This window comes from Chelonia mydas, chromosome 7, assembly GCF_015237465.2.
Source record: "Chelonia mydas isolate rCheMyd1 chromosome 7, rCheMyd1.pri.v2, whole genome shotgun sequence".
Classification (NCBI taxonomy): Eukaryota; Metazoa; Chordata; order Testudines; family Cheloniidae; genus Chelonia; species Chelonia mydas.
The window spans coordinates 80,772,088-80,916,266 of record NC_057853.1 but is presented as its reverse complement, the minus strand read 5'-3'; the positions used below and the strand labels follow the sequence as shown (position 1 = coordinate 80,916,266).

General features: G+C 43.8%; 4 protein-coding genes across 4 annotated transcripts; 1 reads left to right on the top strand and 3 right to left on the bottom strand.

Moving 5' to 3' along the window:
• Positions 1 to 7,947: 7,947 nt before the first annotated feature.
• FAM241B (family with sequence similarity 241 member B) lies at positions 7,948 to 15,459 on the bottom strand. Its single transcript, XM_007054655.4, has 4 exons — positions 15,375 to 15,459; positions 13,812 to 14,010; positions 12,057 to 12,184; positions 7,948 to 9,894 (listed from the first exon to the last, which is right to left on the bottom strand). Exons 3-4 carry the CDS (start codon positions 12,147 to 12,149, stop codon positions 9,640 to 9,642), a joined length of 348 nt encoding a protein of 115 aa, XP_007054717.2. The 5' UTR covers positions 12,150 to 12,184; positions 13,812 to 14,010; positions 15,375 to 15,459; the 3' UTR covers positions 7,948 to 9,639.
• Positions 15,460 to 40,797: 25,338 nt separating this feature from the next.
• NEUROG3 (neurogenin 3) lies at positions 40,798 to 43,261 on the bottom strand. The gene is given in 4 exon segments (XM_007054684.3): positions 40,798 to 41,515; positions 41,784 to 41,856; positions 41,859 to 41,961; positions 43,142 to 43,261. Coding segments are annotated over 4 exon segments (1,014 nt in total).
• Positions 43,262 to 75,138: 31,877 nt separating this feature from the next.
• Positions 75,139 to 101,187, top strand: LOC102940584 (broad substrate specificity ATP-binding cassette transporter ABCG2). Its single transcript, XM_027834883.3, has 15 exons — positions 75,139 to 75,669; positions 78,737 to 78,796; positions 79,184 to 79,301; positions 83,177 to 83,332; positions 84,326 to 84,483; positions 84,895 to 85,046; positions 86,280 to 86,372; positions 86,928 to 87,115; positions 89,755 to 89,906; positions 90,336 to 90,425; positions 92,083 to 92,207; positions 93,124 to 93,278; positions 97,882 to 97,971; positions 98,266 to 98,318; positions 100,351 to 101,187. The coding sequence occupies exons 1-15, from the start codon at positions 75,521 to 75,523 to the stop codon at positions 100,496 to 100,498; spliced, it is 1,887 nt and encodes a 628-aa protein (XP_027690684.2). The 5' UTR covers positions 75,139 to 75,520; the 3' UTR covers positions 100,499 to 101,187.
• A 3,024-nt stretch (positions 101,188 to 104,211) lies between these two features.
• TSPAN15 (tetraspanin 15) lies at positions 104,212 to 143,461 on the bottom strand. Its single transcript, XM_037905889.2, has 8 exons — positions 143,228 to 143,461; positions 129,172 to 129,357; positions 124,334 to 124,408; positions 115,363 to 115,458; positions 113,273 to 113,389; positions 107,500 to 107,547; positions 105,963 to 106,079; positions 104,212 to 105,477 (listed from the first exon to the last, which is right to left on the bottom strand). Exons 1-8 carry the CDS (start codon positions 143,321 to 143,323, stop codon positions 105,325 to 105,327), a joined length of 888 nt encoding a protein of 295 aa, XP_037761817.1. The 5' UTR covers positions 143,324 to 143,461; the 3' UTR covers positions 104,212 to 105,324.
• Between the last annotated feature and the right edge of the window lie 718 nt (positions 143,462 to 144,179).

Sequence of the window (144,179 nt, the reverse complement as noted above, 5' to 3'; positions counted from 1 at the left end):
ATACCTCATATCTGAGCCAGTAATACAATCCTTGTTAGCAGGAGCATTCCAGAAAGGGGCTGGTGATATAAAAATAATAATACAATACCCACTGCTCGCTTGAACCAGTTCTCAGGCGCAAGTCTGTAAGTGTAACAGTGCAGCACTGAGGAGCATGTTTCAGGGTCACATATAGATGCTTGATAAAGACCAACATCTTAGAAAAGAATACCTCAGCAGTGGGGAAATAAAATCCTGGGGGAATAAAATCTTCCCAATAAGTAACAGAAATAGAAGAACTCATAATATGGAGTGGTAGCGGATAGGTGTCCTTTCTGGGGCACAATGAGATAGGGCTCACTTTGAAGTGAAAGTCAGACTGCACAAGAGGTCGGCCCTAAATCCACGGCTATGTCTCATATTCATCGACTATATCAGCAAGAAGATCCCAATGGGAAAAAGTGAGAAGCTCCTGTATGCAGATGACATAGCAATATGGCATCCTCAAGCAAAGGTGAAGAGGATACAGCAAACCAGTGGTATTACTGACTCAACTGGAGTGGGTTGAAAGTGAGCATGACTAGGACTGAGGTCATGTGGATCAGTAAAGGTGTCACAAGGAGAGCGAACATAGAGACTAATGAGTGAGACTCAACCAGACTGACCAGTTCAAGAGCCTTGGTTGCTGAGTCACAGAAAATGGCAAGCTTAAATGTGAGATACAATCCAGCTTGAAGCATGCTGAAAGATTGTGGAATAAGATCTCAGGGGTTGTGTATGGCAACATATGTCACTAAAAGCCAACTCTATAGAACAGTGGTGCTTCCCATAAAGCTGTATGGAGCAGAAGCATGGGTAATAGAGACAGCAGGCTCAAGGCCTATAGGTGTTTGCGATGTCTTTGTGCCATAATAGGAGTTGCACTGAGACAGCTGTCATAATAAAAGTATTAGGATGGAGGTCAAAGTCTGAGATGTGGCTGACAAAATCCATGAAACATAACTCCAGTGGTTCGGGTACCTGAAGAGGACCTGATGATGATAGCATGGCAGAAGAGGGTGATAGGTAAGAGACCCAAAGAAAACCAAGGAAGTGATAGATGGATTGCATCAAAGACGATGGTAAGGAAATGGACCTTACTGCCACTTTGGCATGTACTTGCACAGTGACTTGATCCCAGTTGATGGGATAAGAAGAAGGAGATGCGGCTCTACATAAAACCTATTTTAAAGGGACAGAATAGTCGCTTTTTTGCAACTCTTTCATTCAAATTATACAACAAATTGCATAAAATGTACTGACAGCTCCATGATCCACCAGGTGGTGCTCTGACTCAATGTTTTCTGCCAGCCATCCCATCACATTGGGTTCATCATGCTCCAAAGGACAGTGAATCAGAAATCAGCGGGAGTCCTGTTCTAGTATATATAGGTTCTTATACTGTGCTCATACAGGGTTGCCAAGTCTCATATTACAACAGACGTCCTTATTTAAATAAAAAATTGCCTGTTCCATACAAAATCAGGGTGGGACGCCTTGTACCCCATGTTCCAACCAGGAGGGTAGTGCTGCTGGAGCAGTATGGGTAATCATGCTGGAGTCTGAAATCCAGGACGGAGCTGTGCTCTGGCACTTCACTTTGTAAAGTTGGCCGCTTGACCTGATGCGCAGGATGGCAATGCCACTAAAATTTGGCCTGGCCGCCCCTCTGAAAGTTGCCCCTCCCATTGAAATCTTTAATGGTGCCCCTGGTGGTTGCAGCGAAGCCTCCTTCAGCTGCTGTCTTCCTCCAGGCCACACCCCTTCTTTCAGCCCTGGTCCTTGGCGGTGTACAGCACTGTCATAGGCGGAGACCATCAACGTCAGCCTCCGACTCAGCTCCCAGCACCCACACAGAACCTGAACAGGCACCACAGGCCTGGGTTTTGAAGAGAACCCCTTGGAAGGAAGGGGGCAGAGAAAGGACTCTCCCCCAGAGGCTCAAGTCAAGACTGGGAACATCTGAGGTCTGCCCCATATTTCTGAAATACACGGCTGGCAATCCTATCACCATAGTTGCTGAGTGCCTTCCAGAAGTATGCTAAGCAATGTGTTTACACATCAGTCATGTGGTGTTTGTTCTCTCATCTTCTCCCCAGAGAGGTAGTTAGGCCCCTAAATCCCTTTGAGGATCTGGGCCTCAGTCCTTACTGTTCTGTTTCTCTTTCCCTGACTCTTGACCCACAAAGAAGAAATGGCTCAGGAGTGCTCCTTTTCTCCCTGGTTACCAAAGTCACGTGACCCCTCAGTGCCCATATCCCATGTCCAGAATCAAGTCAGAACCAGATTTTTTTCATTTCTATTTTCTCTGCATTCCTTTCCGGCCTGGTGAGTGAGCAAGTGCAGTATCGATTTACAATCTGATACATCATGAGTAAAATTTTAAAAAGCTCCGAAGTGACTTAGGAGACTGAATCCTGTTTTCCAAAATTACTTGGGCACTTAGGGGTCTAACTCTCACTGAAAGTCAATGGGACTAAGGCTTCTAGGCCACTTCGGAGCTTTTTAAAATTTTACCCTTTCTCTTGGAGGATTTTTGGAAAAAGAGGGTGGACTAGATCATTGAATAGGTCTTTTCCATCTATAACTCATATAGCATTCACATGGCACAGATTCAGAACTGATGCGAGGTATCAAAACACTAACCAAAAATTCCCTGTTTGATTTTATAGGAAGCATCTGCACTGGATCTGGATCGTGTAGTCAGATCTGTCCCAAATCCAGAGAGAAGGATGCTGATTTCCCCATCTCTTTTCTACTCATTTCCTGTTCTGGTTTCCACTCTCCTTCTACTAGGCTCAAGCCAAAGGTGTCCCCAATTCAATTATCGCTATGGAGCTAGAAGGCCAATGATTTAAAAGAGTTCTGGGGGAAATCCACAGATCTCCAGTGATTCTTTAATATTCCTATTTTAATGTTTTTATTTATTTAATTTTAATATTAATATATTAATTTAATGATGTTCAGGGGAAAATCATCAGATCCACACCCTACAGCAAATGGTTCTGTTTTGACAAAACCTCATTACACCACTCAGTAGGATTGGCAGTCTGTGCTCAGGAGATGCTCAGGTTTACAATAGTAGAAGTCATTACAGGTAAGAATTGAGGTCAGGGTAAGCTTGCACAATACTTGCTGCACTGAGCTTTGTTCTAGTAGTACTACTTGTCCCTCACTTCTAAAAGCAGCAAATTTTCCCTTTTTGTTTATTAAAGAGAAAAAAATGCTTCTACCTAGGCGTGTTCATCTGACATATCCTCATAGACTTTAAGGCCAGAAGGGACCATAGTGATCACCTAGTCTGACCTCCTGCACATTGCAGGCCACAGAACCTCACCCATCCATTCCTGTAATAGACCCCGAACCTCTGGCTGAGCTACTGAAATCCTCAACTCATGATCCAAAGACTTCAAGTTACTTAGAATTTATCTACCATTTACTCTAGTTTAAACCTGCTAGTGACCTGTGCCCCATGCTGCAGAGGAAGGTAAAAGAAAAGCATAGGGTCTCTACCTGGGGAGAAATTCCTTCCTGACCCCAATTATGGAGATCAGCTGGACCTTGAGTATGTTGTCAAAACCCACCAGCCAGACACCTGGGAAAGAATTCACTGTAGTGACTCAGAGCCCTCCCCATCTAGTGCCCAATCACCAGCCATTGCGGATATTTGCTACGAGCAATCTCAGATGGGCCACATGCCATTGTAGGCAGTCTCATCATACCATCCCCTCCATAAACTTACCACGCTCAGTCTTGAAACCAGTTAGGTTTTGTTGTCCTCATTGCTCCCCTTAGAAAGCTGTTCCAGAACTTCACTCCTCTGATGGTTAGAAACCTTCATCTAATTTCAAGTCTAAACTTGATGATGACCAGTTTATATCTATTTGTTCTTGTGGTGCTTAACTTAAATAACTCCTCTGCCTGCCTGGTATTTATCCCTCTGATGTATGTATAGAAAGCAGTCATGTCTACCCTCCCCCTTCACTAGGTCAGACTAAACAAGACAAGCTCCTTGAATTTCCACTCATAAGGTAGGCTTTCCATTCCTCTTATCATCCTAGTGGCCCTTCTCTGCACCTTTTCCAGTTTGAATTCATCTTTCTTAAACATGGGAGACCAGAACTCCACACAGTATTCCAGATGGGGTCTCAGCCGTGCTTTGTATAATGGTAATAACACTTCCCTATCTCTGCTGGAAATACTTCACCTGATGCATCCTAGGACTGCATTAGCCTTTTTCACAGCCGCATCACACTGGCGGCTCATAGTCATCCTGTGGTCAACCAGTACACCCAAGTCTTTCTCCTCCTCTGTCGCTTCCAACTAATATGTCCCCAGCTCTTAGAAAAATTCTTGGTTTTATCATGGGACTTGACATACCAATTAACTTCCAAGATGCATGTAAAAGTCTTTCATTACCCGTGGACCTAAAAGCAGGTTACAGGTGTTGCAATTAGAGTCTTTGTGCAACAGCCAGACTTCCCCTCTCTCTCTCTCAAGTTGCATTCATCTTTTTATTTCAGTGACCTAGTACCACGTATTTTTTACCTGCTGACAAAAATTGAATGAGGATTTATGGATTTTGTTGCAAGGATGGGGGACAGGGGAGGAGAGGGAGTATATAAGAGGGTGATGGGTACAATATAACAACTCAAATAAAATAGCATAGATGAGAGATTCTCAAGGGGGAAAAGACTGAAAGGGAAAAGGGGGGGGAAAGGGTGAAAGAAGGAGAGGAAAGAAACAAAAGGCCAAATGCAACCATGACATAAACAGATGTAGCTCCTTGGACTTCAGTTCAGTCCTGGCTGCTGACACCAGGATTCCAGTTGCTCGCTTGAGAGGGAGAAGGGAGGGAAGAAACTTAAGAGCAAAAGGAGGGGGAGAGAGTTTTAGAGCCTAGATTCCTGAACCCCACATTTAAGGACTCACAAAACAGGGGCTAAAATGTAAACACACTTGCACACACACGAACTGCTTGGTTGGAAAGGACGCTCTAAACCCCTTCCCCGCTAAAGGCCACTCACTCAATCTCTGTGTCTCTTGGACTTTCGAATGATGCTCTTTTAGTCCCCCACACACAAAGGTTGGGTGAGTGTTTCTCTCCCCCTGCTTTGTGTGGCTGATGGATGGCTTGCATGGCTTCCCTCTGCAACGGATTGTTGTGGCGCAGAAGCCTCTAGCCCCACCGCACACACAGGCTGCATGGCCTATTAGGGAGCCCCTTTGTGATGTAATTGGATTTCTCCCTTTGTTAGTTTGCAATGAAAATGTCATCTATACTGGGGAGGTGCCCATTCATCTTGAATTAAATTCAGTCGTCTCTTCGGTGAGCTGTGAAACTATTCACACTGCAGCAGGCAGCTGCAACTGGAGGCTTCCCTGACAATACCCCATGCTGCTCTATAAGCGCAGCTCCCGTCCCACAGGGCTGACGTGCTTCCTCTGTTACCCACATCCATTACGCTTCTCAGCCCATCCCTTAACCATCTGAGAAATAGCAACCCTCCAAACTACACAGAGTGGCTGGGAAGCCGAAAAGGAAGCTGAAGGCCATGGCTGAATGAATGTGTTTATAAGAACACCCCAGAAGAGAAAGCTCAGCTAAAAGATCCAGCAGAAAAGGAGCCCTTATGTGAGAAGGGTGCAAATTTCAAAATTCCAGTCAAAACCCTCCATCCCTCTCTCCTCTCCCATGAGTGTTTCAGGTCTACTTAGAGTTAAAGCTTAACAGAGGTATGTTAATTAATCAACTAATTAATTGCATGTTAATTAACTATATTAATATGTTAATACGTTCAAAATTGGTGCCGAGAGCTCCAACATGAAGGCACACGTGTCTGGCCAGCACCAGCAGAGACATGCACGACTGACATACATCCACATATGGGAAATAGCTGAGTGACCATGCAGAAGACATGTAAAATTAGCACATCAGGCATGCACGAATACAATCCTGTAAGACAGGTGTGCCTGAGACACATACCTGACGTGTGCTTAACACACACACACAAATACATAGACACATTCCCCTGACACGCACATTCACCATCATCCACTTACCTAGTCTTGGAAAGGGAGTTTTCCAGGATTTAAGACTGGCATGGCCAACAACCCCTTTGTTATTGTACTCTATATGAATCAAAATAAATCGCCAAGACATTGAAAGATCCTAAAAGATATTTCTCTACTGATTTTGTATAGATGCAAGCCAGTGCAAGTCATGGCCTTTTTCTTCTGTTGAAGGTGTTAAGAAGCTCTGACCTTGGTCTAGGAGCTTGCCTCGTCTTTCACAAACTCTTATCCATGTAAATTATCACAACATTGTCACACTCATTAACCTGCCTGCTACAAGCCCAATATCTCTTAGAATTGTGTTAATGTGGAATATGGTTCACTGAACATCAGCTACATAACGTTTCATAGCACTTGATTGAGACATTGGAATGCAGAGAATAGCCTCGTTAAAACGGACAGTACCTCCACTAACGTAGCATCCCTTAACATAATTCTGGGATGCTGGGGAAGGATGCGTGTCCAGGTTACGAAACATAGCGTCCTCAGCAGCAACGCAACCTTAATGCCTGTTGAGGTACAGGAGACAAATTACCTCAAGTTAAAATGACATAGCAGCCTAGTATTGTGCGAAGTTTAGGACTGGAGCTGCTATGGAATAGTAACAAAAGAAAATAAAAGCAACCAGGCTGGAGAAGGTATTAACAGAGTTTAATTCATTTCAATTAATCAGTTTTTAGGATACATTAAGTTCCTGCCTGAATGAAGCCTACTGCACTAGCCCTCAAACTCACTCTGAGCATCCAGGCTTCAAATTCAACCTGACACAGCAACACAGTCGTTTAGGAGATTAGGTCTGGTGATTAACACGTCCGTTGTAGAAGCACCCAAATCCCTTATGCTCACCCTTATTGTTTCTTTTCACAAGGAGCTTCTCTTCTGTGGAAAGAGCAGGAACGATTTACTAACAGGATTAGTTCCGTCACTCGAGCTCACAATGGGGGGCCCCCAGTGTTGAAGTCCCATCTCTGTCAGAGTCCCTCTCAGATGCTCTGCCTCCCTGTGGAGGAAGAGCTGGTGATGCAGACAGGAAAAACCCCACAGAATCCCATGGGATCAGTCCCCTATGCTGATTTTCCACTGGGGAGACTGACTTGGGTTCAAGGGGGGTACAGGAAGCCAGTCAGCCCCTGCCATCTCTACACAATGTAATGACTTGGTATCCCAAATTAGCCCACTCTCCATGCAAGCCCCACACCCCAGCACTAACCTGCCAATATGCCTCAGGTTGGCTTTGGAGGGATTCCCTCCAGGGATGCATGGTTCAGTCCCAGAATGCCATTCAGTCCTTGATCTCTATGCTGAAACTCTCAGCATAAGTGCCAGTTACGATGAAGTTAGACAGCTGTTCATCAGGAACTGAACTGAGATCATCACATCATTTTATATAGGTCACCAAATGACCATCAGAAGGTAACAAATTTCAGTTAATGCCAGAGCTCTGCAGTTAAAGATAGCTTCAGTTTTAGAAGGGGTGACTGAGAACCTCAGCCTAAACAAAGCAACCTGCCAAATCATCAGCATAATGCAATACAACATGATGATAGTGCACCACCCCACAAAGCTAGCCTGGGTCACTGGACAGTCTCAGTGAGATTCAGGCTCAAGCCTTTATCTGTGAGACTCTTAGACTCCATCTGAGTGACAGGCTTGCTATTCCAATCCCATGAGCTAGTCAGTTCGTTTGTAGGGTTGTATTTAATCAATACATCAGTTAAAAGCGTAGCTGTGTCTTCCCAGATTTTCCAGCACTTGGGATCTGTGGAGGCTCTGCTTGGGGAGCTATCACTGACTTTCACCAGCTCTGGCATGCTGGCCACCGGCCCACGAACAGCAAGAAATTCAGACAACAGGCAGTTTGGAAAGAGATTTATGTACTAGCGTCACAGAACAATTTCAATGTTATAATAAAACATCATGTTACTGTTTTTTTTCTCCTTGTTGTTTTAGCAGAAGGTTCTCATTATCACAGGAACCAGAGGAGAATTTGAGGTGTTGCTCTTGGCATTTTTACACTCCATTGGGGAAGGCAGAAATTTACAGTCAATTTGTGATGCACAATTTCCTTCACTCAGTTTATTGAACAAAAACAAGAACCACTTTGTCCATGCATGCTACACAAGTGTTCAGTAAGGCTTCTCCATATTCACACACTCACACACACACACACACACACAGTAAAGCTGTTATAAGCCAATATGGTCCCAAATCACAATTCAGATCTGTATTTGGACCTGAATTCAAACTTCCACAAATTTGTGGGGGGATGGGAGGGGTAATTTAAATTCTGTGGTCTGGTTTGGCCCACTATAATGACAGGCCTGAAGTATGGATCCAATTGGGATGTAAACTTCCCCCAAAGTCTGGATCTGCTGTTTTTGTTGAGGCCCAGTCCTATTTATAAGACAGAGGAGAAATATTGCTCACTGATTCTCAGCTCATCAAGATGAAAGTTCTTATGTTTCTTGGCCTTAAAGAGGGATTGAAGAAAGTTTTAAAATACACCACACCTAATAAAACCCCTCTCTAATGTGTTTTTAGCAGATATGTTTAATTTCCACTTCTGCAAATTATCAAGGACTATATTGTTTAAAAATTGGTTCCTCCATCCACACATTTCCAAGCCCAACTTCCCCAGCTACTCAATGTTGGAATCATTCCTCCTGCAGCAGGGATAAGGTATCACCCACATTGACAACGTCCCGGAGCAAGTTCTTGTTCAAATATCCCGGACAACCCAGGCAAGACAAAAGTACAGGTGACATGACCTGTTTTACAGACACTTTTTTTCTTCCCTGTTTTAATCTTCTTCAAACTCCTTTCTGGTCTCCCCACTTTCTCTTTTAATGTCCCCCTTTAGCCCCTTATAACAGCTCTCCAATCCTATACGTTTAAGATGTAGCATATACTGTGCTGTCAGCTCAAACCCATCAATACCTCTTCTTCTTTTAATTTAAACTTCCCTTCCAATACACCTCTAAGATCAGAATAGTAATTACAAAGTAAACCCTGCCTTCGCCAGGCCATTTTCAAATTGTCTCACATTCATGCGTGTTTGTTTTATTACTCCTCGGAAACCCCTACTGCCCTTCACACCTGCAGATGAAAATTAAGCTCCCATTTCAGTTCCCCTCAGGTCTAGGCACTGTATCTGATAAGTGCTGGCTGACACAACATGACATGCCAGACCCTTTCTATAGGCGCACCAAAGTTTGGGCTTCTGGCATGACCTCTCTAGCCAGTGGCTGAAGCTCCTGGGCAAGCCAAGCCTCACTTGGGCAACCCTCACAAAGGAGCAGCTTAACGTGATAAAAAATGCTACACCTGGGATTGTGCCTTTGGGGCATCCCAACTCCACACTTCAATTCCCCTTGAACACTACACACAGACACTTTCAGGATATATAACTGTGCACCTGCACACACATACACATATACACACACTCTCAGTGGGGGAACACACTCACAAACACACCCATGCCTGACAAGGAAACTTGGTCTTTCTTTCACTAAGCAGGAAGCATTGGTGGCCAGTGGGAGGGCACTGTCACCGCTGGCTCAGGTGTGAGACCACGTAGATAAGGCCCACCAAGAGGAGGCCACGCACGCCCACCATCATGAGGAGGAAGAGCAGCAGGATGGACATCACCGGCTCCACCACCTGGTTCCCGAGGTTCCAGAGGGGGAATCCCATGTTCACTAGCTGCTGGTTCAGTTTTGAAAATGGAGAGCGCCCCCCAGGCCTGGCAGCCTGCTGGTGCGGTCGAGCATGGCCTGCATTAGGCACCACGTTGAAAAACTCCTGCAAACATAACAAGAGAGAGAAGGAATTCAGCCCGCTGAATCAGACTCACAGAAGGGGTGGAAGCTGAAGGAAAGAACAAGGCAAAAATTTCAGAAACGTTCCTATTATTTAATTCAGAGTAAAATATCATCCCGAGGTCATCAAGAGAGACAATGCGGCAGAGAGCAGGCACCACAACTGACTGCCCCTCCTCTCACAAACATTTCTTAGGGACTGCTTGGCTTTTGCACTCTAAACTGAAGTTGAAATTGTGGGGAGAGAGGAATGGAGAGTAGGATACATTAGAACAATTACAGGTACTGCACCTTTTGGGCTACACCTCACAGTACACAATTTCACCCACCCACCCTGTATGTAAATCCCTTGGGGCCAGGCACACGCACCCATTTACACAAGTGAAGGGGAACCCAGCCAGGTGGAAACAGCAGCTCCTTCCCTGAGAACCTGAAGCCCTTCCAAACTCTGCATGGTCAGGGATTTATGGAACTGGTGGAGGTGGGGGGTGGGTGTGCCAGGAGAGAAGGGGATGGAGCCAAGGATCGTGCTCCCCTAACTACTACCAGATTTTTTAAATCCAAGATGGAGTCAATGCTGTTCAAACCAGCATTAGCTCTCCCAGCACATTACCAACTGCCCACAAAGGAACTTACAATGCACCACTTCAGTAGGACAGCTGACAGCAACAAGATTCCCCCAGAGCCAGGCTGCCATGTTCCTGGTTCTAGGAGGACTGGCAGAGGGACAACCAATGCAGGAACATGGGCATTTTGTTGGCCAGGATGAAAGACATTTTCTGCACCCCCAGAGCAGCCAAGCAAAACACAAACAAACAGAAAAGAGCAGCACAGTGCCCTCTGGAAGTTGGCACCCAAGACAACTGCCATGATCACCCACTCCTAGAACTGGCCCTGAACCAATGTCTGGGAATTAGAGAGCTTAAACCAATGTTTCCTGCAGATCCCTGGCCTCAACAGTCAATCCATTCTCCAGGCCAACATACCCACATTACAGAGCCCAGCAGCCACAGCGCACCGTGATTTGCAGCATCTTTTCCCCTCCTGTGTGTTTTAACTTGGTCGGGGTGGTTGGGCCCTTAACGTGAACTCAGATTCCTACCCAAATTCTGCACCCACAACAGCACTTGTCATTTCCGCTGCCTACCCCAAAGATTCTTCCAGTATTTTGCAGTAAAATGTGGAATGCTGCTTCTCCCAACTCTGTCTTGCCTAGTCCTCTGAACAGAACGTTACGATCAATGTTCCCTCTACATTTTCTTTGCTCTGAGCAGGTTCCAAATTCCAGTGAGAGCTACATTTTTGTAGCAATCTGAGACTTTTTTTAAAAAAATCTTTTTACACTATATTACATTAAACAGTGTAAGGAATTTTTAAAACAACATGTTAGTAATACACATGCATCTGGGACAGACATGCATGCGGAGTACCCATTACCTTTCAAGAGCTTGAGTTAAAAAACACACACAGTTAGGAAACCAGGAGCCCCTATCTTTCCTATCATAAGCTTCTACACCCAGCCCTTCCCAGGAGCCTCAGCCCTTGAGGGAGCCCGCTACCACACCTTCCCAAGAAATCCTGCCTCCCAAACCAGGGTGCCCGGGAGGCTGTTGCCATTGCAGCCCAGAGCGGGCAGGAACACACAGACCAGGCGCTCCTGCCCCAGCAGCTGTGGCAGCACAGTCTCCCCCTCCCCCCATGCCACAGCTCCCTGCCAGGCCAGGCTCATTTCAGCACTGATAGCTCTTGGAGGCTGCTCCCAGTGGCAGGGACTAGCCTCTCCACAGCCGGCTCCATGAACAGCCCCCGCCCCGTGCTCTACCTAAATGGCAACCCTGGTTCCTGTCTCTCACACACACACTCCTTACCCATCCCTACTGGCTTGAGGTTTAACATGGCACAAAAGAGGAGCTGCTGCATGTTCTGGAAGCAGGGCCCAGCTACCAGCCATGCTTCCAGCCACATGAGGTGTGCTGTAGGTACCGCACTGCTCTGCGGCCGCACATGCACACAGCTGAAAGGGAATGTTAATTATGAAGCATCCATTGAAGACGTAAATCTTGATGCACATCCATTTCCTTCAGCAAAAAATCTAAGCAATTACAAAAATACACTGCACTTCTTCACACTTTTCTGTTTCATTACCTGCCAGGAGGTGTTCTCCCTGTGCTGTGCATTTGCTCTCACCCGGGGGTCATCATCCTGTACAATATCTCCATTGGCCAAAATCCGGACCATCCTTGGGGTCACGCAATATACCCACCCTGTCACACCTGTAACACACAGGAGAAAGGACCTGTAGTTCCCCTCTGAGCATTATTAGCTACTTCAGACTGATCCAGGAGGGAAGAGAGGCTCAGGGGGAACCAGTTAAACATCTTGGGCCATATTGTGAGTGCAGTCAAGGAGGGATATGCAAGAAGTTTCCCCCACTCTTTGCACGACTGCATAAGGGCCCCCACAAGAGGCCTCTGGGGAGTGTAGGAACTATTCACTCCTGATGCCTACCAGGAAGCAAAGACAGAAAACAAGGGGTTGGTAGGAGTAGGGAGCAGGTAAGGGTCATGGTGCAACCCACATTCCTCACCAGCTTGCAGAGGAGGACCTATGCAACAGGGGTGAAATCTGCTCCATCCTAAGGAATGTGCTCACAGAGAAGCCCAGAGACATCATGGCACCTTCTCCCCAGCATACATCCTGGTGTGATGCAGCTCCACATTACACCATACCAAAGGTTGTGGCATTTACATCACTATCTAGCCTCTTGGGGAATGGGAAGATATAAGTGTGTCTATCTCTCTCATTTTATCTATTACTTACCCACACTATAAATGTATTTTTTTTATGGACACAGCAAAAATCCCACTGCCAGAAAATGAAAAAGATACTTTTTCATGGCTATGGAATCCCCAGAGAATAATATTTTTGAAAAGCTGTCAAAAATTACTTTTGAAAGTGTCATATGAACATAGTTTTAGAAACTGCAATAAAGTCAGCTGTTTTACAAGTTAAAAAAAGGTTCTAAAATACCGTAAGGTTTTCCCTCTTGTAATAGCAAATCTCTAAGAAGCAGAACCTTAGGAAAAACATGCATGGAGGGCTCTGCACAGAAGAATATTTTGCGCTGTGATTTAACAAACATGTTTCTGCTGATAAATTAAAAATTGGTCTGACCAGTCAAATCTATAACACAGACAGGAAAACTGACCATTACAACACATCTGTCCAAGGGATCTAGTTTCTGAAACCTGGCATTTGTGGTTTCCAGGCTATTAGAACTAGCAATGCTCAAAGCACAGGGTGAAAACTGGAATTGACCTGAACCTTTGCCTATAATGCAAACTTATGGGTTTTGGGGGGCGGGGCGGGGTAAGGGATGGTTAGAAACTTCGATCCAGTGCCCAGGGATGAGCAAGATCCAACATAGCAGCTATGCCTTACCACCACAGTGCACAATACATAGGGACCCCCCCTTTCAAAGAGACAGCTAGCAGTGTGTTTCCCCTCTACAAGACCAGGTTCAGAATGGCCTGTCCCCAGTTTGTCATATGAATCTGAAGGCCAGTCTCTCCCATTCCCAGGAGGGCTGACAGATGCACAGACACATGAGCATGCTGATCATACCACATATGCTGGACAAGTAGAGGCAAAGCACTAACAGATTCCTCTGGGTCAGGTACATGGCTTAAATTAGCCTGAGCAGGAACACTATAGTATCCAAGCTGCCTGTGTCACTCTGCACGGGACTCAGAAACTCTTCTTTGCCTCACGTTTCTTGACATAATTTTGAAATTTTGCAAGAAGCAGCTCTGAGGGCGGTGGGAGGAGAAGGGAAAGCAGAAGAGGCGGTACTGCTTCCTGAGCAGATTACCGATAAACTGTCAGAAACAGCATACTCACCTCGGCGATTCCCTCTCTCTGTTCACTCCATACAGTCTGACTGACTTGTACCCAGACTGCTGCTTCCTCCGGGCTGACATCACAGGAAGCTAGCTGAGCGAGGTGAGCGAGCAGGCAGTTTCTCTTCTAGCCACGGGCTCTCCAGAGCTGAGCAAACCCCTCTTCAGGCGCCACAGTAAACTGCATTTCTCTGAACTGGCTGTGGAGATTAAGTGAGCTCTCTTTTGAACTCCGCCCCTCTGTCTCCACAGTATTTATGCTACACTCCTCTCCCTTGGCCTGCATGTTCATTCACACCATGACTCTGATCACCCTGCTCAAAACAACTCTAATAATCCCGACGCATCTGAAATCTAGGCATGGCGAGTGCCCCTGGCACAAAGAGAAGGGAATATGGGGCAATGCTCCCCGCTCCCAGATCTCTGCTACTGGCCCCAGGGGCGGGGTCCCAGCTGCAGGCCCTGTGCCCAGGACTCCACTCCTGGCCCCATGCCCACCCCCAGACTTTTCCCCCTTACCTCTGTCCGACCACACCCCACCCGAGACAGGACAACTGCTCCAGGCCCCAGCTGGGGTGGGGAGTGCAAATGGGGGTAAGGGGGCTGGCTTTCAGCACCCCCACTATTAAAAGGGTTCCAGTGCCACTGCCCAGGCTACAGCCTATCAGAAATCTGAAACACTGACCACTTGTTTCCAAATCTGTAGGACTGTCCTGACTTTCACAAAGCTAACCCACAAGACAGGTTTGCCGGGCAGTTAAAGTGCCTCAAACTAGGATGAATTCATGGGCTGGGGATGGTATGGGATTGAATTTGGGGCCAATTGGGGACCAGTTTGTAGGCTGAAACTAGGGTAGGGCTTGTGACTGGTTTAAGGTTGTGAGGCAGCGGGGGTGCTCTGGTGAGTGTGAGATCTGGCAAAAGTTTCTGGGACCAAGCTAGGGTTAACATTGGGACTAGTTTAGAGCTAATTTGTAGGCAGTGGCAGGCGAGGATATGGTTTGGGGATGCTTGTTAACCTGGGCTGGAGTAAAGTTTGGTAGCAATTTGTGGGGCCAAGCTAGGTTTAGTGTAGGGACAGGTTTGTGAGTCCTGCCTAGCAGTTGGCAGCAGTTGAGTTTGTGGGTTCAGACTACAGTTAGGCTGCTCTAGACTTGTAAATTCCAGGACTATAACACAGTTTAGTAACCTGGTTAATTCTGTCCACACAGGAATACAATGCTCTATAACACCATGAGGGTATTACCAGGTTCTGACATAACAAATGTTGCTTTGTAGAGGCACTCCATTTCTCCTCAGTCCAAATTACCCTGTGTAGAGTTCACAGTAACAGTTCATTTTCTAGATCAGAAGGCTTTAAATGGGACATGTTTATTGACATAAGGATGGGTTATATTTTGTCAGTCTGTATCTAATTAGGCCTTTGGCATCAGCTTAGTTGAAACCAACTGGCGGGACCATGTGACATGGACAGAGAGACAGGGTGGTGACCCTGTTCATCTCCTCTGGTCTCCCTTTGCTTGCACCTCCGCGGGGAAGAAAAGCATCCAAGATGGACACTCACAAAGATAGACCTTCTTCGTTGGGGGGCCCCCATTGTGAGCTCGAGTGATGGAGCTAATCCTCTTAACAGATTGCTGACTTCTTTTCTAATAGACAAAAATCAAAAGGGAAGTGGGGAAAGCTGGTTTGGAGTTTAGGACCACAACATTAATCCCCCACTCCTTCAGAAATAAAGAAAATCTTAAAGAGACATTGTCAAGCCCTTTAGCCCACACATTTCACTTACTTTTAAAACTGAACTGAATGTTGCAGATGCCCTCTTACTCCTGGAAATCCCTTTGGGTTTGGCTTTAAAATCAATCTCTCCAACTCCAAGTATCTGAAGGATAAAATGTGCAATCTCTGTTTGTGCTACAGGCCCCACACATACTGCAGGTTCCATCTATATTGGCCAGATAAACCGTGCTGGCAACTTTCTAGGAGTTTAATGTGATCATATTTAGTCCTGAGCAAAAGTGCTGAAAAATGCTCTGGGGGAGTTTTTACTAGTTTGTTCCATGTAGTGTTCAAGTCTGTTCAGTTTAGCCTTTTGTGAAATTGTGAGGACCCAAAAACTTTTCATGGATCAACTTCAATTTTCAAAATTTCAAGTACAAATATGGGGTCAAGGGCAGCTCTTTGTCGCAATTTTGGCTTGCGGAGAGATGACAAGGGAAGGCAGAGCAACACACAGATAATCACACACAGAATTTACAATATATTGTGTACACACACGACAAAGCATTACTGAGTCCTATGACCTATGGTCTGCACATATACAGCAACAGGAGTGATAATGAGCCATAAAATTGACATAATAAATTCAGGCACAGGATCAGCAGTAGCAGAGGTAGACAGGTCTCCTGTGATTTCCCAGTTAGAATCCTTCTCGCTGTTTTAAGTATTTAGGGAAAGCATTACTGAATCTGACCTGTATATGTTTCACTAAACACATGCTTTGAATACACATTGGAGGGACAGGAGGCTTACACTTCTCTTAGTACTGCCAACTGTTTTCCACTACCCAGTTAATGCTAAACTGAAATAATAATTTTCTTTTCCACTTTAAATTATTCTTACTCCGCTTCTATCATTACAAGAGAACTGAAATAAAAAAATAAAATCTCAGACAGACTACATATGAGCATGTAGTAGACTAGCCTCCACAGAACAAAACCAAACGAACCAATCAGTAAAAAAGCACTCAGCAAACCAGCCTACCAATTGAAAAATGAGGAAATTTCAAGAGGTTCAGAATTTAGATGGTTAGCCAAACTATCCCACTAGACAGCTGTGTTGTATACCAATGCCACACTGGTTTGGGGCCCCACTTCTCCCTTAGTGTAGGGGAGAGCAAACTCCACAAGTTTCAACTAACAGAGATTCCTATTTATTCTTCCAGAGTTTCCCTCTACCCCATTAGCACTGAAATCCCCTAAAATCCAGCCTTTTTGTTTGGTGTTGCTTTTTCATTCCAAATTCATCTTAGTAACTAAAGTTTATCATATATTTGTCATATATATGTAAAGTTGTTTAGATATTTTTAATTGCTGAGTATTTTTGGAGGATAAAGATAATTAAATGTTAAAATTGTAGTGATCACTTGACAGTAAGAAAAAAAAAAGAAACATATGGGCTCTTCAGTTAGCCGTTGGCCCCAATGAGATGTGAATTAAATAGCTTTGAAATTTAAAACAAACTTTTCCCCGTATTCAGTAGGTTAGTGTTGTTTGAAAAATTATAGCCATTAACTTGGCCACCAGAGGGCAATCATATTGTATTTAGAATGCAATTCCAGTCTATTGATATTGTTAATGATGAATAAAATGCATACAAAATTAATGTCACAAATATGTCACATTTTTCACCTAGTTCAAACCCAGATAAATGCATATGTACAATTTCATGAAAATCAGACTTAATCTACTATAGTTTGTCTATTCCAAAAGTTTAGCTGTGCATGAGAGCACATAATAAAAGATAGTTTGGCTCTTTGTTTCTCTGTAAATGGACAACATAACAAAAGGTAGTCTGATGGTGATGTTAAAGCAAGATATCTGAGCAAAAATATGAAAACGCTTCATGGCTTTGTATTATAAAGGCAATTTCCACTTATCCCCATCAAGTTCATTCCCCTACAGATTGCAGTGGTAATGCTCTCCATCTACTTCCAGCCACACTTCACTTAGAACAGCCGCAATATAAAATTCCCTACAAACCTAATAAAATTATGAATTATTAATCACAACATCTTGTACTCAGCCACCAACAGCCTTTAATTTTAAACGTATACAGGTACTTCCCCCATTGTAAACTAATCAATGCATTGTGGCTGACATTTTCAAAACTGGCTACTGAGTTTGGATCCTTTTCTTTTGGGGGCTCAAGTTGCCTCTTGTTGGACACGTAAAATCAGTAGCCATTTTTTAAATTGTAGATGCAGAACACCTCTAATCTCTCTCTTGTGTGTGTGTACGTGTGTGTCCAGGATGTTGGTCCCTGGTAATAAATTTGGGGCGGACCTGCAGCTTTCAGGAAACAGAGTACTCCCCTGACTCACCCTATGGGAGCAAGCCAGCTCTGCAGGACTGGGGAAGCTGCACTCAGACAGCAGCATGGGGTATTGTCAAAGAAGCCTCCAGTTGCAGCTGCCTGCTGCTGTGTGAATAGTTTCACAGCTCACCGAAGAGACGACTGAATTTAATTTGAGATGAATGAGTGCCTCCCCGATATAGATGACATTTTCATTGCAAACTAACAAGGGGAGAAATCCAATTACATCACAAAGGGGCTCCCTAATAGGCCATGCAACTTGGAGAGTGTGTGTGGGGAGCAAGAAGAGGTGGGGAAGCATTCTCCAAACCCAAGTCTAGGGAGGCGGGGGATCTGCAGTGTCCACATATCACAGATAGGAACAATGTGCGTAGCGTTCCAGCAGAGAGAAGAACAGGCCATAGTAAGGGACCGCCGGCTGCAGCAAGACTGGATTAAGGCCAGACAGATGCCAGGGGTCAGGCTTAAAAAAAGTCCCTATGAAAAATTCTCTTGCTATTGGGGAGAAAATACTGGCCTCTCACGTTGGGATTTCTAGGCCACTGTAGACTAATAACTGATGTGACCATCCTGTCCCAAAATCAAGAATCTCAGCACTTTTTCACATAAGTCTTCTGCTTATCATCACTTGATTCCAAAAATATATTCTTTTTCTCTTGAAGGGGGAGGATCACTGTCTCACTGACCCTGAGAAATGTATTCATAAAGATCATGGCAATATCTGTTTCCAGTGTCGATCTTGACATTTATGTTTCCAGCATGGATCATATCTTGGGCACTTGGATGCTGCACAATAATTCAATAAATATATAGAAGTGTCATAAAATTGCTCTCATAAAACCAGATGTGACACACAGGAAAAAGGCAGAGGGGGTAGATGTAGATAAAAGGCCCATAAGAGTCTTAATGGGGAGAAAAGTCACACTTTTAAGATGGCGTGTAAAAGTGAATTGCACTACCTGGGCCCACCTGCTAACATGAGAGGAAACAGTGAGGCCCCTGAAAGGTAGGTGGTATCAGTTCCGCTCAGGGCCAGGCTCAAAGAGGTCACAGATATAGGCTTACACCAGTAAGGGCTTTAAACACCATCCAGGCCAATTTAAAATCAATCTGATTCTGGCCCTTACGGGCAGCCAGTGTAATGAATGTAGGATGGGCGTAATATGATCACGTTTGCTCAGACCAGAGAATAAACACATTGCTGCATTTGAACAAGCTGCAAGCAACCAAGAAGCCCTGATAAAAGCGAATTTCCATAACCAAGCTAAGGGTGTTGCGGTTGCAAAGTTGTTACACAATAAATAATAACATAGCCTGAGCAAATTGAGCAACTGAAAGGAACACCTTCCTGAATGAGCATTGTACAGTAAACAAAGCATCAAGAGAGCTACGGGCACTGGAATTCCAGTCAGCAGCATGTAACTTGAAAGTCATTTTCACTCAGACAAAACATGCCGGCCTCAGCATCTATGCAGTGGCTACATGGCCCAAACAGTATGGTGAAGGCTGAAATGTAGATGAATCCTATTTACTCCATCCTCTGCAAACTTCCTAACCCACTTCTGAAAAAGGGCAACAGTTTGTGCTGCAAAGCCACGAAGATGGGTCTTTTTTCCCCCTCTAGTCAGCCCTTACTTATACCCATGAACTCTGGTGAAATATGCAACTGGTGCTCTGTGCAGTGTAACAAATCCCAAGGTTAACTGTTACAAAAACCATTTTAAAAAGCGAAACAAAGCAAAGAAAGCCAGTGAAAGCAGATGCTGAACATGGGCTGGGTTTATATGTTCTCCAGCATTATAATTCTTGGAAGTTTTTCTTCAAATCTTCTTTTTCTGTTCATTTTTTTGATGTTGCCACCTTCTGCATCAAATTACAGAGGGGACCAGCCATCCTGCAGCTTGCCCAGGCTCTGCTGGCACATACAGGGTACCAATCAACTCAGAGGTAGAAGTAATGTGACAGGTTCATTATTATGTCCTCTTGGGGGAGAAGATGAACTGTGAGGGAAGAAAACCCCTTATTTAAACACAAATATCTTTGAAAATGAACCAAAGTACCTCCAAAAAATTAGAAATATGTGAATGGTCTATAGATTTATGCTTACATGAGAGGTATCTAAAAATTTTCCTCAGCATATAAATTACTCATTAAAGCTCTAAGAAAGTGTAATTCCTGCTGTTAATTAGAGAATTAAGTGCTGTAGAAGAAAAGAGAGAGGGAATCTAGTTAGAACATGGGACTAGGAGCCAGGAGTTCTGGGTTTTATTCCTGGCTATATGACTTTGCTGTGTGTCACTTAACTTCATCTATAAAATGAGGGTAATAATACTCCCCCTCCAACCATAGGGGTGTTGTGAGAGTTACTTAATTAATACTGGTAAAGTATCTGACACCCCCTGACCAAAATTGCTGTGCAAAGTATTATTAAAATGTTGCTACCTGTATGAGTGTGGGACAGATGCAACTAGCCCTGGGACGTCTTTAAATGCAAAGTCTCTTTTGAAAGGACCAAGAAGAACAAAAAAAGCACTTCAGAGCAAATTCTCATTTTTGACCTGGGTAGAGAAGATTTGTTGGCCCAGAGAGAGACCAGGCCAAGTCCTAGTCCCACTTCAGTTGTTTTTCACCAGTCTGGTAGTGCAAAATAGATAGAATCTAGCAGAACCAGCCCCAAGAGTGTTCTTCTTCCCCAGACTCAACCCAGAAGGCATATCCATGAGAAAGAGGGGATGGTCCAGGCATTCCAATATCCTGCCAATTCTCAGATGCCATAACAGCTCTTTGGGGCTATGGGCGACTAGGTACAAATTACAGCAACTTGTAGGCTGCTCTAATTTATGTCAGGGACTGATCAGCCCCCAGCAAACCTCAGAATCAGAAAAGTATAAAGGAGGATAAAGCCAAATTCAGCTTGGCCAGACTAGAGGATCTGGACAACTCTCTCTATAGATCTTTGAGACAGAAATACCTTAAAATGGGACATTACCCAGCAATGGCCAAGGCCTGTGTGGCAGGGGTAGTATCAGTGCACACACTCATCAGTCACTGCTTTCTCTCCACTGCTTCTCTTGTTTGGCTGCAGACTGCTTCCCTGTCACCAGCACAGAGGAGTGAAAAGGAAAAAGGATTATATCTTTCATCAGTCACCCTAAATGAAGCTGGGGCCAGACGGCAGGGTGAAAGCAGGGGAAGGGGAAAAGAAAGTAATGAGATTCTGGGGCTCCGTTCATACACTAGATATCCTTTCTAGTTGCTCCGTCAGATTCAGCCAGTCTGTTCAACCATCCACAGCCTGAGAGGAGAACACCCCCCACCCCCTTGCCGCAGCACCTCCCACCTACCCTCCCCCAGCCCCTGTGAGCTGCAGGTGAATTAGCATTCGTTTGGTTCTGCCCAGGGTGAGCAAATCACAGCTTCAAAGCCATCGCAGGCTTGGGTGAGGCCCACACATTGTGCCCCTTTGTGTCTTTCTTCTACTGACGATTGACTGAGCTAATTGAACTCCTCTCCCGGAATGACTGAATGGGGTTTCTCAGTGAAGGGCATGGGGCAGGGGGCGGGGATGGGATAGAAGAAAATGGGAGAAGGTTGGGGGGGGGGTAAAGATTCTTTTCCAATCCAATGAATGATCTTAGGGTCCCAAACAGTATCTCCAGGGTCAAAAGGTTAGAAACTAGCTAGCCAAGTTAGTCCCTGCAGGGCACTCCTCCCTTCCCAGGGGCTGAGATTCTCCTGCTTCCCTTTCAGTTGCAATTAGCTGCCACACTCTATAGACATGTCCACATCTTCCAGCAGGAAGCTGAGACCACTCTCCAGTCCAGCATGCACTGGTTCTGCACAGTGACCATTCTGTGCTCCTATTCCATTGCCAGCTGCACTTATTTATTTCTGAATTAGTTTCCTCTCTGACTTGGGTTTCTTCTTTGACCCCCCCCACCCCCCGCTCCCAAAGAAAAAATCCATGGCTGCATTATAGCTGAATATAGCCAAAGACCATGGTTGGTTGGAAATGCTTGTGAGAGACAACAGCATTCCATATGGATCATACAGCACCATGACTGCAGGGACAGCACTACGGTGAATAATGTTTCCAACATTTTCCTTTATAAACTCCACCTTTCAGAGCTATTCCTTACAAGCTGATATTTGGGTCCAGATAGTCCTGGTTTATATCAGTTTCTGATATCCCAGCTGTGGAAACTCCACCAGGAGGGGAAGTTGTAGTGATGGAAAGTGGAAGGCCCCAAAAGCAGGTGGGAAAGGTGACATGGAAAGGTGACATGGAAAGACCAAGACAAAATGGAAAGGTGACATGGAAAGACCAAGAGGGTACCCGAGGCTGCCCTTCCTCACAGAGAATCCCCCATAGGGAGCTCACTAACAGAAAAGCTTAAACTTTCATGTACCAATACTGGCAAACTTGGCTTTTGGTGTTTAAAGGCAGATCGTTAGTATGCAAGGATAACTGAAGTAATGTATTTCCAAAGTAAAAAAACTCTTTTAACATTGTAAAAGTGACAAAAAAATTATCTCCAATTATACGGTATTGGCTTCCAGTAGCTTTTTTATTTCACGTACCCATTGCAAAACTGCTTTGCTGTTGGAAATGTTTGAGGTTGCCAGGCTAGGAGTTTGTGGCTCAATTTAGGGTCACAAGTGCCATGGACATGGTATCACTGATAGTTAGGGATGGAGGCAAGTCACAAAGGCTAGAGAGGAAACCCCTATTAAAGGCAATCGCAAAACTCCCATTAGCTTCAACAGAGCCAGGATTTCAGCCAAGGCATTTATCTGAACTTCCTCCCATATTTCAGGGTGTTTTTTATCCAGAGTTTTGGTTTGGACCCACCTCCACTGCAAACTTGACCCATTAGCTTTGTATTGTAAACCAGTAAATAAAATACAAAGAAACTAGAACCTTTAACCACAACATTTAACAGAGTGGGTACCTGACAAACATGATTTCAAAGATGATCACTTTCAAAATTAAAAAATCACGGAGGGATACATAATAAATGATCATAGCAGGAAAAAAAATAAGAGTACAGTTATTAGAGCTCTGCAAAATGTTTTGACTCAAAACACAAAGCACTTAAAATCAGCCTTGGTTCCAGGTAGATCTGCATGCATTAACCTCAACCCATACTCATGAAAGTTCAATGACCATGAGCCTAAGTTTCTCTCAGAACTATGAAGCTAGCAAACCTCCCTTCCCTATGCCATGCTCTGTTGCTCCAACCTGACAGCCTTCCTGATAATAAGATGCCAGACTCCCCTGAAGATGCTGAAAGTAAAGAAGTCCTAAGGCTTGTTATAGGATGGAGGGAACAGTAGAGCTTAGGGGTGGGATGTTCTTTCTATCTTGTACCTTCAAGTACCTATACAGGAGTTGGTTTTCTTCCAATCCCTGTGAGCCTGCCATCAGGATTCAGTTTGAAAACCATTTTGTGAACAAAATTCAGCATGGTTTACATGGGCCTTACAATTATGCCTTCCAGAGGATGGGGCATAATTGCATATGTAAGAATTACATGAAGTTAACACTATACTGTATAGTTCATTATTTGGCAAGAGGTGGATGCAGTAATGGTGGGTTTTGAACCTGTAAGGAACATGACATATACAGAAGGCCGTGCAACAAACAGAATACATTATTCTCTGTTTCAGGCCATGTCACTGGTAGTTAGGATGTATTAAAAGAGACTATATCAAGTCATGTAGGTGCCCATATCGAGATAAGCATCTAATATTTTTGGTATTTATTTAAACTGAAACCCATACTTTTCATTAGTGTGAACCCAGCTCTAACTCAGTTGCAGCACAATTTAAAATATTATTTAGTGCCTACAGTTCTCCAGGGTGTCAAAGTTTGCATGTGTGACCATCAGAATTCCATCTCTCTTAGGAAGAGCCATTTCAAAAGATGTTTCTTGATGCTTTGGAGGTTATGGATCAGCTTTATTGTGCCTGGGCTATAGATGAACTGGAGAGAGGCTGGACAGACAGCCACTTACATATCATAGCAGGAGGCTAGTGAGGAAGAGGGCGGGGGATCGATACAATCTCAGAGAAATAACAGGAAAGTATATATGTCAGTAGCAATAATGAAACAATCGTCAATCACCCAAGGGAAGGTGGGGGAGACCTCATATAACCAAAAGAAAATGGAGGGGGGAGTGTTTGGAAGTCACTGGTCAGAATGATGAAATACCAGAGCTTTAAGAAAGAGACAGAGGGAGAAAAAGAGAGGGAGAGGGGAGATAAATAACGGTTTATTTTTAAAGGAGTAGTGATAAATTTTAAGTCAGCAGTCCCTCTGGAATCATTAATGGGGAGGGAGGTTGAAACCTTGGCTTTGCCCAGTCTAGCCGGAGAGTAGGGCTATTGAGTGGAATTTGATCAATAGAACCAGCCAGCCAGAGCAGATGGCTGAAGGGAGGCCAGGTGGGGGACCCTGAGGACAGAGACTATGTCCGTGAGCTGAAGGTTTCCCCCTCTATTCCTCCCCCTTAGTTAGAGTGCTTGGCTGGAGTTGCACAGTGACAGGGAGCAAGAACCTCACTCCTGACAGGTTTACGAATGTCTCGTTCAGGGAGTTAAATCATTACCAGAGCCACAAGGTCAGACACCAAGCCGGCTGCCTCACATTAAGGGCTAAATCGACCTTTTCTTGGCTTGTTTGTATGAGGGTTTGGGGTTGGTTTCTTTAGCTTCTATAGAAATACTGTTAAGCATAGAGGCCTCCTGACACGCACACACTTTCAGACTGTCTGCTGCAAAGGCCATTTTGACACAGGGCTCCTGCACCCCAGTTCCAGTCTCCATTAACTACCACACACACATGCATGCTTTCTACTGCTTTAACACAAACTGCTCCCCTGCCCTAGTGGCTTTGGAGCAGAGGGCTCACAAGCTTACACAACAATTAGCATAACACAATTCCAGATGTGAGACTATCCCAGGAAACAGGCATACAGCCACCACTGGCCCCCTTTTCCTCAGGTACTATGCTGAGCTGGGCTTGGCTGGACCCAATAATCTAGTCATGGGACTTCTATCAAGTTACTCTCTATCTACGGTGATATAAGTGAGAATAAAATCAGGCCTAACAAATTTTAAAATTCTCTAAGTCTTACCTTAAAACAGTTTTTCTATGAAGCCTGATAAAATTAATGTTGTATGTCCCATTGGAAAGCTAGAAATCTCCTCTTTCCAATGATATAAAGTTCCCCAGTTCTAGCCCTAAAGGCTCACAAGAAAGTGGACTTGAACGTGTCACTGGTCTAGAAGAGTCTATTGCCCATGCTGTGCCTCAGGCAGGTGTAATTTGTTACATGCATTGGAGGGGAGAGGAAACATTTCTTTGGCTTTTTTTTCTTTTTCTTTTTTTTTTTTTTCCCTACTGTTGCTACTGTAACTGTTATAATGGCAACTACCTGAACCAGTTCCTCAGAATGGAATTCTACGATTAGACCTAGTGGAGATGGATTATTGGCCAGACCACAGATGAGACCATCAGAGGTTCACAATAAATGCAATTTATCATACGGATGCCACCACTACATGCTATGTGTGTGTGTGTGTGTATAATATCTATCTATCTATCTGTCTATCTTCTGGATAGAAAAGGGATGAGATGCAGTTCCAGGAAAGGTTTAACTCATAAGATCAGACTATGTAAACTGTGAAAGTCCTGTTTTGTCACGGTCTGTCTCAATCAGTGAAGCCATGATAAGGTTAACCACAAAGCTGATAAACTCTATTAGAAACTGGAATCTTAGCTATTAAAAAAAGAACATAAGATGTTAGCTTCAGTCATGCTGCACAGAGACCTCAGTGAGTTAGATGCTTATGCCTTTAAAAAAAATTACATTTCTCAAAGTGGCGTTTTTTTCTCCTGGTTTAATTTTTATGTTGAAAATGTCTGCAGGCTGAAAGAGGGGCAACACTTCCTCCATCTTCAAAGCAGTGACATGAGTGGACATTCAAATATACTCCCACCTTTCAGGGCACTCCTTTGGAGGCTAATTTGTTAATGGGTTACAAATCATCATTTTCGAAGCAGTCTAAAAAAAATCATACATCCAACTCCCATTGAATGTCAATGAGATTTAGAAGCTTAACTCTCTTAGGCCACTTTGAAAATCCTGATCTAAATAAATAATATAATATGTGGTTTCACAAAGATTAATCTTCAATACCCCTGTGAGGTCGGTAAATTGCTAAAATACATGGTATAATGAAAATATTAACATGTAAGTATTTATTAATTTCAAGAGTCTCCAAATCCTTTGGCGGATTTGTCACTTTTAATGTGTGTCATTTCATACATCTCTCAGGTGGGAGAACAACTCAGATACTTCGTTTTCACACCTTCAATCTATTGAAAGTAACATTCAAAATAAAGAGAAAGAAGTGCAGCTCACTGATAGCTAACAGGAAAAAGTGCATCAGTTTTTCTTACCTTGCCACATGAATGATCGTGGTCAAAGATGTGATGCATAGCTATAGTTCATTTATAGTATCTCTTTTAGGTGCTTGCTTGGGAAGATTTGGGCAAGAAGGATCATAGCTCATGAAATCAGTCCATCATATGAGTGCCCACTGGCTTTCCTACATATAAACACAAAGAGTTTCCATTAGCGTCCCTGCTGGCTTTACCAAACTACTGTGGTACTTCTCTAACTTACATACAGAGATCTACTCAGTCAAAACAGTGACAGATTAGGACCCAACTGAAAAGATTCCATTAACATCTCAGTCACATCCTGCTTAAGTGGACTACTTTTTATCCATCACATCTCTCATTGGCCTGCTGAGTGATCTTGGGCAAGTCACTTCACCTCCCTGCACCTCAGTTTCCGCATCTGTAAAAATGGGAATAATGATCCTGACCTCCTGTGTAAAGCCCTTTGAGACTGACTGATGAAAAGTGCTATATAAGTGAGAGGTATTAAACAATTCATTAAATGAACAGTTCCAGGCATGTTAAAGTTGAAGGTACTTTTGTTTTAGTTTCATGTGTGTTTCTGTGTATGTGCCTGAATGTGGTTCTCAAGAAAATGAGAAGCTGATAGTATGGCCAAGGGTCAAACCTTGCAAAGGGATCTGCAAGCAAGAACCTATATGGGCACATGAAGAGACAAGACCCATTACAGTCAATGGGGCTCTATGCAGGCATAAGCTTCTGTTCTTGAAGATCTCTTTCCAGGATCAGACCCTAAAGCAAGATGAAGGGACAGATTGTGGCCATCCTGTGCAGGTGCGCAAGGGGAGCAGAAAGACAGCACAAGGAGCCATTTCACATCCTTCACATCCCTGTGCAGGAGTCCGCCATAATCACAATGCACTGCTCTAGACTAGTGCTGCTGCCTATGCGGGAGGCACAGGCTGCCCCACCCCCAGCACCCACTCCACCCCCACCCCACTCCACACCAGTCAGCACAGCTGGCCTAACCTATGGGGAGAATACATGCTGACTGCTACAATAGAGTGTAGGAGCTTTGCTCCACCATGTGTCCTGTCCCCCTCGTGGAATGTGGCTGAGTCAGCTAGAAATCGTTTGGGGCTTCCTGCTGTACAGCCTCTGATCACACCCCTCAAATGTGGCTAGTGGCTTAAAGCCAAAATCTGATCACTGAGGCATGGTCTACATTACAAACGTAGGTCCACATAAGCCGCATTAGGTCGATCTAATAATGTATGTCTCTACTCTACTGAGTCCCTTCCACTGACCTAAGTGGCCTGTAAGCGGTTGTGATTATGTTGTGGCTTGCAGTGAAGTGTATTGAAGGGTGTTTTTGTTATAAAAAAATTAACCTTGCACTCCAGAAACAATGTATGCACTGTCAATGCTACCCTTGTGCTTTGCATTCCTTGCAGCTGAAACCTTGTCCATCAGTGCATACTCCACACTGAGACAGAGACTTTCCCAGTATAGAAGGCGAAAAATGAAGACTCGGGAGGACATCTTCAATGAGTTAATGTGCATCTCAGAGAGTGACAAGACGGAGCTCAGAGCATGGAGGATTACATTGTCCAAGAACCTCGACATGGACAGGGAGGACAGGACAGCATGCAGGGAACAAGAGCGTGCCACGCAGGAAGAGATGCTGCAGATTATGAGGGAGCAATCAGACATATTGAGACGTATGGCTGAGGTTCAAGAAAGGCAGCTGGATGCTAGAGTCCCTCTGCAGCCTATGTTGAACTTGCTGCCATCATGGCCCAGTTCTACATCCTCCTCCCACAAACATCCTATGGGGGTGGGGGAAGGAAAGTTCAGTATCCCTTGCACGCAACACCACAGGAGGGTACAAGGACCAGAAGGTGCTCATTCCCACACCTTTGATTATTGCAGTGCATCTGTAAGCAAGCTTTCCTTGTTTCTCCCCGCACAGTGTTATCAGCCCTTTTGCTTCAAGTTATCTTACTTTCTTTTGCTGTCTCTCTGCGTTTGTGTGCATAATAACAGTTAACGGATTGAGGAGAAAAGGCTCTTTATTCATTCAACACATGGTGGTTGGTGGGGGTGATGCTTACAGGGGAGAAAATTCAATGGAGGAATCAGTTTGGTAAGGAACAACACAGATAAGTGTCACGTTACTCTGGCTCATTGCTGAAACTGGTTTTCCAATCCTCACAAAGACGCAGAGCCCTTCGATGTGCTCTCCTTATTGCCCTGGTGTCTGACTGATCAAAATTGGCTGCCAGGAGATCTGCCTCAACCTCCCACCCCAGTGGAAACTTTTCTCCCTTTGTTTCACAGATATTATGGAGCACACAGCAGGCATCAATAACAATGGGGGTATTGCTTTCACTGAGGTCTAACCTAGTAAGCAAAAAGTGCCAGCAACCTTTTAAACATCCAAAGGCACGTCCACCACCATTCTGCACTTGCTCAGCCTATGGTTGAACTGGTCCTTACTGCTGTCCAGGCTGCCAGTGTATGTCTTCATGAGCCATGGGAGAAAGCGGTTAGCTGGATCTCCCAGGATCACGATTGGCATTTCAACATCACCAATGGTTATTTTGCAGTCTGGAAAGAAAGTCCCTGCTTGCAGCTTTCTGAACAGACCTGTGTTCCTAAAGATGCATGCGTCATGCACCTTTCATGACCATCCCACATAGATGTCGGTGAAATGGCCCATATGATCCACCAGCTCTTGCAACACCATTGAGAAGTACCCCTTGCAGTTTATGTACGCTTTGGCAAGGTGGTCTGGTGCCAAGATGAAGATATGCATTCTGTCTATTGCCCCACCACAGTTAGGGAACCCCACTGTGGCAAAACAATCCACTATGTCCTGCATGTTGCCCAGAGTGACTACCCTTCTTAGCAGAAGTCTGTTAAGACTTCTGAGTCTCTCTTGAGGAAAAACTCACAATCATTTTAAATTGTGCCAAACTGTGGGAGGGCAGAGGGCAGGGAAGAAGTGTAATGCAGACAAAAGCTCAGTAGGCCTTATTCTGAGACCCAGATACTCACCTTCGCCAGTGACCTAATCCAAGATTTCAGCTCAGTTCTCCAGAGTAGAGAGCACACTGATGCATTATTCCACAAACCCCTCTCCACCACCCAGAAGAAAACAATGTTTTTCTTTTCTTTTACTCTATCTTCCTCTCATTCCTTCTTGTCTCACAGCACTGTAAACCTGAAAACTAGTCAGCTTCCTCAGGTAGAATCTATAATGCAGAACAAACAAACTAGTCCTTGCTCCTTCCCAAAGAAGAGCATATCCTTTGTTTCCCCCTCTGCATGTTACTCATACCCAGGCACACTCTCCAGGTGGATACAACAGTGGTTGTAACTAAGTATAGACTTAGCCATATCTCAGTTAGAAACGTTATCAGTGAATTTTCCAGCTCTGGGCTTAAAGCACCTGTTTAATTAATCTTCTTCTGTCCCACATACATGAGGTCTCTGTATTTAAAACAAGCTGTTTGCTGACCAAGCAAAAGGATTGAGCAAAATCAGAGGTAGGGACCCCATTTCACTCTACCTGCAGATGCTAACCAGATGGATTTGACACTCCTTGTTTTCCGAAGTATTTATGGGTGATGGATTGGTACCTGGCAGGTAAAGATTTTTTTTCTTCGGTTCCAGTCTGTTTCTTTTGGAAAGGAAAGGGGAAAGTTCATGACTGTGCAGATGTCTCTCTACCATACATGGAATGGTGTAAATATTTTAAATTAAAAGCCAAATGAGCAACAAAGATAATAAAGGGTCTCAGGGGTTTTAGTGTTGTGTAGAGAGTAGGAAAGCTCCATTTATATCCATTAGAAAAGACAGTAATTGATTGAGGTGTGCGGCATTCTGACGAGTATTGGGAAGATAAATTCCATTGAACTATTTCATGGAAGGATGATGGGTTCAAACAGAAGGCATGAGTTGAAGGTACAAAATGGAGTTAAAACAGTAATGAGGAATTGCCCATACAGTAATTACAATGTGTAGAATGGATCAAACTGCCGACAACAGCAATAAAAGATATAACCAAGAACAAATTTAAAAAACAGCTAGAGGCAGCTAGAAAGCAAACTCTGTACAGAATATGATTACCTGACAAATGAGTGGATAGATCAAAGGGAAACATGGGGACAGATTTTCAAAGCCATGAGTAGTAGTTGGATGCCCAGCTCCCCTTTGTGCCTTTGAAAATCGCCATTGTGATGTGTATGAACTACCATAAATGTGAACTTCTTCCATCTAAAATCTTACCATGAGATACAGAGATAGTAAGCATTTATTGTCATCTTTGACCCTTGCTATTGAGATGGGCTTTATCCTGAGCCACATTTGAATCCAGCTTCCCCAGAGTTTGGGGCTGCTCAGATCTGTACTTTTGGCTCAGGCCTACCTCTGCTTATAATATACTAGAGGAAAGCAAAGCAGCATGGTGATGGGGGAAAAGAAAAGGATACAATGTGCTTTGCATTATAACAAGCGTTTAACAGTGTGAAGTTCTCCATTTCAGACTTCTAGAAGATGACCATTCTCTTCCCACTACAATTTTCCATTCAGTTCAATCAGTTGCCAGGATTTCCTGAGTGTTAGCTGCATCTTTAAATGACTGCTTCAAAACAGACACATTGACCTGCACACTGTTGTAAAACTAGCAGAGTGTAGATTTTTTTCCTATTATACCACAGGCAGCCAATCATCTGACTCAGATACCTTCACAGATAGTATTCTAGAAATCACAATAAAACATGAATTGTAGGACTTTCAAAAGATATTACTGCTCCCATTGAAGTCAATTGGGAACAGAATTAGGCCAATGCTGAGTGCTTTTGAAAATCCCACTTTAAGACTCCAGTATAAAGGAATGAAGTAAGAGGTCATGGCTCTTACCATGTTTATCCTTCACAGAGTGGTGAGGTTTGGTCAAATGTCCACATGTTGGAAATAAAGTTAATATTCCCACCAAACATTGTCATTTTTTTCACACAGACCCTGCTTAGATGTTCATAAACAGGTTCTAGTCAGATTCTCTACACCAAATACAAACCTGTGTTTTTCTGGATCAATGCATCCACAACACTCAGGTGAACTGACTTCTCAACTTGTTCATTCTCTAATATGGACTATTAGCCATCAAAAAGAACAGTCATTTGGGACACCAAGAGGAATGCAAGTGATGATTTCATTGGGAAAGCAAGAACACTCATTACTCACAATACACCAAAACATCCAATAACACCAAACTGAAAAGAAAATCCACCTTCTGAAAGATAAGATAGTTCCTTATTCTTTGCTGACAAGTGGAACAAACAGAGACATGAGGCCAAAATGTGCTGTGATCCTTCCCAACAGGGAGCCCTTCAGTGCTGTTGCTGATAGGAGCTAACCACACTCTCACTCTGCCCCCAGTACACTGGGATGCTTTTACCCTTCCAGACACTTCCATTGAACCTTCATTTCTGCTCTTGAAGAACCCTGCTGTGTTTTCCTTAAAATGTGCTTAAACCCTCAAATTACACCTCCTTTCATACAAAAAAAAAAACAACTCATGTTAACAGTGTGACACTTGATTCATATCCAAAGAGCTAGTGGTTCCTGGTCATAACTGTTCAGCTTTCAGGCACTGTGGCATGCAGCAGATCTATTTTCTTTTCTAAATCCTATAGTGTGTAGAGTCCACTGGCCAGACAGAATGAAGTTTCTATCTTACACATACTTGTGATCTCTTTTCAGCTATTGCTTTTTGTATTGATTTTTAAAGGGGGCTCTGCAGCTTTAAAGAGATTTCCAGACTTCTTTTTGTGATTAGGGAAGAGGGTGGGGCTGTGAAGGAGGTGGGGACCCAGAAGAATTAAATAAAAGGAGCCCAACAAAAAGAAGTTAAAAGTGTGAGTGACAAGTTCTGGGCAACAGGCTTCAGCTTGAACTGAACCCTGTGAGGTCGTTTGCACTAAGAATGGAAACAAATGAGCTGGATTTTCATGCTTGGTGGACAGTGAATGAATAAGCATCTTTTAAAACCCTATCAGGAACTCTTTGGATTGTCATTATAGCTGGAAAAAAAGAGAGACTTTTGAAATCTGCCCATGTGAAAGTATCCTGATTCTTAGCCTTTACAGCTATGGGCTTTAGACCTTTTCCTCACTGAGGAGGAAACCTTTCTCTTTAAGATGTAAGCATATAAATTTGCAGATTACACATGAAGGCCTCTCCTTAATTAATTATTCATAATTAAAGAGCCCCGCTAAATATTTGTTGGGGAGAAATACAAATATGAGGGAGACATATTTCACAGTGGTGGTATCTCAGATTAAATACAGAACTGGTTTATATAAGAAGGATGTACAGAAAATGCAAGAGGGTTTGATGTACTTGTGGAAATGACAGCTAATCTATAATTAATTATATGAAGGGACTGGAGACTAGTTCACAAAATTTGATGCTTTCTATTGATGGGGACTGAACAGACATGCCAGATGTATACAGCATATTGGGGAGGCACTTCCCTTAAGTCTACATTTAAGCAGAGTCTGAAGGCCATAGGTCAAATAAATTGTCTTGGAAATATGGGAATCTAGATAAATTGTTTCTCAGTTATCTGACATGATTTGATCCAGCTACTTTCTCCTGGAGCAGGGATCAGCATAGAAAAGTTTGATGAAGTTTCTCATAGGAAAATAACCCCAACATTTCCACTACTCAGCTTTGTGCTCCCCTGTCATGAGCTTTGGCAAGGCCTTTTAATAATTAGACTTGCTTATCATTTTACTCATGTAAATTATTTACCTTCTCTGTTTTCACTGTTCATTATTTTTACTGTCCTTTTGTCATCTTGATAGAAACATACATGAGCAATCTATATGTAAGAATCTACAGCTACCAGCAATGAGCCAGCCTGCTCTAATGCTAAATACTGTATGCAGCCTGAAAAATAAGCCTGTGGTTCCTAAAAACAAATCTTCTATGGCTGAAAACTAATATAAAAACCCAGAACAGGCCAAAAATGTACCGTTAAGGAAAGAGAGAGTTTGAATTGGAGATGTTTAAAGCATCCCCACCTTCATAATATATACTGTCTTGTCTTTACGTAGTATATTTCATCCCAAAGGATCCCTAAATGCTTTACAAAGCATAATCTATAAAGGATTACATTCTCCCACCACTGAAATGCAGCCACCTCTGGTTTCCATCTGATTCTTTCATTGTTCAAATCCTTTTATCTAAACAGAGAGAGATTACCTAGAACTTCTGCAGTTTCCACGATATGCTATGCATCCGATGAAGTGAGCTGTAGCTCACGAAAGCTCATGCTCAAATAAACTGGTTAGTCTCTAAGGTGCCACAAGTACTCCTTTTCTTTTTACGAATACAGACTAACACGGCTGTTACTCTGATACCTAGAACTATGTGTCTCAGGCACAAAAAATGTAAGTATGTTACAAGGGGTTGACTGTCTTCAAAAATAAAAGTCAGTCCTGCAAGTTTCTCAGCAACTAAAGTTTCTCAGCAACTAAATCTGTCAGAACACGTGCTAAATAGTCTTCAAAATATTGTTTATATGAGCAGGAGATTCTGTAAATTTCTGTATCTTTGGAATGGATGCATTTCAAATGGCCACCTGTTTATTGTACATCCAAAAGTGCACAGACCATTAAAGAAGCCTTGGTTATTATGGTGGGACACCAGATCTGGGACAGCCTAGTGAACAGAAATGAAACCATCATGCACTAAACACTGAAAAAAAGATAAATGGAAAAGGAGTCTTTCAGTGTTCATTATCAAGTCTCCAAAGGTTTGCCAAAACCATAGCAACCAGTTCAAGCAATGATTAACCTAATAATGTGGAGGCAAAGAAAAAAGATGCATTCAAGACCCTAAAGCGGTCACTAGTTCTCCAGTGGTTGTAAATTTCCCTGCCAGTGCACAGAACCAAGGCTAAAAGACCAGAGATGTCCTAAATCTCCAAAGAAAAGAGCTGCAACACAGTAAAACCCACGTAAGTGAACTCTTTCTAGAAAAACAACTAGTTTACGAAACAATCACCCTCCAGGCCTCCTCTAATACCTGTGACTTGTTGCATTGTAGGGCTCTTTCCCCTTCTGTCACTCATTCAAACATGGAGCTTTACACCATGACTTTTGCAAAAGTGCAATTTTGATCAAGCCATTGTTTGAGAGTGTAAGTGTCATAATTTTTTATCCTTCTTTTCCTGATCCACATACTGAAAGGGCACTGGGACAGTCTTAGACAAGGCGGATACCAGAGACAAGCTGAACTGGGGGAGGAAGGGTCAAAAGACGCTCAGTGTGGAAACTAAAATACTAAGGAGCCAGAAAGAGTGAAGGGGGAATGCTATTAGGCCTTTCACTAAGGAGGTGGGGGATGGGTAGCATTCAGGAATATGAAAAGGAGTACTTGTGGCACCTTAGAGACTAACAAATTTATTTGAGCATAAACTAAATTTGTTAGTCTCTAAGGTGCCACAAGTACTCCTTTTCTTTTTGCGGATACAGACTAACAGGGCTGCTACTCTGAAACCTGTCATTCAGGCATATAACACCCCACTCCACACCTAGACACATGCTTTCTCTCCCCTCCCCTCTACCAGCCCCAATTACCTTCCTAGTGGCTTCCCGATCCACTGTGCAGGCAGAGGAGTGGACCAACACCACTGCACTCCATAATGCCAATGAAAGAGGGAGGTCCCAGGCTGCTCCCCGCTGTGGGTTGCCAGTAGAGGGGGAACTCACAGAAAGAGGAAGGCCCCAGACCCAAGCCTGGAGCAGGCCCCAGCCCTGCAGTGAGACAGTGAGCAGCAAAGCGCCGCGCTAATCGCTGCCCCGGCTACCAGCTCTCTGAGTCCCTGGTTGCCGAATCAAGTCTTCAAACGCTAGCAGCGGCTGGGAGCTGCGTGCTAGCAACCGGTGCAGGCCGGGGAGGTGGGAGGGGAGCTAAGGCGGATTGATGGTGCTTCCAGATGCATATTCTCCTAAAACAGTGCCGGGTCACGGTGGGGAAGAGTTCATTTGCTGGGGCTGAGTAGCTAGTTGAGGAGAGGATGGGACCGATTGCCAGTCTCCCCCCGCCCCTAAAAACCACAGTGCCCCCACAACTTTTTCTGATCCGGCAGTGGGCCTAGCATCACACGGCACTATTCCTCCCCGTGCGCGCCCAGGTCTCTAACACAGGGGCGGGGAAGCCCCACCAGAGCCAACTCATTTCCAGCACCGAGTTCAAAGCAAGTGACAGAAACTTTCTATAAACTCGTTTCAACAAACAACAACTCTTCAAAGGAAAGGGCAGCCCTTGGTTTGACTCTGGCCCGCGGAGCGTGTAAATGGCGACTCGCCTGGAAGCTGAAAGGCGAGCAGGCTCCTGACGAGGGGCTGGCAGCTTAATCCCAAACCACCACCCCCTCCAGCCCCCACTGCCCGCACACCCGCTGCCCTGCCTGCTCCGGCCAGTCACGGGAACGGCTCCCGGCTTTCAGCACCATGGCCAGTGTCTTCCCCCCCCCGCCCCCGGTTTTGCTCCAAGCACCAGTCTTGGGCGGCGCAGGCAGCCCTGCACCGAGAGCCGCGCGGCTGCGCAACAGGCACCGCCGGGCAAACTGCGAGCGGCCAGAGAACCCCGCGGAGAGCGAAGCTGCTCCACGCGCCCCGAAGCCGGCAGCGAGGGCTGGGCATGGCCTGGCTTCCCCCCTCCCCGCCCCCCGCCGCCGCGGGGACCCTCCCGCCCAGCCTGTCTGCGCCAGGCCGGCGTACGGAGCGGCGCTGCACTGGGGGCGGGAAGGGCGTCGCGCGCCTCACGCCGGGCGCAGCCTTTGTGAGGGTCTGAAGGAAAGAGACGGGAAGTGAAGCAATCAACCAAAGGGGACCCGGTCGTACTGAGGACCAGCACGAGCCACATGCTGGCCAGGCCCTTGCAGCGTGGCCCTGCACCTGAGGGAGGTGCTCGATGAAGCCCGCAGTCAATGCGAGGGACTCTTCTGGCTGCTGTTAAATGAAACAGAAGATGCCGACGCCTAGTAGAGGCCCTCACCCTCCCCATCACCTGGCACATACACACCCGCAACCCCGTCGCCGCCTCGCACCACGTGCATGTACCCCACACCTCCCCTTCCTCTCACCCCTGGACACACCCCACAGCCGCCACCCCTCATCACTCCAGTGCACCTCACAACAGCCCTGCTCCGCCTCTCCTCACCCACGCCAACGTCCCCCCCACGTAAATACACCCCGCACCCCTCGTATACACACCCTCACCGCCCCCACACCCCGTCTCCCCCACACCCCCACTCTCCCTTCCCCTCACACACCCCACATCCCCACTCTCCCTCCCCCATGCCCCACAGACGCCACTCCCCCTCACCCCCCCCCACTCTCCCTCCCCACCTCCTCTCCCCAGGCCCCGGTCTCCCGCCCCTCACCCCCATCCTACCACCCTCAGCGTCTCTCTCCTCCCTCTCTCACCCACACGGGACCTTCCTGAACTGCGCGCACTCACTAGCAGACGCAATGGGGGGGAGGGGAGAAAAGAGCTAGAAGAATTGAGGACAAACAGCTTTAAAGCGCCCTCCACACTGCGCTAGGGCCCTGCAAGGCCCAGGAGCGATAAATGGGCAGGGGCCTTGCGCCCCTTTCTCAACAGAGAACTCCCCTCCCGTGGACACCACTGGCAAAGCTCCCCTGCAGTTCAACTGGAGCCGAAGCTGGGCGCTCCCAGAGCTACGCCGGGGGAGTCTTGTGCCAGCTGGGCCATGGGACGCTGCCCCCAGTCCTCCGAGCGGCGGCCAGCTCTACAAACGGCCTGAGAGAGAGTGAGCTCCCGCAAGCCGCGGGGCGGAGAGCGGGACACGCCCCGTGGGGGGCTTGGCCAGCGAGGGCCGGGTTGGAGCGTGGCTCGCTCGGGAAGAGGGGGCGTCCTGGGCTTCACCCTTCAAATCAGCCTCCGCCCTAGGAACGGCTGCATCGGCTCCTGACTTTGGGGGGCCCCTTTTCTCCCCACGCGCTGAGTTAGGAGAGGAAGGGCAGTGGCCTAGGACACTTCATTCCGACAGCCCCGGGGCCAGGCTGTCCAGTGCGCCGGTGAAGAGCGAGCGCTGCTCCGATGGGCGGGGGCTCAGTGACAATAGCTGAGAAGAGGCTCCCAGCCCGAGCGGTTATTTTTCACTGTTGCCTTTTCTGTGGGGGCTGTGCGTGCGTTTTTGTTCCCAATACCCAAATTTCTTTTGTTCTACAAATTGCCTCAATAGCGTCTCTTTGCTGCTTGCAAATCGGCTCAGCTGACAACAATTAGCATCACAATAGCCTTTTGGCCCAGCAGCACCTCTTTGTTTCTCGGCCACATTGCAATGGGGCAGGGGAGAATGCTTTCCGAGAATCTGCGGAGAAGAGGAAATAAAGAGCGGCCATAAATCTACCAACTACAAATTGAACCCCTGGAAGGGGGAAAAAATACAAGATTCATGTTTTCAGACAGCATTTTATAACCAGTCTAAGCCCCAGACAAAACCCATGGGGATTGGAGAAACTCTACACTGTAATTAGCAACTCGGTTTTGTAAAGTCGCTTGACAACGCTAGGGTGCTTCCAGTTGCAAGGAACGGAAGACATGGCAGCGAGCTGGAGTCTGGGTCCTGCAAAATCCCCCAGGGCTCCGTCCCCGGGAGCGTGTTTCAGGTTTTATTATTTTGCACCTAGTTAATTTAAGAGATAAACTTTAAACCTGCCCACACTGATCCTTAGAGCTGCTTCCCCACCTTCAGCGTTATTCAGTGCTGTGTAACTGCATTGGGCTGAGTGATGGGAATTTCTTGGGGCAAGGACGGAGCTGTATACATGGTTTGTAAAGCACTCTTTAAATACCTATAGTGCACTCTCACTATAAGCAATAACTATGCTTTGCTACATTCATCTGCACACAGCTCCTGAAAGTTACTTACATTTGTAGCATGGGATAGCAGCAATGAAAAGATGTTTTATTTCGTTTTTAACTATTCAGCTAAACCAATGATAATGGCACGGGGAAAAGAGTCCATGTAATTCTGTAGAGCAATCGCCTCAGGGATTTTAAAGATGCTTAGAATACTGAGTATAAATGCTGATGAGATGCAGCTGCATTTGAAACTGCAATAATGAGGCCAAATTCTGCTCCCCTTTTGCAGAACTCCCACTGAAGTCAATGATAGAGAGAGTAAAGGAAGCAGGAGTTGGGCCATGATTTCCAATCACTCCACATCAAGCAGGATAAAAGCCAGCGAGAAGTCTAACTGTGCTGCAGAAGGAAGAGAAGCTGAATTGTGTCTTTGGTTTTATCTAGGGAAAGGTTATACAATGCACATTCCGACTGCCCACAAGGCCACAAAACTGTTTATACAATTCTCTACTTCTTATTCCATAATTTATGGATCCTCTGTCCCAAGATGGGCATTGTGAGGAAACTGTGACCTGTTGAATACCCACCACGTTCCACCCCAGAGCCAGCTGCATCTTAGTTAAGGATGAAGCGATTCCTAGGACAAATCCTGCTACTCTTATTCATGAAAATATCCCCATTGAAGTTAATGGGACTTCTAGTAAGGCAAGAAGCTTTGGCCCATAGTGTATAAGTAACCTCGATCTCTTTGGGGGGATGAAATATGAAATATTCTTTTTTACAAATGCATGAGTTGTGTTCAGATGAAGACTAGTTTAAAATCTTTGTGCGTGAAAAGTGGGGGAAGTTCAACAACATCAAAAACATATTGAAATCATTTCATAACTAACCAAAGACTAGGAAATAGTGATTTTATAGGGAAAGAGGCAATTTTGCTTTAAAAAAAATCATCTACTCCTTCATTCATGAAAATACTCCTCAAGTGTTGAAGCAGCTACACCAGAAAACCCAACTTTTAAAAAAAGTAACCAAATATATTACTGTCCTAACCCTCCTTCCTGCTGTGAATTTCTCATTCAGCGGGACTATAACACTTTCAGCCTGACGTTTCCAGGTGCACACTTTTCTCGTCCTGTAAACAACTGAATATTGCAATAAGCCACCAATAACTCATTAATCTCGTGTCATTAGATTAAATCCCCAGGCATTAAACAACACCTTCCTTCATTCGTCTGTTTGCTGTTCCCCCCATCCGGGTTTTGATTAGTGCCATATATCTTCTCTCTGAATTCAATAGAAAACTTCAGCGGAAGTGAAATGGATTACTTGTGAAAGATGATAAGAAGAAAGAGATTAGACTGAGTTTTATATATAAATGGCGTATAGTGGTGGCTTTAGTAAGTGCGAGAGTCTTATGGGGTTATTGTATTATCAAGATGATCTCGGTTTTTTAGCACTTGCACTTGGTACTTTCAAAACTGCTCGCCGCCCCGTGAGTGATTTACACTGCAGAGAGGAACGTGCATACCAGCTGCATAACTCTCCCAGAATGTTTTCATAAGTGTAAACACAATAGTGCCCACAGCAGCCAAGCAGCTAGGATTGTTACGTTTAGTCTGAGTTCAGTGTGAAGCTTTGATTGCATGTGTTTTTAGTGTGGGAGGAGGTCCGCTGAGATATGGCGGTAGGATGGGGCGACTTCAGGACAGAATATCGGCCGCAAATTTTGAGACTACTAGGAGTTGGAGGCAGGGATCAAAGGCATTATGTAAATCCCTATGTTTCTGCATTTAAAGTGGAGCCCTGGAGCAATATTCTACGGACAGTAGCATGCTCAACTCCTTGGTGATTCATTCGTTGGTAGCCCCCAAATGTGTGTGCTAAAAATTCTTCTGAAAAGACATTATACTATAACAGCGCTAAAAGAGACAGGCTTTATTTTCCTTTTTTGTTTTTTAATTAACACCACCAAACCTGTTTAGTACAATCATTTAAACCGGTGCCAAAAATAATCTTATGTACAAAATATATATTCGTTATGAAATATAATCAATAAATACCAACAGTGAAAAAATTAATATAATTTACCATTTCCAAGTACAAAAATTTGATTTTTAAAGACGTGCTACCATCTTACATCAAAAAGAACTTTGTCTGAAACTTACCAACCGGTGAAATATTGATCACATACACCCAAACCGCCCATAGGTGAGCGAGAGGTTCCCCAATTACAAAAAGAAAAAAAGTATCCCTCTCTAAGCATTCAGAGTTCCTAACGCACCCTACGTGCTCCGGCTCTAGCAGGAGCCCTGGAAAGTGCATATCCATTGGGTTGATCCCCATTATCTTTTAAGGCAAAGCGAGAAAAGCTGATTTCAGAGTCACTTCCAAGATCATTCTCCTCTCCTGGGGTCGGGAGGCAGTGCGTGTCCAAAGAGGTGCATGGTTTGACCATCCGTGCATCGTTTTTGTGTTTGCAGCTGCAAACAAGTCAAGGGAAAGAAAGAGAAGGGGTGGGGGGGGGAATCCCCAAAACACAGTTCTGGCCTCAGACAAACTCTGGGAAGGCATGAGGGCTGTGCCTGGGGCAGGCCGCGGTGTCCGCAGCCTGGTAAGAGCGCCCTTCCTCCAGGGAGTCAGTGGGGCTCAGGCTGCCAGCCTGGGAGACTGGAGAGTACAGCGAGTCCCATTCACAAGGCGAGATGCTGCCGGGACTGGTCAGCTCCAGCAGGCAAGCGGTGCTAGGGGGCTGCCGGAAAGGCTCCCTGGCCAGCTCCTGCTGCCCCACGCTCAGGAGGCTGTGGTCGGCCATCCGCAGGGTTTCGGTCAGTGCCCAGATGTAGTTATGGGCAAACCTCAGCGTCTCAATCTTGGTGAGCTTGGCGTCGTCGGGGAAGGTGGGGAGGACGCTGCGAAGAGCATCCAGGGCGGAGTTGAGGTTGTGCATGCGGTTCCTCTCCCTGTCGTTGGCTTTCATCCTGCGGTTCCTCTTCTGCTTCGTCAGCACCACTTCGCTTTTGGCTTTTGTGCGTCCCCTTCTGGCCTTCTGTTTCTTCTGCGGGCACTCCGGAGAGGGGGCTCTCCCGGGCCCCTCGTCTGCAGGGCAGCCTCCTGCCTGCAGCCGAGTCAGGGAAGGGTTGGGAGAGGAAGGCAGGCTGCCAGTGCCAAGGGAGGAAGCGGAGCCTTCATCGTCAGACACACCATAGTACTGATCCCCCTCGCTGTTCACCTGGGCACCAGGAGAGCAATCGGTCTTGGGAGACATCCTGCAGGGAAACCCAACGCACAGGGAATCGTCAGTTTCCATTCAGCTCCATGCACGCTACACAACAAAACCTGTTCACACAGACACTCTAGGGACTGATCCTGTGTCTAATTCAGGGCAACAAGGCAGCTGTCCCCCGGGACTCCTGGATCTGCGCAGGCTATGGGCGTGGGGGGAGAGAGCCCAGGTACTCGTAAAATACAGATTTAGATCCGAGTGGGCAATAATTCCCAGCTGCTATTGGCAGAAAGAGTGAAGAGGGCGCTTACCTGGATCCCCTGGGGGTGAAGCTGGCGCTGTGGGAGTTGCACTGTTGCAAGAGCCCAGCCAAATTGGTTCCCCGTCTTCTGACCCCTTGGGGATGCGGAGCAGCCTCCTCTCAAGTGCAGCAGAGTGAAGGCTTTGCGTCAGGCACACGACCGCCTTTGAGCTCCTATATATACCGGCCTGAGACAATGGGGATTTCCTGATCAATACAGCGTGTGCCCCCTTGGCACGCTTTATCTTATCAGCCCGGTGTGGAGTGTGCCTGGCTCATTCCTGCCCGCCACCGGCCAATCAGAGAGGCGGCTTGGGGCCGAGCCACGCGAGCCCCTCACTACTCCTCGCACAGCTGGAATCCCAACAAAGGCCAGCGTGGGGAGGAGGAGCAGGAAGACGGGGGGAGGCTACAGCCCCATTCTCCCTCGGCGATAGTCCTGAAAGGATCGCTTCAGCAGCTCTCGGGTCACCAGAGAACACGCCCTTCAGCTGGAAAACTCTCCTTTGCAACTATTTGTTTCTGCACCCCCCGGCTGTGGCAGGACACGGCTGCTGCTCACTCTACACAGGATCGGTGCTCACTTAGCCCCTGAACTCAGTTGCTTCTCCTCGTCTTTCAGCCAGTTGCTCTTTCACTATAACTGATTAACTGGCGTGCCCCATGCGCGGTGCTGCCCGCACCTGCTCCAGCCAGGAGAGATGATCCAAAGTAAATAACCCAACTAGCTACGCCAGCTTCTCACAAGGTCACAGTTTATTCATTTCTTCCATTCTGGGGGTGGGGGGAGAGGGACCCCTTAGCCCTGCGGTCAAGCAAAATCCCGAGCAGTTCCCATGCACCCTGGTTCAGATTTCCGGTTCCCTCTAGGCGTCACCAACAATAAACCACTCGCAACAATCTTTCAAAGCTACACAAGAATGGGGCAAAATTCTTAAACACGCTTGATCCCTTGTTTTCAGGTTTGGCAAGGGCAAAACAGCTCTTGTTGTGCTCAACGCCTACCGAGAATTGGGCATCTGAAATATCTGATCTGGTGTAGCCCAGTAACTACGAGGTTGCGGGGAAATACATGGTGGGACGAACAACAAACAACATCACTTCTTTTCTTTAGTAAATCACTTCGGAACGTACTTTAAATGGTACCATTAAATGATCTCAGTGCCAACTTTTCTTTTTCCTGTAAACCCACCTGATTTTAAAGATGGTGAAACATGATCTCAGAGATACTTAAGCAACAATTTCCTTATACTGACAAGTCCCCAAAATAATAAGCAACTTCACAATTTGTTTTAGGAGCAGGTAGAGACACTGGAGGTTTCCACAGATGGAGACTTGAAACCCACTTTTTAAAATTTGGATTCATACAAGAAATTGAGTTTCCAGGAAGAAAAAATATGTTGAGCAAAATGACAATGTTCTATGTATATCTTCTTTGCCTTTGCCTTGCCCTGTCAATCCAGGTTGGTGGTTCTTGGTGTTCTTCATCACCAAGCATTCTTGACACCAAGCTTCTTCATGTCCTATTTCAGTGTCTTGAACCACCTTTTTGTAGGTCTGTCTCATGGTCTTTGGCCCCTGACTACAAGCTCTTGTACTCTCTGGCCAACATATATCACAGTTAGGCATCTCCTATGGCACAGCCATCGCAGTAGATACTCCTCAGCTTTTCTGTGATGGGGGCAACCTGCATCAGGCTCACAGTATTTCATTGCATAGCCTATCAGCTCTCCTCTTGCCCAGCATCCACCTAAGCATTCTCATTTGGGCAGTGTGAAGTAGTTGTTATTCTCTCTTCCTCATTGGCCAGCATTCTGACCCATACCTCGTGGCTGGCCTAATCCCGATTTTATACACTTTGCTCTTTAGTTTAGCTGGCGTATTCTTATCACAGAGAATTCCCATCAATTCCCTCCACTTGCACCAAGTGCACCACTTGCAACTCCTAACATCCACATCGTGGTTCAACACTGTCTAGAGGTATTTAAAATGTTTAAATTTAAGTTAAGTGCCTCTATGTATGTGTGTGTGTGTGTGTGTATATATATATATATATATATATATATATATATATATATATATATATATATATAATAAAATGTAGGTGCCATATTAGCAAAATAAAACAAGGAGCCCCAACACTGAGAAAATAGGTAATGAGAGACTTTAAAGAAAAAGCATAGCCTGAAGCAGTAAGAATTCCTGCGCTTGCTACACCTGTACTGTCCGGGAGCTTTGGGAAATATTTCTATAGATCAACTGACATTAAACTGTAGGGATTCAATATCTCTGTGGAATCATAGTTACTGGCAATAATACTTATATCTTACATTTATATTTGGGTATTAGACAAGCTAAACTACATCATGCAAACTCAGCAGGATGATATGCAGATTAGGAGTAGGGATAACTTCCACCACCATTGGAAGGCAGCCATCTCTGGGGTGAAATGCCATGGTATCGAAATGACATGGTAAGTGGTACCAACTGGCAAACTCTATCAAATGGAGAGGTTAACAACTATAAAAGCTCATTCATCTAGGCATTTTAATTGGGCCGTTTCATTTCTCGAAGCTAAAGGAATCATATGGCCCTGCCTCAGAGTAACTGCTAGAAAGGTGCCCAAGAGCTATGGCACAGTCAACGCAACTAAAAGACACCCGTGCTCCAAAAAGGGATGCCCTAGAGGATGTTTGTGGGAGGTTACTGCCAGTTATTTTTCCTCTCCTTGTCTTAAAAAAAAAGGATAATGCTGTATTTGTTCTCTTTTGGGGCTTGATCCTGTGCCTACTGAAATCAATGGCAAAGCTCTCAATGACTCCGCTTGCAGGATCACGCCCTGTACGCTCCCCCGGTATGTTCCCCATGGTTTGTTTCCCAAGAAATTCACACTCGTAACGTGATGCCCGGGATATACATCTACTGCCCCTGAAAGAGACATACCTCTCATGCAGACTGCCTGTGAGACATCTGCCATGCCTATGCAGACTTCTCCTTCAGAGACATCTAACTCCATATGTGGTCCCCTTCCGTGAAGGGGCACTTCCTCATGTGGGGTCCCCACTTCCTGATATACTCAACCTTCCCATCAAATATATATTAACCTATCAGCTGGATGGAATAAGGCTTAAGACAAAAGTAAATAAGTAGTAACAGAGAGAGATCTAGCAAGAGAGCCAATGTAGGGGCACCCAGAAAATTCTTCATGTTTTTCCATGTTTGCTTCAACTTGATTCTATGTGTGTAAGCTCAGATGCCTTGGATGACCCTTTCATCACTTGCATCCAGTACAGTCTTTTATATACCCCTTTTCTCTTTGGTGAATTCAGCACAAGGATCCTAAGAAGCCTACATGGGGCAGGTGTATTGAGCTGGGCTAATATGTTTAGCCTTGGCCAAGGTAAATAGATAGTACGTCATAACTGCCTCAAGTTCACATCCCCTTGCCCATGAGACACTTGTCGCACTATGTAAATTGACCTCCTAAATCACATGCTCCCTTTGGCCCCCTTTCCCCTCTCTCCACTGAATGAGAGGAAAGGACAGCAGCCACCTGTGAACTCCTTCACCTTCACCTCCTTTATGCAGCAGAATGCAAAGCAGGCGGAGTCTCCCAGAGTGTGCTCGCCTACTCCCCATAAAGAAAAGCAAGATGGGGAGGCCTCCCCTAGGCCATTCCACACCCCCAAAGAAAGGTTCTGTATCTATATCTAAGTGCTTATACAGACCCCAAACTGTGGTATCTGAGCAGCTTGCCCAGCAATAATCAAGGAATCATCCTTCAGAGTCGGTTCTGCCCTTCCCCCCCCCATTACTCTACAACCAGATACTTGGGGGAGGAGGACAGTCTTACTAGGCAGGCCTGCTGCCCCTCTCATTCAAGGAGCATCTGAGAGGGAAGGCCTCTCTGGCCAGGCTCTCACTCCCCTCCCTTATAAGAACAGAATGGTTTTCATGCCAGGCTGTGATCCTGGTTTCCAACAGGACCCAATTAACTTGGAAAAATATAGAGATATATGATGTGAATGAGGAAAAAGTAAGTCAATACCTGTATTTAGTTTGAATGAACCACTAGTTCAGTAGGTGGAGGAACACCACTAGACGGTGAGGGCTTAACCTTATAAATAGCTGAGAGCACAACAAAAGCTCTGGACTAGAACCTTATGCAGGCTTCTAAAAATTAGGCAGAAAACCAAAATAATAGAAAACAGACCGGATCCACGCAGTGAGGATGGAAACCAACGGCATTCAGCTATTAGCCCAGTCGTGGGACAATTTGGTTTTCTTTACATTGCAGGAGGCTGGTGTTCCAGCCTGTGCGTGAGAAAAAAACATTCCCCTTTAAGATGAGTATAAGGTTTTGCTCTCAAGACTCAGCTGTACTAAACAAAGAGCTATTAGGTCCTTTGGCCAAAAAAGATAACGTGTTTAGCTTTGGGGGGAGCCCAGAGAAAAGGAGCTCTGCTGAGAAGCTTGTTCCCTGCGAGCAGTCCGGGAGAAGTGGGGAGGCGCCCCGTGAGCAAAGCCAGGTGCTTTCTTTCCCAAGGGAGAAGTGGAGCTTTCCCCAGCACCCACCGGGAATGGTTTGGAGCCCTGCTGCAGACAGAATCCCCGGGGAAAGCTGATGTCACGAATTCTGAGACCTAAACTCTTTTCCCCCCTGAAGAACTCGCTCAGAGCAAAGGATCAGGAGCAGTCACTTCAGTGCGCAAAACGTGCCAGGGGTTTTTGCGCAATAGCAATTCTGAGCAGCATGATTTATCTGTGCGGGGGCAGGTTTAATTTCCCAGGGTTTCGATTTTAAAGGATATGACATTTCTAAATGTCCAGAAGCCACTCATCGACCAGAGGGGGGAAGAGACAAGAGTGCTTCTAAAGCACACACAATATGGTTTGGAAGCCTTTAAAGGTTCACTTTCCTTCACCAAAACCACTCCTGACATCACTGAAGTTTGGCCGTGGGGATTCGAGCTGGGAGCTGTAACGGATATCTATGTGTAAAGCGGTGGTGCTGAAACAGCTCCTTCTCTAGGGCTGGAAACGTGTCCTCTGGCCCTTCGCTGCTCGCCCACTTCAGCAGGGATCTTTGGGCTCCCCCCTCCCCAGCTTGGCACATGGTGCCCCTTTGCGCACTGCAGTCTCCAGAAGCGCAGGAGAGAGGCAGGGTTAACATGAGGCTCCCAACGGCATGTGCATCTGGTGAGTGCCTGTGATTGCTTTAAAAAGGGAGGCTGCTTGGGGTCTGAAAGCCTTGTTCGTTCATTTTTCAGGGGGACTGGAAGGGGGGACACTTTTCTTCCCTCTCGAATTTTGTGTGCCCTTTTAGATTTGCAACAAGGGAAAAATGAATAGCAAGGCCCTGGCAGATTTTTGTGCTTGTGCAAATGGTTGACAAAAATCTGGTGAGCGAGTTTCCAACCCTTAGACTGCCCACTTCAAACGTCCTTCAAACAAAAGCTGAAGAGGAAAAGAAAGCCCCACCTGGTACCACTGTTTGCTAAAATAATAATAAATAGATTTCGTTTAATAAATAATTACAAGAGATTGTAAAGTGGAGTGCTTTGGGAAACATTAATCATGGGGCTGGGGGCAGCCATCACCTGCTGGGAAACAAGGCAACTTTATTGTTAAATCACCTTCAGACTGGCACTTTCTGATAACTCTCTCCTATTGCCACAATGACTGGTCGGTTCTGTTTACTCATAGTTAGCATAACAAGCACAATATTACCACAAACGTGATAAAAATCTAGGGGGGGACTGCATTAGGTTCCTACTCACACCTGTCTGGGCAGCTTCAGTACAGAGCTGGCATTAAATGGCCCTTCCAGGAGGGGCCCTTATGTCGTTTACATTGGACTATTTTATACTACTTTATAACAGGTTTACTGCAATCCCTATCTCCCTGCCCTATTTGTCTTATTTTATTGAAAACATATGGTAACCAGTTGAGCTCCATCCCATCTTTCATCTGCCAGGCGTTGGGAATGTTTTGCAATCTGGGGCTTGCCTGCAGGCTGCTCTGACCAACTGGTGCTGTTTAATTTAAGGAAGGGAGTTGAGATAACACTTGGCCTGTTTTTGTCTCTCTCCCGCACACAAACTTCGAATGTAAATACAATTTAATAAAATAAAATAAACGGTCTGCACAAGGGGCAGCCCCATGCGCTCTGGGAGCCTTTTTGGGTAGGTGAGAGGGCCACCATATGCCATTTTACAGGCGAGCCCAAGGCGCACGAGGAGCACTTGGGAGGGGAAACACACAAGAAGGGAGACAAGCGATGGGGCTCTCAAAAGTGGCCAGAGCCTTTATTTACACGTCCCCGAGTCCCCCATTCAGCAAATGACAAACAAACTCTTGAGATCGCTTTAGCGGAAACGAAGGAGCTGGGCAGCACTGAATGCGTGAAAAGGTGCGGTGCGCACCGTACCACCTGTTGTGGGAGCGAAGGCGTCTCAGAGCCCCACTGCTCTGCTTTCCCTTCCTTCCCCCCTCCCTCCCCCCCAGCCAGGATGTGGAAGCCTATTAAAAAGATACTGTGATTTGTGGTGACATATGTTTAGCGAATATGTGCATACTCCACAGACACAGAGAGAGCAGCTGCTCTGGCTAACATACCTACCCATAATATAATACCTGTGGCCGGCATCCTTGCGCCCTCTTTTGAGATGACAGACCAACTAATCTTGCTGACAACGGCTCTATTTTGTGACTTTATTGTCAAGTTCAACAGATGTACGTTTCTCCCCCCACCCCAACTCTCACCCACACATACACAAATGTGTTGTTAGGACACAAGGCCACATATGCCAGGCGCGAGGTGCACATATGCCCCCCTTTGTGAAAGGCAGCTAATTCAAACAATATTTCTCCCGAGGAAAAAAACAAACCAAACTGCACCAAGCGGAGCTCTGCACGTGCCATGAACTGTATCTTCCCTTCTGCGAGCATCCAGGGTGCGCACCCAGACCTGAGCCAACAGGGGCAAGTTGGCTTGAAGGCTGGGAAGCCCCTTAGCATTCACTCTCGGGGCATGGCAGGGGTGACCGCGCTACAACAGGGGCTTAAAGATGGTTCGGACAAAACGCTCACAAAGACCTCTGCGGTCTGGGCTCTGGGGAAATTTGTGTTTGTCCCAGCCGCTCCATGCGCCCCCTTCTCCGACCTATCCACTGGGAAAGCTGAGCCAAATCACTGGGAGGGCGGTAGGAAAAATATCCTGTATCTTTGGTCTCAGAGGCATCTTTGCCCCTTGGGCAGCGCTCTGGTCCGGCTTGACACGTAGGATAGAGAAGTTAGCGGGAAAGGAAGAGGTGGAGACCAGGGGGCCCCAGACCTGGCCTTGCGTGAGAGTGGATGCCAATTGGAAAGGCTTTACGACAATGAATTTCTAGAAACAAGTTTTCGAGCCGGCTCTGAAATTAACCTCTAGGGGCTGGAGCGAGCCTCGGGGAGCCTGAGAATCAGACTGGACTCGTCTGTAAAACACTCTGAACAAGGGAAGAGGACCCGTTTGTCTCCCCCTCCTCGTGCTGGTAAGTTTCCCAAGACACCTTTGAGGGAGACATTGACATTTCAACGTAGACCCCACAGTCCTCGTTACCAGAACCGGTTCCTGGGAACCGTGCAAAGAAAGTCCTCACCTTCCGAAACACCGGGCTTCCCCAAGGCACCCCCATGCCTGGAGGTGCCCGCCGCTGATTTGTTTCGCGGAGAAGGAAGGGCAGCGTCCGGAAGAAACCTGGGGAAAGCCGGTTAGTGCGGATTATTTGCGCAGGGCAGACGCATTCCTTGATCTTCCTGCCTTTTCAGAGTGGGTCCTGCCAGTGTGAAGAACACAAAAGTTAGTAAGACTTTTCCTACACAGACCAGTACAATCAAATAAATACACACTCCAAATGACCATGTGTTGTGATTTACGTATCGGAGAGGCGATCAAACATAAGACCCCGGTTACTGGACCTCAGATATCCCGGTCCTTACTGTCAGTAGCTGGCGAATGGATTCTTTTGTCCTTTAAATGCACTTTCCTCGTTTCCTAATTAATCAACCCAGAGACTGTTCAGCCAGAGCAGTTTTATTTGCCTTTGTCCAGTTTTATTTGTCTAAAGCCCAGTTCAGCATAGGCCTCTAAAAGGCACCTCCAGGGATGGATCCGTGGCCTTGAAACGTGCCACCCCTTCCCCTCCAGACAGAATGAAACACACGAGGGCAGAGATCGGGGGGCAAACGCCCCACAACCGGGCTACCCATTTAATTGATCAGGAATGAGGAGGGAAGGGGGACCGTTCCCTTTCTCATCAGACCGCCGCAGAGTGGGCAATCTGGCTCAACAGTGTCCCACTGTGCCCTTTCCCCAGCGCTTCTCCAGCCCCCCGGCGCGCACACACTGACCTAAAGACATCTCCTGGGGTCTTCCTGGGAAATAATTAATTACCCAGCTAACTTTCAAACGCTGTGCAACAATCAGTCTCCAAGTCAGTGAATAGGAAAAGCAGCAAAGGATGTTTTAAAAACCCCAGCAAGTCCCATTTAGCACAGTAAATCTTCCTGCTGTTTAACTGTGTCTTTTGTGTGGCGAGTCCAAAAGGCAGCTCAAGAGAAAACAGCCCTGTCTACATAGAATGAGGTCTCTGGGGTCTTCCTGAGCAACTTGCACACATGCTCGTGGGTTAGCTAGCAACAGGCAGCCCACCCCCAGCTCGTGAGCCAGGGCTATTGAAAAGTCTCAGCTTGCCACCAAAGGGCCCAGTCCTGCACAGCCTTACTCCCGGAGCAATCATTACTCAGGGGAGTAATCCATTGGATGTTCGCATGAGTAAGGACAACCTGCCTTAGGAAAAGCAGCAAAGAGTCCTGTGGCACCTTATAGACTAACAGACTATACGTCTGGCAGTCTATAAGGTGCCACCGGACTCTTTGCCACTTTTACAGATCCAAATTAACACAGCTACCCCGCTGATGCCTGCCTTAGGAAGGGTTTGCAGGATGGGGCTCAACCGTTGCAAAGTTATTGACAATGGGCTGGATCCTGCAGTCACCACCAGGCAAAAACTCAAAGGAAGACACTGAGTGTGAAATGCAGGATCAGGCCCCAATGGCTTTAAACAGCACTTTCTCAACTGGCTGCAAAACGTGGCCATAGAATCATAGAATATCAGGGTTGGAAGGGACCTCAGGAGGTCATCTAGTCCAACCCCCTGCTCAAAGCAGGACCAATCCCCAATTTTTGCCCCATATCCCTAAATGGCCCCCTCAAGGATTGAACTCACAACCCTGGGTTTAAGCAGGCCAAAGCTCAAACCACTGAGCTATCCCTCCCCTCAAAATAGGTCTAACACCTCAGTTGTAGCATTAGTGATTTCAGCCCAGCCATGCATGAAGGAATATGGAATATGTGTGACATACTGGGCTGTCAGGTTAAAGGGTCCCATCCTTCTGCCACAGGAGTCAATGGGAATCAGATGGCAGCAGTATCCAATGCCAAATCAGAGTACATATTTAGTGAATAGATTTGTGGGAATGGGGGTACTGCTGTGTGAAAGCCCTGGCAAAGTGATGGGGTTCATATTTACATCAAATACTCTTCCCTTCTGGGTTTTCAAAGGGCCATGCTTTTAAATGGTAAGACAAACTTCTAGCTTAATCTTGAAGAATTTACTAAAGCCAAACTCCCATTGAAAGTAAGGGCAGTTTTCAGTAAGTGAGGAGGAACAGGCCCTTAGGCTCCAGTTCATCCACCCACATAAGCATGCACCTAACTTGAAGCCTGCCAGTAGTTCCATTTACTTGGAGTCACCTGCTTAAAGTTAGTCATGTGCTTAAGTATCTTGCTGAATTGGGCCCTTAAAGAGCAACTGTAATTAAAATGGCATATACAGATACGATTCAGGCAAAAGGAGCCTTTCACCAGGTGAACTTTCTGGCTGCCCCAGTTTCCTTTAGCAGCCTGGTGTGAAAACTAAATTTTGATATAAGAATAAATGTGGGTAAGCCCCCCTTTTGTCATTATTTCTAAATGATCACTATACATATCAAACTATCAGCTTCCTAAACAAAATCTCCATCCTGGACAAAGCAATTTTTTCTAGGCATTTTGAGGTCCTAACAGGTCAATCAAGTTATAATTGGCTCCAACTGGTACTCCTATAAGCAGTTAAACTCTTCACCTGCCTCTAAGTGTCATTCAAAAAGATTCACAATTCTTTCTGGCCTCTGAAAATAATAAAAGAAATGGCTTCCACTCTAATATGAAAGCACGACTGCTCAAAAGTTAAACACACCAGAACACATGAGAATTGGCAAAGCATAGCAATGAATGATTACTAAAAGCTGTAGTCTATAAAACTGAATTTTCCTCTATATAGTGAATATTTAGATCTGTCCCAGGATAATATCCGCTCCAAATCCCAGAGTAAAACACTGCCAGAAGATATATAGACAAAGTTGGAACTTTCTTTTGTGAATTATTACATAGTATCTAGGGAATCTCCTGGAGTATGAAAGTGCCATTTCATAAGTCATAGAGTAGGAAGAGAAAGAGCCATGATGTGAAAATTAGCTGTGTTTTTGCACATCACACTTTATGTAAAATGAAGATGCTAAACACAAGTGCAGCTAGCAAAACAAAAAGGTTGAGAATCTGATACAAATAAAACATGCAGAAGAGTGAATAACATTTTCATAACCACACACAGAAAAAGTTCTGTTAAAAGAACATTATTACAGTCACAAAATCAAGCATCAAAAAGTTAGGAAAGACAGAATTAAAGTTGCCTGTACAACCTTAATTCACCCTTCCCCCCTTGTGCATATGCAGTATCATGCAATCTTTAATTAAATGTTGACATGCCACTTTTTCCAGAAAAGCCTTGACTGGAATGGGCATCAGGGGATGGATCACTTAATGATTACCAGTTCTGTTCATTCCCTCTGGGGCACCTGGCATTGGCCTCTGTTGGAAGACAGGATACTGAGCTAGATGGACCTTTGGTCTGACCCAGTATGGCTGTTATTATGTTCTTATGTTGTCATTCTGCATCTGGATGGTGCTCACTTAATGAGCAGCTACTCAATATTTTGTTTTATTCCCATTGCTCAGTATGTGGACCTCCGCCTTACTTCCTGCAAACTAATCAAATCCTGCTCTGAAGACAGAATTATTAATTTCCTCAAGGTCTTTTCAATGGCACTCACCACTGTAGCATCTGAGTGCTTCACAGCTATCAATGAATTTATTTTCACAACACCCCTGTGAGATGGGGAGTGATATTTTACAGATGTGAAACTGAGGCCCAGATAAGATTGGCAAAAGTATCCACTAATTCTGGGGGGCCAATCTGAAACCTGTAAGGCCTGCTTTTTCAGTGCACTTAGCATTATATAACATTTTAGACGGCCAAAGCACAGTTTCCATTGATTTCATTTGCAACTGTGAATGCTCAGCACTTCACAGAATCATAGAAAAGTAGAGCTGGAAGGGACCTCAAGAAATCATCAGGTTCAGCCGTCTGCTCTGAGGCAGGACCAAGTAAACCTAGACCATCCTTCACTGGTGTTTGTCCAACCAGTTCTTAAAATCCTCCAATGATGGGGATTCCACAACCTCCTTTGGAGCCTAGTCCAGAGCTCAGCTATCCTTATCGTTAGAAAGTGTTTTTCCTAATATCTAACTTAAATCACCCTTGCTGCAAATTAAGCCCGTTATTTCTTGACCTACCTTCAGCAGACATGGAGAACAATTGATCCGCATCCTCTTTGTAAAACCCTTAACATATTTGAAGATTTATCAGGTCCCCCTCAATCGTCTTTTCTCAAGACTAAACATGCCCAGGTTTTTTTTAACTTTTCCTCACAGGTCAAGTTTTCTTAAACCTTGTAACATTTGTTTTACTCTTCTCTGGACTCTCTCTAATTTGTCCACATCTTTCCTAAACTGTGGTGCCCAGAATTGTACACAGTACTGCAGCTGAGGCCACACCAGTGACAAGTAGAGTGGGACAATTACCTCCCATGTCTCATATATGACATGCCTGTTAAAACACCCCAGAATGATATTAGCCCTTTTCCACAATTGCATCACATTGTTGACTCATTCAATATGTGATCTGCTAAAACCCCAGATCCTTTTAAGCATACTACCACCCACCCGTTATTTTCCATCTTCTAGTTGTGCATTTGATTCTTCCTTCCTAAGTGAAGTACTTTGCACTTATCTTCATCGAATTTCATCTTGTTGATTTCAGACCCATTCCCCAGTTAGTCACGGTTGTTTTGAATTCTAACCCTGTCCTCCAAAGTGCTTGCGGCCCCCTCCCAACTTGGTGTCTATGATGCTGGCAGACCAGCTGCCAGCTTCTGCCAAGGCCCCCAAGCCTCCTTGGACACTGACAAATGCACAGTTAGAAACCAATCTGGCTCACCTGTGAGTTAGCATTGTTAAAACAGATGTTAAGTTGATAAGAATGTGTTTAGTCTTGATGAAATGCTTGTAGGATTCTGTATGTATTGATCTCACTTATAACATCTGTAGCCCATGGTATAAAGTTATATTGAGTGTTTACATTATAAACCTCTGTAACTGTATAACTCACCAAAAAGGAAAGAAGCATTAATTAGTGCCAAATGCTGGACCTGCACACAAAAAGGCCCATTGAAACCAAATGAGCCACTGTGAAACATCAAAGGACAAAGACTTTGTTGATTGCTCTCCCCACACCCAGGAAGAGAGGATCTATGTGTGAACTCATGCCATGAGCTTGAACTCTCGGGAAAGGCAATAAAAATGCCTGACAAAAAGGAACTGTCTCATTATGCTGCTTGGAATTTGGAGAGGGCAATATTCCTAAGCATAAGAAAGGGATCCCCAAGCTGCTTATTTTGGGTTAGGCCTAAAGGACATATAGAGCTTGCATATATAACAGCTACTATCACCTTTTGAAACCTAAAACTGTAACTCATTTGTGTATGTTACGTGCTTTAACCTTGTAAATAACTCTCATTTCTTTTCTTAGTTAATAAATCTTTAGTTTATTACAAAATTTGCTACAAGCGTTCTCTTTGGTGAGACATCTGAGCTGCAATTGATCTGGGGTAAGTGACTGGTCTTTTGGCTACTCCTGGAAGGGCCTGAATATTGGTGTAATTTTTGGTGTAAGGGACATCTATCACAAAGGCAAGCTCGCCTAAATGGCAAGATAGACCAGAGCACCCAAGAGTATTGTCTGTGACTGCACGATAAGGGCCTGAGGAATAGTGCCTGATGAGATCACACTTGATACTTGGTTGGTGAAATCTAAGCCTAGAACTCACAGCCAGTTTGGAGTTTGCACCCCTTTCCTTTACAGTCTGCCCTGAGGTTGGCACTCATGGTTGTGAGCCACTCTAGACAGCTTGACAGTGGCGTCTTCACATTTTATAAGCATACTCTCCACTCCATTATACAAGTTTTTAATGAAAATTTTGACTAGTATTGGACCCACGACTGACCTCTTTGGGGCCCCGCAAAATATATCCTCACAGTTTGACAGTGAATCATCATTAACTACTCTTTCTGCACAGTCTTTCAACTTCTACATATCAGACCACAGGGTCTCAAGTCAGGCACTCAGCAAATGAGAAACACACAATTAGTGACCACCTGTGAAAAGCATGGTTTAAGTGACTAGCTCGGCCTCACACCAGAAACTCTGGCACAGGCACGGATAGAATCCAGTTCTCCTGGGCAGCATTCAACTACCTTACCCATGAGACCATCCTTTTTCTTTCTGCAAACCCTGCCTCTTTCACTACTTACCTTCCAAATTCTGCAATAATGAGGCAGGGGTCCTACAGACAACAACCTCCCTCACTACACAACCCTGATTCACTTCTGAGCAGATCCATCCTGTGCATTGAATGAGGAAGAGGTCCTGGGGGGAAACCATCATATTTGATCATGTAATTAAAGACTGTATCATAATGCATATGCAAAGAGGGCCAAATTAAGGTTACACAAGCAACCTTAATTTGGGCATTTCCTGACTTTGTAGTGCTTGATTTTGAAACCTTAATAATGTTCTCTGAACATATTTTTGTGGGTACTTTCCTAGATTTAAAAAAAAAAAAACTAAGAAAAACAGAAATCATATTGATACCCACCTGGGTCATCAGCAAGGTTGGAATTTTAGCTCCATCACACAGAACTCTGCCACTTGAGCTAATGGAGGAACTGTAGTAGCAGTAGTAGGTTGTCATTCTCTGTCTGGACCAGCATTAGAGGGGGCTGAGCACTTTGTCAGTAGTTTCACAGATATTTGCTCTCAACGGAGGAATGGTGAGACTCAGGAATCTTGATGTTCCACTCCTGGCTCTGGAAGGACTGTGCTCTGGGGGGCACGGATGATTCTGTCCTTTCCCTGAAAGCATGAACCCTCCTGTCCCAGAACCTCCAACCTGTCCCACTTCTGTCTCTTCCCCCACTTGACTCCTCATCGCATTTCCATTTTCCTCACCTAGCTAGTCCCAGTCTCCACTCCTCAGGCTTCTTATCCCAGTCCGAGTCTCCTTGTTCAGCAAATCCTAGTCTCATACCTCCAGATGCCTCATCCCAGTCTCCCCCATTCCCAGCCCCAGTCTTCTTGCTCAGCAAATCCTAGTCTCACCCCTCCGCCTCATCCCAGTCTCCCCCATTCCAAGTCCCCACATCTCCTTCTCATCTGATCGGTCTCTCCCTTCCAATCTTCCATTCCCCCTTCCTCCCAACACACACACATTGACCATCCTCACTGGCTTCTGATCCCAATCTCCCTCCTCAGCCTCCCATACAACCTCAGTGTCATGCCCCCGACCTTTTCCATCTCTTTTCCTAGCCAGTCCTAGTTTTGGCTCCACACCTCTACTCCTTGTCTGATCTGTCTCCCCACCCCTCTCACTTGCCTTCCCACTCCGCACTGATTACAGTCCCAGTCTCCCCATCCAGTCTCAGTTTCTCACCCACCAGCTGGATTGCAATGTCGCCTCCCCACTTCCCTCCTCGATTATCAGTCTCACTTTCCTTGCCTGGACATTCCCAGTCCTAGTCTGCACCCTGGCTCCTAATTCCAATTTCCTCCCACCTCAACTCCCAGTCCCAGTTTTCCTCTTTCCTTTGTCTGTCTGTCCTCCCTTCCAAAGCTTCTTGACCCAATCTACTTCCCTTGCCCTCAACAGAGGCCTGGCTTTTGTCACCTCTGCATTCAAATCAGGCAGCTTCCTCCTCCACACAGCCTAGACCCAGCAGGGAAATCATTGAGAGCACAGAAAAAACAGTCTCTTTGCTCTCAGTTCAGGTGTTTGGCTCAGACCAGCCCACAGCAGCCCAGAGCTGCAATTGCAGGGAAAGTCCTCCTCAACCCCAAGCTGAGCGTGCCCAGTGAAGCCAGAATCTTTGGGGAATTTTGCTACTAAAATCTAAGAAGTCACTATGAACAAGTGCACAATGTGGTTATTTTTAAAAAAATTGTTTATAACATGCCCAAATTTAGACAGATTTTCATGGGGATGATGGCAAAAGGCACATCCCTGATGCAAAGGCCACCCCCAGCGAAATTTTAAGTCCCTGCTCCAAAGCATGGGGGCACTAAAGCTGTTCAATAAAAAGGCCACCAAAATTTTCTAACTTGGCAGAACAATGTATTTTCCTGAGCTTTGTTCTTCGCAATGACTGAACCGCTTTGGCTGAAATTTTCCAAAAAACAGACACCAGGCATCACAAATTTCAGCCCAAATGGTTAATGTTTGGCAAAATTATAAGTAACTGAAAACAGGGTCTTACAATGGGAAGTATTGGGCAACCTTAATAATAGGTGAGCCACCACCCTTGTCTATAATAAAGGCATATATGGGTACCATAGCAAGTCACTTCACATTTGGACAGGGCACATAGTTATACCCATGGAGAAGAGAAAATTGTTTCAGTCTCTGGGAAGATATTTAATTAGAGTCCACTGGGAGAACGCAGTTGTTGCCTGCACTGAGAAAAAGTAGGACTAGAGTCTTTGAACAGGAAATGGGCTTAGCACTTGACGAAAACACATTATCAGGACTGATGGTGGGAAAAGTTCACACAGAAAAGGTTTAGTTTCAGTCCCCTGCTAGCTCTGTGGCCTCGATTCAGCAACGCATTTAAGCATATGCTGAAGTCTGATTGAAGACTGGAATTTCACAGAAGGCCTAAGCAAATAGAGAGATCTGAATGTAAAGGAGTCCCTAGTGTAATCACCTTTCAAATGTTTTATGAAGATCCAGAGGACAAGGTCATGGGTGAGAACTGGAGACAGCATCTGGCTGGAAGTGATGGGTTCTTTAGCAGTTGGGGTATAGGCTTCAGGGGTCCTGTGCTTGCAAGAAGTTGAGGGCACTCCGTTCCCATTAACTTCAGTGGCAATTGAGTGTGCTCAACACTTTCCAGGTTTGAGCCACGTAAGGGAAAACCTGGCACAAGGGCAATTACTAATTAATAATAGTGTCAACCAAGAATGAGTTAAATATCAGAATATGATGTTCCAGACAATCATGTAAAGGGATCAGCTCTTCAGACAGTAAAGTTGAGGTCTTGATGTGATTTCTGTTATCTCAGATCAAGCAAAACCAATGCTTCCCAGCAGCAGATTCCCGGGACATTTTAAGTCGTGGGATGGTCAGTGGGATGCACAAGAGGGTGAAGTCATGAATTCTATTTGGACCCTTAGGAACCTCCCCATGTAGGTAGCACATTTCACACACAGGTTGGAGCGACAGCACAATAATAAGTATTGTTTGTGAAGGAAAGGGAGAGGGGAGATTATCAAAGACAAGTCTGTACCGCCTTGTCTTTTGATTCCTTGCTTCTCAGCTCTCCAGTCTAGACAAACCATTGCAACCAAAATCATCTTCCTCTGCTACTCTTCCCACCACATCACCTCCCCTAAACTCCCTTCCTACAGGTTTCCAGTAACTTTCTATATCAAGTTCAAATTCCTTGTCCTCGCCTTCAATGGTTTACACAGTTCTGGACCTAGGCACCATTTATGTGATGCACTGTGCCCACTTCTCACTTCTTGCTGCTCTTTTTTCATATTGCCCCCCATGCCTGCCAACAACCTCTCTCTCTACTCTGCCACCATGCAACCACACTGACTATCCTCCTTCCCGCCTCAAAGTTCACTTATTTCTGGAAGTTTTGCAGAACTAACCTCCACCTGAAGCTTTCTTCTCCTGCTCCAGTGCCAGACCTTTATATTTATTGTAAAAAAGTAAAATAAAACAAAAAATCCACAGAAACAAACAAGAAATGCAAATTAAAATAGCAACAATCACCCTCTCTCCCACCCGGACCCCAGGTTATTCCTTTACAAAGTGGTATTATCCCAATGACTTTATTCCCCTTCCATTATTCAGTCCCATCCCCTACAGACCCTGGTCTATTGCCCTTTTTTGGTTGACTTACCTAACATAGATTGCAGGCTGCTCAGGGCAAAAACTGTGTCTTCTCACTTGCCTTTAAAGCACCCTGACCATCAATGGCACCATGTAATAATATTGTGTGTGGTGTGCAGGGTGAAAGAGCATAACAGTTCCCAAACATCGTGTGGCGATTGTTGTGCAGTGTGCCATAGGAAATAGTGACGGTTGACAGCAAGCCCAGCTCTGACTGAAGTTAGAGCAGAATGCACCCTGTGAACAGACAGCATGTGATGTTGGTTGTAACAAGAAAAGCTGAAATGCACATGGTTCCAAAGTATGTGTTAAGTCAGGATGTAACTGCTAATTCAATCAGAATTAGAGCTGGTTTGAAAATGTGCTTTTCCCTGTAGAACATTTCAGCAAAAATCAAAATATCTCAGCCAAAAAATAAAATATTTCAATGTAGAATTATTTCCACAGTGCCTCATGGGAGTTGTAATCTGGCTGGGGAGCCTGATCCATAGCAGAGAATGGGGACATGAGGATATCAAACTACCACTACACTGCAGCAGGATATCAGAATCTAAATGTTTGGTTTACCAAAAAAAAAAAATCAAAATTTTCCACAGAAAGCAGAAACTTTTCATGAAAAACTCAGTCAAAACCCAACTTTCCACTAAAAACCAGTTCTTGTTGGAATGTTTTGACCAGCACTAATCTGAATGTCATTTTCTCAGCAACATAGCTTTGAGAACTGAGATGTAAACTTGAGCCAGCTAGCCCCCTATGCTGTGAATGGGAAAGCATTTTGACAACAAGTAATGGTGGGTGAACCTCAGTAGATTCAGAGCTTTGGATTATTCAAATATTTGTACGCTTATTCCTGATCCAGAAAATGGGCTGAAAACTCAAGAGATTGCCAGCAGCTCCTATCCTTTCTATCTAGTCTATCTATTTATTTTGACATGCCCACATCAGCCTGATTTCTGAGCACAAATGACAGAGTCTGAGAAAACAAAATGTACAACTGAACACAATCAACAGATTGATGGCAGTGCAGCCCACATTGGTTCACTATCTCCTTGAGAGCCACTCGTACACAGTGAAAAGGGTTGACAGAATGGAATTTTGCAGTAGTCTACATGAAAGGGTCCTTGGGGCAGATGAGTAACTGCAGAATATCACCTTCTGAGATCTCCCAGAATGAAGCCACTAAAGTGTTAGTCCTGCCAAGGTCTGTATGTGAGTCAACACCACTTTGTGTGCTGACAGAAGTAAAGAAAATCATCATGAACATCTGACCTTTGCCTAGGAGAGCACAGAGCAATGAGACTAACAAAGTCTGATTACCATATCCAGACCTAACACTGAACTGAAAGGCGTGAAAGAAATCAGTGGGTGCCAGATGATGCCAGAGCTGTTTTCTCATAATCTTCTCAATAAACTTTCATCAAATGGGGAAGGTAAAAACAGGGCAGTAAGTGGCAAGCTTGTCAATGTCAAAATGTGTTTTTTTCAGGAAGAATTGGACATTCATTTGACTGAAGCTCTCATAAGGAGAGGTTAATATCTACCAATTATAGTCCCTTACACTCCCCCTCCCAATCTTCTTGTTTTTACCAAACAAGAAGGGCCTGACTCTATTTTCTAGTTTCCAAGCAACTCCAGAAACTCCATGAACAAAACTCACAAAAACTCCTTCATTCATTCGTTGCCACCTCCATCCACAGCTCTGCTGCCACAGAGCCAGATATTGCAGCCTGACTCAGATCCACCTGATCCACGGAGCAGATGGACAATTCCTCATAGAGAGCAAATGTTGATTCTTTCTGAGTGGAGGCAGCCTGGATTAACTTAATTGCTCACCGCAGTTCTGGCTATCAGATCTGCACAAAAGCAGCAGTGAAGGACAATAAAGCTCTTTGAGCTTTCAGCCCAGCCACAGCTAAGCACAGGACCTAAAAAAACTCTCTATGCTACAAGTGTCCAAATTATCCTTATACCCTCAGGGCTTGGCTTCACTGCAACAGTTCGTTCAAGTTACTACACTCAAGTTACTGCACTTGAACTAGCCTAGCGCGACCACTCTTCAAAACAACACGGCAGTTACACAAAGTAACCGCTGATGGAGTTGTTGTAATTTGAGCTGTAGCATCCTCACTGCATTACTAGTTTAACCATCAGTATCTCTGGAGCTTCAAGCCACCCACTCACCCTTCCCCACCCTACTGCTGATGGACCAGCTAGCTCGAGTTTAAAGCACCTTTTAGCTCAAGCTCGAGATTTGTGTGTGTGGATGGGAGTCAAGTTAGGAGTAACACTCAAGCTAACTGTGCTGTGAAGACACAATCTTAGAGGTGGTGCCTCCTCTGGGATGGCTATGAAATATATTAATTTCCTAGTAGGGTGATGCAGGGAAGCTTGCACGACTGCTTCCTTTCTCGAGCCTATTCTGTGGCTAGAGGACTTCAGTCCTTAGAGGTCTCCATCCAGCATACTTCACTCAGGAAATAGGAAAAGGTAAATCCTGATATTTGGTTATTAATAGTTTTGTCATGGTTGCATCTTACCAAAGAGCAGTGTGCTCTAGTGGAAAGGCAACTGGACTGAGACGTAGGCGACCTGACTTCTGTTCTTAGCTCTCCTATGTGACCTCAGGCAAGTCTCTGTGACTGTTTCCCTCCTACCCTTTGTCTCGCTTGTTTCGACTGCAGGCTCTTGGTGGCAGGGACTGTCTTGTGTTATGTTTTTGTACAGAACCGAGCACAATGGGGCCCTGATCTCAGCTGGGGCCTATGGGTGCTACTGTAGTAATAATATTAGTTCTACATATGGATTTGCTCCAACTTATTTCGATTCCTATTCTTACTAGATACTGATCATAATGTTGAATTGATCATATTGTGTTAAGGGCAAGTTACAACAGATGAAGCTGAGCTCAGCAAGAGAAAGCTCACTTTTAAATGAAAGTAACTTAAAAAAGAATGATCTATTTAGAAAAATACAGGCAAAGTAAGCAGCTTTGTATAAATGTTCTCTCTTTTCAGCTTTGCCCAGTTCCATTTCAAAGGAACTATTGTCCATAGCCACATTTCTTAAGTTCATTACAAACCTATTACGGGGCATGAAATATATACACTGACCATGTTTCTCTGCTCACTCTGAAACAAAATTCCACCATTAGTAAGCAGAGACGGGAACGGCACTAACAGGAAAGCACAGATAGTCAGCTCATGTGCTGTTACCACTGCTTATTACATGGATCATACTCATTTCTGTTACACTGTGCTCCCCATCGATTTGTTGTATCTACCTGTTGTCGCTTGTCATACACATAGCATTGTAAACTCTTTGGGGCAGAGGCCATCTCTGTGTGTGTCTGTGTGTGGGCGGGGGTGCCTAGATCAATGGGGCTTTGATCATAGAGTGGGGTCTCTATGTGTTATTGCTACAGCAACAATTATAGTAACGTAATAAAGAAGATACTATTTAGATCAGTGAAACTTCCTATTTTGTTATCAGAATAGTTTTTTGGTATAAAATTTCTTTCAGTATAACTTTTTCAAAAAACTTAATTTATTACTCCACCTTTAAGAGAGAGAGAGAGATTTTCTTAAATATAATCTCATCTTTTTAATAGTTAAATCAGTGCATATTCTTCTAACATTTATGTTATAGTGAACTGGCAAGAATATTTGGCTCTCAGAACTGAAGTATCTGGGGTCTGCAGGAGCAGACTGACATGCAGTGGCAGAACTGTATGGGGTGCAGGACTAGAAAAACTGAAGATCCTGCGAGTCTACACCAAGGTGCTTGGCCAAGTTGTGTGGTGTCCTGAAACTGGAATAGCAGAGGGTACTGCAACAGGGCAGTAATAACGTTCATTGGCAGAGATGTGCAGGATCCAGGACAGGAATATCAAGGATCTTGTAGGTCAGGACTGAGGATCATTAGAACCATAGAAGATTAGGGTTGGAAGAGAGAGCAAAATCTGCAGTGATTCTGCAGGTCAGGAGGAATTAAGTGCACTGGTACTGCTTCCCAACTGTATGGGGGAAGCTTCCACCCTTCCAGCTTGCACTCTCTTAGGCTCCAGCTGGTGCAGCTATTCCCTGGTTGTCAAGAACATCTCATTCACTGCAAATAACTTTCTGAATGAGAAGAACAAACCCTGTTGCCATTAACCCCCCTTGACCATATATGTTTATACAGCCTCTGTCCACCAAGTGATGATTTGTATAGCACGAGAGCTGGCAGAAGATGATAATTCCATTTTGTGACAACTTCTGAAGTTCTGACATTTGGTTTCGTTCTGCACTGGAATGGAATACAAACCTTTCCATGTTTTTACAAGCAGACTTGTGTCAAAACATCCCTTTTGAGATCGAAGAGGTCAGGTTTTTGGTTCCTCTCTCTCCCTGGCCCTAGACTGACCTGGCCCTGCAAAACCTTTCCATCAAGAAGTTAATCAAAACGGATACATCTCCACAACACATTTCAGCTTCAGGGAAACAGCGTACTTCAAGGAAAACGCATTTCATTGGAAATGTTCTGACCAGCTTTATACAGAACATTTATTGTATAACAGCTGGGACCTACGAGACCCCACCAGTGGCCCATTATGCTATATGTACATATAGTAAAAGACTGTAAGCTCTGGGGGAGGGACCAGACTGACAAAGGTCATACAGAGGAACAGAGAAGTTAAGTGACTCACCCAAGCTCATACAGTAGGTCAGTAGCTCAACTGGGAATAAACCCCAAGTCTCTGGTCTCCCAGCTTAGTGTCCTACCCCCTAGACCATCCCACTGCTTGACAAGCTGAGCCTGAGCACTGAGCAGGCAATGATGTTACGTATTCATTTCTTTATTATTTTTCTGGGCTCCAAATACATTTTGGGGAATCAGCGAGATGGCAGATCTTGGCAGTGTGTTGAGTCAAGGAAAACCAAGCCCAGCCGACTCCGACAAGGCTGGGCTCTCACATGTCCGGAGCATGTCTCCCTGCCCCCATCTCTTTACAGCAATTTCTACCATTTTCTAACATCATTTAAGTTTCTAAAGTAATTTCTTTTTTTAAAAAAAGCAAACCATCTACCATATGTTCCACCCTGAAAGGCGTAATTGTTGTCAGATAATTAAGACACTGAGGTGAGCACTCGGAGATTCGTTTCCTCAGCCCTACACATTGTCCCATCTCTGTCCCTCTTTCAATAAGGCTTTGAGGGCTCTGCTTTTCTAACTTCCTCCTCAGCAAGAAATAAAAGAGCCACTAGAGTGACCCTCTTCACAGCTCTCCCTCTTGCTTTTCATTTATTTTTTGACACCCAACAATAATCATGGCTTGATGCTGGCCTGCTGTTCTCATCTGTCGCTGGGTCAAGGGGCTTCGGGGACACTGCCTGGCCCATTCAGAAACTTCCCCTTATTGAAAAGAACAGACAGGGAGAGAAAACAGGGCCAGGAATACCACATGCGGCACAGAGGTGGTCAGTCAGAGGTTCTCCAGCTCATCTCACTGTTCATTCCCACAGGCCAGAACATGAGGGTACAGTTTTCTCTTCTCACTGGCATTTGGTTTTACTGATCATGACGCATAGTGATGATTTTGCTACACTGGCCAATACTCATTTTCCAAAAGCCATTTCTCATTTCTGTTGATTTGTTCGCCCCTTGCTCATTGGACTGGATCCGATAAGGTGCTGAGTAGCCACAATCCCCACCAGAATCAATGGGAATGGAAGGCGCTCCCTATTTACGGGACTGAGCCTTTACTAATCAGCAGGGTATACGCTTGTAAGGAGCAGACTGGAAATTCTTTCTGCAGTTTTATCTGATGCTTTCAAAGGCAGGGAAGAATTTTGTACATCTGAGAGTACAAGGCACTTGCAGGTGAATAAATTAAGAGTTTAATGGGAGGGTAATGAAATCCAAGCATGCTGACCTGTTTTGGTACTAAAACAATGGAGTCTTCCCTGTCCTGAAGGATGGAAGTTTTGCTTTCATGCACGTCTGATTTTGGAAGCTCACTGTTCTACGGTTCTATATAGAGGGCCAAATTGTCAAAGGAGCCTCAACCCAGCCTCCAAATGAGTGTATACATAATTGTGCACCCCAGGCTAATTCGATACCCAGCTTGGGGTGACTGTTTTGGGGTGATCCAGAACTCAAGCGTGCACATGTACATTTCCACACACAAATGTAGTTTCAATCTACAAAACCTTTACCAAAGAGGAGTTGGCCAATTCAAACTAACAGTATTCTACTCTACATTTACTCATTTCATGAAACTAAGCCAGACGTTGAAAGTCCTATCATTTTAGAACAACACCACTCTACATTTAATGGTGACATAAGTTAAAATTTAAAAAATGTTTAAGCTCCCAAACCATTAGCAGAGTGGATGTGCAGACCTAAAACTACAGATAGAGTTGCATTTTCTGTTCCCTTTTCACTTACACCCAAGTCCTGAATTTGTGATTCTGTGCTTCCCCTATAATAATTGATAAAATCATGAGTAATTAAAGCAGTACAAGGATCACAGTGTTTCTTGTATCAGAGTGGTAGCCGTGTTAGTCTGTATCAGCAAAAAGAAAAGGAGGACTTGTGGCACCTTAGAGACTAACAAATGTATTTGAGCATAAGCTTTCGTGGGCTAAAACCCACTTCATCGGTGTGTTTGATGTCATCTTCGAGGACACTGGTTTCTTGTGAAGAGAATGATCTCAAATTTTGTCAGGACTTGAAATTACAAGATTTTTCCATTTCCTGATAGATCTTTCTGGAATTGTCCTTTCACTTTATATATTTGATGCATAGGCTCCTATAGCAATGGGAAAGGAAATCTATGTAGAGCTGCAGTATATATAGACCTGTCTGAATGCAACAGGTTATAATTGCTGCAAATCTCATGTTCAATCTAGAAGAAGGTTTTTAAACCACCCACATTTCCCCCTTTGCTAGCTCCACCTTCCCCCATCCCTGAACTGGGGTTTTCTTTATTTGGATTTTGATCTAAAAGAAACACCACACTAAAGGGTGCCTATCTAAAGGTCTGGAATTCCTTGATACACATTTAAAAACAAAGAGTTACAAATCATAAATCCTGCAAAGCAGCAGCATTTCTCCTCTTTCCCATCAGATCCCACCTCATCAAACTGATGCAGGTATCCATGATCTTCTTTGTTCCCTGAAGCTCACTAGTCTCTAAGGTGCCACAAGTACTCCTGTTCTTTTTACCTATGTAACTGACTCTCTTCCACTTTGGTTGTTTAAAGCAAGTGGCGTGGCTATTAAGTGGCATTAGCAGTGTTAGACATTAGGGTATGTAAACATTAGGGTATGTCTACACTACGAAATTAGGTCGAATTTATAGAAAGCGATTTTATACAGCCGATTGTGTGTGTCCCCACACTAATGCACTAAGCACATTAAGTTGGTGGAGTGCGTCCACAGTACAGAGGCTAGCATCGACTTACGGAGCGGTGCACTGTGGGTAGCTTTCTCACAGGTCCCGCAGTCTCCGCCGCCCAGTGGAATTCGGGGTTAAGCTCCCAATGCCTGATGGGGCAAAAACATTGTCGCGGGTGGTTTTGGGTACACGTTGTCAGTCGCCCCTCCCTCCATGAAAGCAATGGCAGACAATCATTTCGTGACTTTTTTCCATGTGGGTACCATACTGCTTTCAGCAGATGGTGCAGTAGGTCTGCAAACCATCATCATCATCCACCACTTCTGCTGCAACTCTGCTCTCCTGATGCTATGAATCCTCCTCAGAGGTCCTCTATATGACCATCGTCATCCACCGCTTCTGCTGGCACTCTGCTCTCCTGCTCTCCTGGTGGTCTCGCAGGGCCGCTTCCGCTGCAACTCTGCTCAGCTGCTCTTGTCTCACCATACCACGACAAGCATGTAGCCCGCTCAGCTGTTGTGTCCTGGAAGCAGGTGGTGCAATAGGTCTGCAAACCATCATTGTCATTGAATGACAGCTTCCGCTGGCACTCTGCTTTCCTGCAGACGCCATACTATGGCAAGCATGAAGCCCGCTCAGATCACCGTGGCAGTTATGAGCATTGTAAACACCTTGCACATTATCATGCAGTATATGCAGAACCAGAACCTGCAAAAGCAGGCGAGGAGGCAATGGCAGCACGGTGACGAGAGTGATGAGGACATGGACACAGACTTCTCTCAAAGCATGGGCCCCGGCAATTTGGCCATCCTGGTGGCAATGGTGCAGGTTCATGCCATGGAACACTGATTCTGCGTTTCACAACATCAATGCGGGATGACTGGGAAAAGTTCATGACGCTCGCATCTTCAGGAACTGTGGTCTGTATGAACAGCTGCAGCAAGGGACTTACTTTCCAGACCAGAAAATAACCATTGGGGATGTTGAAATGCCTATAGTTATCCTTGGAGACCCAGCCTATCTCTTAATGCCATGGCTCATGAAGCCATACACAGGCACCCTGGACAGTAGTCAGGAGCTGTTCAACTATAGGCTGAACAAGTGCAGAATGGTGGTAGAATGTGTATTTGGACATTTAAAAGTGCGCTGGCGCAGTTTACTGACTTGGTTAGGCTTCAGCGAAACCAATATTCCCATTGTTATTACTGCTTGCTGTGTGCTCCACAATATCTGTGAGAGTAAGGGGGAGACATTTATGGTGGGTGGGAAGTTGAGGCAAATCTCCTGGCTGCTGAGTACGCGCAGCCAGACACCAGAGCGGTTAGAAGAGCACAGCAGGGCACTCTGCGCATCAGAGAAGCTTTGAAAACCAGTTTCATGGCTGACCAGGCTATGGTGTAACTGTTCTGTTTGTTTCTCCTTGATGAAGACCCGCCCCCTTGGTTCACTCTACTTCCCTGTAAGCCAGCCACCCTCCCCTCCCACCTTCGATCACCGCTTGCAGAGGCAATAAAGTCATTATTGTTTCAAATTCATACATTCTTTATTCATTCGTCACACAAATAGGGGGATAACTGCCAAGGTAGCCTGGGAGGGGTGATGGAGGAGGGAAGCACTGGGTGGGGTGGTGGAGGAGGGGAGGAGGGGAGGAGGGAAGGACAAGGCCACACTGCACTTCAAAACTTATTGAATGCCAGCCTTCTGTTGCTTGGGCAGTCCTCTGGGGTGGAGTGGTTGGGTGCCCAGAGGCTGCCCCCCCGCGTTCTTCGGCATCTTGGTGAGGAGGCTATGGAACTTGGGGAGGAGAGTGGTTGGTTACACCGGGGCTGCAGTGGCCATCTGTGCCTTTCCTGCACCTCAACCATAAGCCAGAGCATATCAGTTTGATCCTCCAGTAGCCTCAGCATTGCATCCTGCCTCCTCTCATCATGCTTCCACCACCTTTCCTCTTGATCCCGCTACCTCTCCTGTTGCTCCCGCCTCCTGTCCTCGCGTTCATTTTGTGCTTTCCTGGACTCTGCCATTGTCTGCCTCCACGCATTCTGCTGAGCTTGTTCAGTTTGAGTGGACTGCATGAGCTCAGAGAACATTTCATCGCGAGTGCATTTTTTTCACCTTCTTATCTGCACTAGCCTCTGGGATGGAGATGCTAGTAGCAGCGTTGAAACATTTGCAGCTGCGGGAGGAAAAAAAGGGAGAGTAAAACTGATAAAAGAATCATAGAATATCAGGGTGGGAAGGGACCTCAGGAGGTCATCTAGTCCAACCCCCTGCTCAAAGCAGGACCAATCCCCAATTTTTGCCCCAGATCCCTAAATGGCCCCCTCAAGAATCGAACTCACAACCCTGGGTTTAGCAGGCCAATGCTCAAACCACTGAGCTATCCCTCCCCCCATTGGTCATTTAAAAGGAGGGGCTGATGTTTTCGGGTTAACATGCAGCACAAACCCAACTAAACCCCCCCCCCACCCAATTCTCTGGGATGATCACTTCACCCCTCCTCCCACTGGGTGGCTAACTGCGGGGATGATTTCTTTTCACCCACAAGCAAACAGCCCAGCAGGAACAGCCACCTCTGAATGTCCCTTTAATAATATTCCCCTATTTCAGCCAGGTGACCATGAATGATATCACTCTCCTGAGGATAACACAGAGAGATAAAGAACGGATGTTGCTTGAATGCTAGCAAACACCAGGATCACACGCTACCATGCTTTCTTATGCAATGATTCCAGACTACGTGCTACTGGCCTGCTGTGGTAAAGTGTCCTACCATGGAGGACACAATAAGGCTGCCCTCCCCAGAAACCTTTTGCAAAGGCTTTGGGAGTACCTCCAGAACAGCTTCATTGAGATGTCCCTGGAGGATTTCCGCTCCATCCCCAGACACGTTAACAGACTTTTCCAGTAGCTGTACTGGCCACGAATGCATCCCAAGTCTTTAGGGAAAATTAATCATTAAACACGTTTGCTTTTAAACCGTGTATTATATTTACAAAGGTACACTCACCAGAGATGCCTTCTCCTCCTTTAAGGTCCAGGAGCCCGGATTGGGAGGGTGCTGTCTCCAGGGTGATAAACAGTTCCTGGCTGTCGGGGAGAACAGTTTCTCCGCTTGCCTGGTGTGCGTTATCTTCAACCTTCCCCTCCTCATAATCTTCCTCATCCCCAAAATCCTCATCCCTGTTGCATGAGACTCCCTTGCAGGAGTCCACGTACAGGTGTGGGGTAGTTGTAGGGGCACCCCCTAGAATTGCATGCAGCTCATCATAGAAGTGGCATGTCTGGGGCTCTGACCCAGAGTGGGCATTTTCCTCTTGGGTTTTTTGGTAGGCTTGCCTGAGCTCCTTAAGTTTCACGCGGCACTGCTGTGGGTCCCTGTGATAGCCTCTGTCCTTCATGCCCTTGGAGATTTTTTCAAATATTTTGGCATTTCGTCTTTTGGAATGGAGTTCTGATGGCACGGATTCATCTTCCCATACAGCGATCAGATCCAGTTCCTCCCGTTTGGTCCATGCTGGAGCTCTTTTGCAATTATGGGACTCCATGGTCACCTCTGCTGATGAGATCTGTACGGTCACCTGTGCTGATCAGCTTGCCAAGCTGGCCAAACAGGAAATGAAATTCAAAAGTTCGCGGGGCTTTTCCTTTCTACCTGGCCAGTGCATCTGAGTTGAGAGTGCTGTCCAGAGCGGTCACAATGGAGCACTGTGGGATAGCTCCCGGAGGCCAATACTGTCGAATTGCATCCACACTACCCCAAATTGGACCCGGCGATGTCGATTTCAGCACTAATCCTCTCATCGGGGAGGAGTACAGAAATCAATTTTAAGAGCCCATTAAGTCAACAAAAATGGCTTTGTTGTGTGGACGGGTGCAGGGTTAAATCGATCTAACACTGCTAAATTCGACCTAAACTCATAGTGTAGACCAGGGCTCAGCCTGAGTGAGTGGAGGATGCTGACTATCCTTAGACATGCAGAGGTCAGGCACAAACTGGAAATCTACTCTCTAAACCAGGCTCACAAAGACTGTTTGCAGGCACAGTGGGTAATTTCACTTGTGGACAGACACAAACACAGCTATTGTAAAAGAACAAAACACGGAAACCTGAGAGGTCAAATTACCTCTAAGAGGAAGAGGCAAACTAGGATTAATAAAGAGCGAGGTTTACAGGAAGCACAAGGATTGGGGAGAAATATTACTCTATTTTGCTTGGAAGGGGCTCAGTTACATCCAGTGATGGGCAGCAGTACTAAACCCTTGGATAGAGGTGTGCTATCATTCGGCTTTACCAGGACAAAGTGAACCACTGTGGCCTAGAACGCTCTCACGCTCCTGCCTGCATCATAGCCCCTAGTTTGTGAACAGCAGCCACCATCAAAGAAAACTGCCATAACAGTTATACAAAGAAAGAAAGGCCTAAGGGGCCTGCACTGCACTGCACAACTGTCTATGCCTTCAACTGCATGCCAGCCTCTACAAAGAATGACACCAATAGTTACTTACCAGACTTTCGGCTGGAAAGGAACCAAAGCTCTTACTTTGGGCATAAATCCTGAAGGATATGACTAAGGTGCACTCAGAACATGTAAAGAGCTCAAAGCACAGACTGCCAGAGGGATAACCTTAGCCTCGGAAAATTCAGAGAGAGTGGGAGAAAAGATAAGGTTAAATCTGATAAGAAAGTACAGTGCAACTCGGAGATAGGTGGTGTTATACACTGTAATCCACAGGGACAAATAATAAAAGGATGAAGCTATTCCAGGATGAATTTGGTCCACACGGTCCGGTGAGTGAGAGTGTTATGTTTGTAACAGAAAGAAGAATTTCACACAGCCTGGGTTTTGTTGTGTGGCCTGAGAAGGACATGAGCTCTGACTGTACAAACTCACAGGGACTGCCTGTTACCTTATGGTTACTCACATTTTCTTGAAGCAGAGCCACCCAGAGAATCAACAGGGAGACCCATCACTAAACCTGCTTGACTGGATTCTGCAAACACTGGGACAGCAGTACCAAATATGTCATTTTTTAAAAGGCTCACCTTGTAGAGAAAAGAGGTGTGATGCTTCCACATGTTTCTGCCCAGGATCTCATACCTAAGACTGATCATAATGTATGAAATGCATATTACTATAAGCCCAAAGTTACCATGTTCCAGGCTGTCTTCTACTGAAAACAATCATGGAGTTATTCATAAGTACAATGGACTATGCTTTAATAACTGAGCATATTGTAGACCACAGATTCCATTGGATGGCAGTCCTGTCAGTGATTCACCTCCAGTTCAAAAGCCAGGGATTCAGGAAGGAAACCTGTTCCTGATATTTCCTTTCATTCTGACAAGGGGATGTGCCTACGCAGAGAACACGAGAAAAACACGGACCTACTCACCTGATATATGAGGAACCATTAGTAATGATGTTACTAGTCTTTGTTGTATGGCGTTCGGAGCCAGTCATTAAACCTGCGAGCTTTGGAAGACAAATCATTATGTGAATGTTCATTAAAATGCAATCATGGATTCATGAAGTTCAGGGAGAGAAAAGGGAATTCCCCTAAGGTTTTGATCTTTAAGGATGATCCTTCTGTGGGTCCCCTGGACTTTATGGATGGCCCCATAGCATTTTGGGAAGGATAGTTTTTGAATTTATAGAGCATATATTTTGGCCCAGAACATCTCTTCTGTGGGAAAGGCCATGGGAGGGGTCACAGAAAGAGGATGTCTGTGGGAGGGAGGGAAAGGAGGTGGGCAAGGGGATTGAGGGGGCACAACCTCAGGAAGCCTTCTTCCTCCCTTCCACAGGATCTCCTGCGGGCTTGGTGAGGGGAGATTCTCTCCTGTGGACTTAGAGGGTGCACTGGAATAGAGCTCCAGCTGGGTACATGCAACAGTGCCCCAGTGAGCCTTAGGAGGCATGTCAGGCATCCCCTCCACACTCTTCCACAGGTATTAGAATACTCGTTGAGGCCCCCAGTCACCCACCTGCAGATGGTAAAAGGTTCATGAAGGCCCACACTTATGAGCCCTGGGAGGCTGGTAGAGTAGCCCAGCCCTCCTGCTAGCATTCAATGCCACAACCAACACTTCCCACCTTTCTCTGCAAGCACAAGGAAACCTATTAGCCCTTGATAAGCTAAACTATATCGTCCACTACCAGACAAGCCTGAATAGGCTGGTTAGTGTCCCAGCAGTCCTACCGAGGCTACCCTGGGGTGCTGACCATCACTTTTAGGGTCATCAGGACCTATGGATGGAGCAGGTGCATCAGGACCCCCTGAAAAACCTACTGTGATTGGTTTGCCATGGAGTGGCGGGAGAGGAGGCCTGGTGATCATTACAGAGGGAGCGATGAATCCCTGAGGGTCTACAGGAGGGGTGGAATGTCCCTGACTACTGCGTCACCAAGCCTCATTCAGTGCCTTCCAGATATCCCTTCTCCCATGCTCCCTTCTCACCACTCCTGTCTGCTACTGGGAAAGGACTAGAAAATCCAGTAAGCAATGGATCTTCCAGCCTGCCCCACCTCTCCTCCACCACCCCACAGGGCTGGACTCTGCTCACTGCAGGTAGCCCAGCCCAAGTTGAGTTTTGTTGCTAGAAGACCATCCTCACTTTGGAGGGAGGGAGCAGGACTGGCCCCTTAATAGCTAATTAGCAAAAATCAGTCATTTATAATTAGGGTTGTTAAAAAATACAGGATAGACCTTAGATGTCCCCAAACTTGACTTGAACCTCTGGTGGCAAGTCCCTTTCCCCTCACCACCATACTTTCTAGGGTTTCTCTCTCTCTCCAGCTCTGGATGCCGCTGAGAACCCAGGGCCTCCGGTGCAGGGCGAGCAGCCACTTCGACTTCTGTTCAGATTCTGCACGGTGCCAGCTGCTGACTCGGAGGCTGCAGTGGCTGGTATTTGCCTACTGCGGCGCTGTGCATCCTGCTGGGGATGTTGGCAGAGACTCTGTGAGCAGGGAGGCTACACCCGGAGAGTACTGACCCCCTGCCAGATAGAGCCCCTTCCTGACCCTGGCCCTTCAGCACAGTTCCAGAGCACACATCCCCATCCACTTGCCTTGCCAGACAGAGCCTGCACAGGGAAAGCGCTGGAGTCAGCAAGGGGCCCTTTCCAGCAGGGAGCCAGGACTCCCGGGTATATCTTTCCACACCCCTCTCAACCCTAGTTCCTGAACATGGCCATGTTTGCCTTTCCTGTGCAGCACTGAAGGGCCAGAGTCGGGAGGGGAGTGGAAAGATGCACCCGTGAGAATAGCTCCCCTGCTGTTGAAATACAGGCTAAAAGCCATCCTGTTTTAGTACGGGACAGGCAATTTTCTATTTAAATAAGGGAACTGTTGGCAACCCTATTAGCAGGGGTCTCCCTGTTGTACAATTAGTGAGGTTCTGCTGGATAAGATGGTGGGTCTAATATTTATCCAGCATGCAGATCGCTGCACCTCTCCAGACTCCTCCGGGTCCTTGCCCCTGGACATTTCTGAATTGGATCCTTTCCCCCTGCATGTCACATCTTATGTTACATTTGTTGTGAAAATGACAGGAAGGAAGTGCCTGGAACAAGATTATCTTTGTGCCCCCTCAGCCTTCAGAAATCTCAAACATATGAACCCCCTTCATCATGGCCTACACTCACACAGCACACACACATGCCACACCACAGTAAGCGGCCCTGCCTTTACTTTGCATCAGTCTGAAGTTGTCTAGGACTAAAATGCCTCCAAGGAGACAGCACTATAGATTTACTTGGATACACTCTTTGCCTGCTGGGAACAGAGCGGATGCCAAAAGCAAAGTTCAAAATTGTAAGTAATCAGTGCCACCTACTGTCCAAATGGGATTATGACACTCCCACGCCCCCTCTACCCTTTGCATACTAAAGGAAATGTAATTTAAGGAGGCATGATCTGGGCCTCTTTCACCAATGTCTCTCTGGCTGAAATTCTAGTGCATTATAAAATTCAGAGACCTTGGAATTTTCTTACTTTTTCTTTCACACACTGAGGCAGAGCTGTGTGGAGTTCCAAGACTGACAAAGGCAGGGAGATGGTGAGATGTGCAGCAGGTAAAGATTGGGGTGCACCTTCCCCTGCTGAGGATTCCCTTTTTGGTCCTTTCACAAATGATTTTGTTCTATTGTTATTTTCTAGTGTCAAAGTTCCATTCATTTTATAGATTCATAGATATTTAGGTCAGAAGGGACCATTATGATCATCTAGTCTGACCTCCTGCACAACGCAGGCCACAGAATTTCACCCACCACTCCTACAAAAAAACCTCACACCTATATCTGTGCTATTGAAGTCCTCAAATTGTAGTTTAAAGACCTCAAGGAGCAGAGAATCCTCCAGCAAGTGACCCGTGCCCCATGCTACAGAGGAAGGCGAAAAACCTCCAGGGCCTTCCAATCTGCCCTGGAGGAAAATTCCTTCCCGACCCCAAATATGGCGATCAGCTAAACCCTGAGCATATGGGCAAGATTCATCAGCCAGATACTACAGAAAATTCTTTTCTTTTTGTGATGTCCCACATATTAAGCCAAACTCATTTGTGTAAAGACCATTGAAGTCAGTGTAGTTTCATCAGGGAAGAATCTGGCCTTCTGTATTTTACAGTCTGATATCAGCATTTGTGACCCTGCTGAACATACTATTGGCTGCACAATTATATTGCAGTTTGGCTGAGAAGGACTTTGGCTCTAATAAGATTTTGTAGCACATTTTACAGATAAAAGCAAGATTTCCCAACAATAGGACATGAGAAAGCAGAGACGGAGCAAGACAGAAATTTGGTGGCAAGGAGACTGACAAAATCTTCTGAGGGTCTTTTTTTTTTTTCTGAAGAGGTTTTTAACCCTAAGGGAAACATCTGGACATTCCCTCTCCCCTCCAATTTGAACTGATCGCTGACTCCCAGGGATGGAGCTCTCTGATTCTCAGGAAGCTGTTACCCAGCTGAATGTTCCTGGGCCAGCTCTGGCTTTCCAAAACATCAGTTACTTTGTCCCCATCACCAAGTCCTTTTTCTCAAAAGAAGTAGAAGAAAAGGAAATTCTCAGGGATGTCAGGTAAGGAATGGTTCTTCCCTGTAAAGACATAGCCAAAATAAGGAATCATGGGGCTCTGGAGCCATAGAGACCTAGGAAATCTTAAATATCAGAATATTGAACACCCCATATTTGACAGAGCACAATTAAATTGCATAATAAAATTAGTTATCTGTCTCAGGGTTGTCTATGGTTCCTATCACAGCAATGTCTAAGTACTGCCCAAAAATTAATACTCATACTGAGTGTGCTTTAAATGGCAATATTCTCATGGCCTTGCTTGGTTTCTGTCTGCTTCTCTGGGTGATTATTGAGTTATTCTTTTTTTCTTTCTTCTTCCTCCTTTCCAATCTCTCGGATAGTCCAAGGGAAATGCCATCACCAGGGAAGGTCTTATCAAAGAGGGTTGGATTCTGCCTGATGTCCGGCAATAAGGTGTTCCTGCAGTGTCCCATACACAGGAGAGCCTTATCCTGAGCCAGTTTGGTTGAAGCACCTCTGTGGAGCATTGCTATCTCTGAGAGTAGCAAATAGTGGTCAGTGGGGAAGATAGGTAAGCGGTGAGACAGCTTGGACCCTGACCATTAAGTGCCTCCTAGATCAGTACTGGTGATTTAAATTCATTTTGGAAAGGAAGAGGCAGCCAGTGCTCACACCAGGCTTTGTTGGATCTTGTGCATGCTGCTGTGTGAGCTTCAACTTCTTGGGGGAGATCATGCTCCGGCCCAGTTATTATAACCCAGTCTTACCTGGAGACCCAGCCCTCTGCCCTCCCACGCAGGCCCCAGGTACCACCGGTCAGGTTTCCACAGGGGCAGTGACAGTCATAGCACTGTTTGTGTGTCAGTGGTTTCATGAGCAACTTATTGTTGACAACAAAATGACATTTTTAATATTTCTGGGGCCACTGCAAGCAGGTGGGACTCTCTGTGTCTGGTCCAACCAAAGCTAGCTCAGAAATTCAGCAGTGTCCTAGGAATACATGCTCCTCAATCCTGCAGAAATATCCAATCTCTCTTTCTCCTTGTTTTATCGATCCCCATCTTCCAGGCCCTTCATCCTTCCTGCTGAGGAGCAAGGGTTGCCCTCTATCAACCCATTAGGGCTGATCCTTAATTGACTGAAGGGGTCATTGATGAAGAACACAAGGCACCCCTCCCTCAACAGACAGAGCATGCTAGCTCTTTGGGGCAGGGACCAGCTCTTTGTTATATGTTTGAACAGTGTCTAAAACAAGGGGCTTAAATAATAAACAACGTGGGCTGCATTACACTGCCAGCCCCTGCCAGTTTGTGGGACAGCAGGCAGACGGGGAATTTCACAAAGGTTTTCCTTCATGGCACAACAGAGGAAGACCCCCTTTCCTCCTAACACCAACCATTTGAAGATGAAACACCCTTATGCACCCTCTGTATGCCCTGTCAATCAGGGAGCGACTCCAGTACCCTTGCACTTATCAATTGCTACGGGATATTCATGTCTATGGCAATTATCATTTCCCTCTGTCATCACCCATCACATCTCTTCAGCTATCCACCCAGAGCTTCATTGGACCAGACAGCTAGAGACCCCAAGTTATTCCTGGGGCTTCAAGGCACAAAGCTGCAGATGCCAAATCCCAGGCTTGCAAGAGTAAATGATAAGCATGTTAAATCTGAAATAGCACATAAGAGGCTGGCACTGCCATGGATTCCGAAGTCCCGAAGTATCAAAGGGCAGATTCTGCAGCGAGTGCGTGTGCTTTGCTGTGGATTAATTGATGCCCTCTGAAACCATGACCAGGCTGGTGTGCATACTTTATGAGAGCTGGAATGCCTCACAGAAAACACCCCTCATATCAGTTCCTCATATCTGCTGCAGTAACGCTACTGTGAATCATTTAATTGCCAGCGTCAGCAGATGAGCTCTGCCTTTGCTTGGGATATTGGAGATCTATGAACAATCACTGGAGCCCAAGATTCCAGCTAACACACAACATCTACGTGTTTAGTATGACCATCATTTATTATTATTTATATTTTAGTAGCACAAAGGGGTTCCCGCTAAGATCAGGTCCCCACTGTGCTGTGTATTGTCCAGAGAGATGAGACAGTCCGTATCTTAAAGAGCTTACAATTTAAGTTTAAGATTAGAGGCCAGAAGTGGGTGTAACAAACAAATGGAGGGATGGTGGGGCTGGGGTGATAGTAGTGTTCACACATATCTACAGGCACTAACTGTGTGCATAGTTTGAAGGTTCAGATGTGTGTTTAAAGGGTGAGTTTTGAGCTAAATGAAGATACTGGTAGCAATAATCCCAGTTCCCTGCCTGCCTGCTCAGTATCACCTGGCCGTGTTTAGTAGGATCACAGTAGGAGTGATCTCATGGATGGATCTGAAGGAGATGGTGTAGTCACTTTATGGATTAGATTCGGGAAGGTGTTTCACACATAAGGGGAGTCATGGAAGAAAGGGGAGTCATGGCTTGGGAGAAGTGAACAAATAGGCCGTGAGTATTGGCATAATCAGTGGAGGAAAGAGGGCAGCTGACAATACTATAAAGACAAAGTAAGTGGGCAAAGTGGGGTTAAATTGTGAACAGCCTTAAAGATAAGAATTAGGAGCTATATGATGTGGTGGAGATGGGGGCGGCTGTGAAGAGATTTAATGGGGGGCTGGGAATGATGTGGTCCGAAGGGCAAGCCAGGAAGCTGATCTTAGCAGCAACATTTCGATTGGGCCTGAGTGGGTGTTTTTCTTTGGAAATTACCTTTGTACAATTACCTCCAGCTCTCAGTGCCCATGCCTCCAGCTCAGTACCTCCACAAGAAGTCACGCTGTGACACAAACATTCCTTTGGGGGTCTGTACCAGCTTTGAGAACAGCTCAGTGCACATCACACAGCATGGGCAGCCATTTGGGCCCAGGCCGATCCTGGAGTTTACTTTTCACAAATAGCACACACTCTATCAGAAAGCCTGTCTTCTGTCTCATTCCCTTTTCAGCCAATAACTGCCTCTTGCTTTCACTTAACCAGCTTGCCCACTCTGGGTTTCTTGTCATGTGAAATCATTCCCTAAACAGTTTATAATACTACTTCTTTTCGCAGTGGCATTATGAAGCCTGGAATGAATGCCATTTTAGGACCAACCGGAAGTGGCAAAACCTCGTAAGTGTGGCTGTATAAATTAATGCCTCTTGCATCACTTTTGATATCTCTTCTATTGCAAAGAAGGAAAAAGGACTGAGATTCAACACCCACCCACCCCAGGATGGGTTGGTATCTGCAGCTCTGGGTTTGGGTACATTGGCAGAGCAGAGTCTGAATACTGGGATTCATTTCCCTCTCACCACAGGAAAGAGCAATACCTGTAGGACAAAATTAGTTCCTGAAGACAACTGCTTAGCTACTTTAGTAGAGCAGTGTTGGGAAATCCAAAGCTGAATGAACTTGGAGAGTGCATGCAGGACTGGGCTGGAAGGGTCCATAGGTTGGAGTGATATGGGGAGAAGCCCTGTATTGAGAAACTGTTAAAAGTCACCTTTTTTTCCTCAGACTCCTTGATATACTTGCGGGGTGGAAGGACCCGAAGGGGCTTAGAAGTGGACAAATCTTCATGGATGGGAAGTCAGCAAACTCACAGTTTCACCTATGCTCTGCTTACATAGTGCAGGTGAGTCAGGGCAGAATCCATGATGCCTCCCAGTTTGTGCACAGGCCTACCTGATTTTCCACTGGAATAGTATGCTGAGCCTGAAATGCCCAGGACGTGCAGCGGCAAGGATTCATGATGTTGGTTAATTGCAGATGTGTATTCCTTATGGCTACAGCAGAGTATCAATTTAGGATCCTGAAATATCACTTCACTCAGCCATAACCACATGACTCTGTCATCATAGGCATTTTCTCCATTTGGAGCATTGTCTTTTCCTTAAGAGACTACAAGTCTCTGTCTCTTTCTCCCACTGAGAACTCTCAGGGCCGGCCCTCAACATTTTGGCATCTGAGGTGGGGAGCTCAAATGACGCCCCCAGACCCCCTTGCTTGGGCCAAAACTTTGAAAGGTCTCAATTCTGCCTTCTTCCTGTTCCACTCCTCTCATGGTACTGCTCTGCTACCTACCCCAATAAAGGAGAACTAACAACTTAAAATGCCTTGTTCAAAAATTTTAACACTTAACTTTCAAATGCCTGAGCAGCAAATGTAACTTTTCTTGTCTGCATAGTAAACACTGGCATCTTTATCTGTTTGAATAATCAAAGTGGTGCTTTCCCTGCCTTCTTGGTTGCGAAGATTTGAACTGCTTCCTGAAGGTCCAAAGTCTGGGCCAGCTCATGCTCTACTGAGATGGTTGCAAGGCCGACCAGTCTCTCCTGTGTCATTGTGGAGCGTAGATGAGTTTTTATTAACTTCAGCTTGGAGAAGCTGCGTTCTCCACTGGCAACTTCACATGACTTAACAGGAAGTGTTAGAAGTATGCGCAGAGCAACAAAAGCATTTGGAAAGAGGGTGGTCATCTTATTTGTGCAAATATATTTCAGAACAGCCTTTGGAGTTGATCCTGCTGAAATATATCTTGAAAGGGCTTTCAGTTCATCACCTAAATCACTTGCATCAATATTGCGCATGTCATCATGCGTCAACACTGTCTCTAGTGCCCTGCATTGCTGGTGTAGGTCCTCTTCAGGTACAGTGAGGAGTTTTGGAATATCATACAACATTCCAAATATATTGCTGTGTTCCTTGAGCTGCATGAAACATTCTTCAACTGACTGTATTGCACAATCTAGCACCTGGTTAAAGAATTCAACTTTGAATTGTTGTTTGGGGTCTCTTATGGGATTATCCCATGCCTCGTAATCAAAATGTCGTCTTCTTCGGTGACTCTTGTTTTCTTGAATGGATGGGACAATAGCTTCAGTGTGAAGTTCCTCTGCCAACTTTTGTGCACTCTTCAGAACGTTTTGAAATCCCTCATCTGACCGGTAAGACTGTAGGTATGACTTTGCTTTGTCCCGTTGTTCCATTGCTCCAGATATATCAAGGTCAACACTTTGGAGTCTCTTGCTTACAACATTTATTTCAAACAGCATGTCATGCCACAACGCTAAACCACACAGAAGTTTGAAGTTATGTATGTTTCTGGTGATTCCATTTCCCTCTGCCACTGTTCTCCCATGAACAGTTCCTGTCCAAGCATTATCCTCCATAATGGCAACTATGGCATTATCTATCTTCCCAATTTGGTGTTTGATAGGCTTTATTGCCTCCACTCGACTTTCCCATCATGTGGCACTCAGTGGTTTCAGTGTCAGAGAGGATGTTCCCAGATGTTGCTTCAAAATTTGCCATCGATGAGTTGATGCAGAGAAAAATACGTAGATGGTTTGAATTACATTAAAAAATTCAGCAGCCTCACTAGAAGCTGATGCTGCACCACTGACCACCAAGTTCAATGAATGAGAACTGCATGGGACCAAAAAAGCTTGAGGGTTTAACTCTCGGATCTGTGTCTGTACTCCTCTGTTCTTTCCTCTCTCATGTTGGCACCATTACTGTAGCCCTGACTTTTCCTGTCAGCTATCGCAATTGCCGTATCTTCCAGCTTTTTAAGAAGCACATTTGTCATACCAGCTCCTGTAGTATCATCAATGTCAATAAATTCTAGAGAACGCTCTCTGACAGTCCCCATTGAAGGGACATTTTCACTAGGTTCTGTTGTTGTTACAAAACACACCATTAAATTCATTTGTTCCATATGGCTGATGTCAGGTGTGCAGTCCAGAATAACAGAGTAATATCTTGCTGACTTCAGATCTGCCACAATCTTCTGTTTGACTTTTGTTGCCAGGAACTGTATGATCTCATTTTGAATTGTTTTTCCAAGGTAGTGGTGGGTGTACATTTCTTGGGTGGTGACTCTTCTTAGATGATCCTGGAGTACAGCATCAAACTCAGCCATCACCGCCACAGTTTTAAGGAAGTTTCCATTGTTTGGCACATACAGCTGATCTGAAGCGCCACACAGTGCTAGGTTTTGGGTAGCAAGCATTCTCACAATGGCAATGAGCCTTTTCAGAACATTTGCCAATAAAGAGACTCTGATGCAACCTTCTCTTGATGCTGATCATCTATGGTGGCCTTTAACCTTAGTCTCATCTCAAGCTCTTTCCACCTATGGAATGCTCTCTGGTGATTTGCTGCCTTCTCATGGCATGCCAGATTTCTAGCCCTTTGTTCCTCTAGAACCCAGTGTGCCTGGAACATTAGACTGGAAGAGTTTGCAACAAAAACAGTATGCAGCATCCTGGGTTTTTGAGTACATAAGCCATGGCCTCTCCACTTTGTCACCATTGGGGATTTCATGCCAGTAATGTGTTGGATGGAAACTTCTATTTTCATTGTCTTTGGGGAACATGAAGTTTTTCATTTGCTGTGACCCATGCAGTACAAGGAAGTCCCTCAGTCTACTGCTCAAGTGGGTCCACAGTCCTGGATCATCTAGGCTTAAAGAACTAAACTCAGCAGCTGCTGTTTCTTGCGCCTCCACCACACTCTTCTCTGATCTACACTTTTCCTCAGGAATGTGCATGGTTACATCCATTTGAGATGGAGATATGGATGCTGCAGAAGCTGCCAGGTCACCTGCACTCTGACGAACTGGAAGATCAGGCATCTCCTCACCACTCACATCTTCACGGGGGCCGGAAGGCTCATCGTGAACATTTGTGTCTATGTATCTCAGGAGAGCTCCTTCCTGCTTAGATAGAAAAGCTTCCTTTGCTTTCTTTCTTTTTCTGAATGCTGCCCCAGAGGGGCGTTTTCTTCTTTCACTCATGACTGCTGTTCTGTGCCAGCTATAGTGGTTCTCAACACTCAACTGAAGGAGACAAATAAGCAGGCTGGTAGCAGGGCCTGAGTGAGGGAAGATATCAGCGTCTTAAGGGCCTAACTGGCTCCTACTACTTCAGTTGACTGACTGTTCTCCTCAAGTGGGTTCAGGGAAGCTGCAGGAAACAGGAAGCTCCCTGAGAAGCTGGGGTTAATCAGTCCAGGCTCCTGGGGGTGCTAGAGAGGTACATAAGAGGCTCCTCCTCCTCTCTCTCCCTGCAGCTCCTGCTGCTTTCTGTTATTCCCTCTAACTTTTTCTCCTGCCTGTCTGCTATGTCTCTTGTGCCCTCCTTCCTCCAGAACAGCACTCCACCATCTCTGTGCAACTAGAGCAGAGAGAATACATATGCACTGGCAGCAGACACAATTTTCTACACTCTGGGTCTTAGTGGCGCCCACCCCCACAGTCTGGCACCTGAGGTGGCCGCCTCAGTTCGCCTCATGGCAAGGCCAGCCCTGAGAACTCTATGGAAGCCATTAGACCTCTGTATTCCTCTCACCAGGAATCCCCTTTGGGTACAGTCTATCTGTAAGGACTTCACATTACTAGAACAGTGTTGATGATACTAGGACCCACTAAGGAGGTCTTTTCTCTCAAAGCACTGGCTGATTTTCCTCTTTAAATCAAGTGTTTTCCATTGTTTTGTGCTGCCACAGGAGGATATTCTGATGGGAACACTCACTGTTCGTGAGAACCTTCAGTTCTCTGCCAGCTTGCGCCTCCCACAGAGCCGGAACAGTGAAGCAGAAAAGCAGCTGAAGGTCAATGCAGTGATACAGGAGCTGGGGCTACAGGACTGTGCTGACACCAAGGTTACTGTACTATCTTTTTATTAAAACAAGGCAGAGGTTGTACATGTACTCACACAGCAACACCACCTCTCATTTCAAGCAGTAGTTTCCTTATGTGTGTGCACAAGCACCTTATAGGACCCTTTTCACACACTAACAGTGACAGAGGTGTATGATATGGTGGGTGATCTGAATTGCACGTGTAGATTCTATCCTCTGCATGCACAGGGTGAACAGAGCACACACAGGTATTTGCTTTTGCAACTTTGCATGTACTGTACATCCAACCCTGCTTAGGCCAACAGCAGGGTTTCAATCTGGGGCTTTCAGTTTTGAAAACCATGAGGTTTTACTGCCTGAGCTAAAGGACTGAGTCTGTCAGCTGGAAGCAGGTTCAAATGTTTCATATGGGCCAGCCATTAGAGAGGGACAAAGTCCCACAATCTCCTAGAGTGGGTTACACATTGGAGATGCAGGCCTCTTCTGCCATTTCTCTCTCTAACTCCCTCCCCTTAATGGGAGGGAGACAGGGAGATGGGATGGGGAGCGGGGTAGGTCCGGTAAGAGAGCAATACTGTGCTCTTGTTAGGCTCACAGAGCTTAGAGGTGGGCTCTTTGGGCAGATCTTGTATGAGAACCACGACTTCTTTGTTTCCAGTTTGCCCCCTGGCTAGGGTGATTCTGATCCTGGGAAATACAGACCAGTAAGGATTATTTCAATGCCAAGTGAATTGTTTGAAATAATAACAAATGGAATTATAAATCATCTAGTGAACATGATATGATAAGGAGAAACCAGCATGGCTTCTGGAGCTCAGAGTGATGGGACGCAAGAGAGGATACAGCTCCTCCTGTTAAAATGTGGGAAGATGACTGAAAGGACAGGAGCGCCCCTAGCTATATGTTTACCATTTGTGTCCATCTCAGATCAACCCACCCACTACGGCCTGTATTTAAACTCATCTGCCTCCTCTCTGAGGTTCTTTGCTTTCTTTCTTTTCTCTGTGGTATCAGATTGGCACTGAGTTCTTGCGTGGTGTCTCAGGGGGTGAGAAGAAGCGGTGCAGCATTGGCATGGAACTAATCACTGCACCTTCACTGATATTCCTGGATGAGCCAACTACGGGACTGGATGCCAACACAGCTAATTCCATCATGCAGCTGCTGCACCAGTGAGCCATTCTCTGTTTCTGATGCTCCACTCCATTAAGATCTTTGGAATTTCATTTTGATATTATCCCCCTTTCCATACTCAAGCTGTCTCACAATGATCTAGCAAATCAACAGGTTATATACAGCATAGGCACTGCATAAATATTGAAAAGGCAGGTCAACAATAATGCATGCAGCCAGGCATATTAACACCTGTTTTGAGATAAAGCTATAGTCTGAAAACTAGGCTCACACCAGTTTCTTTTCAAATAGTACTCTGAGGCATTTAGTTTCCATCTAGACAGCCCTTAGAGACATAGGCAGCAAATACCTTAATGTGGGTTTGCCTCCAAAATACAGTTCACATTAAGGCCTAAATTCTAGCTGGCCTGGGACTGTGATATTTACCACGTGCTTCTTCTGTTTTGCAGACTCTCCAGGAAAGGAAGAACTGTGATTTTCTCTATTCACCAGCCACGTTATTCCATCTTCCGTCTGCTTGATCATCTAACACTGATGAACAAGGGAGAAATCATTTATGCAGGACCAGCTGAAGAGTCCACTGGCTATTTCAACAGTATTGGTAGGGGGTGAGACTGCGGCAGGATGAGAATTATATTTCCTACTGCTACAGGACAGCTACCCATGGGTGTTTGTTAATGAAACCCTTAACAGTAGCAGACAAGGTTTCTAGGTGCACAAACCTAGTGCTAATAAAAGGATGCACTTGGAGAACCTCGGCCAGACAGGCAAGCAGTTCACTATTCAAGGACACCATGGAAAACGGTTTTGATTCAAATCTTAACTGCATCAGCCAACTCACAGTGTGCAAAGGCCAATTTCATTGCTTCATGGTTGTGCTTTGCCCGGTCCGTGCAAAAGAGCTGGATTTAACTCTCTGTCCAGGACTCTAACTCACAAAGACAGCAGAGACTGGGTATATTTAGGAGATAGTAAAGTGGGGGAAGCAGACGGGGAAAACATAAGAAAGTGCTGCCCTACAGGGGTGCTGTGTGCATCCTGAGGAAAAGGAATGACAGGCATCAATGCACAGCAACATATTTTAACTGGTCCAAGGAGAAGTGTAGATGGTTCAATTCACACGAGATTAGAAGATGTACAGACGCATGATACATCGGGAAGACAGACAGGTCCATTTAAAAGAAACAAGAGGTTTATTTCAGGTTCCTTTGTGAGATATTGTGTTGACCAGTAAGTTAGTTGGTTTAGGAATGAAGTTGGCTGTGAAGGCCTGATCTGTGAGAGGGCCCGGCTGGTTGGTGTGTTTTAAGAGAAGGCTGGTTTGGCTAAGGTAATTATTGGTCGCTGAGGAGGCACTAGTTTGACATGAGGTTGATTGGTTAGTCTGAACGGTTCTTTGGCTTTCTGGGAAGGCGGGGTATGGGGCACTAGAAAATGTTTGCGATGTAATTCAAAACCCTTGAAATGAAAGGTTTTTGCATTTTCTTCTTAATTTTTTTAAAGTCCTACTTGATGTAGTTTCACTTTTTTTTTTTCATTCAACATTAGAAGCATTTTTGAGTGGAAATAGGTTAATTGAAAATCTCAACATTTTTAATTGCATCAGGACAAATTATCATATTAAAATGTGTGAACTCAGATTTTCACAGGTTTTAATATGCAACTGTCCATTTTCCCAAAATGTCAAAAAGGAAAACTTCTGTGCCACAAAATGTCCTGAGACTAAATATAATATTTTGGATGATATTTAGCACAGAGATTTTCTCATTTTCTCACATTACTAGTTGGGTGTGAGGTTAGCTTTTATTTTCTCTTGTGATATGGTGTATTTCAGGTTACCAGTGTGAAGCATTTAACAATCCTTTGGACTTCTTCCTGGATGTCATCGGTGGAGAGATCATGCAGTCCCAGCCTAGTCCAGAGCTAGGTGAGTGCTGTAAAATTACATTGGCTGAGAAAGAGAGAGGTGGTGGTGAGACAGAGGCTAGGACAATGTCTTGCAAATCCACTTCAACAAAAAATACATCGGGATTGTAAAACAGAGGTAGCCAAACTTCTGCAGTGCCCATTCCAGCATTTAGCTCAGAGCCTGAACACAACACACTGGATTCTCCTCAAAATAATTCTTGTTCACGCCTGGTGCTAATTCCCTTCTACCTCAATCACTTGCCAGTGTTACGCACATACAGATACAGTCTCAGAGTAACATTTTTATGCTATATTTTCCCTTTAGCAAGCAGACCTGCCAAGGCATCATCGAATTCATATGCAGATTGCTGTGGTTCTTTTTGCTTTTCAGTTGTGTTTAAGGGTGTGCAAATGGTGACTAGAAAGTTACTAGCAATGATAAAAATGCTGGTGTGATTATTAGCAATCTTTGTCGCTTTTCTGGGAGTTGGCTAACACTTTCAAAATCCTTCAAAAGCAAAGTTGAAGCAGGAATGGAAAGTTTTGACCTGGGGCTGTCCCATTTTGTCTGCAGCCTTAGTGAGAGAGTCCGATTCTCATAGCAGCTCTTGTAGTGACAAGAATCCACTGCCCATCTACTACCACAAGTCCCACTATTATGAGCAGCTGCAGGAAGAGCTGGAAAACCTACAGTCATTCAAGAGCCACCTCAGCGATGCAGTTCCAACAAAAGCCACCTATGCCACCTCATTCTTCCACCAGGTGAGGGAAAAGGGAGGAAAATGCAACATAAAAGACACAAGAAAAGGAAGGTTTCAGGGTTTGTGGTCTTAAAGCAGCAATCAGTAGATTCTTGCAAAAGACCTTGTGAGACGTATTCACTGTGCAGCAATTCCAGTGAGACCTCGGAGTCTAAGACTTCATAGATATTAGGGTTGGAAGAGACCCCAGGAGGTCATCTAGTCCAACCCCCTGCTCAAAGCGGGACCAACGCCGACTAAATCCTTCCAGCAACATAAATATTCTTAATTTTTGTAACCACATAGGACCAGATTCAGGGATCCTGTGCCCTGGCCAATTAGCAAGTTGTGTGCTGAGTATCTCCATGAGGCCGCTGGGAGAAGAAACCCACTGAGTCACTCTGCAGAGGCATTGGGCTAAAGCAGCTCTGCAAGGCCCCTGTTTTCCCTGCTCTAAGGAATGAAAACCAGAGGATTAACACAGCAGTGGATCCTCAGGATCTACTCCTCCTTACACTGTGCTGTGCAGGGAGACCCAATGGAGCTGGGCTGTGCGCCACACTAGCCTCCCCCCATATTTAACCCCATTGTGCCGCAGACTTGCACAGGTGCCACTGCCAAGGAACCTCCACAGCCACAGAGTTGAACTTCTCCCTTAATGAGGAGCCTAACCCTGCTTTTCCTGTAGGAAAGCACATCCCCAGGTACTCACCTCAGAAGGTTCCCCTTCAGTAATTTGAGGTTGCAATGTACAGTGAAGAAGCAGCTACTTTTGCTGTCATGCTGGGGAAGGATTTCTATAGTCCATCATTCAAAATAAACTGTGAAATTAAGGAACAATTTAAGGCAGGTAAATTGAAAACTTTCCTTAAAAATAATATAATGAATGGAACAGAATAAACTTTTTCAGAGATATGTAAATTACATTATACAACATGAATCAGACCCTCTGCTGGTGTAAATTGGCATCACTTCATTAAAGTGAAGGCCACCATGCTGATTTACACCATCTAAGGATCTGGCCCTGTATACTGATGGGGTTTATGTTTAATGTTACTGATCTTACAATGTAACCGAGTACAGTGAGTCAGGGGGGTGGGCAGGGGAAGAGGGGAAGATTAACACAAAAATCAGAAAGTGAATGTTTACCTATGACAATGACTTCCATCTCAGGCACAGGCAGCCGGGAGTTGTAAAGAATGCACCACTGAGAGCGTGGTGTTAATTTTTTTAAATCATGAGAAAAATCAGATATGCAGTCTCTCTCTGATTGCAAATGTAATTCTGTGCGAGCAAATGTGTGAACAAATGACAAGAGCTTCAGCGCTCATTCTACTTCTATTACAGTCTTTGAAAATAAGGCAATGTTCTCTGACATGCACAGATGTACCCAATTCCTAACCTTTACACATATCATCCCACCAAAATAACATATCTACGGGAAAGGAGGGCAGTTTAAAAACCTAACTCAGTACCAGAAAATTATGTATGAGAAGTCAGATACCTTAAAAAAAAACCTTACCATATTCTACAGTAATTATCCAGAATACTGCAGTTTACCATTGCTATAGTGCACTGAACTACTACTGAAGATGACTGAAGTATTTTTAAATAAGAATAGCTACGTGGAGATACATATGTAAAACATGTATGCTCTAGGGCAGTGGTTCCCAAACTTGGGATGCCACTTGTGCAGGGAAAGCCCCTGGCGGGCCGCGCCGGTTTGTTTACCTGCCGTGTCCACAGGTTCAGCCGATCGCGGCTCCCACTGGCTGCAGTTCGCCACTGCAGGACAATGGGGGCTGCGGGAAGGAGCGCAGGCTGAGGGACCTACCAGCCGCCGCTTGCCACAGCCTCCATTGGCCTGGAGCGGCGAACCGCAGCCAGTGGGAGCCGCATTCGGCCGAACCTGCGGCGGCAGGTGAACAAACTGGCCCATCCCGCCAGGGGCTTTCCATGAACAAGCGGCCTCCCAAGTTTGGGAAACACTCCTCTCAGGTGTTGAGTGGTTTGGCATTGTTCCAGAGTAAAGGTGAATGGACAATTGCTGCAGGCAATGGAGAGACTGTTTCTCTGACATTTGCCTGTGTCTGGTTTAGAAGCCATCTTTATGAAAGTGAGATTGATGCTAAACTTTCCAGATTATATTCTCCACTAGAGGCAGGCTCCCTAGCTACAACTTGCACATAATAGTCAATGGGAGCTTGGGAAATCCCAAGTACTTGGTTTCAAAGAATTCATATCACACCAATCTGAGGCTGTTACCTTGTGGATATTGCTGTGCACCTGCCGTGCATGGTGTGTGGGGATGGGTCATAGTTCCAATCAATTAGAGCAGGCACATCTTGGGAGGGCTCAATCTTGCTCAGTGTCTGGGGTGGGAGGTTGAGCATCATTTCACTCAAGAGAAATCCCTGTGAAGGGTGCAGTTGAAAGGAACTTGCAGCTAGTTTCCTTTGCTAGGATGGATGGTAGTTTCAACATGCAGTTTTGAGCATGGAGAAAACAGGGGAGAAAACAAAGAGAACATCAGGACTCAAACATCAGGGTTGTAAAGAATCCTCAATAAAAAATAAAGTCCAATAGACTGGCCTGGGATATTTCAAGGAGGAGATTTAATTTATGTATGTATAAATTATGCACTCATGTATGTTCCCTTAGCTGTATGTTGTGAGCAATCGCAATGTGAAGAACATCCTGAGGAATCCTCAGACATCCATTGGTCAGCTCCTTTTGGGCACTTTCTTCTCCATATTGGTGGGGCTCATTTTCTACCAAGTACCGGCCACTCTGCCTGAAGCCTTTCAGAACAGGTGAGAGAAAGAACAGAATCTTTAGTCCCTTCCTCCAGCTGGTAGTCTGAGGGAGGACGGATGGATAGATGAAAGGAGTGGCTCACTTCCAGAATGAATGAAGAGATGCAGACAAGTTCCTTTCAAGTAGCCCAAGTGAGCATAATATCCTGGGGCACCCAAGGAGTTAGGAGCGGGAACCTGATATGGAACCAAAATCTGCTGAAGACATCAGGGAATATTCCCAGTAGGGAGGACCGTGACAGACTCAAAAATTTTCCACCTGTAATGGAACACTTACCTTGGTGAGGACCTGATTCCCAAACCTAACTTCCAAGGCAGTGTAATGTGAGAGCTGTAAAAAGCATGAGAGAACTCTCTGCCCTTTGTGTACAAGTCCAGCAGAGAACTCCAAATAAATCTCTTTTCCTTTTCTTCCCTTCTCTGCAGGTTAGGAGCTTTCTTCTTCCTGGTCATCAATCAGGTCTTTGGGAATCTGTCTGCAGTGGAGCTCTTCATCAATGAGAGAAAACTCTTCATGTGAGTGACTCTAAAACTCCTTCAAATCAAAATGTTGGAAACAGGCATAAACCGGCTGTGGCTGCAGAGTTTGGGGCAGATCTACCCACCACCACAGAATTGTGCTCCAATAATTAAGCCCTCCCAAAATTTCAAATCATGTCCACATCTGTCTAAAAAAGGAAGGGAAAGAGACAATGAATCCCCACTCCTAATGCCAAAAGCCTCAGATGCCTTGTAGATGTCAGATCCCAAACTATTTCCAATGCCTTCCCAAGATGCCAAACGCCGCATCTGTTCCTTGTCCTGTTACCGAAATCTTCACCTTCTCCCAACAGCTTTTACAACAGTTATGCATTTTCAACACCAAAATCAGCAGCACCTTAAAAACTAAAAATCTGGGGCAGCATGAAATGACTTGATTTTGACATCAAAATAAAAAAGACACAGGAATAATGAATAGATTGTATTATTCATTTTCAGGTTTCACTTGTTTAAAAAAATTGTGCACTTTTTCTGAACCTTGCCACAGAATTTCCAGATTTCAACACGGGAACACCTCAGAAATAAGGATGTCACAGAATTTAGGTCCAGCTGGACCTTAGAAATGGCCAGAAGATCATGAAGCTGAGAAAGTTTGGCTCAGCTCCCAACTTTAAAATGCTCAGTATTATTTCAAAACAAATACAATCATAGCCAATTGAAATCTATACATGCAAATATAAGGACACTCTGTTCGGTCAGTCACAGTATAGCATGCAAGTAGCATCTACAGACATGGCAGCATAACAGCGGAGAGAAGTGAATGGACACATTTCAGAAAGAAAAGACTAAATACAGGAAAGGTGCAGTTTCTACATCCTACTCTGGATAAACCACGATTGGGGGAAAGAAAGGAATTGGATATTTGAGGAGAGCGAGGACTGGTTGACAGAAAAGGGAAAGATTACTGTGAAGAAAAAAAGAGTGTGTGTGTGTTTGTGTGTGTGTGTATTTGGGGCACATTCATCTAAGAACTTAAGGTATAATCCTACATAATTTGCAATCAATGAAAGTAAGATAGAGCCCTGCCTTGAATAGGAGAAATTGTATTACTGGATTCTGAAGCAGACGAGAAGCTTGAAGCTGGAGAAGATTTCTGATGTTTTCACATTTCTAGATATGGATGAAGAGACTGGCCACCACATTTTGGACAAATTGAAATTTGGGTCAGAGGAAGACCACTGAAGGAAGGAGGAAGTTACAAGCAGTAAGACAAGAGGAGATAGAGGCATGGAGGAGAGTTTCATCAGAGGAGAAGTCAGGATAGCATCATATGTGGTGATGTTTTAGATGTGATAGGAAGATTTACAGACTAGGAAGAAACAGGAGGCAGAAATAGTAGAAGATAAAGCTGAATGCATATGTTTATGAAAGTAAGGGTAAATGAGAAAGGTGTATCAAAGATGAAAATGAAGGCAATAGTTTTTCTTCAGGATGTTGTGCTTACTAATTATTTAATGGCATATCTGTTTGGAGATGAAGAAAGTTCTGATGGAGACAGAAGTTGATGAAATTGAGGGAGAGAGGAGTAAGGAAAGTACTGAAATACTAAAGTGGTTATAGAGTTAAATCTCGTAAATGTATGAAGAAGCTCTTTGATTTTCAATGTTTTTATTTATTGCATACATTTTTCCAGACATGAGAGCTCCAGGGGATACTACAGGACCTCTGCATATTTTCTGGCCAAGGTGTTTGCTGATCTGATTCCCAATCGTATCATCCCCTTGTTGATGTTCTCTGCCATATCGTACTTCATGATGGGTAAGTACTGAATTTCCTTTAGCTCAGCACCTCTTTGAGGAAGTGATTCAGGACAAAAATCACCATGGGAAAATGCCACAAAAACTTTGGGGGTAATATCAAACTCTGGCAAGTCTGAAACGTCATATTGCACAGATTTCTGTGGTGATTGTGCTTTGTTATTAATTTTTGCAATTATGTCACATTGCTCATAATCAGAGGTAAAAAATTCTCTCTTTATGTACAAACTTTGTATAGAACTTCCCAGGATGCCTCTATTCATTATTTTTTCTTCCTCCCCTCCCCAATAATAAGACAAAATCATCTTATTTCTAGTATACCACTAGCTCTGACTCCAGTTGGTTGCGTTTTCACAAAGCAGTGCTGTATCAGTTCCCGACAGGACTCCAGCAGTGTGGCCTTCTAAGTTTCCCCCAGAGCTTAGCGAACAGTGCAGGAAAATCAGTCAGATGATCGCTATATTTGAGACATGTGAAGAGTTAAACAAACCCACGCAGCCAAACTGCTAATTTTAGCATGATGATATACACTAGGATGAAAACAGGCCCAGATTTCTAGTAAATAAAAACATGTTGAGGGATGCACTCTCTAGCTGCTCTTTAGTGGTAAATCTGGCACTCACTGCCCCACCCTGCAAACTCCTCATGGATCCACTGAGCTTTGTCATAACCATGCCCAAAATATAAACCAAAATTTAGTAATGGGAGATTTCTCACAACATTGTCCTGGAAGGATACGCTATGGATCCAGCACTGAAAGCATCCCCACTGCAGTGCTTGTTATGAAGCCTTTAATTCCAGAAAATGCCAAGTTGGAGTCCTGTAGCGGGAACCACCTTATACTGTAGCAATTCCATGGCAATGGATCCAGACCTTTCCACAGTACTGAGTCACTTTCTCTCTGTCACCATACACAGGTCTGAAACAGGATGCAGGATCTTTCTTCCTGTATGTTCTTTCCCTCAGTCTGACAAATCTGGCAGCCGTGAGCATGGCCTTCCTGGTGAGCGCCAGCGTCAGCACCTTCGCCATCGCGAATGTCTTAATCGCACTGCCTTTCGTCTTCATGATGGTGAGAACTTTTTATCCACTCAAGGGCAGCCTTGCAGGATATATAGATCCTCCTGGAATCAGAGATGGGCCTAAATCTCAACATTCAGTTCAGACCCGGATTTCAAATATCCCATATTCCAGGGGTGCTCAGATCTGAGGCTTTGGTTTGGGTCCCTACTGGAATGCTCTGGGAAGCAAGATACAGAGCAACTGTAGCTATAAACAATATGTTATTAGTACAGCTGGTCTAAGTGGAGAGGTCTGGTCTAGTTTGGTCTGAGCACAAGACAGGCAGTCAGCAATGCCTGAGTTCTAATTCTGCCTCTGCACCTGTCATGTTCCTGTACCAGATATGGACTGGCTCCTAGAGCTTACTCATGCACACAGATGTGATCATCATAAGATCCTTTACCACTCTGCCAGGTATGGCTGAGGTTAGTGTAAATAAGGTACAGCAGAATCCTGTTTATCTGATCTAATTGGGACCAGGGCCAGATTGGCTAATCAAAAATTTGGATAATTCGGAGAATGGGAAATTGTGAGGCTGCAGCACCATCTAGGGCCACAGGAGAGATTGCCCGCTTCTGGACCTGTGTGCGCTGGTTGTTGGGTTAATATGGAGAGCCGGATAATGGAGGGTCGGATAAACAGGTGGGAGGAAGTTTTGTTTCATGGTCTCTGTGTGTATATAATGTCTTCTGCAGTTTCCACGATATGCTATGCATCCGATGAAGTGAGCTGTAGCTCACGAAAGCTCATGCTCAAATAAACTGGTTAGTCTCTAAGGTGCCACAAGTACTCCTTTTCTTTTTGCGAATACAGACTAACACGGCTGTTACTCTGAAACCTGTCAGGGTTCTACTGTATTTTGTTCACAGCACCACCTAGTGGCTGAACAGCATAGTACAGTTTAGAATGCCATTACATCTCCCCCTTTAAGTTCTATATTCTTACCATTTACAATATTTACACTGTCGCATTGTCTTTGAAATTCAGTACATATCAGTCTGCTAAGTGTGTCTGTATCATACTGGTTTTCTAATTATATGACCCAAATGTGTAACAATTTGGTCATCTAGCTGTCTGTTAGTTTCAATGACAGGCTGTAGTTGATTTGGAATCCTTGAGTATTCTCTTGTTGTTCTGCATCTGCCATCTGTACAGTTTGCTCTGTTGATTTTTCTTTCTGAGGAAAGAAACTGTAGATGTTGATGGTCTCTGCTGAACTCTCCTTTGTCAGTCTCAATCACATATAATCTGTGTGCTGGATTCTTTTTCTTTACAAGAGCTGGAGCTATTCATCCTTTTTCTCCGTCCAATTTGACATGAACACAGTCACCAAGTTGTAGACCTGGCAGTCCTCTAACTGAACGATGTCTGTTGTAAAAGTGTTCATAAACTCTTTTAGCCTTTTTATCTGACTTGGCTACTCTCTTCATGTCTCGGCACTTTGTTCCGGTTTTGGAAAAGACTGTATCTACAATCATTCTGAGGTATCTTCCCATCAGGAGTTGTACTGGACTATATCCAGTAACCACTATTGGTGTTTATCTGTAACTCAGAAGAACAAGAAACGGACCTTCCAGCTGTAGGATTTTCTTGGCTATCCGTATAGCTCTCTCACCCGTTCCATTCGCTTGTGGGTAACATGGACCGCTAGTAATATGGTCAAAAACATATTTCATTTGGATTCAGTTAAATTCTGTTGCAGTGAACTGTGGTCCATTGTCTGTCACTAGCTGTACTGGAATACTGAAGTGAGCAAAAGTGCATTTGAATTTCTCGATAATACTGCGACATGTTATATCTTTCAAGTACATTATTTTTATATATCTGGAAAAATAGCCCACTACAACCAGGTAATGATGTCCTCTAAATTTGCATAAATCCTGCAGCTAGTTTCTTTCAAGGTTTCTCTGCTAGTAGTGTTTGTATACTGTATGGTTCAGTATTACCTCAAGTTGATTTGTACTAGATGTCCTTTCAAAAGTACAATATCATCAAATCCTCCATCAGGTTCTTCCATATTTTTCACTAGGCCCATCATGGCTGCCACACTGCAGCTGCAAAGTTTGTTGGTCTTTGATCCTTTAGTCACATGCACTCTGAATGCATAGCTTTTGTCTATTGTGGTAAATCCAGGACAAACAGTGTGGTAAACGAGGACAAACAGCTACAAAAAAGGGAGGGGGTAGTAATTAGTCCCAGGGGATTAAAAGGCCTTTCCCTGTCCCCTGAGGAGATAACCAGGGGGAAATAAGGTTCAGCTGGAAAAGGGGTTGCTAGGGAGCTAATTAGGTTCAGCTGGCTCCAACTGCTGGAGTCCTTTTTAAACCCTCCCCATCCTGGAAGGAGGGGGGCAGGAGTGAGAAAAGCAGGGAAGCTGCCAGTAGGCTAAGGGTAGCAAGACACCGAACCCTTCCAGGAAGAGAGGCTGCACTCCCTCCCCAGAAGGGAAGGAAAACAAACACAAGGGACTGATCAGGGAAAGGAATAACTGGACGCTGTGCTATCTGTAAGGATTTGCCTTGCCCAAGCAGGTGTCTCCAAGGCTAACAAGGACTGAGTCTGCTGAGGAGAACAAGGTACTTTGCCACACTGTGTAGGTTGTTTCTGTGGTGAATTGGACCATGCAGTTCAGAATACCTCCAGGGCTAGTCAGAGTGATGTCCCGTCATCTCTACAAGAGGTTAAAGGTGATTGTAAGTCCCTTCTGAGATGATGTCATTGGCTCCTGAGATAGTTTTAAAGTCAACAGTCTTGTCCTGAATATTAAATTTCACTCTGCATGCAGGCTGTGTCATCACAAGTGATATAGCCAAGAAACAATGGCTCTTGTTTGTCTGTAATATGAGTCAATTTCCAGACTGCTTTGGTGTGATGAAACACCTGCAACATGTCCATATTTCCTGTATGTATTACACTGTGTGCATCTGTCTGGACATGAATCATCTCTTGGTAATTTGTCCCTCTTAGCCTGGGAGTTCTTGCTCTTTGCTTCAGGGGTTTTATGGTAAGGACTTTTAACACTCAAGTGTCTGAAACTTGAAAAACCTGAAACTAGCTTAGAAACTGAAAACAAATTTCTCTGTTTTACTGTGTCACCATTTTAGACTGTTTTGCTATTTCAGTAGCTGTGGCTAGGGTTAAATCTCTCTTCAACTATAGCTGCTGCGAAAAGTTTTTTTCGGTTAACCCAATAACCAAACCAGCCTGTCTCTGGTATTTTCTGTTTTGCATTCCTCAAATCCAATGTATGCAGAGCTCTTAACATTTTCCCTGGTTCTTGAATTCTCAGGTGAAAACTTGTTCTTTCATAAACCACATTTCTCTGAGGTATAAAGCATGCACCAAACATAGCCAGAACCCTTTCAGAGTCATCTTTGTGACTGTCTTCAGTAAAGTAAAAAGATTTAAAGATATGTTCTACCTGTTTCCCCATAGCATAAAGGTGATTTGATACCTATATATTTCCAGTTTCTTTGTGCAGCTGGATAGCAATATGAAATCTTGCAGAATATTGTTTCCAGTCTGTCAAAGCTGAAGTTCTCTGGGGAATTAAAGAGTGGCATGTTGGTGAGATCCTGCAACCTTTGTTGCTATTTTCCCTCTGTTTCTGTTCTTAGTTTACTCCACATACCATGTCACATTCCTGTTCCAGATATGGACTGGCTACAGAGCTTGCTTATTATACACCCCAGATAAGTTCATCATAAGATCTTTTAAGGCTCTGCCAGGTATGGCTGAGTTTAGCTTAAATAAGGTATTTTCATGCAGCAGCACCTAGTGACTGAACAGTATAATACAGTTTACGGTTCCATTACCATACCTGTGATCTTAAGTAAGTCGCAAAGTCTCTGACTCAGTTTTTCCACTTGTAAATGAGGTTAATCCTTACCTATTTCAAATGGGTGATTTGAGATGTTTGTTAAATATTTGTAAAGCAGTTTAAAAATGGAAAACATTACAGACTTTTTAACTTCTCACACATATTGTACGAAAAATATACATGTTTGTATTCCATGTCTTGAGTAACAGTCTAATGGTACGTTATTCTCCCCACTAGGACGTACGATTAGAAGAGGCTTCAGTCCATGCTTTAATGGCCTTTGTATTTTTTATTGTAATACATTGCATAATACAAACAACTGGAGATGCCTAAAACGCTATATTCTAAAACTAAAGACATTTCTTATGGAAAAAGTAGTTTCTGAACACACATTAGCTACTGTTCTAAGCTAATCATTTTAAATGAAAGCTACTAGTATTAGGAAGTCCTAGTAAACTTTAGGGACAAATAGTCTGAAAAAATATTTTACAAAACAATTTTTAGCTAATAAATATACTAGTAATCTTAAACTAGATTTTTTTTTTTTTAAAAAAAACAACGCAGAAATTGGGTAAACATCCTTAGCATTGTTTTCCTACTCAGAAGATAGTGGATAGGAACATCATATATTTGATAAAAAATAATTTCCCTATTCTCCCTTTCATGAATGAGGGCTACTATTTGGCTCAAGATGTGTGGTACTGAGGAACAACTCCCAAGCACTTTGGGGGACAAAAGGCAAGCATATCGTTAATAATATGTTCTACATTGTTTTTTGCACTGTCTCCTACAGGTCTTTGGTGGGTTCCTTGTAAACCTGAACTCCATGCTGAGTTGGCTGTCCTGGATCAAATGGATCAGCATCTTTCATTATGGAATGAATGTGAGTCACAGCCCTCACAGGGGAGATGTGGCAAAGTACAAAACAGCAGGTTCAAAAGTAAAGTGAACGTCATCCCCCAATTGTTAAAATTGTGTCAGGGCATCACGGTCATGCTGCATTTCCCAAATCTCTTCCATACTGGGACCACCCTCTATTCAAAGGTTGGGAAGGGACCACAACCAAAATGGAACATTCCATGTCTCTGGGAAGGCAATTCTGTTCTTGCTATATAGTTTATTCATCTGCCATTTCCTAACAGATGAGATTTTTTTAAACATATGTTTCCTGTTTTAGGCCCTGACCATCAATGAGCTCAGAGGAGCAGTTTTCCATTTGAACACTTCCATGTAAGTACTCACTCTGTTCACCAACCACCAAAAACAACCCAAAAGAGCCAAGGGAAGGTAGAGGCTGTCATATCTGACATACTTCACCACAGGGGTGCATACAAGCATTCAATTTATAGAGTATTTTTGGATACACAGGAGTCTGACATACCACACAGGTACCCAATGGAGTATAAATAGAGGAGGCCATGATGTCGTATCTGTTGAAGGAGAGGCTGCAGTGTCAATACATATTCAGTGAGCCAGTGTTTAACTAACTTATAAACAGGAAGAACAGTACACAGGAATATCCTGTAATAAATATTACACATTAGAGGGAGCTGTTAGTCATTCCAATATATAACAATATTCTTCCAAAATCTCTAACTTCACCATTTTTAAAATGTTCTTTTAACACAATGTGTCATGCTAAAGCATTTTGTACCCTTTATGCAACATTTCTTCACATACTAGTACATATAACCTTAAATGCTGCACTAAATATAAACCGCACCACAGGTAAGATTTTCAGAAGTGCTCAAGAAACTTGAGTACTTTTCTGAATCTCGCCCAATATGTATAATCTAAAATTATTTAAAATGCATAGGTAGATGTCTCTAACTAGTAGTGGGGTTTTTATTCCTTGTGTGCAATATTTTTTCCCTTCTGTGATAGTCAGTGCAGTGTCTCCAGTTATCTCTTTCTTCCCTCACACAAGGGAAGGTGAATCTGTAAATGTCACTAGATTTCTCTATTGTAAATCAGCAGGCATGGTAATAAAAGTCACTGTAATTATTAGGTTAGAATTTGGTTCTGGCTGTTCCTCATGCAGATAACCTGCACCTCCACACAAAAATTTGTCAGGACAGATGCAAGACATAGGCACTTTCAGGAAACAAAGAACATGGATATCACAGAAGTCACCTGTCTGAAAATGCTTTGTACTTCCAGATCAGAGAAATACATGGGGGCATTTTACATGGCATTTTTAGGTAACACAGGAGGCATATAGCAAGCGAACAACAAGATCATATTAAGCATTTATGGAACTTAGGGATTGACAGGCCACATATGGGATACCACAGAGGTTCATGCAGAGGGGGCCCACAGGAAGTTCATAGCAGGATGTTACAGGAACATATGTATTATGGTTAAAGTACTTACAAACACTTAATGGCTCACCTGGGAACTCACATAGTCAGATCATCAGTACTTAGAGCTCATTATAGGAACTCACTAGGCAGGACACATAATACACCCTTACAGGAGTTATACCTTGATAAAACATCAACAGCTACTGCAGAATTACAGAATACACAGAGGCATACAATAGGCCCATTAAAAACCAGTACAATGTCCCATTAACAAGGACAGCTCATTTATTTAGAAAAACCAGGTTCATTTGTCAAGGGTCTTCTAGGCATCTGAACATGGACTACATCTCTTCATTCAGGGAGCATCCAGGTGGGTGGGTCAACGCTGGCAGCTGTCCGCAAGAGCAAATGCATCACTTCCATAACATGCCTTATCTACTGCAACCCACAAGCAGAAGGCTTCCCCACAGTTGCTTCCAAGCAACTGTAAAGAGAAGATGGCACTCTCTGAATGAAGCACTGCAGTACTTCACTACAGGGGTTATCATAGAGATAGATGTTTCAGAAAGTTAATGCACTCCATTTTTCTCTAATTAGTAGTTATTGTGACTAATTACACAAATTAAAAGAGCTAGCGAGTTTGGTGTTCTCCAGATAGCCTCCAGGGAGCAGTCTTTGTTCAGGAGAGGTTCAGGGCAGGATCACAGTGCATTGACAGAGCCACGGCTCAGACTGGAATAACTTGAAGTGACAACCTTGCAGGTCAGGACCTAGTTGCATTAGCAAAGCTGTGGGAAAGGAACAGAAGGAGAGACATGCACAGTGCCCTCCTTTGCTACACCTGGTTCTAATCAATACGTTCTCACTTATCACCACTAAAACTTATCATAACATTTAACATAAAAACAATTGTTTTATTTGTTTGAACAGTGCCAAACACCCGTGTCTGTTTGTTGCAGGGTCCCTGGAGAGGTGTACTTGCAGCAGCAAGGCATCAACTACAGCACCTGGGGCTTGTGGGAGAATGAGGTTGCTCTCCTGTGCTTGTCACTTGCGTTCCTGTTCTTTGCCTACATCCAGCTGTTAAGAGTGAATCGCTGGAAGTAAAATGGGCAATTTCCAGCTACATTCCATCAGGGCAGCAGTCATGCAGAGTTCACCCTGGCCCCTGCTATCAGTATAGTCTTGATTTCAGATACCTCCTGATTTGTGCAGTTCTTCCCTTCAGTCACCAGAAGGCTGTAAATGCAAAGTTAATTTGACCAAGACTGACAGATTGGAAAGTGTCAACATATGTGTAAAAACATTCATTAAATATAAATGTATTTTACCTTTTAATGTAGAAAATGGTCAGATACACTTATAACAATCCATGGCCCATAATAATCAGCTAACCTCACACAAGTGTGGTTAACAGAACACAAGATAGTTTTCTGCTAAAACATAGGACAAGCCACAGCTCCCTTAGCTAAAGGAGAATTGTCTCTAGCTACCAATAATTATTCTTGCATTTTCATCCTTACTACACAAATTCTTGATTATGCTTTGGTCATCATTTGCTATGACTACCCCAACTTTTTGGGCCATCCCACATCTCAGCTCATCACTAACTATGCAAAATACCCCAATCATCCTTATATCACTTTACCTCTTTATAACTTTGTGCTGGCTGTGATGCTGGCAGACCAGGGGTCAGCAAACACCAAGGTCCCCATGCCTCAATTGAATACTGACAAATACATAGTTGAAATCAGTCTGGCTCACCTGTGTGTTTATATTGTTAAAAATACAGATTAGAATTATAAGAATGTGTTTAGACTTTATAGAATGCTTGTGAGTTGCTGCATGCATTAATCTCACTTAAAACATCTGTATCCCATATTATAAGGTAATATTTGAGCATTTGCACTGTAAGCCTCTATAACTGCGTAAATCATGAGATAGGAGAGAGACATTAACTAGTGTGAAATGCTAATCTCCAACGGAAGGTGTTATGTCGTGCCCAACAAGGAAGGCCCATCAACATCAGACAGATTGAGTAGAACATTAAAAAGGACAAAAGAATCTTGTTGTTTACTCTCCTTCCACCCATGAAGATGAATCTTGCAAGTGAATTCCTCCCATCAGCTAAATTTACAGCTCAAAGCAGAAGGGGGAACAGGAATAAAAGCCCTAACAAGGAGGAACTGTATCTCATTGCTCCTTGGACTCTGGTGGCAAGGTTTATAGGCATAAGCAAGGAATCCTCAGCTGCTAAGCCTGAGTTAGCCCTAAAGGACAAAGAGCTTGCTTATTACAAAAGTGTCTTATGTTTTGAAATTTAAGATTGGAACTCGTTTGTCTGTAATATGTTTATCTGCTTTAACCTTGTAAACAACTCTTTAATTTCCTTTTCCTATGTAATAAATCTGTGTATATTTTATTATCGGATTGGCTACAAGCATTCTCTTTGGTGTGAGATGTAAGGTGCAAATGACCTGGGGTAAGTGACTGGTCTTTTAGGAGTGGAAGTAACCTAAATATTGCTGATTCGTGGTGTAAGGGACCATCTATCACAAAGGCAAGCTTACCTAAGTGACAAGATAGATTGGAGTACCCAAGAGAGCTGTCTGTGACTCTTATAGTGCCTGATGAGTTTGTACTTGATAATTGGTTGGTGAAATCTAAGTATGGAAGTCACAGCTAAATTGGGGTTTGTCGACTAGCTCTTAAGTCTGCCCTGAGGTTGGTACTCTGCTGGTCAATCTGACATTGGCTTCCTCTCACTTTCCACAGTAAGTTCAAGATGTATGTCCTGATGTTCAATACCATGCCCCTACCTTCCTTCCTTGTTTTCTGCTTCCTGATTTTGTTTAAACCCCTCCAAAATGTCCCTTTTTATCCTTCACCAGTACTCATCTTGATTCCTCTTTTCAAGATGCCCCTTTCATTTACAATTCCTTCTGTCTCTTTATTCAAATCCTTCTTTAAAACACACCTTTCCCCTTAAACTTATCAAAGATGACCCATCAGAGACAGATGTGTGCAACTCAATAAATATCAGGAAAAACTTAATGGCACTAAGATCTATAAAACTGAAATAATCAGAAATATTTAACACTGGTCTGAACAGAACTCTAGAAAATGTACTGTACTGATGATCCTACTGACAGAGTAGACTGGATGATCCAGTAGGAGTTTCCCCTCTCTAATTCCTATGACAGTAGCTTAAAATCAAGTTGGACATTTCTGGCACCAAGGACCCTTGAAGAAATATGGAGCTTTCTATATTAGATATCCTGGTAAATGAGAAAAGCTAAGAAGAAATTAGTGAGAAAATTCAGGAGGAGGGCAGAGAGAACAAGAGAAGTGAATGGAAAGGAAATAAACAGGAATGGGAGAAGAAATAAGGAGAAAAAGGTGATGCTGGATTTTTGCCATGCCACTTAGAGTATCAACAACACCACACACACAGGAAAAAAGGGAAGGGTTCATGAAGGTAAAAACAAAACACCAGAAAAAGATTTCTTGGCCTAACCCTTGGCTTTTATTTATTTGCAGAACCCAATTATATCTTCACCTTTTGCCTGTGAGTATGACAGGGGTTGGAAATACTACAGAGAAGGCACTCAGACAAAAAATGGATATTTTTCCTCAGTCAAAAAAGGCCAAGATACTGTGCAGACTATTGACATCCAAATCTTCAAAATTCTCAAGAAAAAAAGGGTTCTGTTGCTGTTTAAAAATCTTATTACTTCAGGTAGTTGAATATAACTCCACAATATAGCCCCTACTCCTACAGCTGCATAACAACTGAACTTCTCTGCACTTGCCTGAGAGTTCATGAAAAATAGACTAGGGAGAGATTTTTCTTGTAAGTATCTCAAATCTAGTAAAGTTAATGATCGAACAGATCCCCTTTAAAACTATAATCGAAATCAGATTTAAATAAGGCAGGAGTGGGCAAACTACAGCCTGCAGGCCGGATCCAGACCGCAAGCTGTTTTAAGCCAGCCCGCAAGCTCCCACTGGGGAGTGGGGTCTGGGGCTTGTCCCGCTCCAGCCAGGGAGCAGGGTCGTCAGCCGCTCCACATGGCTCCCAGAAGCAGCAGCATGGCCCCGCTCCATGCAGGGCACAGGATCAGGGGCCGTGCCACATGGCTCCTGGAAGCAGTGGCATGGCCCTGCTCTGGCACTCCAGCCGGGGAGCAGAGTCAGGGGCCGCTCCACGTCCCGCTCCAGCTCCTACTTGTTCCAGTGGCCCCCTCCAGCGCTCCAATGGGGGCTGCAGTGGTAGTACCTGCGGACAGGGCAGCATGCAGAGGCGCCTGGCCACGCCTCCACGTAGGAGCCAGAGAAGGGATGTGCCACTGCTTCCGGGGACCGCTTGAGGTAAGCACCGCTGGAAGCCTGCATCCCTGAGCCTCTCCCCATGCCCCAACCCCTGCCCCAGCCCTGATCCCCCTCCTGCCCTCTGAACCCCTCCAGCCCAGCCCAGAGCACCCTCCTACACCCCAAACTCCTCATCCCCAGCCCCACCCCAGAGCCCTCACCCCGTCCCCATCCCCCACTCCAGCTCAGAGCTCCCTCCCGCACCCTGGAGCCCGTACCCCTAACCAGAGCCCTCAACCCCTCCTGCATCACAACCCCAATTTTGTGAGCATTCATGGCCTTTCATATAGTTTCTATTCCCAGATGTGGCCCTCAGGCCAAAAAGTTTGCCCATCCCTGAAATAAAGTGTTTGTTTTTTAAACAAATCATAACATTTATTGTTTATGAGAACAATCCAATTTAAAAATGAAACATCTGCACATAACAGAACAACTCCAAAAATCAATAGGCAATCTAGTTAATTTACTTGGAGGGGAAAATAACAAGATTTACAAAATTTAAATTAGCCAAACATTCAATAACTCTCATACAAAATCTGTACAGTAATAAACTGCATTAAAAAGTTTGTCAAAGCGTTACCTGACTGACTCAAACACTAGTGTATACCTACATTACTAAAAGGCACAAAAGATTCATTTATGAAAGTGTACTGCATTACATGCAGTTATATTACATCATTAAATCAGTAATTAGGGTTGCCGAGTTTCCAGGACTTAAAGATTAATCTTTAATTAAAGTTTATGTCATGCAATGAAACCTCCAGGAATATGTCCAACCAAAATTGGCAGCCCTAGTCAGGACCAGCATGAAAAAGTTATTAAACATGTATTTGATGTTACAATTTAGCTGAATATACAAAGACACACAAGTCTCCCTTCTGTTTAGGAATCAATATGAAAATACAAACATTTAAATATGTCAAACTAGAATACAAAAGCTCTTTCAAAAAAGTTTAGCTGTGAGTTTTCCCAACATAAAGTATTCCTCACCACAGATCTTTCAGTAATCATTAGAAAAAGTTCAGACAACCACTGTCAAGCAGGGTAGGCCCCTGGGCTTGTGCTTTGAGGGTAGGTCTACACTGCAGTTAACCATCCACAGCTAGCCTGTGTCAGCCTTGGAGGCCATTTGCTGCCTTAGAGATATAAATGAGGGCAGGATGGGAGACAGAGGGCCTGTGTTAGAGGCAAACAGCCACCTGGGCAGCAGAGTTGGGGAAAGCACCAAAATAAATGTTTGAACACACTGGATTACCTGGCCCACGTTTCAATTAGCATGAGATTTAGCACTCTCCAGGGTATGAAATGCCCCAGAGTGCACAGCTTGAGAAATCCTGTGAAAATTCAAAGCATACTCAAAATTGAAATACACAGGAAAAGCAGTTAAGAACACATGGTGAGAGAGTTAAGGTTCTGTTTTTGAAGTACACATTTTTTTAAAAAATCAGAAAGGTTTACAGATTAATTAGCTCAAGATCTTTAAGAGCTGCAGAAATACATACAAGCCACAACACAAGATTTGTTTTTTTAAACAGCACTTGAGGTCTTGCATGGCAGCTACGTTACTCAGGATAACACATACAGCAACCTGTGCCTGCAAATTCAGTTTCTGATTTCTGCTGTGTTTCTTGTAAAAGACCCTCATTGTGTTTGTATTCAGCAATGATATCTTCTACGCGAGTTATGTAAAGTAAAGATAACAACACTCCAAGGAACTGTAAAATAAAACAGCAAATATAAATAGGAGACAAAGTACTGCTTATCCAACACCTCTCACTCTACATTTTCATATATAAAATTTGGGGCATCAAGCTAGTGCAATCTTGGGAAGGGAAAATCCACGTTTGGGGGGAATGAAGGACATATATTAATGACCAGCTGATTTAAAAAAAAGACAACAGTGGCTGTTTGAAACCATTCTGGGGTATGGAATGTTAGAATAAGTCTTGGTGGAGACAGATTAGTGGACAGAGTTCAGGTGAGGTGATTAGGGTCATGAAAAAATGCAAAATATGACATTGCTGTCACTAAATCAGTGGGGCTCTGTACAGGCACAAAGGTCCAGCCACATAAGTTTACAGAATACATAAACTTTAAATAAAAATGTATTTTATTAACTATAAAATCAAATCCCATTTTGTTTACCAAAGCAAAGAACCAAATATTCCCTTTAACGGACAATGTAATGGCCTAGCCTTACCTGGGGTAACAATATGCCAAGCATGACACCAGCCATGATGCTATAGTTGTCTAAGAACCAAATGAGTACTGCATTTGTGCATCCTCGGATATATATAATGTCTTGAACACTCAAGCGCTGTAAAATAATGAAATATACCTTCAAACAACGGTTTACTTAGAAGAGAACAGAGATGTATTTTTGGAATATAAAGGGTCAAATTCTGTTTCATTCACATCCATGCAAACCCTTTGAATTTGGCACAGAGGGCTTATCACCAACTCTCAAATAATGCATTCTGAAGTTTTTCAAACAAGCGCTAAACAAGTGCTTTTTACATTCCATTTATACTTTGCTGAAAAAAATATACCTGATCCTAATTTTAGACCATATGGAATACAAAGGTATCTATCTACCCTTTCATTCCTACTTTCCAAGCTGCTTCTGCTGGAATACAAAAATACAAAACCATAGACAAAGTGCAATAGGCTCCAAGTAGGCTGGAGACAAAAGAATATAAGGCTCAATCCTACAAGATTTTGAGCACTCTAGACCTGAGCCAACAAGACATTTAAGCCCATGAGTAGTCCCATTGAAATGAATGGAACTGCTCACATGGTTAAAATTAAGCACATGTTTAAACACTTTGCTGGATCAGGGCCAGACTGGAATGCTTAGCAGCTGGCAGGATAAAGCCCTCAGTCAATGAGCCTAAATGAAGGGAAAGATCATATTTAAAGGTGATTGCCAATCTACAAAAATGAACAATTGAAATTGGCATTTTATGCTAAATGCCTTATGAGAGAGGTATTTAATCCAACAGTAATTCTTGTTCTACAAGCCTATGAAGTACAGACCTGTGGCAGATCAAGTTATTGGCTTCTGTTCAGTATGCACTCCACTACTGTACTATGGGCCTGAGCCTGCAGCCCTTTCTCACGTGGCTAGTTCCAACAAAGCCCACAACATTGAAGTCAATGGACTAGTCCCACGAGTGAGATCTACAGGACTAGGCCATATGTCACAACTATACTTAAAAAGCATTAAAAGCCTGCCCACAAAAAATACAGAGCGTCCTACTTCCTCTCCACTATTACATTATTTTGTAAAGTTTTCTATATTTTATACCAACTATTATGGTATATAAGATACTGTAAGAACTAAAAGTAAGCTTTACAAAGATGTGTTTTTATTTAGTGAGAAGCCTTGGCTTTCCTAAAAAATAATTTCCTGGTTTTAGTCATGGCATTAGCATTACTGAAATGGTCCGTTGTATACTAAATATGCAGTATTAGAAGTTGGTCTGTATTTCTCATCTGAGTCAAACCAGCAAACCTAAAGGTGGAAGAAAGAGAGCATTTCACAGGCAAGCCATATGTTTCCTCATGGATTACTCTAGATAAATCAGGTTAATCTTTGATTTCTTTGTACTTCAAAAATTGGCAAAAAAAAGTTAAATAATGTAAGCATTATATTAATAATTTACTTAACCTTAACAAAATCCAGAAAGAAGAAATATGAAACATTTTACAATTAAGAGACTTTACAATTAAATTACCTCTCTGTCAATCATTTTATATCCACACATAGTGTTCATAATGTCTGTCTGAAAAGAAAAAATAAATGTCAAAAATTGGAAAAAATAATCACAAAAGCAAATTTATTTTTACTTTTCACTTATGTAAAAGCAACTTCAAAACTTGCAGTGAAGCCATAGCTGTGCCTACACAGCCTCTTCTCCTTACAGGCCCTCCTTGTCCAGGTAGGATCATGTCTTGTGCATGGAGCCGGCATGGTTGGTTAGGCAGTTGCACACTAGGGTGAGCTGCTAGGTATGCTTGCCAAGGTGGGCAGTCAGGAAAAGGCATTCAAAAATACAAGGGTATTTAAAGAGGGGGTGGCTTCCGGTGTCTGTAACACCTGGCCAGTAGAATTTATGGTGACTAGAGCAGTCCCTGTCACAAAGATTGGATTATTGTGAGACAGCTATTGGAGGACAGTTAGGGTAGACACAAGTCACAAAGTGTCTACACTTGCACTGTGTCAGTCACAGTAGGTTGACCATGGCTTCACGCCACTCAAGGAGGTGGTTTTACTGCATCACTGTAATGGGGCACTTACTTCGTCTGGATACAAATTTGAGCATAGACACATGCACAAATAGGTTGACACAAAGTGACTTATGTTGACCTAACTTTGTAGTGTAGACCAGATTGAAGGAAAGTGTGGGTCCACTACTTAGCAGGGAAGGAGAGCTAATAATGGAAGACACCAAGAAGGCTGAGGTGTTTTGTACCTGTTTTGCTTCAGTCTTCATTTAAAAGGTAAATTGTGACCAGATGCTTAATACAACTAATATTAACAATGAGGGGGAAGGAACAAAAGCCAGAATAGGGAAACAACAAGTTAAAGAATATTTAGATAAGTTAGATGTATTCAAGTTGGCAAGGCCTGATGATATTCACCTAAGGTACAGAAGGACCTAGCTGAAGCAATCTCAGCACCACTAGGGATTATCATATTTGAGAACTCCTGGAAGATGGGTGAGGTCCCAGATGATTGGAGAAGAGCAAACATAGAATCTATCTTTAGAGGGGGGAACAAAGAGGACCTGGGGAATTACAGACCAGTCAGACTAACTTTTATACCTGAAAAAATACTGGAACAAATTACAAAACAATCAGTTTGTAAGCACCTAGAGAATAATAGGGTGGTAAAAAACAGCCAACATGGATTTGTCAATAACAAATCACGCCAAACCAAACTAATTTTCTTCTTTGACATGATTACAGGCCTAGTGGATATGGGAGAAGCAGTAGACGTAATATATAGTGATTTTAGTAAGGCTTTTGACACAGTCCCACATGACAGTCTCATAAGCAAACTATAGAAATGTGGCCTAGATGTAATTACTATAAAGTGGGTGCAAAACTTGTTGAAAAATCATACCCAGAGTAGTTATTAATTGTTCGCTGTCAAACTGGGAGGATTTATCTAGTGGGGTATTGCAGGGGTCTGCCCTGGGTCCAATACTATTCAATATATTCATTAATGATTTGCATAATGGAGGGGAGAGTAGGCTTATAACATCTGAAGATGACACCAAGCTGGGAGAGGTTGCAGGCACTTTGAAGGACAGGATTAGAATTCAATAGGACCTTGATAAATTGGAGAACTGGACTCACAAGATAAAATTCAACATAGACATCTGTGAAGTGCTGTCCTTAGGTAGGAAAAATCAAATGCACAAAAACACACTAGAGAATAACTGGCTAAGCAATAGTACCACTGGAAAGGATCTGGGGGTTATAGTGGATCATAAATTGAATACGAGCCAACAACGTGATGCAGTTGCACATAACACTAATATCATTTTGGGATGTATTGTCAGGAATATCATATGCAAGACATAGGAGGTGACTGTTCTGCTCTATACCGTACTGGTGAGGCCTCAGCTGGAATACTGTGTCCAGGTTTGGATGCCACACTTGAAGAAAGAAGTGGACAAACTGGAGAGAGTCCAGAGGAGAGGAACAAAAGTGATAAAAGGTTTAGAAAACCTGATCTATGAGGAAAGGTTTTAAAAAACATGGACATGTTTAGTCTTGAGAAAAGAAGACTGAGTGGGGGTCTGATAACAGTCTTCAAATATGTTAAGGGCTGTTAGAGAAAAGAAGGTGATCAGTTGTTATCCATGTCCCCTGAAGGTAGGAAAAGTAGTAATGGGCTTAATCTCCAGCAAGGGAGATTTATATGAGATAGTAGGGAAAACTCTCTCACATAAGGATATTTAAGAACTGAAACAGGTTAACTGAGGGAGGCTGTGGAATCTCCATCACTGGAGGTTTTTAAGAACAGGTTAGGTAAACACCAGCCAGTCTAGGTATATTTGATCCTGCCTCAGTGTGGGTGGTGGGCCTTTCGAGGTCCCTTCCAGACCTGCATTTCCATGATTCTATGATTCCTAAATACTGGTAGTGTCTCAGTGTAGACACCCTTCAGACTAAGGTTAATACAACTCAGTCCTTTTTGCTCCTTTGTTTTACATCTCTCAAGACATATTTTACCTCTGGCAAAGTGGACAACATTGATTTTGTAATAGGGGTCCAGAGACCTAATGAAGTCATATATTCAGAGATTTTGTTACGATAATATATTACTTTAATAAATGAGATGCAGAGCCTCTTTCACACAGCTTTCATTTGGATGCACAATTTCTAGGTTTTTGTTTGAAATACTTATTTTATATGTTTCAAAAACCTTGGATCTATTTTGAAGCCTCAAGATATCTCATGCAGTAAGTATCTTATGCTGACAATCCTCAATAAAACTGCAGAAACCAAAGAGTCAGGCTGTTTTTTTAAGGCATAAAAACCTGGCCTCCAATTTTGAACTTGCAAGTAAACTGGCAGCACCAATTGTGGGCACAAAATTAGAGTCATTAAAATTTATTTTGTCCGAACTGTCTTTAGGCCAATTCTGAAAATCCTTGCTCAGAGGAGTATCCTACCTAGGTCAACAGGAGTAGCTCAAGTGTTCTGACAATGCTCCCAATAAGTAAAGGTTTTCAAGACTAGGCCCATAAATGTGATGAAACTTCTGCTGCAAGTGATTTAATACTTTTCAAAACATTTTAGCCAAATGCATAAACACAGACTTTAACACAATGCTTCACAACACAGAACATCATTACACCATTTAATTTTAGATGTAACATTGGCTAAAACAAAGCAGTGTAAGATAAATGCATCAGATAAATGCTATGGTTTGGGTGACTACTTTGACTCCAACTGAGTTCCTTCAGATTTACATCAGATCCGAATTTGGCCATCACACGTTAACAGAAGTTTTCCATGACCACAGAGTGAATGAGTATTTATAAATCATACCTGTAGATGTCCATACAGAAACCAAGCTGTATTTGGAAACATTTGTCAAACATGTAAGTTTGATTAATTTTTTGATTTTTTTTTTAAAAAGACTTCTGCTTTATGGACATGGTGGTAAGGTCTTCTATACAAATTAGATCAAAGAGTCAGTGCTGCAAGATTCCACAGATCGTACAGTGGCACATTCATGACTCAAGGTTCTTCTATTTCATAATAGAAAAGTTTTTAAAAAAATGTAAAACATACTACAATATCCAATCTGGTAGTCTATCCTTAAATCAAAAGATTGTATTTTGTTTTGGTGTTTGACCTTGCTCTTTGATAAACAGAGCTGAGTAAATCATTCAAAGACTACATTTATTCTGTGAATTCAGCTCTTCCTGCTCATAAAATATCTATGGACTACATTCTGTATTTTAATGTAACAAAGTTTTAGTTTTCTTTTCTTTTTTAATACTCTATGGACTTATTGTTTACATTTCAAACCCATGCTGTATTTTTTATTTGTGACTGGTCAGGAAAGTCACATGATATTGTTTCAGTTCCCTGAATAGATGAGAAGAAAATATTTTTTGTGGAAATACCCTTGAATGCAACTCTCAAAGTACTGTTCTGCAATATTCATGCCAGAAAAAAAGTCCATCACTCAAATATTAGTGAAAATTGAACATAAGGAGTATAAGTTGACCAAAAATGAATTAATAAATCTAAGTGAATAATTATAGAAGCTTTTTTATGAAAGTAACCAGTATTGTGTAGTTTCTACTACTGTTCTCACACAAATTTGAAGTAACCAATTTTAAAAGAGAGGTTGCACTTTAGACCTGTATATTGGAAATAAAATTACTATTGTGAATTAACAAGAATCTAGATTGTTCTTTATTGGTCACCACCATCCCTCTGCATCCTCAATTTAAAGGGTTAGTTCCTGGTCCTTGCAATGGCCATGTTACCTCAGTGCAGCTAATGACTGAACCTAAAGGATTTTCACACAATTGAATTTATTACTCTCAAACAGATAAGACTTAAAATATTAATTGCTTAGTTTTGAATTCTGAATGAGTCTATCCAAGCTGTGATACATATTTAAATATTTTCCTTTCAGTTCTCAAAAACAACATAGGCATAAAAAAAGGACAAGAAACATGCACACTTTTATATAATATATGCACAGTACAAACAGCATACAGCAAGACTTCTGAGCCAATTATTGCAAACCATTTTAACAAAAAATTCTTTATAGGAGCACTAACTTAAAGAAGTACATAAAAAGGGTTATTTATATGAGGTGAAAATAAGTTATCTACCAGTAGATCTTTGACTGGATCTGTGCAGAAAGCAAACGTTTAGATTTGGCATGACAAATACAGTATAAAAAACAGTCGGGTAGCCTTTTATCCAAGTTGGAGAACTAGAAGTACCTGGGCACATGCAGAAAGATGTATGCAGCAAGTACAGATGTCAATGCCAAATGCCCTTATTTCAAAACTAATTTGGTCAGGATCAGGAAAACATAGAACTGCACAATGAACAAAGTTGAGGAACTACACAAGTACCTTATTTTTCTGTCTTGTACACAGACCTCACTTCCAAAGACTGAAACAAAGTGGGAAAGGCATTTCCAGTATTTTTTTTAATTGTGGATCATTTCCTTATCAAACTTAATGTTACACTTAGCCTTCAAAGTAAGAGCACTGGTTACAGAATGCTCGTGATGGGTCTGATAGATTTAAAAACTGTTCCAAATCTCTAACCAAACCAGGACTTTTGGAAGGGTTCACATGAAAAAAAGAAAAGTTAGTTTCTGCCTCTCTCTCTGACAGCAAGCTGACATTCACTGCTTTTGGGCACGCAGCAGATAGAGCAGGGGTATTTTCGAGCTATTCAGACCAATTTTCCTGCTGTGGGTCATGCCATTTGAGAAAAGGAGAGGTTAGTTTCTCATTGTATGTATTCAGATTTCTCAGATCGTTGGGGATGAACTGCTAGTTAAGAGTATGTGTGTACGTACACATGTGAATGCAACTTATGAGAATGCATACAATGCTAAAGGGAAAGCATGAACAGTCATAAGAACTTAGAGGTGACGTGCAAATTAGCAAGGATAAGAGAAGCATTTAGTATGCAGCCAAATCAGAATTACTTTCCCCTTTTTAAGTTCCTCAGAGTCACAGATCACAAGCTCCCACTTCAAGCTCCACCCCACTATATACTATATTGGCCCCATAACAACCTTGTGGAGACTATGCTTAGCATAAAAACCTAGCAACTATGAAAATCTGTTCCTTTTTGCTTAATTAACAGACATACTTCCCAATATTCTTAATTGATGAAAAGTTATTCTTTAAGAGAATGAGTAATTTAGGATAGTTATTTTTCTGTGAATCACTGAGATTTAATAGAAACCAGCTAAAATAATAAGAACAAATAGAGTATACATACCTTATTTCTAATACAACAAGTATAGGGCACTCCACAGGCTAATGGCCCTGGTGCAGAACACTCATGATACGGATTCTTTGACCAGTCTTTAAAATCTTCCCCACCACAACACTTAAACTTAAAAAAAAGAAAAAAAAATCTGTCTTAATAAAAATGTTTCTAATAATTGCAGAATGAATCAAATATAAAAATGAATTACCGGTAATTTTAAGAAAGCTCAAGTATCAGAGAGAAAAGAGGCAGCAAAACGTCTGCTTGTCATACCACTGACTCATTAGCAAAAGTTATAGCACAGCATGTCCCAAAATTGTAGTCAAAGTCACAAATAAAATATGCAGGATAAGGGAAAAATCAGATTTAACATGCATTGGATCAGAGTCAACGTTTCAAGTAAAAAGCCCAAGCATCATTTATAGAAGAAACCAGTAAAATCACATGATTAGAGGCAAAATGAAAGAGGAAAAGCTCCCATCATGTTTGTAGCAATGGTTAAATACTTTAGTTTATATAAAATTGTATCCACAGGAAAGTTTCTATCTGACTGACAAGGAGGGAAAAGCTAAATTGAAAGATCCAGTTTGCTGTTAGTGTACGTATGCCATTAATGGGTAGTGTTGAAGCTGGGGTTATAATGGGACTATCAACTTTGCTTTGATTAGCAGGTGTGTGTGTGCGTGCGTGCACGCAATGTGTGTACATACATACATTGCATTGCCCCTCAAAATAGAAAGAATATTAAGACATCTAAAGAATCGGGCTCCTGAAGAGCAGGATCCAATTTCAATATGCTGTCTATTCAAAATGACTAGCAGCATTATGGATACATGTCATGTCCCTCTATCATTCATTAAGCCATTACTCTAAATTTGACAGTAAAAGTAACTGATACTCAGTCCCAGCTCTATGTTTGAAAGATGATAGATTTTGGTTTGGATCTGAATAACACAAAACTTATTTCTTTTTTAGTTGAATTTTGAGCTGGTCAATTTTGACCAGGTTCCTGTAAAAAATGAAAAAGATTTTAAACACAAAAAAGATATTTTATCTAGGGATGTTCCTGCAAATTATAAAAAACAGCAGAATGTTTTCAAAGTGATTTAATTAACAGAATAGGACTGTGATCCTGCAAACAAAACAAATATTGTTAATTTACAGTAGTCCAGTTAAATAGCCCCCCGCTATTGTTTTTTTCAAAATGAGGAAAAAGCGTGAGTTTATCTATCACTGGTACTTATAATCACTGTCCATATATATAACTATTTGTAGAACATGGAAACTCTTAGAAGGGTATGAACTAAAATGACAAGATAGCTTAGATGGTTTGCTTTTGAAAACTTTTTCCATGTTTACTTTGTTTTTGAAAGTACCGTGGTGTTTCCATAATGATGTTACAAAATTTGTGCACCATCTAAGCCACTTAAGTTTTTAACACATCTATACATTGTATGGCTCCCTATATACACATCTGAACACTTTCTGTTTTTTCTATAGTCTCAAAAGTATATGTCAGAATTCTTAAATAATCCAATAAATATTTTAACACAGCAGCTTTAATAAAGGCGATGAGTCAACCACGTATGCTATTAAATACTGTTCAGCTGCGCTCAACATCATTTCTGAATTTTAGTAACAGATATATTTCCTTCAGTAAGCATTTCAAGAAGAAATCTGAAGAATCTGTTTAAGCAAAATACAGTACTTCATAGCTTTTGTAAGTGAAACCCAGTCCAATGCCCATTACAGTGGATTTCAAAGGAAATCTTTGCATTGTCTTCAGCAGGATTTGAATCGTGCCCTTAGTCCCAGATTCACATTCAGAGGTGTAGGGGTTGCAGTTTGCACTCCTCACACCTGGGAGGGAAAGGGGGCTTTAAAAGCCAACTAGAACTCCATAAAATCCCTGCCAGCAGAAGGCTACAAGAGATTTTCCAGCTCACACAAGGGAGTCTATTCCCCCCATTAATGGGAGTTAGATTAACACACCAAGGAAGAATATTCTCCGTAATATTTATTATCAAGAGTGACATTCAGGGGTTTACCACGTTCCCTTCTAGAATTAGTTTTAATTAAATACTCCCAGAAAAACAAACCTGCTTTTGAACAAAATCCATTATGTTTTTGAAGTCCAGATCATCATAATAATTCTTAATTCCTCTTCGGATATTATCATTTAAAAAGTCAATTGTCTAGGGGACAAAAGCAAAATAAGATGTATCACTTACATATTCTACAACAATATTTAAGACTCAGCACTTATTGATAGGGTAACTAATGGGCATAAAACTAGCACAACCAGATATTCTGTCATTATAGATGCGGGTAGTAACTAAATTAGGCCCTGATCATGTAAAGACTTATTCACTTGCTTAATTTTCAGCACATAAGTAGTCCCATTGACATCACTGATTAAAGTTTAAGCACATGCATACGTTTTTGGATAATCAGTGTCTTAGATGTCACTTTTTATGATAGTATAAATAATTAACATTACCTAGCTCTTATATAGCACTTTTCATCTATAGAACACAAAGCACTTTACAAAGGAGGCAAGTATAATTATCCCCATTTTACAGATAAGGAAACTGAGGGATGGAGAAATGAAGTAATTTGCCCAGAGTCACCCAGCAGGCTAGTGGTAGAGACAGGAAACTGCACAGGTCACCTGAGACCAAGTCCAGGGCAACCTGACCCTTAACAAGCCAGCTCAGATTGTGGGATTGGGGAATGGTCCAGATCCCTGGCAGTTCGAGGGCAATGGCCTACCAAAGGCAGCCCTCCTGGGTTAGAGGAGCTACAAATGGTAAATTCACAATATATCATTTCTGGAATGCTTGCCAAGAACTTTTCCACTCAGCTTACCCAGAACACCTGGTCCAGTTCTGGGAAAACACTTCATCCAGTTCTCTGGGATCCAAAAACTCAGTTCAACTGCAGCTACTCATTCGGGTTACTTTATTAGGCATGTAACAGCTCTATGCCCATCCTGGCCAGGCCCAGACACAGAGGGGTTAGGTACAGAGTGGAACCATAATTACATAGCAAGCCACACACTACACAGTATATAGACTTTTTTTCAAGCTACCAATATCTATACTTCTTGAATCTACATCGTATCGATCACGTCAGGACCAATCACTTTGCAGATCATGTAAACCCATATTGCTTATGTCCTCACCTTAATATTACAAGCTTATCAGTTCAGGGTGTTCCCGCTTATCGCAACCAGTCTCCAGCACATAGTCTCTCACACCCTTGTTTACAGTGTAACCTTGCACTCAAATCAAGCTATATGCAAGTTTACTCATGCCCAGCAAGATCTATGCCTACAACTGGCAGGATTAACTGGATGGACCCAGGCACACTCCCTAAAGGGAGGCACAAAGTGGAACCAGGCTTCTTCCTGCTCTACTTTCCTTGCTGCTGCACATCCCATCCTCTGTTGCCCTCCTTCCTTCAGGGTTATTCCTTCCATGAGGTATTTGTTTCTTGTTGCTCTATCTGTTCTGAGTTATGTAGACACAGTGGGTTAGGACAACATGCTGTGGGGTCCCCTGGGTTGGAAGAGATTTCATGGGTACACATGGTAGAATTAATTTGTCTTTGATTTGCAAAATCACAACTTTGACTGCTTTGCCCTGGCAGAATGGGTTAGATTCCCCTTCAGGTGATAAAATTAAAAAAGAGACATGACTGGTGCTCTCAACCCCACAGTGGTCAGGAGTTAGAGTAATGCCCCTTACTAGTAAGTTGGGTATCAGTCCAATTCTCCTAAAGAAAGAGCCTGAAGATGCATGCAGGCACTTAGAAAATGTTGTTCACTCTCATAATTTTACCCAAGCCTTGCAATATTTGGTTATTCTTCTTAAATCCCAAGCTCATGGAACCACGTGATTATGTAAGACTCTCATCTTCCATGTTTTAAAAAGTTTCTAACCCTCAAGGTTGCAGAGAAAAGATTGAAAACATGAATCCTAAAGGCTGTAAAACCAGATGGGCAATAAGTGGATCTGGTTTTAATTTTAAAAAGCCACATTTTATGAGGTCTGCCTCACAATTTTTGTATGCTTGAGTTGGCAATACTGCTTACGTAAGGCCTGGTTGTTATGTAAGGCCTCATGAAGTAGCCTGCACAAGACTGTGGCCTTGATCACGCTTTAGAACAGCTGCAGGACTTGGTAGGTCTTAGAGCAGTGATTCTCAACTCTGGTCCACCGCTTGTTCAGGGAAAGCCCCTGGCGGGCCGGGCCAGTTTGTTTACCTGCCACATCCGCAGGTTTGGCCAGTCACGGCTCCCACTGGCTGCGGTTCACTGCTCCAGGCCAACGGGTGCTGCAGAAAGCGGCGGGCCGAGGGATGTGCTGGCCGCCCTTCCCATTGGCCTGGAGCAGCGAACCGTGGCCAGTGGGAGCTACAATCGGCGGAACCTGCAGACGCAGCAGGTAAACAAACCAGCCCAGCGCGCCAGGGGCTTTCCCTGAACAAGCAGTGGATCAGAGTTGAGAACCACTATCTTAGAGTAACATGGGCTCCCTTTGGGCCAGAATATGTTAGGATGCTCTGTCTTCGAGCACTGGAAAGTGGTCTTCCCTCCTTTTCACTGTTGCCAGGAAAACTGCCTTTAGAAAACACTTTGTTTAAGTTGAAGGTTTAGTACAGTTCCTGTCACTCGTAAGGTTGCCAGGTGTCTGGTTTTAGACTGGACCACCTGGTCAAAAAGGGACCCTGGCCGCTGACTGGACCGTTAAAAGTCCGGTTGGTGCGGGGCTAACGGGCTCCCTACCAGGCTCCACACAGCTCTTGGGAAGCAGCTGGCATGTCCCTCCAGCTCCTAGGCATAGGGGTGGCCACAGAGGTTCCACGCACTGCCCCAGCCCCAAGCACTGGCTCCGCCCGGCCAACGGGAGCTGCGGGGCAGTGCTTCCAGGCAGGGGCAGCACGCAGAGCCTCCTGGCTGCACCTCCACCTAGGAGCCGGAGGTACATGCCAGCCACTTCCCAGTCAGCGCCACCCGGAGCCATCACCCTGAACCCCCTCCTGCGCCCCAACCCTCTGTCCCAGCCCTGAGCCCCCTCCCACACCCAAATTCCCTCGTGGAGCCCAGACTCCATACCCCCCACACACCTCAACCTCCTGCCTCAGCCCGGAGCTCCCTTCCATACTCCAAACCCCTCGGCCCCACCCCGCAGCCCGGAGCCCCCTCCTGCATCCCAAATCCCTCATCCCCAGCACCACCCCAGAGCCTGCACCCTTAGCCAGAGCCATCAGCCCCTCCCACATCCCAACCCCCTGCCCCAGACCAGTGAAAATGAACGAGTGTGTGAGGGTGGAGGAGAGTGAGCAACAGAGGGAGGGGGGATGGAGTGAGCTGGCGTGAGGCTTCGGAGAAGGCACAAGGCAGGGGTGGGGCCTCAGGGAAGGGACGGGGCAGAGCAAGGGTGTTTGGTTTTCTGGGATTAGAAAGTTGGCAACCCTAGTTACTTAGCCAAAATATTTTAATTCCTGTCTCTATCCTCACTGTTCCCCTGCCATTCCCAATGATGCAAAGCTGAATAATCTCTCATCAAACATACAAATAGTTTATGGTCTAACATGAAAATAAATAATTGCGCTAAAGATCATTAGTGAAACAAAGAGCTTCAGTTTAGATGGACTAGAAAGGAGAGGGAAGAAATGAATATTTGCATACTTTACAATCATGGCATTGAGCACATATAAAAGTCATCAAGAAAAGAAGATGTAGTTATAAGAAGCGATGTCTCCTGAGCTCAATGTACTGGGAATTACATAAATGAGCCTAAGAGGTAAGAAAAAATATCTGGAACTTTTCTCTTTTAAGTATCCAATACAGTCATAGCCTTCCTGAAATGGGCAGTCCTCAGAACACCTCCATCTTCCTTACAAATAAAATTTTCATAATTAAGAAATTTATCAAGACTAGACTTCACTGGTCAGAAATAGGTACAGTAGTTTCCTTCGTATGTAGAGAATGCCCCACAATAAATAAAGTCTGTAGAAATAATAAAGAATTGTGCTCACTTCTTCTATTCTGTTAACATTAGATTTCTTAAATCCCAATAAAACAAACTTCTACAGAAAACAACTAATTATATAAGAAATCTAATCTTCATCTTTTTGCCAATATAAATACATCCTTCATCCAAGAGTCAAAATCCTGCAAGTGGGTGGACTCAACTGATGGGTCTTTTAATTTCTAGTTTTTGTACACTTATATAAGATCATCCCAAAAGAAGAGAATAACACTGTAAAAGTCAAGAATATATCAATAAAAAAACCAAATTTGTCTTCCAATATCCAAATTAAACTATGAAAAACTGAAAGTTAAATAAATAGTTTAGAGTTTGAGTCTAAAAACCTGTATTTCTTTATACCTAGTTGAAAGCAATAGAGAGGGAGCACACATAAAGCAAGCTAAAGATGTATAATACATCTGTATACCTAGTTCTGCACACATTAATCACATATTTGGTCTCTTATCTTCCTAATTTCTCTCTCTCCACGCCTCAACTTCTTTCTTGACATTTTTGTTCAGTTCTGACAGCCAAGGAAGAAGCTAACTGAGGCCACACTAGTTCTTTCCCTATAGCTCTGGTAGCTTAACATTAGTTGTAGTTTAACATTATAGCCAACACATATCTATGCAAGAAGATGGACTCATTTTCTTCAGCTGTCAGCTCCTCAGAGAAAGCCTTCATGAGAGCACCTTTCTTCAGACTTCAAGAAACAGAAACAGAGGATGTTCATTACAGCAACAAGGAAGGCCCCATGAGCTTGTCAGCATGGCTTGTTCCTCATCATGACTAAGGCTACACTATACTACATGTCTACACTACAAACTTTGACTGCAACATATCAGTATAAACATGCCCCAAGTAGTATATCACTCATTCACATGCATACTTGGCTCCTTGAGTCAGAGCTGCGCATACTCACCAGGATTGCTTGAATCGATGCACTGTGTGGTGCACGATGGGCAGGTAACCCAATGTGCAACTCACCACCATCCAGCGCACTCTTTTGGGAAGTTTTGGCAATGCATGTTGGGGCAGTAATGAATTGTGCAGGGGTGACTGGGAGCAACGGATCAACTTCCCAGCATGCAACTTTCTCCATCCCATCATTTCATCCATATCCCATGATTTTTGTGCCTTTTGTGCCACCTTCTGGCAACTGCATGTAGTGTAATAGCTCTCTTTCTCTCTCGTGTGGCAACTGCCTCGTTCTTCAGTATAGCCCACCCATCTGGGCCAGATCAATCCTAGGGCTTTCCCCTGCTGGGGTAGTCCAAAAAAAACAAAGGGAAATTAATAGAACTGGGAGTCCATCTGAGAGGAAGAGGGGAATGCTTCCTTCTCAGGCTGTCTCTGTAGCAGGTCCTCCCTTCCTTCAGTTGTCGTGGGGAAAGGTTCTGCCTTTCCTTCCACTCTCTTCTGCTGGGGCTGCTGGTTGCAGTCTGGTCTCTTCCCTGCTCTGCCACCAAATGAGCTGATCCCCTGCCTTTTAACTCCTCTGCCAATTGGTGCATTTCCTACAGGTGTGGAGGGGGCAGGGCTGGCTGAACCCAGAGCAGTCCCTTAACCCCTTGTTGCCCAGTGTGGGGTTTGTATACCCCATCACACTCCCCTAAAGTTTTAAACAAAACATGCTTACTGACACTTCTGCTTCAGAGTGCTTGTGCACAGCACTGCTCATAACACCAGCCATGGTGAGTATGGGCCACCAGGGGTGAGGGAAATGAGGAGGAAATTGCTTGATTGCATGAGACTATAAGTAAAGAGCAATGGCACTGAAAACTGGCACCATTTTCACAGGCGGTGGTCATTTTAACTGATATCTCCCTCCTGAGGGTAACAAAAGCACAGAGAACACAGCTGCAGCCGGCATCCTGCATGGGTCCATAAGCCACTAGCCTATTTACTGCAATGGTGCATGCCAAAGTTATCGCCGACTGGCGTGGGAAAGCATCCTACCGCAGAGGAAGAAATAAGGCTGCCATTCACAGAAACCTTCAGGAGAGGATTGCAGAGTACCTCAATGAAAGTTTCAGCGATATCTCTCAGGAGGATTCAAGGGAAATTCCTGTACACACACAAAGTGCTCTGTATGGCCCCCACCACATAACTCTATAGGGGGATGAAAAGCAGATAACAACGCTATCTCTGTTTGTTGTACCAATGCTTCTTCCAGTATCAGTAAATCACTAGCTGTGTCCTGCTAAGTTGGGGGTGTCATCAGTACATCACTGAAAGGAGAAATACATTTATAAACATACTTCAGTTTCCTTCCCCTTGACCTGGGCTCAGCTGCCATGACTGACTGGACTGCAAGTGGAATCTCAAAAAGGTCCTGGCTCACGGCATAGCTGGACCCCCTGGTTACATTTCCCCCATCCTTATCATCATCATCATCATCCTTGTTGTTCACAGGTACCCACAGTGGTCTGCAGGGCTGTGGTGAGGTCTCCACCAAGTATGGCATGCAGCTCATTGTTTAAAGAGCAGGTCTGTGGCTCAGCATCAGATAGACTGTTGGCCTCCCTGGCCTTCTGGTATGCCTGCCGCAGGTACTTCACTTTCACACAGCACTGTTGCTGATCCTCCATGCAATCTGCTTGCAGATATCGACATTTCTGTGGCTGGTCCATACCTGTGCCTGCACAGCCTCTTCTCCCCACGGTCCCAAGAGATCCAATATCTCCAGTCTACTCCAGGCCAGAGTATGCCTGGAATATGTAGCCAGCATGGACAGCTGGGCACTTGCACACAACAATGTAGAGCCAACATGTGTGCTCGCCAAGCTGAACAATCAGGAAAAGGCATTTCAAAAATTTGTGGGGTTTTACGGGTGGAGAGGTCTTCTGGTCTCCATGTCCTTTGGGCAGTGGAGTTCACAAATGTGACGAGAGCAGTCAGCGCTGGGCATTGTGGGACAGTTGCTGGAGGACAGTTAGGGTCAACATAAGTAACACAGCATCTACACACATGCTGTGTCGACCCCAGTACATCGAACAAAACTCAGCACTGCTTGGGGAGGTGGTATTACTGCATAGCCATAACAGGGTGCTTAGATCAGAGGAAGACAAATTTAAGTGTAGACACATGCACAATTAGATCAATGCAAGACATCTTATGTCAATCTACCTTTGTAATACAGACCATGCCTTATTCCCCAAAGGATGATCCAGTGGTCATCTTACCTCTGTCATTCTGGGAATCTCATTTTCCCTTCTGAAGCCCTCATCTATTTCTCTTCTAGTTAACTGTAATTGCTCAACCCTTGGCTAGCTCATTTGACATTTGTAAAAGTCTGCAGATATTTGCTAAGGGAGGGAGGGAATAAAGATTCTCCATCTTAGTTATATTTGATAATGTTTCAGAAGGTTGAGATCCAACTGGTGTATCTTAATGGCTGAGACTTGCATGCAAGAGCCATTGTGTTTCTGCCCTAATGAATTCATTTCTGCTGCACAAAAGGAAATAATAAAACAACCTTCCACAGGCAAATAGAAGTAGGAAGAGAAGAGAAGAAGATGCTTTTCTAGAAGAGATGTATATCTTACATCTACACACCACCAAACTTTCATATTTCCACGTTCATGATGGTTTTCTTTCTTGATCAAATTGAACCAATAGTCTGGCTAATTAGATACCAGAAAGGATGCTACTTGTGCTTAGTCAAATTCTCAATTTTGGCTACCCCATGGGAAACTCAGAGCTAATGAAGTCTGGTGCAGTTTGATGCTGCCATCTAGAGAATCAATAGCAATAAATATAAAATGTACTTGTTACTTTCAGGAAATATAAAATATACTTGTTCAAGAACAAGAAAGAACACTGAGCTGAATAAGCAAGTCAGTACTCCATGGAATCATCCTTTATGTCAGAAGCTCAAGGACAATACATAACCTCTGTTTTAAAAAAGAAGGAATCATTTTGATTCTAATACAGTGTAAACACATTTGATGGGTTCCATTCTGATGTCCAGTTTCTCACTTTAAGTGAAATTTAGAAGAATAATTTGCACAATGTTAAGTATATGTTATGGTCACTGTTAAATGTAATTTTTAAAAGTGAAGATAACCCATCTTTTGATGTTACCATTCAATTTCAGAACTTCGCTGTAGCATCAAGTGGAAAGAGCAGTGATGGGAAAGGGAAAGCTTGTTTCAATACAACGGTGAGAAGTAAAATGGCATGATTTATCATTTAAAAATGATGTGTTTTAAAGCTATCCATAAGAACACTTTCTTTAGAAGAGACAGATGTAGGACACTGGGGGGTGGCCATTTATTTTTTGCTCCTTTGTTCCTTTTGAATGTTCTTACTGATTTTGCCAATAGAAAAATAGAAAAAATAAAAATAAATGTGTATAGGCTTCTGCTACTTAACATGGCATATACATTTATGTCCTAAAGCTTTAATAGAAAAGAGTCATCTATGACCTATCTGCCGAAAACACACACACATGTAGATTAATCAGTCCATTTTTTAATTTAATCAATATGCAAAGTGTTTGGTTGATCTAGTCTGTCCGAGCAAAGTAGTTTGGTTATTGAAGGAAACATACTCCAACCTAGTAACAGAACTGAGATAATGTAAGCACTACTGTACTAATATACATGAATAAGGTGAAAATGCAAAACAGATTGTTCACCCAAAAGTGCCCAAGTCTCCCTAGGCAGCTGAAATTTTCAGAGAGCAGCAAAGGGTGGGACATGGGAAGTAAAATGAAGAAAAGCATTTCACAACACAGAAAGCTTTTGCAAACCAGTTCTGCACATATTGCAGATCCTTACTAATGGGTTACACAGATAACCTTTTCCCTTACTCTTCAGTCTCAAAATCAGTTGCACAAGTTATGACAATTCCTTTTTTTCTACTAATTTGAAAAAAACTTTTAAACCAGTACCTTTCTTTAGTCCCTCACTTTTTAGTGTTCAGATGACAATTTAAATACTTTTACCCTCTAAACAGTGTAGCCACACATTTGCATATTGTACATAACATTACTAAGGAGTAAAAATGTAAACTAATTTTTGCTCACCTGATTTCTGAAGATCAGTGCCACAACTCCACCGACCAGTTCAATGAAGAGACAAATACCAAGGATGTACATAAACTGCAAAATGTAATTGCAAAAAAATATCCTAAATAAGCTTAGGCTCAAATTTCCTCAGTTATTCCTTCAATTATTCTAATTTAAGTCAGGAATCTTTAACCTCCAACATACTGAACAATTTTCTAAATCTCAATGTACTTTTGAAAGACAACAGGAAAAATCAAGGTTAAAATATATATATATATAAACTGTTTGTGGTTTGAGAGATCCCTTTCCCCACATTGCTAATTGTACCTTTTTCCATTTGGCAACACTGAAAATTTTTCAACTGAATTGAAATTTAAAAGCTTTTTTTAAGACTTGCATTGCATTTATCATGCCAAAACACCTCTTCCCCTCTCTATATCTCAGCATCATAGCTCTTGGAATAGCATATTAATGAACTGCTAAAAAAAACACAGAACATTATGGTTTTGTGCTTCCCGAAAAGATCAGTAGTATTCAAAGTCAGTCAAATCTGGGACTTAGTACATTTGATAGCAAAGTGAGAGCACTTTAAGAGGGTCAGATGTTAACTACCATCACACTTCCCTTTTTCAAAAACATGGGGGCAGACAGAGCACTGGAAATGTTTGTACTTCCTGCTTCTGACCTACTCCTTCCTCTCCCAACCCCCAACCAGGAAGATACAGTTTGTCACTTGTGAACACAAACACATACCAAGGGTAAACAGGGCCCAGAAGTAAACACTGCAGACTGCCCACATTAATAAACTGAGCTTATTCAGGTTTCAGAGTAATAGCCGTGTTAGTCTGTATTCGCAAAAAGAAAAGGAGTACTGGTGGCACCTTAGAGACTAACCAATTTATTTGAGCATGAGCTTTCGTGAGCTACAGCTCACTTCATCGGATGCATACTGTGGAAATTGCAGAAGACATTATTATATACACAGACACCATGAAACAATACCTCCTCCCACCCCACTCTCCTGCTGGTAATAGCTTATCTAAAGTGATCATCAAGATGGGCCATTTCCAGCACAAATCCAGGTTTTCTCACCCTCCGCCCCCCCACAGACAAACTCACTCTCTTGCTGGTAATAGCCCATCCAAAGTGACCACTCTCTTCACAATGTGTATGATAATCAAGGTGGGCCATTTCCTGCAGAAATCCAGGTTCTCTCACCCCCTCACCCCCCTCCAAAAACCACACACACAAACTCACTCTCCTGCTGGTAATAGCCTATCCAAAGTGACCACTCGCCTTACAACGTGCATGAAAATCAAGGTGGGCCATTTCCAGCACAAATCCAGATTTTCTCACCACCCCCCCCCAAACACACACACACAAACTCACTCTCCTGCTGGTAATAGCCTATCCAAAGTGACAAAGTGACTTTGTCCTTACCCATAACTATTTTACATTTGGGGACAATGTATACCTTCAGATCAGCGGCACTGCTATGGGTACCCGCATGGCCCCACAGTATGCCAACATTTTTATGGCTGATTTAGAACAACGCTTCCTCAGCTCTCGTCCCCTAACGCCCCTACTCTACTTGCGCTATATTGATGACATCTTCATCATCTGGACCCATGGAAAAGAAGCCCTTGAGGAATTCCACCATGATTTCAACAATTTCCATCCCACCATCAACCTCAGCCTGGTCCAGTCCACACAAGAGATCCACTTCCTGGACACTACAGTGCTAATAAACAATGGTCACATAGACACCACCCTATACCGGAAACCTACTGACCGCTATTCCTACCTACATGCCTCCAGCTTTCACCCTGACCACACCACACGATCCATCGTCTACAGCCAAGCTCTGCGATACAACCGCATTTGCTCCAACCCCTCAGACAGAGACAAACACCTACAAGATCTCTATCAAGCATTCTTACAACTACAATACCCACCTGCGGAAGTGAAGAAACAGACTGATAGAGCCAGAAGAGTTCCCAGAAGTCACCTACTACAGGACAGGCCTAACAAAGAAAATAACAGAACGCCACTAGCCGTCACCTTCAGCCCCCAACTAAAACCCCTCCAACGCATTATTAAGGATCTACAACCTATCCTGAAGGATGACCCAACTCTCTCACAAATCTTGGGAGACAGGCCAGTCCTTGCCTACAGACAGCCCCCCAACCTGAAGCGAATACTCACCAACAACCACATACCACACAACAGAACAACTAACCCAGGAACCTATCCTTGCAACAAAGCCCGTTGCCAACTGTGCCCACATATCTATTCAGGGGACACCATCACAGGGCCTAATAACATCAGCCACACTATCAGAGGCTCGTTCACCTGCACATCCACCAATGTGATATATGCCATCATGTGCCAGCAATGCCCTCTGCCATGTACATTGGTCAAACTGGACAGTATGCATCCGATGAAGTGAGCTGTAGCTCACGAAAGCTCATGCTCAAATAAATTGGTTAGTCTCTAAGGTGCCACCAGTACTCCTTTTCTTTTTGAGCTTATTCAGAATGTTGTGAACGACCTGGAACTACTGCACATTAAAGTCCTTTCCTGTGCTAGAGACAGAATTAGTCTAAGAAAGAAGCACCATGAACAGCAGCAAGAATGGTAAACTTTCCTGCCATAGAACAGTAAGCAATACTGTGTGCAATTAGAGACTATAATCATTCAACCTCAGATTCTCAGCAGTTTTATCTGTATCTGTACAGTATCTGTCAATTTCCAGTGTACTTTTTAAAATCGTAACCACCGATTATTTTAGCCTACTTTATGTATCACATTTAACTATTCCTTAAATAAAATTTGGCAGGTGAATAAAAATTATGTTTATATGTTTTCCTTATTGTAATTTATGTTTATAACTTAAGTTTGAGACCACAGAACTCTGCAGGGGTGAATGGAATTGCCCTCAAATAGCTACACTCATTCTTTCACAGAAATAGCAGAGAAGTGCTAGGTTACTGCTGTTTCCTCCTCAGGGGTCTCAGCTTTGAGGAGCTATGTGCTACAATGCCATCAATATACTGAATACGCAGTTGTACATCTCCTTTTCAATGTACCCCACAGAACCATGCACCCTGCTTTCCCCAGTGAATGGCAGACAGAGATTTGGATGAGAGCCAACTTGTTTAGATTCAGTCTGAGTCTGCCATCTCCTCAAAATGCTTCTTCTTACAACTACCCTCTCAGTTTGATGCCTTAACCGAGCAGCTCTCAAACTTAATTGCACCGCGACCCCCTTCTGACAACAAAAATTACTACATGACCCCAGAAGGGGGGATAGAAGCCTGAGCTCGCCTGAGCCCCGCCACCCCAGGTGGGGGACTAAAGCCCACGTCCTACCGCCCTGTGCAGAGAGGCCAAAGCTGAAACCCAAGGGCTTCAGCCCCAGGCAGGGGGCCTGTAACCTGAGCCCCGCCACCCAGGGCTGAAGCCCTTGGGCTTTGGCCCCAGGCCCCAGCAAGTCTAAGCCAGCCCTAGCGACCCCATTAAAACAGAGTTGCAACCCACTTTGGGGTCCCAACCCACAGTTTGAGAACTGCTGCAAAATCCATCTATCAAAGTGGTTCACAGTTTCAAGGTTCTATTCTTCTCTGTTCTCAAATAGTAGCAGTGGCCAGATATTTTTTCTTTCATTTTCAACTGGCCAAGAGATTGTGCCATTTCCTCTCAAATGCAGTCCTCACCACAATACATGCCTTTGTTATCATTAGGCTACACAAATGCCACACACAGTGTACCTGGGGCTAACTTTGAAGGGTATTTGTATGCTTCAGTCAGTGCAATCCACTTTGACTGCCTATTCATGATTGGGGTTATTATCTATAAAGCCCTTACTTCTCTAGGTTCCAGTTATCTCATCAAAAACTGACTCTCCTCCTAGGTGCTGTTATATCAACAACACATAGAAAGAATGCTTCAGCTATCTCTTTCAAGGGTGAAGCTCACACAAGTTTGAGGTAGGGCATTCATAGTGGTGAACCCTCTAGAATTAGATATCACTGGGCATTCACTGGCTTTTAAAGTGAGATACACGGTATCCCTTTATTTAGCTTTTCTCTAGCTGTAAGCCTTGGAATCTCTTAAAACTGTTTATTTACAACTTTCAGCTGACATAGATCCCTTGAGAGAAGCTTGGTTTTTTGCTACAAAGGGCTGCAAAGAATAAGCTCTTTGTTTTTAGAAGATGCAGTTTGGTACATTTCTAATCTTAAGGCATATAAAGTGAGATCAGATACTATGATGATGTGAATCTTATTACCTTACTACTAATTAGAAAATATTACAAGTATTTATAATATTAATTCTACTTATAAGTAAACAATCTAATCTCTCAATATTTGACATTTTTATTTATTCATCATTTGTTCACTTATGGTGCTATGCACACATCGGATGAGATTTTCAGACGTGCTCAGCACTGGCTGAACTCTAGTCCCACGGAAGTCAATAATGATCTCAGTGGGAGCAGAGCTGGGCCAATGCTGAGCACTTGTGAAAATCCCACTTGTACATATTAAATAATAATCCAGATGATTCATTACAAAGATACCTGTGCAATGAAATATTCGTAAGATCAGATCAACATAAAGGATTTTATAATATTTAATTAAAAAGTAAGAAAAGTGACTTGATTGTATTGCTTCTAAAGTTGTGTGTACCAGCCTTGCTTTACATAGTTTCTCTCTATTATTTAATTGAAGGAGAGGAAAAAATACTGTGTTTTTCTATTAAAGATAGATGACGCAATGATTAGGGAGGTTGAGCTCAAGTAATATCAAAAAATACAAAAACTATAAAAGACAGTAAAAAACTAGAGTACTTACTGCTTGAAGAAGGCATATATTGTCCCTTAAAGAAGCCAATACACCCACAAATGATACAAGAAACATTACAATGCCCAAGAGTATTAAAATAATTGCTGGTGCTAGAAAGGCACTTTCAAGGGTTTTATACTTCTGTCTTTCAACTTCTGCATAAATTCCAACAGCAAGAACAAGAGCTCCTATCAACTGCAATGAAAAAAAGAAAAACAGGTGTTATTGTTTTTTCAAATAATATTTACCTTAAATACAGAGATGTTATTTGATGAATTGTGTTAAATTTGTTTTTGTCACTTCTTGTCATATACAAATATTGTCACTAATTGCTTTGGAATGAACTACAAATCGTTTACTTCTACAATTACCGAGCACTATGTTAAGGAAAAAAACTAAAAGTACTGGCTTCTAAATTTAACTTGTATAATGTTCTCTTTGTACAGACCCCAACATTAAAGTACACGGCAAGCAAATAAATTCAAAGTGACCCTGTACATAGTTAATCATTTGCACACCACTTCATGCCAAAAAAAGTTTTAAGAAAAGTTGATTAAAAAAGTTTACTATAGATACTGGACCTATAGATACTCCACTGACATCAGTAACCAAACTCCCACTGACTTCTACAGTGCATGCTTAGGCTCAATACAAAGAAGTATTTTCTAGGACAGACAGGACTAATATTTGGTTAAGCATCATCCAGTTTCAATTATCTTTCAGTGCAAAGGCTACTTCTCATTTTCCACTTAATCGGATAAACCTTGGCCACCTCTTACAAACAATACTGTTTTGGGAGCCAGTCTCATAGCTCCACATTTTGACAAGAACAGTCACATAGGCAATTTTCAACTTAGCAAAACTCTGCATAAGATGTACAAGGGCTTAGTCCATGTTCAAGTTTTACCAACCTGCCTTTTTTCCTTCCCTCCTCCAACAGAATTTGAAGAGAGAATTTTATGTTCCTGGTAGACCAGATCTTCCTGCTTCTATGTCAGTATTGCAAAAAAGTCTATATATTACTTCATGTTAAACAGAGGATGAGCAACAGTTCTAGAGGACTTCACATTTCTTTCAAACACTTTCCCTGGCACATTTAATATAGTGGATTTTCTTAGCTATCCCAAAATAAAATTTGGGATTAGATAGTCAAAAACAGGAGAAAGTTTTATTATAGTTGGAAAGAGTCAAACCTAAGTATCTTTAAACTACAGGCATGACTGTTACTCTAATAATTCAATTTTGCCAAGATGAGCAATTTTCCCCTTTACATCATAAATGAAAGCTTTCAGGAAAAAAATATTAGACTTGTTATTCTGCTCTTGTATGGCTATTTCAATCTGCCAATTCAAATTCTCTACAATTCAGTCCACAAGATGATTGCATTTGGACTCATATTAGCTATGGACATATGTATTTGGTCACAGCTTCTATTACTCTTGTTAGGCTATGTCTACACTAGCACTTTTGTCAGTAAAACTTTTGTCAGCCAGGGGTATGAAAAACCACTCCCCTGACAGACATAAGTGCCTTTTGTGGACAGCGCTTTGTCGGCGGGAGGCGATCTTCCTCCAACATAGCTACTGCCAGACGTTGGGGGTGGTTTAATTATGCCAACGGGAGAGCTCTCTCTAACTGGCAAAGAGCAGCTATGCAGGAGACCTTACCGTGGTGCAGCTTCTGTGCTCGCGGTAAAGTCTGTAGTGTAGACATAGCCAGTAATACTATGCAACTTCCAAGAGCTTTGCAAGTTCTTGATCCTTTTGCTGCCATAGCAAATTTCACCCACACAACACGTCTATAGATGGTCTACTTGATATTAGTGTCTTTTTCTCTTTGTGCATTAACACTTATCGCTGTCTTCTTGAATTCAGCCATTAAATAACTAAATAAGACTGAATTCAGGCTAACACCCTTCCCTCAATTCAGAGTGCCTTTTGCATAAGGGAGATTATGAATCACAGAAGAGAAAAGACAGACAGCGCTTATTCAACTTTACTATTTACATTACAAGCCCTTTTCTACTGTACCTATTTTTAACTGGTTTTACATCTTTAAAAGGCTGATCTCTAATGTTAGTTTAGCTTTTAAAAAGCAAAATGTTTTGAATTATCAGTTATAAATTATATTATTTATCATAACAATTCATATTTCTCTAGCTGGTATGAAACTTAGGAACATTGGCAAACAACCCAAAGAATCTTCAATAAACCTTATAATAGCAATTGTGTAATAGTAGATTGTAAAGTCCACTAATTTTAAAAGAATTATTATGTAATGTAGCATTTTAATCTTATTCTAAAAATGTTGATACTGAATAATGCTTTGAAGTTATTGCAGTTTACAAAGAACTCTGAGATGGGGAAAATAGATTGCTAAAAGCCAATAACAGAACACACAAATGGATTAGTCCTGTGTTCATTTAAAATCTGTCTCTCATGCAGTGGAATACTATTGTATATGATTTTTCAAGTTCACTCCTTAAACAGTTTGTTTTATCAAAAATCTTGAGTACCAACTTAATGGATAAATTGCAGGCTTTTCGGCTATTATAGCATGCATATTAATATAACTGATAAATGTCTAGAGAATACCTTTTTGTGATAAAATATATACATCTGGGTTTGGCTATTCTTACAGCCCTATATTCCTTACTTGGCTTAAAGTTTTATATTAATTTGTGTGTTAGATCTTCCTGTCCAAGACCGTAAAAATAAATATGCAGTGAAATGATTTGCAATAAAAAGTTAAAAACGTGCCCTTTTAAGAATAGATACACTCACTATTAAGCCACTAAAGTTCCTAGTGTTACTGCCCAGAAACAGCACCACTTTTTCTGTTACACGCTGCTGCTGTTGTACAGGTCTAAATCTGAATTTGATTAAATCAGCACCTTCAGATCTGCCATGATTTCAAATGCCTGCTTTACACTCTGCTATATCAAAGCCTCTTACAGCCACCACAGTTAGGACTGTGTCAGTTTTTCCATTACAAACTCCAACTTTCAGGAACTTAAATCTCAACAATAAAATCTACTCCAGAGTGAAATCTGGTATACAACGTTTCTTGTTTGGAATTAATTTGTTTAAAAAGAAAATAAGAAATCTGTCCACAATAATCTCTTGAAATGTATACATTGTAAGAGCTGAAAAACAAGTTTCAGGTGTATGTTTGCACTCTGGTAGCTTAGAAATTGTAAATGTTACAACCTGTTACTATACACTGTTCACGCTCCCTACTACTGCAGATAATTTAAACCTACTATAGACTTGCAGTTACACCAAATATACTCTGCTAGGAAAGGTATGGTTGGTAGAACTTACTGCGCACTACGGTAAGCAACTGCACTCAAGACACTAACGTACGATATACGGTGTTTAAGATGTCCTCAACTGGCAGCATTTGTAGCCAAACCATCAAGATTTGAGGATTTGATTTGTCTAGTAGCCGAAATACTTGTCCAGCAAGTATATATCTTATACAGAGGGCATGCATGGTGGTGGGGATATAAAGTCAGAGTTAAGTTTCTTTGTGGAAACTTACATTTGAATTCCCAGGTTTTCAGAAGTTTGTTATTTTAACACTAAAAAATTCTGTTGAAAGATTTTTCCCTTGAGTTATTGATCCATATTTGCAAACCTAACCACATCTTCTTAAAGACTTTTGTCTGGAAGTAGGAACATATGCTCCACATACAAATTTTGCATATCTGGTGATGATACCTAACTAATAAACTGCAGGGCCATATGACAAAATGCACTTTTGTCCACTTAATCCTGCACTCTGCCCATCCATCTTCTCCAAGACTACTTTAGATATTCCAAATTTAGGAGCAGTTTCAGTTATTTTCCTCTATTAAATCAACATACCACAACTATGTCTCCTTTCTTCCCATTCCCCAAAAGATTACACTGGCCTGCCTGAGAAGCAGAATGGACACTATTCAGTGTTGGAAAAATGACAGGTTTAAGATGTGATATCTCATGACTCATCAAGACTTGAAATGCAAACTATAGGGATAGTCTGAGCTTCCCAACAGGACATGCAGCAAGTACTTCTACTTCTGGAAGGCTCCAACATTTCACACTTCAAAATAGTGGCACCTGACATGTAGACAGTTACAAAACTTGGTGCCAATAAAATTTATAAAAATTCACTAGAATATTTCTAAAATAGTTATTCTACAAAACAATACATATAGAAATGTGGGAGGTATAAAGCATTTATTGGCACTCATTTGTAGCTTTGCCATTCAGGAGTAATGCAACCTTACCACAATCATGCTAATAAAACATTTATACCATACCATCATACAATACACACATATTCCATACTATACATCCTTTATACATAAAGGCTTTCTTTTAGCAGAGGGAATTCCTAAAGAAAGAATAGATACTTTATTATAATCCTTGTGCATGTGGGTTATGTTTATATTTACTCGTACATTTTTAAAACATGAAATTTTTTTAAATCCTAGATTAAAAAGTATGAAGTTGACAATATAATTACCCCTCTGTCCAGCAATACCATTACTTGAATAAACTTGTCCTCGTGTGCACTTCTCTTACACACAGTTGGAATAATTTTTTGTAAAATGTGCAAAATAAACCAGCTTTATTACTGTACTCATTATTTCTATTGGCAAACCATTAAAAAACAAAAACTCACAGCCTAGATGGCTAAAAAACCCAGCATCATTGCTTTGCCTCAACCAAGAGGCAACAGTTTGGGAAAGAACTTTAACCCCTCCCAACTTACCCTTTTCGGCCAGTGTTGACCCTTCTCCTCCTTCCAGATGCTGCAGAAATCCAAACCACATATAGACCATGTCTACACTACCAATTTATGTCAACAAAATGACACCCAAAAGTCGACATAATAAAAATCGCAATTTCATGTTCACACTTGCTCCCTCTGTCAGCAGATCGCGTCCACAGTGGGGGCACCATCATCGACAGTGTGAGCATTGGGCCACAACTGAGGATGCCAAATTCAGGAAAACTGATGAGAAATAGGGTAGACACACCCCAAGACTGATGGCTAATCCCCCATAGGATATACCAAACAAGAAACAAAAGTAAACTTCTGTTTCACCACACTGGCTAACAAGAAGTCATAAAAGCAGTTTCCTTAGACATTCCAGTTCTTATATCACCACTAAAAACACTGGATTTAAAGGTGAGTGGTTCTTTACAACCAGTCTCATCAAATAAAAGGTTCTCCTGATCCCAAAGGACCAGCCACACACCCAGGTCACTATATAGCCCAGATCTTACCCAAAAATCATGCTGATGCCAATCCTTTAGTATCTAAAATCTAACGGTTAATTCATAAAAAGAAAGAAAGAAAGGTGAGAGTTAAAAGTAGTTAAAGGAATCAAATACATACAATAATTGCTAAGTTCTTGGTTCAGGCTCGTAGCAGTGATGGAATAAACTGCTGGCTTACGTCAAGTCTCTGGCTGCTTCCAGATCATTGGAAGGTCCTCAATTCCTTGGTTAGAATGCTTCCATTAATGTAAGTTCATAGTCCAGAGGCTGGAGCAGAAAAGAGGCAAAACGGAGGTGTTTCCAGAGCCTTTGATATCTTCTGCCATGTGGAGAGAATCCCATAGTTCTTACTGTGGAAAAGTACAGTAAGAAGATAGTGGTTGGAGTCACATGGACAAGTCACATGTCCATGCATTTCACCTAGTCATTGCAGGAAATTCCATTAAGTGTAATAGGCATCTCCCATGGTTCATTGTCAGTTAAATGTTCTTTTGATGGGCCACTCAATTTGAATAGTACCTCCAAAATGTGCTGGCTAACTACCTTGTGGATGTTCCCCGAGGAACAAACCTTTGAAATCCAGGTATAGAGCCAGTACTTATAACTTCAAATACAAAAATGATACATGCATACAAATGGCAAAATCATAACCAGCAAATCACTGCGGATCATAGCGCATTTTGGGACAGGGCTAAATGTCCCATGATGCACTGCTTTCTGTCCCAGCACTCCAGGGTCTTCTGGCTTTTTTTTGCAGCATTTTTGAAACGGCCCTGTTAACTGTCATGAAGACTTCGCAGATGGCAGTGGAGTTCATCGTGAAGTTCTTAACTGAGGAAGACTCCCAGGCACCCGACATTCTGCGTGATATGGATAGGAGCAACTTTAGATTGCTTTTGGCATTCATAGAGCAAGTGCATAGGGTAGATCGTCACTTCTGGGCTCAGGAAGCAAGCACTGAATGGTGGGATCATATTGTCATGCAGATATGGGATGAGGCGCAATGACTACAGAACTTTCGGATGCAGAAAGCCACCTTCCTGGAACTGTGTGCAGAGCTCACTCCAGATCTGCGGCACAAGGACACCAGAATGAAAGCTGCCCTCTCGGTAGAGAAGCATGTGGCAATCACTGTGTGGAAGCTGGTGACTTCATACTGCTTCCGGTCGGTTGAGAATCAGTTTGGAGTGGGGAAGTCGATGGTTGGCGCTGCATTAATGCAAGTGTGCAGGGCAATAAATTGCGTCCTGGACTGTGACTCTTGGAAATGTGCATGAAATAGTGGGTGGCTTTGCAGAAATGGGTTTCCCTAATGGTGGAGCGGTGACAGATGGCACACATATTCCCATTTTGGCACCAGACCACCTTGCGATGGAATACGTTAATAGGAAGGGGTACTTCTCCATGGTGTTGCAAGCACTTGTGGGTGTTTCATTGACATTAATGTGGGGTGCTCTGGAACGGTGCATGACGCATGCATCTTCAGGAACACTGGCCTGTACAGAAAGCTTCAAGCGGGCACTTTCTTTCCAAACCAGAAGATTACAGTGGGGGATGCTGAAGTGCCCATAGAGATCCTGGGGGATCCTGCATACCACTTACAGCCATGGCTCATAAAACCTTACATGGGACACCTGGACAGCAGTAAGGATCGGTTCAACAGGCTTAGTAGGTGCCGGATGACAGCTGATTGTGTCTGTGGCAGATTAAAGGCACACTGGTGATGCCTTTATGGCAGATTAGACCTCACTGAGGATAATATTCCCATGGTCATAGCCGTGTGCTGTATGTTGCATAATCTCTGTGAAGCTAAGGGTGAAAGGTTTGCTCAGGGGTAGAGTGTTGAGGCAGACTGCTTGGCTGCTTGATTTTGAGCAGCCAGATACCAGGGCTGTCAGAGGAGCCCAGAGGGGGGTTATTTGAATCAGGGAGGCTTTGAGGCAGCACTTTGACAATGCGCACCAGTAACATATCTCTGTCAGAGGTGCTTCAATGTTACATTACATGTAGTTTTCTAGGGGGCAACGGTGACATTTGGGGCCTTACATTCCAGTAAGGAAGTGATTAAACTGCCAGTTCATGTATTGGTAGAGCCTGCTATCTCAATTTGTAGGAAACAAATAAAGATGATTTACCATTATAAAACTTTGCTTTTATTGCACAAGAATCAGCACACACAAACCCACAGATGCTTGGTGGGATAGGAGGAACCAGAGAAGGACACACTTTCACAACTGTGTGTAGGTCCAGCTATCATTGTGAAAACTGTCGAAGGGGGTGGAGTGAAGGGAAAATCAAGAGTCCCAGAGAGTGGAAAAGATTGTGTGGGCGGAGTTTGGGGAGGCATGGAAAATAGTTCTGAATGTTCTGCAGTGGAGGTGGTTTGCTCAGTCTGCAGCATTATTAAGGACTTCAGCATCTGCATTTGCTCCTCCATTACTTTAATCATCTGCTCAGTTCTGTCCTTAACAAATAGGTGATTCCCTTTTCTGTCCTGCCATTCGGCTTCCCAGTACTCCTTGTGTTCCCTTTTTTCTGCATTGGAGCACTGCAAAACCTCCCAGAACATGTCTTCTTTACTGCATCTTGGGCGTTTTCTTGCCTGGTGGAGATGCTCGGCTGGGGTGCATGGGGTGTTCCTGAAGGCCACATCTGGCGAAGCACAGGAGACAATGCATAAAAGCGGGATTGTTAAATTCACACACAGCATTGAAACATTTTGGTTAAATACACCTTTTGCAACATTGCCATCACTTTTTTACTGACCCTAGCCAGGCACACATCTCTGTGAACAGCCAAAGTATGGTGAGTGTTGGCTGGGGTGGGCGGGAGCGCTCCACATGGGGAAAAGAGCACACACTCTTTGCAAGGTTCATGGTGCAGCATTCTAGGGACAAATTCTAAAATTCTCCCATACTTTTCACAGGCAGGGGTCATTCTAGCAGACATGTCACTAAGGGTAAGCAGGGAAATGAGGGTACATCTACTCCATGCTCATGGCTTTTGCCCTGCTCCCTACGCTACTCGCCTGTCTGCCGCTTTGGTCCCTGCAAAAGTGGTTGCCGAATGGCGCAGGAAAGTTTCCTACAATGGAGGAAGGAACAAAGCAGCTCTGCCAAGGAACCTTCAGCAGAGGATTACCGAGTACCTCCAGGAAACTTTCCTGGAGATCTCTCTGGAGGATTCTCATGAGATCTCAGCGTGCATCAACACCTAGTTCCACTATACCGATTAGCTACACTAGGAAACGTCCAGCTCACAGAAACACAGCCAGCCTCCCACATTACTATATCCTGAACCCACCTCCGGATTACACAAGCCACAGCCACTTACCAGGTGTCTCATCTTCTGCTTCTTGCTCCCCGGAGAGCGACCGCTGAGACTGGTTAGACACCACTGGAGAGGAGAACAGTTCCTGGCTGCCTGCCCCACCGGACGACCCTGCCAGGAGCTGCACATCCTCGTCTAACTCCACCTCTTCATCAATAACTTCATCCTCCAGGTTAGGTCCTCTTTCCGCTGCCTACAGGCCTGCCAAAGTATCCATGGGGCTCTTAGCAATGGAGGTGAGGTTGCCACTGAGGATAGCATCCAGCTCCTTACAGAAGAGGCAGGTCTTAGGTGAAGCATCTGAGCGATGGTTTGCCTCCCTCGCCTTATGGTATACCTACCTCAACTCCTTTATCTTCACTCTGCACTGCAGCATGTCCCGATCATAGCCCTTTTTGCACAAGCCTCAAGAAATCTGCCCATAGGTATCCCAATTCCTACGGCTCAAGCGCAGCTGGGACTGCACAACCTCGTCTCCCCATATACTGAGCAGATCCAACAGCTCCGCAGTGGTCCAAGCAGGAGAGCGTTTGGTGCGATAACTCGCGAAGGTCACCTGGGAAGATGTGATGAGACTTCTCCATGCCGAGCCAGCAGGAAATGGAATTTCAAAAATTCTCGGGGCTTCTAAGAGGGGTGGGAGGATGGTTGTTTTCCTGGCTGCAGGGCAGTGGAGTTCAAACTGCTGACCACAGCGGTCAGGATGGGCTTTGTGGGACACCTCCTGGCGGCCAATTAAAGAGATGGAATCAAGCCTGGTGTCTACACTTGCACTTTGTTGACAAAAATGTAGAGGAAAAAGACATAACTCTCTCATGAGGGTGGATGAATTTTGTCACCAAATCTGGGCATTTTTCCCGACAAAAGTCACCTCGCAGTGTGTACGCACTCACTGTTTTGGTCGACAAAGGGCAGTTTTGGCAACAAAACTTGGTGGTGTAGACAAGGCCATAGATGAAATAGACTTATGTATATTTTGCATCCTGTCCCTTCACAACTGAATTTAAATTTGGCAAATCATATTTTATTCACACCAGAAGTGATTTGGCCTTGTTTGTATTAACTGGATATGTATCACCAAAGGACAGGGACATCCTCTGTATTTTTGTGTGCGTGGGAAAGAGTGGAGTCACTTTCCCAAGTGGACGAAAAAGCAGTTTTTTAACTACTAGTCCGAGCACTAAATTTACTATTTAATTCACATATAAAAGTTTAAGTGTGTCAAGTAATTCTGTGACTATCAGCACTAGTTATTTTCATCCTGAAACCTTGGAGGGGGAAATGGGTTTTATTTTAAAACATAATTATGGTTAGAACCTCTGGAAAAACAGCTTTTTGAAATTGTACCAGTGACTAAGATCTTGTTTACCCTAAGGTTGTATTGGTGTTTGACACGAATTTCAAAACTCAATTACAGTCTAACAGTGTTGTAAAATGCTTTATGTTCTCATCACACCCACTATTGTTACAAATCTTACTACAGGCTAACCTAGGATGCAGGCCTTGGGGGAGAAGACAATTGATAATGTTATTATGGCTAGCATAACATAAATACCTCTTCACATTGGAGAGATAAATTATGCTACTACCTCATTAGCTGGAAGTGTTGGAAATCAATTGTCTAGAAAAGTCAGCAGTTTTTGAAGAGAGTTCTAGATGCACAGTTGAAACCATAGCAGTGACAGAACCTTGCAACAAATTTATTCATTTTGACAGTCTAAACAAGTTTTTTCAGACTATTTTTATTCTTCTTTGTTCATCTTCAATAATGCTGACAGGAGCAAAAATTAGTTTAATCAAACAGCTGTGTCTCAGAAAATCTGTAAAACGCGCATGTCGCAAGCAACAGAATTAGATTTTGAGAGACCCATTTGCTTGATCAAACCCACAAATTAAGAAAAAAAAGTCTTAAAATTTACAAATTTTATACTAACTCTTTAATTAAATGCTCCAGCCCTGACCCATTATTGCAAAAAATCATTAATGTTAAGAGTTAAAAAATATTACGAGAACAGTAATTCTGGCAATTACCAGGAGAAAGAAGGGAAAAAGGTAGCTTTATATAACCTTTGCCTCAATTCTGTGCTGAGACTTCCAGCAGGTGATTTGACCCCTACTGCAGGTTAGCAAAACTCTGACACCAGAGGAATTTCCAGTTGCCCCAGTAGGCCAGCTTTCTGGCTGCTTTGCAAGTGTACTTAAGAGGGTACTGCCCACAGAAACTAATGGAAGTAAATGGGAGGTGAATGTGCTAAGCACAAAACAAAATATAACCCTAACAAAAGGGAAAGTATAGAGCAGTTAAGTACAGTGAATAAAGGTTTAAGCAAGTGAGTATAACATACTGAAATTCCTTCACAAGCTAAAAGGGTTGTTCACTATATAGAACAAAACTCTACTCTCGCCGAAGTCAGTGGGATTGTGTCAGCATAACAGAAAAAAGAATTCAGCCTTAGGTACTTATTACACATTTGGACAAGTAAGGAGATCTGTTTCACTTGACTGGGAGAATGCAGAATTTAGAGGGAAAACAAGCCTGCGACATATTTCAAATAATACATCATACGTTAAAGCTGTGAAAGAAGACAATTATACTAACAAAGGAAGCCCTCTGCAAGAATAAATGCCATCAGCCCCCATCCTTTCCTCCTCCAACAGCTCTTTCATTGTGGCCTCTGTTCCACTTTCAAGTTGCAAACTGCCTTCTTAATATATTAATGAGTTAAGAATTTAGATATAAATAAGGTTAAAATAAATAAAATGAAAGGATCACTAAAATATAGATGCCTTGGGAATTCTATATGCGCAGGTCTGTTATTTATCGTTTTTCTTTCGTTTTTGGAACATTTACAGTCATTTTGTTGAGGGTGGGGTGGCATGGTAAAACCTGCCTGGACTCTTTGCTGAGGTGACAAGGAGTTATTTAAAGGAAGATATAGTGTGTATAAACTTTTCTCCATTAACATACAAATTTAAATTCCGTCTCTTCAGGATTGATTTGAAAACTATATGTTTGCAAACTCCATTCACATAAGCTAATCTTAGTTCACCCGAACATTATTATGAACTAACATTTCTAATTACCAAAACATTCTATCTAATTTCCTTTTAACAACTATTCCATGGTGTTAGACTGCACCTTATGTATTTTGATATATGATAGGAGGAATAAGTTTAGCATATTTTCCTAGTTGAAAATCCAGGGGGGAGGGAAGGAAGAATTACAAATAAAGACTAAGTTTCTTAAGGTGTTTGAAAGCTACTATGGTCTCGACAGGTACTCAGTGATATCAGGGTTGACTTTTCTGTTACTAAGTGGTGTGTTATGCCACACCAGAACAAGCTTACCATGCCAAATGAAAGAGCAGACAAGTAAATGAGGTACAAGTGTGCTTGCTTACAGAAAAAAAGATAATGTGGTGTTTAAGAATAGAAGGCATACCTGTGTATAAATTAATTTACTAGAAACCCTTTGAACACAGAACAAAATCAGTAAAATGTTATTAGTAGGACAAGTATCCTAATGTGGGAAGGCTATAATTATTGTTGCCCTGACCTTTTTTTGCAGAAGGTTCTACTTATGGAATGGTTGCTGGAGTGAAACTAGGAGTCCAAGGAGGAGAAAAGGTTAATTTTCTATTAAAAACAGAAAAAATAATAAAATGAAAAAGGCTAAGAGATACCTAATACCCAAAAAAGTCTGAACTAAAGGCAATGTGCTTTATGTTCTGATTTTCAGTCATTCGTCAAATTGTAGTTTTTCTTCAAAACAAAACCTAAAAGGATACTACACTATAAAGACTCAGAAACCCAAGGTAACGTTCTCCCAACTCACGCTTTAAAAACAAAAAGCCTTACTTTAAAAATCTATCCCTACTAGGGAAAAATTATCAGATCTTCAAAACAAGAAATGCAGTAGTCTTGAATTTGGAGCTTTTTGAAGACAAAGACAGAAACAAATCTCATCTAGGAATCTGAAATGTCAACATATGTGACAGTTCCCAGCACAGAAAACGGTCTGTCATATTCTACTGTAAATACAGAACTTCATACCCTGAAAATGGAAATTTGCTAATTTTTTTTTTTTTTTGCTAAATGAGTGTCACCACTGGTCATTGTTTTCAAACTCAGGATGCATACCAAACGTGAACTTGCCATTTTTGAGAAGGACAGACATGTAAATCAGATTTGGGCTGTAACATCCTGGATGATGTCTCTTTCAACAGAAACTCTATTAGACTAGTTTCAGAGTAGCAGCCGTGTTAGTCTATATCCGCAAAAAGAAAAGGAGTACTTGTGGCACCTTCGAGACTAACAAATTTATCTGAGCATAAGCTTTGGTGAGTTACACCTCACTTCATCAGATCCACTGCATGCATCCCATGAAGTGAGCTGTAGCTCATGAAAGCTTATGCTCAGATAAATTTGTTAGTCTCGAAGGTGCCACAAGTCCTTTTCTTTCTATTAGACAACTTTCTCTTCACCTAACAAGCCTGAACAATTTTCTTCAGCACTATGAGAGCTGGTCTGCTGCGTTGCACAACAGTATAAATACCACCCAGCGGAGAGTTTGTACGATCTTTCCTATGAAAATCAGTAAAAGACATCAAACAACATTGCACGTTCCTCTTTTAAAAGCACAGAACAGAGCAGGTGAAATATCACTGAACAGCCCACAAGCTTAAAATTGAAATTATCCTACATTAATCAGACGCAAAACAACTGGTTCTCTAGTGGCTGAAGCCTTTCCCCCTCTTAGCTTTCTCACTCCCATCTGAGTGTGACAACGCAGTGTTTTGTTGTTAGCGTACACAACTGATTTTCATGCTACCTGCCACACCCTTCCACCTCTGGAAGTCGCTAAATGCCAAAACCAGTTGATTATCACGCAGTGACAACCACAAAACTGCACCCCAGAGGCTTCCTTCTAGGGCACGCGGTGCATTGACGCCAGAGATCTCATTCAGGGGCAGAATTCTGCCATGTGCCCATCCACCGAGCCCTGCCCAAGGGGGAAACGCTCCTGGCCTTCTCACGCACTTCACCGGGTGCGCCCGGCCGGGAACCCCCATCCATGCTGAGGAGGACTCGAGAGTCCGCCCCCACCCCCGGCCCCAAAAACCCCAGCACAACAACTCTGCCCCGCGGAGTGCGCGGGCAGCTCTCGCCCTTGAGGGGGGTATTTGCCGGTTCGTTGCTGGTGTGACACACGGGCGTACTGCCAGGGCTGGAGAAGCGGTGCCCCCCCCCCCCCCGCACACACACGCACACACCCGGCCCGGGGGCGCTGGGCTCCAGGACCGCACCGACCGCGGCGCCAGCTCGCCTCAGCGCAGCATCTCCAGGCGGGCGCTGTTCCCCGGCCCCCGGGCAGGGCGGTGACCGTAGCCCCCCCGCGCAGCCGGGTCACAGCGGGGATCGGGGTCTCTCCTCGCCCGCCCCCCCGCGCAGCCCGCGCTCACCCAGAAGAGCGTGGAGTAGGTGATGAGGGTGAACTTGAGGCAGAGGTAGGAGAAGCGCGCACAGTAGCGGATGTTCTCCGACTCCCCGGCCGCCATCCTGCTCCCCGGCCCGGCCCGCTTCCTGCTTCTCCCGCCGCCACCTGCAGCGCAGCCCGCGAGCGGCACCCAGCCGGCGGCGGAGTCTCGCAGCCGCGGGCAGCACCACTGGGTGGCAGCGGCGCGGGAGCTGTCGCTCAGCTGGGGGCGGGGGACGACCAGGGAGGGATGAGCGAGAGCCGCGGAGCTGGGGGCGGGGGGAAGGGGGGTGTCGCTTGGCGGGGAGAATGCAGAATGTAGAGGGGACAGGAGCCTGCCCCGTACTTCAAACCATTCATCCTACATTCAAGCTGGGAAAGAAAACGATTCGACCAGACAAGTCAGACTCCCAGGGCTCTGACCACGGAGCCTTTCTGCTCCTAGCTGAGGAGTTACAGCACGAGCCCTTCAAGAACTTAAAGATTCTAAGTCACGCTGTGTCTTCAGTCATGACCTGGAGTTTGCCAGCATCCCTTCCCTGCCAAAGGAGTACAAACTGACACTGCCTCTAATTTCTTTGTGTCCCTGTTAGGAACATAATTATGACCACACTGGGTGTGTGGGGTTCCCTCACAGAGAGCCCCTTGGGACTGTCACCTCACCTGCTGAAAATGACCTCTGATCCTGTTTTCCCTGCCAGCTTGGGACTTCAGAGCCCTGCCTTGTTGAGCCAGACAGGGCCAGACTGCTACAAACACAGACCCAGCGTCTGGACCACGCCCCCAGAGCTGCAGGCTTTAAATGAAAACAGTTTAGCAGGTTACCTGCCTCCAGCCCCCAGACACCCAGCTCCCAATGGGATCCAAACCCCAAATAAATCCATTTTACTCTGTATAAAGCTTATACAGGTAAATTCATAAATTGTCCACCCTCTATA

What these genes read in the sequence shown, in the direction of transcription:
- FAM241B (XM_007054655.4), bottom strand. Translation starts at nt 12,149, where the DNA reads ATGGTCCGGATTTTGGCCAATGGAGATATTGTACAGGATGATGACCCC. An exon ending in GGGAGAACACCTCCTGGCAG is followed by an intron (nt 9,895 to 12,056) that starts GTAATGAAACAG and finishes TTATGTTTGCAG; the next exon opens with GAGTTTTTCAACGTGGTGCC.
- LOC102940584 (XM_027834883.3), top strand. Translation starts at nt 75,521, where the DNA reads ATGGAGCTCTCTGATTCTCAGGAAGCTGTTACCCAGCTGAATGTTCCT. An exon ending in CCAGCCTAGTCCAGAGCTAG is followed by an intron (nt 86,373 to 86,927) that starts GTGAGTGCTGTA and finishes TTTTGTCTGCAG; the next exon opens with CCTTAGTGAGAGAGTCCGAT. An exon ending in TTCCATTTGAACACTTCCAT is followed by an intron (nt 98,319 to 100,350) that starts GTAAGTACTCAC and finishes TGTTTGTTGCAG; the next exon opens with GGTCCCTGGAGAGGTGTACT.
- TSPAN15 (XM_037905889.2), bottom strand. Translation starts at nt 143,323, where the DNA reads ATGGCGGCCGGGGAGTCGGAGAACATCCGCTACTGTGCGCGCTTCTCC. An exon ending in ATATATGCCTTCTTCAAGCA is followed by an intron (nt 124,409 to 129,171) that starts GTAAGTACTCTA and finishes TACATTTTGCAG; the next exon opens with TTTATGTACATCCTTGGTAT. An exon ending in CACTGATCTTCAGAAATCAG is followed by an intron (nt 115,459 to 124,333) that starts GTGAGCAAAAAT and finishes TTTGTCCCCTAG; the next exon opens with ACAATTGACTTTTTAAATGA.